General features: G+C 41.9%; 2 protein-coding genes and 1 long non-coding RNA gene across 5 annotated transcripts in view; all 3 read right to left on the reverse strand.

Moving 5' to 3' along the window:
- The window catches only part of LOC120557818 (Krueppel-like factor 15), a 57261-nt gene extending 44847 nt beyond the window's left edge, over window positions 1–12414 (reverse strand). The window contains exons 1-2 of one of the 3 annotated variants that reach the window (XM_039798449.1): window positions 12006–12414; window positions 9485–10884 (exon numbers count right to left, since the gene is read on the reverse strand). In XM_039798449.1, coding sequence (XP_039654383.1) covers window positions 9485–10671 — 1187 coding nt within the window. In that variant the 5' untranslated portion in view covers window positions 10672–10884; window positions 12006–12414. The remainder of the gene's footprint in view (window positions 1–9484; window positions 10885–12005) is intronic. The other 2 variants (XM_039798448.1, XM_039798450.1) reach the window with 2 other exon arrangements.
- An 8603-nt stretch (window positions 12415–21017) lies between these two features.
- On the reverse strand, window positions 21018–36902 carry si:dkey-156n14.3 (zinc finger protein ZXDC). Its single transcript, XM_039797132.1, has 10 exons — window positions 34919–36902; window positions 30704–30856; window positions 29709–29787; window positions 27484–27614; window positions 27154–27324; window positions 25093–25802; window positions 24367–24451; window positions 22736–22893; window positions 22510–22611; window positions 21018–21690 (listed from the first exon to the last, which is right to left on the reverse strand). The coding sequence occupies exons 1-10, from the start codon at window positions 36900–36902 to the stop codon at window positions 21604–21606; spliced, it is 3660 nt and encodes a 1219-aa protein (XP_039653066.1). The 3' UTR covers window positions 21018–21603.
- Window positions 36903–41553: 4651 nt separating this feature from the next.
- Window positions 41554–94112, reverse strand: LOC120557847. The gene is made up of 6 exons (XR_005639025.1): window positions 93879–94112; window positions 55899–56073; window positions 48263–48668; window positions 47868–47932; window positions 42369–42412; window positions 41554–41903 (listed from the first exon to the last, which is right to left on the reverse strand). It is a non-coding gene; the product is annotated as an uncharacterized LOC120557847 (long non-coding RNA).
- Between the last annotated feature and the right edge of the window lie 21289 nt (window positions 94113–115401).

Consider the following 115401-nt stretch of genomic DNA (forward strand, 5'->3'; position numbering starts at 1 on the left):
TAACAGGTAACATAATTACCATGAATGATTTATCTTTCACTTGGTTATTAGTAGTCAAAAGTCCACAAAGCTACGTTGGTGAGGATGATAGTAACGTTAGCACAGTGGTCGGTCTGATATGATGCTGAAATGGCTAACGGTAGCCTGCTAGTTAGCATCGTTTTACTGTTGGTGAGTAAAGTTAACGTTGTGTTGGAGGGGCTTAGGAGACGGTTTGGGCTGCAGCAGAAAGGGAGGAGGGACTGAGAAGTTGTCGATGTTCAAATTTGTTGGCAAAGTCCTGGCTCTTCACAATCTTACCTACTGCAGCTTTAAGTAAAAGTTACTTAGTTACATTGGGATCTCTCCCATGTAGTGAAAATAGGACAAGGGGTCATAAATCCCTAACTATTTTGTTTTTAATTAAGAAATAATCTATACAAATGTATAAACATCTATACAAATGTATACATATGTAAAAACAACATGTCACACATGACATTTAAGACGTGCAATTTTAGTTCAGACAATCCCATAAAACGTTTTCAAACAATGAATGGAAAGTGAAAGTACTATACATTGTTAGTTCTGAAGACCATCTTTCTTTCCTACACAAACATAAACAACAGTTATAATGCAAATCAAGGCCAAATCACTTCTTCTACTTCTTTTTAATTGCGACTTGCAACCAGAGAAGAAGAAGCTGCATACGTTTGCACAAAAAAAAGAATGCCCAGGTGTCAGTACCCGATCCGTTCCACCGGCACAATCCGTTCTGATGTTCACGCATGCGCTGTGGTACGAGGATTTACGACACTACCCAATCTGTTCCCACGCTAGCTAACGTTAGTTTAGCTAATAGCTAATTCGGCGGACCGCTAGGGGATTATAGCGGTCTGCCGTTAGCCTCCACCGGGAAGCTAACGTTAGTTTAGCTAACGGTTAATTTGGCTAACCGCTAGCTGATTGTAGCGGTCTGCCGTTAGCCTCCACAGTTAGGCTAACGTTAGTTTAGCTAACAGCTAATTCAGCTAACCGCTAGCTGAGACAGCATGTAAACTTTAAAAGACCCTCAAAATAAAACTTGAAAATAAACGTTAACATATATAACAGCTGTTACGTCAGTTCTACGTGCTCATTTAAAATACAATCACTCAATACTTGTCTTTATTGTTATAACTGTAAAGTCTTAATTTAGCTGTAGCCTGCTTTTCCCATTATGTTTGACTTAACGTTATTTTAGACTGAATCTAGCTGTCCGTTCTGCCCATTGACATATATAAAAGGTTCTGCCTGCACGATCCGTTCTGCGCATGCGTTATTTTAGACTGAAGGCTGTCGGCTAGCGGTTAGCCAAATTAGCTGTTAGCTATCCCGGTGGAGGCTAGTGTGGAACAGATTGGGCAGGTCGTAAAACGGTATTATCATCTGCGCATACGTCATAGCATACGTGTCATCTTGCACATGCGCAGAACGGATTGTGCCGGTGGAACAGATCGGGTACTGACACCAGGTCTGGTGTAGTGGTTCCGGGCGCAATTTTTTTTCTTCCTTTCCGTTTTCGTTAGTCAAAGTTTTTTTTTACTCAGTAACGGATGGGATTTGTAATGTGTACAATACTTCACTCAAAATGTAATCAAGTACACTAAAAACTACTTGAAAAAGTACACAACAAAACTACTCAATACAGTAATGTGAGTCATGTATTTCATTACTTTCCACCTCTGGTATTGAGTGTTTAGTGTATTGCTGATCTACAGCTCTAGGGACATGAGAAATGTTCTGGTGTCAATGTTTTCCCAACATTAAGAGCTAAGCTGACCAGCTAACAACCTGCTACAAATGTGAACACTTACATTGTCCTGTACATTTTTAATATACAGTAGCACGCTCAGTGCATCTTTCTATGGAGCCGTTCCCTTCCTATTCCTCCCTGTCTATGTGAGGAACCTTGACTGATCCCTCTCTTCCCTTTCATGCAGCGTGGCAGCCTGGACGTTCCTAGCTCACAGTCATGGTAACTATTCAACACTTTGTCTTTGTTCGATCCACTTCCTCACTGCTGCTCCCTTCAAGTGATTGTGTGCAAAACTGAAACAGCTTTTTCTCCCCTTCTATCAGCCTCTCTCAACCCCCCTATACAACCACCACCACCACCAGCGCCTTTTCTCCTGTCTTTCCTTTAAAAGAATCTCACTTGCTCCTTATCCATTTGCCTGCTTCTTTCACAATTTCCCGAACTTTTTTTGCTTTGGTCAGCCCCCTCATTTAGACCATCACATACAGTGGTACACACACACACACACACACACACACACACACACACACACACACACACACACACACTAGTTCTCACATACACTTCCATCCAAACTACATCCTGTCTTTTGTGTACAGACAAGAGCCCTTTGTTAGTTGGAACACACTGCCTGGATTACTACAGCACAACTTTCTGCAGCTCCCCTATTATGTATTAGGACGCACACAGCATTACAAGCACAGTACATGATTGGTGGCTGGATGCCAGGTTGGTACTATTGTCAAATGGACCAACACAAGGCTTTTAAGGGATAGTTTTGATCATGCAGTACCTGCATGCAAAAGGAGGGTTTATAAATGATTGGATGTTTATAAGACGAGGCTCCTCGAAGACTAATTTCTGCAAGCTGCGGCAGGTAGAAGCCAAATGACTTACCAGCTCACTGACTGGGATACGTTTAACAAACGTGTTCATGCAAGTAAATGTAAGCATACCATATGCATAGATCAATGTACACATGCAAGGCACATGAAACACACACATACCATGTCAGTACTTGCCATTGAGTGACAGGTCTTAGTACTGAGTGTGTGTGGAGCTTTTAGAGCAGTGGTCTTGTGCTAGGGTTCATATATCTGCTTGTTTATTAAGTAATGGTTTACATACAGGATAACTTAACTTTACCCATTCAATGGAACTTCATACAATGAGAATATTCAGGAAATATAACCATAGGCTGGCAAAGTGTGAGGAGCCACTGATTATAGAAGTATTCCCCCAACAGTCAATTCCCATTTCAAGGTTTTCTTTTCCTGTTCTGTGTATTAGTTTGGTATAGAAAATGGCTGAATGCAACACCCATGAGTCTCAGCTGCTGTTGCCATGGAGAGGAAAGTTGTAGCAAATTCACAACGCTTGTCATTGCAATTGGGAATACAACACAGTATTATATTCATATTCAGTCAATAAGGACTGGTGTAACAGCAGGAAAATTAAAATACTAGTAGTTTTGCGACGGTTTTTAAAATCGATTCTTTTGCATAGAATCATATTAAAAATTTTTACCAATGATTCACCTAAATATTTTTCTGTATATAGAGCGGAGATGGAGACTCGAGTCAGCTGACTTCAGACTTGACTCGGACTTGAGCTTCAAGACTTGTCAACAACCTGTTTTCATGCAATTATTGCTTTTTAAATCTAAATTTAATCATGTATTTCTATTTTCTTTTATTGGCGCATATACGTTGGAGAAACGTATGACGAGCTGCATGTCCCCTGCCCTTTGCCATAATGTGCAACGTAACACATGCGTTTTGCCTTATGTGCGCGCACTCACGTATAAAAAAAATGCATTGACGATGGTGACACCAAGTCCTCCCTGAGTTGTGCCTTTTGTCATTAGTTTTGCTTTCAATAACTTCGTAAACGGTTGCAGTAAGCGAACAGCTACATGCAAGGTGTGTGGCACCAAGATAAATGATGCCGGATCAACAATGTCGAACTTCATCAGGCATCTCAAAACGCACCCAGATAGGTCAGTCACTTGCAACGTGAAAGAGACGTTACATTTAGCATATATTGTTACAGCTAACAAGCTAATCATCGTAAAGTGTTGTGCTAATGCTGGGAACAGGCAAATTGTATCTTTATAGTTAGTAGTTGCTGAGGCTCATACATCCATGGCTCACAGGAGGCGGGACGCACGGATCCATCTCCCCAGGAACAAACGCTGTGTCGGGTGGGCTCCTGTGATACGTAATTGATCCAGTGGATGATTTGTAGGCTATTAAGTGAACAAGGTGTACCCGGTCCACCAAACACTGGGCTGACTTGACTGTCTTAATTCTGCACATATTTCTGTTACTGTAGTCCTATTTACTATTTCATTATTTCATCCATGCATGGATGCGCACTGTCACCTGCTGTGGCCTCACTAACCTCTCCTCGAGTCGGATCTCCCTCGCGCTGGACTCAGTTTCACTGAGCCTAGTAACACTTAGAAAATAAGTGGCATTACATCAATGAGTTCAAACTGCTTATTATGCGTAATTTGGACTGACAGTGAGATGCATGTTCTGTAACTGGTGCCACTATTCCCTTGATTTCCACTTCGACATTAGACATTTTTTTTGTGAAAGCGACGTTACATTTAGCATTTATCGTCACAGGTAACAAGCTAACCATCGCAAAGTGTTGTGCTAATGCTGGGAACAGGCAAATTGTATCTTTATAGTTGTATCCATATGATGTGAAAGTTTTAGGTTAATATTTCATCAGGTCCAAGGGCTAGAGTGGTGTTAAGTAGACCCCATGAAGTTATCCTACAACTGATTTTGATACTGTACTGTATGGATGGTAGCTACAGGACATACTTTAAATTCATAAGATTTAACAATACAGTGTTAGGGACTGATCAAATGGCCAGAGACTTGACACTTGACTTGGACTCGTTGCAAAAGACTTGAGACTTGACCTTGCCCCTCAAAGACTTGAGCCTTGACTTGGACATCGAGCACAAAGACTTGGACTTCCAAAAAATGACTTGTGAACATCTCTGATATACGGTACCGCCAACGCCGACTACATCATATCTGTTTCCAGCAAAACAGAGTGAAAACAGAAAATCCATGTTATGTTCTTCTCTACAAAGTAAATAAATGTCAGACTGACTGACTGACATGTGATGTCATTCTTCTTAGAAAACAGTTTGTAGAAATGTCTCATGATATATTGTCTCTACATGTGTATTATTCAACTTTTGCTTTTGTGAAAGGAGGAAAAGAAAATCCCAATATTCAATATTCAACACTATCATAAATGAAAATTGAAATACAAATATAAGCAGCACCCATGTATCAGGAAAGAATCAAATCAGGACAAAAGCATATCATCCCAGCCCTATAAAATACTGTCCCATTCCTGCTCACCTGATCTTGAGTCACCGTCAATCAAATGCAGAAGAAGAGCAACAATGCGGCCATCTTGCTGAGATCAAAGTATGTAAACAAAATGTGTGATCCCCCCCCCACACACACACACACACACATTCTATGATGAATTATGCACAAGTGGGATTACATTGAACACTATAGTCACCATAGTTGCTAAATTCATCCCAAATTGACCCAGAATTTGAAAATGAACAGATTTAAACAAAGGGTCGTCTTTATCTTCAGTTCACTAAGAGCAAGGCACACAGCTGAGTTTTAACTGTATGATTTCTAACAGGGTTGCCCATCTTTTGTACGGACATTTCTATGCAGACTTTTACTTTGGAATATCCCAGATATTGAAATAATGTCTCTCACTTCACAAATCTATTACAGCAAAGTATTACAATTAGGGCTTATAAATCAGCAGTAAATCTTGGATTAATGACTAGAAAATGGTAATAACAGATATTCTGCTAAACACATACAGAGCAGAAAACCCATTTTCAACCAAGGTGGAATTACGCTTAAGTCCGTGAAACGCTTCATTTGGCTAGATCCTCTCAGTCTCTGCTACGTGCAGACACTATGCAGAAGGGCCGCCACTTTTTAATTTGAAATTCAAACTAACAGTTAAATAAGAAAAAAATGAAATATTGCACCTGTAGCGATTTGTTTGAATTCAAAATTGTATAGTCACTATAGGAATACAGGCACCACAGGCTGTGCCTTATACTTCAATACAATGCTCTATCACTCTGACTACATGACCTGTTGCCCTATCAGTAAACAGGGCAATTGGTGGTCTCTTTGTTAACACAATGGAGGAAAGTAGCGAGCTGTGCTGAGTGGATAATCGTGAGAAACCACCTAAGAAGTATTTGGGATTTGTGGATAGTGTCTGAAGTCACTCAAGCAGAAGCAGCAGCAGAGGAGGCACCACAAATGAACGGAGCCACATCTATTTTACAGCACAGTTTAGGATTAGGCTACGTGGGTTGAGTTTAAAGTCATTTTAATTAATATGTTCTCCCTCGTTCATCCTTACTCTGCAGCAGCAGGGAACCACTAGGAACCACTAGTTAAAGAGGAAGTGAAACGTTGCACTCAATTAACCAGTTTGAGTCTCACTGTCTGACCCGATGTCCTCGGGAAAACTGCCAGCTCAAATCTGGCAACTCTGGGCTCAAGCACGCACACACACACACACGCACGCACGCACGCACACACGCACAGGGGCGTAGCACAAGATCCTGGGCCCTATGCATAGGCAGTCCTGATGGGCCCCCATGTTCCTCAAACCCCCCCACCAAAAAAAAAAGAAAATCAATCAGATCTCATCATCTTTCTCTATGAAGGATACATTTGATATTAACCTCTTATCCTAATTGTGTATATATATACAGTACAGGCCAAAAGTTTGGACACACCTTCTCATTCAATGCGTTTCCTTTTTATTTTCATGACTATTTACATTGTAGATTCTCACTGAAGGCATCAAAACTATGAATGAAGACATATGGAATTATGTACTTAACAAAAAAGTGTGAAATAACTGAAAACATGTCTTATATTTTAGATTCTTCAAAGTAGCCACCCTTTGCTTTTTTATTAATAAAGGGAAAAAATGCCACTAATTAACCCTGACAAAGCACACCTGTGAAGTGAAAACCATTTCAGGTGACTACCTCATGAAGCTCATTGAGAGAACACCAAGGGTTTGCAGAGTTATCAAAAAAAGCAAGTCCGACGCCCCTGCGCACGCAGCCCCAGCAACTGCACAGCTGTCGAGTCTCAACAGGAGGTGCCCTTCTGGCTGCAGCCCACGTGCTCTGTCCCAGATTTAGTTTACATCCCCAAAAGACAGCCCAGCTATTCTTGCACAGATGTCTCACTGTCTGACAAGTGTGATTGTGCAAGCAAACCTGTTGATAATGCCACTGCATCACATTCCAATTACTACTTGGGATGCTGCATGACAGCCATTAAGATCTCTTTGCTGCTTAGTAAAATACTAAACATTTGGATAGTTTTTGCTTGGCTTTTACTATTATAGATCCTTGAATAACTGTGAGTATCCTGTCTCGTTTCTGCAGCATTTTGCTAAAACCCAGTAAAGCAGGGCTCCAGACTAACTTTTTTCACTAGGAGCATAGTGGCCCCCAACTGAAAATTTTAGGGGCACAACCAGAAAATTTAGGGGCACACACCGTAAATCAACATGCTAACCAAATATTCACATTTCTACTAATTTCCACTGTATTACTAATAAATACTTTGATAATAGATGCAGAAATTACAATGTGCTATTTCAAATTCAGTGTTACTTTTGAAGATCCAACATATAAGGTAAACTGACAGCCCCATCGCTGTCATGACAGTAAAAAAAATATACTGTATTTTCCGGACTATAAGTCGCACTTTTTTTCCTACTTTGGCTGGTCCTGCGACTTATAGTCAGGTGCGACTTATATATCAAAATATATATAATTTAACATGTTTTTAAATGTTAATTCATACTGAAAACATTACCATCTACAGCCACGAGAGGGCGCTCTAGGCTTGTGACAACTAGAATGCTTCTCCTAAAGACAACTAAAAAAGAAAAGAGATTAAACTGCAGGTAGTAAAACATGCAGCCGAAAACGGTAATCGAGCAGCAGAAAGAAAGTTTGAAATGAGGGAGAAACTTGTGAGGGACTGGCGAAAAGGTGACTGTTACTGCAATGAAGAAAACAAAGAAAGCTAATTGGCTAATCGCGGGCTGAAAGCAAGATGGCCAAAGGTGGAGGAACTAGCTAGTCCACAGATGGATGCGTGCTGCCGGGAGGGGCTCGTCAACGGTGCAGTTACATCTCCACGCCCTGGTACTTGTTCTGTGTGCTATTATATAGTTCAATAACTGTTAATGTGTTACGTTAACATACCGGACACCTACCGCATTCAGCCTGTTGTTCTGTGTGCTATTGTGTAGTTGACAGATGGCTGATTTTGGTCTTGGATTTTGTGAAATAAATTTCTAAATAAATGATAAATTAACTAACTAAACTATAAATAAACTTATAGTCCGGAAAATACGGTATATATATTTTGCTTATTATTGTATTTGTATATTATTTTTTAGCCTGTTTTATTTTCATCATGACCGTTTTTAATTGCTCTTTAATGTTTCATGTAAAGCACTTTGAATTGCCTTGTTGCTGAAAGGTGCTGTAGAAATAAAGTTGCTTTACCTTAGAACCTCAGCCTGTCAGTCAGTCTCTAAGGCACAGAAACCACTGTTGTGCCTGACTGCTCTTCTCCGAGGAAGTGTAACGTCAACAGCACCACGACCGCTTTCGGCTCGCCATTAATATCGTATCGCAGCAAACACTGTCTGCGTGAAGTTATGAAAAACTGTAACCACACTTGAAACCACTTTATCGGTATTTCCGTGACTCACTGTGACTTCAACAAAACTGCAGAGCTGATGTAGTTTGTGTCGTCTGCAGCTCTGCGTGTGTGCGAGTGTGTGTGTTTGTGTCGGAGCACCACTCTCTGTCAATTTTCAGAGAGGACAGATAAGCTTGCGCTTACGCGCTCTCAGGTACCGAAATTTCAATGTTTAACGTGTAAAAAAAGGGGGCAAATTTACTGGTCGCACATGTGCGACTGGATGTTAAATTCAGTCGCACACTCTCAAATTTTGGTCGCAAAATGCGACCATTTGGTCGCAGTCTGGAGCCCTGTAAAGCCTTACTTCCATGGTAATGAACCCTATTAGGAATAATAGCATTCATGTTGTCGAGCGGCTTTTCTCATTTTTAGTTGCTTGGAGCTTTAGGAGGGTGTGGGGGGTCTAGCTCTCAAGACCCTTTAAGTCCCCTTGCCAGTGCTACTAGATGACCCCAAAAGAGACAGGTCAGTTCAAGTGTCAGGCAAAACTCTTCACCACACTTGGTTCCATTGAGCAAAATGACACCATGCACAGCACATAGACATATCCCACTGAAATATAATTACTGCTGCTTCCAAACAGGCTACACTAACAAATGGGGGTTAAGCCCTTTTAATTCATGCAGATGCATGTTCGAGTCTGCTGTTATTGCCCAGTCAGGCTTTATATAACCATCATAAATATGAGTCTAATCTGGTAAGGTAAGACCCTTCAAATGACCATAATTTATTAATGTACACATAAAAGCTGCAGTGTTAAATTATGGTCATTTTGAAGGGAAAGAGATCATTCTTTCTGTTAGGGCTGTATGTTTAAATGTACAAAGAAACACATTCATTCAGTCAGTCAGTTCACACTTCCCTCACCAGTACCCACCTCCATCCACAGCCCTGCCAGCTGCAGGCGAAAGGCTTTTCCCCCGTGTGCCTCCTCAGGTGGGCCTTCAGGTGGCTGCTCTTGGTGTACATCTTGGTGCAGCCAGGAAAAGTACATTTGTGCATTTTGAGAAGATCCGCCACTGGGTTCTTCTGGAACTTTTGACCTCCAAGAAGAACCCCTGAGCCCTGGCTGGCTGAGCAATCCCCGAGCCCAAGAGGCTTGGCTGCAATGGGGATGGGAGCAATGCGGACAAACTTGGAGGAGACGTTAAGGCTGGGAGAAGGCAGGATGTGGGGCACCAGGGCAAAGGTCTGACCTTGGATGTTGACCAATAGCTGTGCAATTTTGATGTCTGAGGCTGGGGCAGGCGGTGGAGGCTGGGCTACTGGGGTAAGAGGCGCTACTGTGGGCTCCTGCTTGATCTCAAGAGGCTGAATCTGTAGGATGACCGGCATCCCACTACTGTTTGTGCCACTGTCTGCTGATGAGGTGTTGTTGGCTAATGCCTTCTTGGCCCCTGTGCTGGATTCATGCGTAGTTTTGGTCGCAGTGGGGGCAGCAGTGGCCTCTGGCTCTAGCTTAGGCTCAGGGGAGGTGTCCGTGCACCACTCCAAGCCAACTTCTAGACCAAGAGCCTCTTCCAGTCCCACTCCCAACCCCGGACAACCCTCTCGGATTTCCTGCTTCATTGTTACCACCTCCATATTCTCCTCCAGGAATTCTTCAATCTCTTCCAGTGTGGGCTGGAAGGACCCTACAAGTTGTTCCTCTGTCTCCACATTGGACCAGGTTAGGAAGTCAAAATGTTCCTCCTTTACAGGCTCGTGTTTGGAGGGCTCATCTCTCCGTGAGTCCCACAAGAAGGTGGATAATGCTATAGGTGCCTCAGACCCTGCTAGCATACTGTTGGCACCTCCTAAAGACGCCTGGGACAGCAGGTGATCCAGAATGCTGTCCTGGCTCTCAGCACTAGAGTTGCTGCCGTAGCTGGAGCTGAGCACCTGGGAGTCCGGGCTGGAACAGGAACGGGGGCTGGACGACTCGCTCAGGTCGTCCTCCGAAAACGGTGACGGCATCACCTGGTAGGAGCTCAGGTCTGTCACCATGTCAGACAGCCGGTAGGGGTGTGAAGCGCCGCTGGAGGGAAGAAAAGTCCCCTTGCTAACTGGAGAGTTATCTACCATCCCTGGATAGTGCCAAACAGCTGTCTCTTGTTGGACTCAGTCTGTGTTTAGGATGATTTGTAAGATAATTATTCCTTGTGCTGCTGGGAAAGTTAGGCCAAACAAACCCAGGTCACCAAGGTCACACTTCCCACTCTGGTGAGATAGTGAAACACCTGGTGTTTTCTCTCAGGGTGGAAAAAGTGTCGCGAAACCAGCAGGGATATAGTGTGTCTAAATAGAAACAAAGAGAGACAGTGAGAAGTCTGTTAATCTTAACCACACATGTGCATGCTGCTCACATTCAAAATGACAGAGCCCGACTTTAAAGAGATGCTAGTTGCAGTCTGTGTATGCAAATCCTAAAATACTGCAGGAGTATTTTGGACTTGCAAGTTGCAGAACTATTGACTGTTATTTAAGAGTAACAACATCACTGACACAGCACAGTCAAACGGCAACTTTATGACATAACACAAATGGCTCAACAACACTGAGAGTATATGGTTCATCAGATTTGTTTTCATAATACAGGGTTTTTTTCCTGGAGCAGGGAGTGTTGTCCATACACAGTCCCCCCTGCCTCTACCCACTCTCCCTATTAGGGGCCCCTGCATGGTCTGAGTGACCTAGAGTAAACCCAGCCAGAGAAAAAAAACTGTCAACATCATTATCAGAAAACACCAACATGGGGCAGCCAGGAGCAGTGTGCATAAATCACCTGCTCTGCTTGTTTACGGGACAATTAAAGAGAAGTAAATCAGTCCCATCCTGCCTCTGAAGGTGGGAAGACAAAGATTTTACAAAGGCTATCAGTCATTAGGGCTGCTGTGACAATTCAAATTAATTTACATCTTTGTAGAGAGAAAAGCTTGGACATTGTCTCTTCTAATGACTGAGTTAAAGCCGACATTCTTACATGCATTTGTAATTATAACTCAACAAAATGCCATATGTTTGCATTATTACATACATAATAATAATTACAAGTAGGCTATAACCATTAACTGTTCAACACCGTTAACATTTGCAGGCAGCATGGGTTGGAGAAGTTAGTCCGTCACATGCAGCTGCAAGCAGGAAACCAAAATTCATTCCACATGAAGCAATTTACTGTAGACGTGCACTGTGTTATTACAATCCGAATCCCATAATAGTTCACAACATAGGACGGTGTGCTGTGTTTTCCTGGCCGTCCCCTCCCGCGGTGCAGGACGCGTGTAGGCGCGCGCGCGCCTTCGCTCTCAACGTAAACATGTTTTCGTCCAGCCTGCTGTAGCATATGGCACCGAGCAGATGCATGCGCACCCTGCACCGTTGAACCCATCATTACATAACAGAAACTGCAGTCTTACCTTGATCAATCAAAGCAGATATAATTGCAATGCAAAAGGCGCGGGGAGTAATGTCTGTATCCGTCTATGCCCGGAGGCTGGCCATGCAGCAGCGGCTGCACAGTGCACACTGACTGACTGGGAGAGTAAGTGAGCGCGGACTGAGTTCTACTATATGGCCGTCACATGACTGGGGTTACTGTAGTGAGGAATCCTGCTGAAGGCTCGTCCCGGCTCTGCCGCCTCATTGGTCGGTTGTGGTGGATGGAGGCGGGCTCTGCTGCGTGGAACAACGTGGGAGCTCTGAAGGAAGGCAGCTGGTTGAAACCTGTTTTCATGATAAATAACAACCACATGAAGTGGGTCAGATGGATTCATGTTTTCATCAGCAGAAATACAGTTAAACAGCTTTTTAAAAACCTGAAGGATCTCAGTTTGTATAAGCGAAAACCCAGATCCATAGCCTCTTATGTTTAGCCTAATGTTTTTAATGAATTTCTTTGATTGAGCTGACTGATTACAGCAGAGCAGTTTATAAGTCCAAGCCAGTTAGGTTTGACTTTTATTTATTTGCACAGGTTAAAATCAAGGACATGGCAATGACATTATGTAATTTGTAGTCTATATCCACGACCTTCCACTTCCGGGATCACTGCGTCGCCGGAAATTCGGCCTGATGTCCGTCACCTTCCTCTTTCTTTGTGTTGGCATTCTAAATTGCAGTGGATTTATGAGGACTATGGTTAACTGCTCCTCAGATTTCTGCAGGGTAAATCCAGACAGCTAGCTAGACTGATCTAGCCAATCTGAGTTTTCTGTTTCTGCACGGCTAAAACAACCTTTGAACATGTTTACATGTTCCACTAAAACAAGTTCCTTCCCGAGGCTATTTTGCAGAGGCACCGTGGCTCCGTCCGGTGCTTAAAGGCCATGTTGCAGGTTAACCACCACTGTTGATTAATAGGTACATATAGCACTTAATATATGTATATCATTGTTAAAAATGTCTCCAAATAGTGTTAAAGGCCAGTTTTTGTCAGGTTTTTGTCGTTTTTGGTATTAGTGGGTTTTTTTCCGCAATTCGGTGATGACGTCACGTTGGGGAGACGTGTATCAGCCTGGTACTAGAACTATGGTGACTGACTGGGATGAGGAAGAGGGTTTTTTACTGTCCGTGAATAGCACCAAGTGAAAGTCAACGTTTTAAAATTTAAAAAATGTTTAAATAAAATTATTTTTTAAATTAAGAACATTGTTTGGATTGCCTTTTGATTTTTATTTGTTATTCTGAAGTATACCTTATTAGTAGTACCATATTAGTAGCTGGAGATTATTATATAATATTATTTATAATAGTAATAATCAATAATATAGTAATAATTAACAGTAATATATCAATATTAATAAAACTGCATATTACAGTACAATACCATCAAATTACAAAATACCATAAAAATACATTAAAATACTGTTTTGTACTTTTACAGTATTGTTTATATATACTGTAAATTACATTACAGTACAGTTACAGTAGTTTGCTGTAAAATCGATTTACAGTAACTTGCTGGCAACCGTGCTGCCTGTAATTTACTGTAAATATACAAGGAAATCGTTTACAGTGTAGCTAAGCGGAGACACTGACCTACGCCGGACCCTACGCCGTAGCCTGACGTCACCTCTCGAAAAATTTAACAACACACAGGTTCTCCTTCTCCATAAACACATGAAATCAAGGAGAGGGTTAACTTTTCCTGCTACAGATTTCCCACCATGGTCAGATACAACAGGGGAGACACTTTGTTTCTCTCACTATGACTCTAGAGTCACTACTCACTCTGAAGATAATCACCATCACTCTCTCACTCACTCTACCTGCACACTGCACACACACACACACACACACACACACACACACACACACACACACACACACACACACACACACACACACTCCGCCCCCGCTATTTTCTTAAAGAGATCGACGCACACACCAACGCACACCTATAAACTTCAGGCCACTTATGAAGGCTACGGAGAAAGCTCTGCAGGACCAGAAATCAGAGCTGGTTTCTCCTCTAAAACAGGAAAAAAAAAACATTACACAATACCATACCGTCTGCATTGGATCATTGAGATATCTTGTATGCTGCTGTCCCACAGTGCTATTCCATTCATTATACCAGATAGCTTCCACACTCGCATACAGAAGGCCTCAGCACCTGTGGTCATTGATAAGGCCTTGGCTACACCCTTAAAGCTAATAACACCAGATCAATTAGCTCCTCCTCATGCTAACTTTAAACTGGGGTCACTACTGGAGTCAACTGCAGCTACAGCTGGAAGTGTGTGTGTGTGTGTATGTGTGTGTGTGTGTGTGTGTGTGTGTGTGTGTGTGTGTGTGTGTGTGTGTGTGTGTGTGTGTGTGTGTGTGTGTGTGTGTGTGTAACAGAAAATAATGTGCAAGAGAGATATGGCATGTTAATTAGTAAGCTTCAGAGGTTAGGGTTAGCCATTCACCCCTGTTTACAGTCTTTAACCTTAGAGGTTTTTTTTCCATTTGGGTCATCATCATCATCATCATCATCATCATCATCAATGAAATCACTCATAAAAAGTCAAAAATAAAAATAAAAACATTTAAACAATGAAATGGGAAGGATAATAAGCGTACATGTCCAAGTTATTCAGAAGTACTTATTGGACCTTCTTTTGAGTGTTTTAACGTGCACCACAGAACCTAAAGGAGCACCTGCCCATTTTGTATTTCCCTCTGTTAGCACGCTATTATGTACTGCCCTGTAGTTGTAGTTGTACTGCTCTGGCCTTAGCCAGCCACGCTCTTTGCCCACATGGGCTCTGACTAACTGGTTGTGAGAGATGAGTAGTTTATCTTTGGGGTCATTCCCACACATCCAAACCATGAACAGACCCAGCAGTCAAAGCAACTGTTACATTAGCTGCTTCTGTTCTTCACATTCTAATGATACCACACTATCTCCAGCCAAGCTGCACTTTTATTATGTTCCTATAGCTGAGACCAAGTCCTTTTAATGGACCCTCAAGCAGGTGGGCTTTGCCTGAGATGTCATGGATTGCAGATGTTCAAATTTCCATTTTTCTGCTCTATTTTAGTTATTTCAATAAATTACTTTCAATCGAATTCCAGAAGACCATGTGATATGAGCAGCTACTACTTCTCTAAAAGGCTCTGACAGCTTTGATGTCGTACAGACCGCTACTAAAAATCATTCCTGCCACAATCTATAAAACCATCTATCTATCTATCTATCTATCTATCTATCTATCTATCTATCTATCTATCTATCTATCTATCTATCTATCTATCTATCTATCTATCTATCTATCTATCTATCTATCTATCTATCTATCTATCTATCTATCTATCTATCTATCTATCTATCTATCTATCTATCTATCTATCTAACTATCTACTAAATGGAACTTGCTGTGAAATAGTTTCCAGGGTCAACAATGAACTTGGGTGCCTGGGTAGCTCACCTGGTAGAGCGCGTGCCCATACATAGAGGTTCACTCCTTGATGCAGTGGCTGTGGGTTTGACTCCGCCCTGCGGCCCTTTGCTGCATGTCATTCCACCCTCTCTCTCCCCTTTCATGTTTTCAGCTATCCTATAAAAATAAAGGCCTAAAATGCCCAAAGAATTATAATAATTAACTTAAATGTATATTCTCCATGTCTCTGCTGCAGCTCCTACTGTCCAAGCATGATTCCAACACAACACCAGATGCCTGTCACTGTGGCTCAACAGCCACCCTTCCTCACGCAGACAGGAGCTCACTCAGGAAAAATGTGGGCGAAGCAGTCGAGCTTGACAGGAAGTGTTTAAAAAGCATTTTCGAGTTGTTCTTTAACATGCAGTTTGCTTGGTTACTCCAATATTCGGAGAGACAAAAAGATCCCAGAGTCTGTAACTTGGTGTATCCACACAGCTGGCTACGAGGTGGCCGACTTTTCTACCTCACATTTACACTTATTAGCACCTGGAGGAAGTAGCTGAAAATAGACTGAGGCAGTGTTGTTTTAAATTCTTCTTTCTTTGTGATGATTGTTTCTTGTTTTCCTGTTGAGAAAGGGGGAGTGCTGACTGATGATAGGGTTAAATTAACCGTAACAACAGATAGGCTAGCAACATCGGGCGACACCACAGGCTGAGGTGCTGGTCTCCGTAGCAGGCGAAACTTGCGTAGTGTGTTGAGTATTCTGTCTGTAATAAAGTGTCCTGCATATTCTCCGATCTATACCAATGTGATCTACCACCAATCCCGGTGGTACACATGTACAGTAGTTTGAATGCACATAATTGTTGTAAAAGTTTTCTGCTGAAAAGTTTAGTTTAGTGAAGCTTCAAGATGGCTGACACTCATTTTGCTTTGGCAAGCTTTGAGTAAAGACAACAGTCCAACCCCCTATGGGCGGGTTGAAAATATGCGGAAGTAGCTCCTACTACTGGCTGTAGTCCATTGCCTCTGGGCAAAAAAATCTTCCAATGATGCAAAAATCATCGTTTTCCATCATCGGAAGATTTTTTCCAGACCCACAATACAGAGATCTCTCGTCTCAGGGGGACATGAGGGAGGGAAGCATGGTCATTCGAAAATACTACCATGTTTCTACTGATACAAAGCTTAATGCTAAATGCTTCCCTAAACTTTGTCTCATTCAGAGACCCAAACAGGGCTATGTGTCTGTCAGACTGTCTGGATACTGCCGTACAGCAAAGGAATAACACAGCAGACATAGCAGGTGGATTTTTTCATAACATTTTGTGACTGTATAAAGTTAGTTATAAATTACTTAAAATGAATCAGGCCAACGTATTACTGAGGTGAGTAAGTCCCACATGCACATTGAAAGATGTTAGTTCCGCAACAAGAGGAGGGAGAGATGTGTGTTGACTGAGAACATTAAGGTGTTTTTCCATTACATGGTACCTGCTCGACTCACCTCGACTCTACTCACCTTTTTTGTTTTTCCAATATGAAAAAAAGTCCCTGGTACCTGCTAACAGGTACTTTATTTAGTATCACCTCCGTCAAGGTTCCAAGCGAGCTGAGGCGATTCCAAAAGGTGACGTGAAAACCTGCAGACTACTGATTGGTCGGAGAGAATCGTCACTTATCGCAGCGTCATCATTGCTAGCGACAGACAGTGGTGTCCTGAACAAACCCGCCATTTTTAAACAGTTTAGCCAGCGGTGTTTTTTTTGCTGCCTCTAGCTTCTTTTGAAACTAAATGCAATTTTTTTTAAACGTTTCAATTAAGAACATGGTTGCAAATATATATTTACAGGACTGCGTAGAGCACAAAACAAACTGTCGTCATTTTTAAATCAATTATTTAAGCCAAAAATACTAGACTCTCTGGTTGATCTGGCCGCCATTGTTGCCAGTTGCACAGTGTATTCTGGGTAGCCCTGGGTTTCAAGTAAGCTCGTGACTTTGCTTGGTTTTAAGGGGTATCTACCCCTTCCCCTTAGCCCTAACCCTCGATCAAAACGAGAATTGGGATAGCCCTTACTCTCACGTGAATGCGCAAAACTAAGGGGAAGGGGTAAGACAGAGAAATGAGATTCAGCCTTAACCTAACCCTACAGTAGCCATCAAACAGGTGCACATGAGGAACTGAAGAGTGCACCTGAGGAACCTACCATTATACTAACAGTCAGGCCAGCTGACAGTCTTGCCTGGGCCCGGGACGAGATCTTAGATGCCCCCCCCCCTCGCCGCCAGATCTCTCCTTTTCCCTTGCTCTTCCTCTCCTCACATCTCTCACTGAAATTAAGTGTGTAATCAGTCTCTGATCCATCCTGCTCAGACTCTCCGACAGGGCAGCGGCCCCTTTCTCGCTCTATCACTCTATCTCTTCTCTCTCACGGGTAGCCTGACTCTGTCCCTCCGTTGCAGGGCAGCGGGCCCCTCCCGCATCACTCTCTCTGTCACCTGACTGCAGCTGGATCTCTCTCTGTCTCATCCTTACTGATGGAGCTACCAAACTCAACTGTTTCTGTCAAAGTTAACGTGTTGTGTCAGGCTTTTATACAAGCTAATGGACGTTAACATGAGAGCTGGCCTGTTACGTTACAAGGCTCGTAAACGTCGGCTGCGCTGGTTCTTACCTTGCTCTACGTTGACAGTTCCAGCTTCACCGTCACCACCTTTTTTAAAATATTTGTTTAGAAAATCTCTAAGGCCTCTATTTATTTCTTCTCTTCTCTCTTTCCTTTTTCCGAACTCCGGACTTGTGCTGACCGGACATTTTGAGCGTACTGAACTTCAAATCAAGTGACAATATCAAATTTTGATCAGTGGCCAAACCATTTTTATGTTGGGGGTGGGGGGGTTCTTGACCACCATTTCCAGGACAATTAGGAAGAAAACAAATAAAACGCTTTTATGTAATTCAAATATTATGCTACATATTTTTTTCCACAAATAGGCCTATTTAAAAAAAAGATTTTTAATTCTTCCACAATTTAATGAGGGCCCAGTTCTGGGCCCCCCCCCCTACTGTGGGCCCGGGACAACAGACCCGTTTGTCCCCCCCTATCGGCGGGCGTGCTAACAGTATATGTGTATGAGCCATTATAATAACTATATGTGCATGAGTCATTATAATAACTGTATATTATCTGTACAACAAGCAGATAAGTGTATATGTGTATGAGTCATAATAACTGTATACTATGTGTATGAGTCATTATAATAACTGTATATGTGTATGAGTCATTATAATAAGTGTATATCTGTGAGTCATAATAACTGTATAATATTTATGAGTCACTATAATAAGTGTATGAGTGCTGCCAGTACATGCTTCCATATTGCAGTGTGTGTTAGCTCCCTGCTGCTCTCCGTGGGAAGCCCTGGGGAACACTGTATATGACTTGGACACCATCTTCTGGTTCTCATCAGTACTGTTCTAAAGGCCAGGCTGCATGCATTCTTTTCCTTTAGGGCTTTGTGTGAACTGAACTCTAAAGCTGGAATGAGTGAAAGACCACATCAAATCTGACTTGCTACATGTTTGTCCCTTTTAGAAGTGTAGAGATAGGACAGTTGGAACAAGGAAGAATTCATAGGAGCGCTTTGAGTTCTACATTGACTTTTACAGTTTTTCTGGATTGCTAACAAACATCGGACTATACTGAAACCACTTTTTTATACTCATACAGTCAGCATTACCAACATGCAACAGTTCATTTCACCTCCAAAACTCACTCAAACCACCAAGACACTTCATATATGTCTCAAAATCAGCTCGGTGGACCAAAACGCTGGCAACACCTCTCACTCAGGAAGCAAACAGTGTCACTCACAACATGCTGAGCTAAAAAACACCAATTATTACATCAATGATCAACTTTTATCTTTAAAGTTTGAATTACTTTTTTCACATTAGAATGCATTTCATTTTAGAATAATAACTGAGTCAGTTTACTGCCTTCTCCAGTTTAGCAGTCCTTGTATTCGCCAAAAGAATTGAGTTCTGTTCCTCTTTAGGAAGATTAAGACAGTGAAGGAGAGTCAGTTGCTACATCACCTTTGTGGGTCTTCTTAGAGTATAGGTTTTTATTGTATTCTTCCAAACAGTTTTAGATGTGCTTTATTTTGTAAGCCAGGAGTTTGAGGTAATTTACTGCCAATTTCGTAATATCAGAAATGACACTTTGAATGTGTTTTTAACCGTTTTGAAAGCAGTGCGTTAACATTTCAACAAAGTGCTGCAGATATACATAAAGTGTTCTGCAGGTGGTGGAATCTGAATGAGAAAAGAGTTCATGGTGGTCATTTAATGCATTTTGTGTGAAAGTAATGAAAAACGATTGACAGTTTGGCCCACAGACTTCTGTTTCACTGACTGTGAAGAGTTCAGACAATGTGACTTCAGTTTGGACCAATGCACGATAGCAATCGAAAAAACTGTAATACCTCAGAGTCGACTGTGTACCTACCATGGTCTGCTGCTCTCCTTTACGGCAGCCTATTACTCAGTTTCCCATTATAACCACATTCTTTGTACGTTATGACAACCTTTTTCACGAGGTTACTATATAGACTTTTCTTGTAATAACACATTTTATCTTGTTACTCCTCATTAAAACAAAGCTGTCTTGCCATATGTTGTTAAAGGCCCACCATTGTCTGAAAAGCTCCTGCAGCCTGGAACAATCATGACGATGCAGCAATGTGGCACACTGTTTTTGTGTATTATGGCTGTGGCTTGCTTTCGTTTAGTGTGTATATCTGAATACTTGCTCAATGCACTGCAGATACAGTAATGAATGAATTGTACTTCGGTTGTCCCAAGCATTAAAGATAACCTAGATGTATACCAACCATTAGTTTGTCTGCAGACGTAGGCCAGTCTCAAGCTTTTTATTTTTAAGAGTGAATGTACGTTTGTTGTTATTACAACATAGCAAATGATTGTTGTGAGAAGTTAACGAAAGAGTTTAGTGAAATATCAAGAACGTTTTGTGATATGACGAGATAAAGTGATGTTATTACAATATAGGAATTTGGTATATCATGTAAAAATTGTCATTAAAATGACAAATAGCTTGTAAAAAGGAGAATCTAAGGACATGTTTTAGTCCAGGTGTTAGTGACATGCTGCTATAGTCTCTGGTCGGATACAGACACCTTCATCATCAACACTGCATCCAATCGCTGCTCTTTACAACTTCACAAAATAGTTTCCTTCTTTGTTAAGATTATATTTTTGGCATTTTTAGGCCTTTATTTTCAACAGGACAGATGAAGACATGAAGGGGGAGAGAGGGGGAATGACATGCAGCAAAGGGCCGCAGGGCGGCGATGAACCTGCAGCCTCTGCATCAAGGACTAAGTCGCTTTTTTTTGGGGCGCACTCTACCAGGTGAAAAATAGTTTCTCCGCGTACTCTTCAATATTATATTCACTTGTTTTCCTTCATGAATCCTCATACATTTAGTCTCTGGTCCAAATGAAAAAAAATGAAGGCCTCAACAACTGTTGTGATTGTGCTTTGATTCTTTAATTCATCTGTGTTTGGCTCTGCCATTCTGTAAACCCACAGCTAAATAATAAATAAACAGATACAATTATTACAAGAAGGTAACAACTCATTAATTATACATACTGTATATAAACACATGATCAGGCATGTTTTCAACATGGACTTACTGCTGCCATAGAAAAATAAATCTAACAACTACCAAAGAAAGCAGAGAAGTGGCCAGTGGAGGAATGCACAGCGTGAGGCGTCTGTAAGGCAACTGGAGCGGAGACAGCACTGCAACGTGGCACCATGGTACTGTCCAACGCCACAGGTCTCTCTGACATTAGAATGCGCTCACATTGGATTTTGGTACAAACTGGGCTCAAGAAATAAACACATGATCATCTTCTCAACAAACAAAATACTCATCTCCTCTTGTCAAGGTGCATTATCTGTGGACTCATGTCCACTCCCTCCACAAACTGTCGACCACGCGTCCCAAAGGCCTTCAGCGTCATGGGAGGAGACAAGGACAGCGCCGGGTGCAGTCAGACATCCCGGAGAATGTTTGCTGCTGTAAACTGTGGCCAGTGATGGCGCTCACTCCAGGTCCTGCAGGTTGATTGTGCTTCCTGTGAACTGGGAGTTATCAGAGCCGTTGTCGTCCTCAGTCATCACTGAAGCTTCCTGGGAGGAAACACACCAGGGCTGCTAAGGTCACAACATTTCAATATAAAAACCCTACTTTTACAAATAGTAAAGAAAGACAGACAGACTTTATTAATCACAAACTGGGGAATTACTGTGTTACAAGCAGCACGTTACTTGGACATTCACACTCACTCATAGACAAATATACTAGAAATAATAATAATAATAATAATCTTTCGAAATAAGATTTTCCAGTTTTGATTTGTTTAGATATTTAAAAAAAACAAAAAAACAAATATTGAACAGATGGTTGCCAACGGGGGCAACCAGAGGCCACAAAATGGTTGCCAATTGACTCATTGTGGTTGCAAAGGGCAACTGGGCAACAGTTACTGTCGAGCCCCGTTTAGGTGTTTATAATTTGTGAATGTGTTAAAGTTGAGTGTGCACAGAGAGGGACAGAGAGATAGAAAGAGAGAAGAGATATGACTGGAGCACAGCAGCAGTCTCTTTGGGAGAGGGCACATTTAAGTGCACCTTAATATGGATAATAGCAAACATGCAAATACATTTATTGAGCAAGGAATAGATTTTTGTTCACTCAAACAAAATCATTTTCTGCTTGTGGATCATTTCTCTTCAAAATGTATTTTATGCGTTTGCTAAATATATTGCTCTGTACTCAAAATATACTATTGCTCACTCAGGAATGAGGCACAAATATTACACGTTAGCAGGTGCTTCTTTAAACAGACAGGAGTCAAAATCCTTTCACTTTCGTTCATTTTGCTATTAAATAACACCTCACTGTATCACTAGGTGCTGGCCGTGTTAATATGAATAAACTTTGCTCACCTGTAGGATGTTGACCGGCAGGTCGGCAGTGAGCTGAGAGTGGGAGCTGGAGGGCTGCGAGCTCAGCTGGAAGGCCAGGTCTCCGTCGCTGGCTGGGTCGTCCTGCAGGTACACATACTTTGATAAGCTGCTCTGTCAACTACAGCGATGCTTCTCTCAGCACACAGCAGTTCATTCATGGTATACAGAAAGTGTAGTTTTATAATCACGTGTGTGCGGATCTCACCTGCAGCAGCTGAATGTGGACGTACTGAGCGCCGGTGACGGGGTCCCGCAGAGTCAGGCCCCCATTGGCTGCGGCAGTTCCTTCCCCATAACCAACACCAGAGGGAGCCATCAGCGCCTTTACTCCTTTACTTTTTCTCTGACTCAATCCAGAAGTCCCTGGATTGGGCAAAGAGTACACTAACCTTTTATGCCAAAAACACAATGGACATGGAAGCGGCATGAAGCAGAGCTATTTTCATTTCGTCTGCCATGTTATCCAATCTGCAGTGTTTCCCACACAGACAAATTTGCGGTGTGCCACACAATCAACACCAGCCGCCACATACTGAGTTTCATTATTTTTTTTATGCTTAATAAAGTTAACTAGTCGCAAGTTTGCAGTAAAACGCAGTTGGGTTGTCGAGGTCAAAACACTACATGTAGCAGCGGTGAATCAAATACACTTATTTTCAGGCTTCAACCAGTGCTGCTCAAGCAGAAAGACACGGAGAGAAAGAGATAGAAATAGATTTGTTAGGCATTGAAGAAACAGTAGGAGAGAATCGCTACAACGAGCCCTCAGGGCTCCAGAGTGCGACCAATTTGGTCGCAAATGCGACCAAAATTTGTAAGGGTGCGACTAAGACTTTTCCTAGGTTGCACCGGTGCACCTAACGTCCTCGCATCCGCTGCCTCTCCACGAACGAAGCGATGTCGTTTATATCGATATGGTTTAATGTTGCGTTACTTGACTCATTCCTTCTGTAAAGCCGTGCCTGTGTTTGGATCTCTCCTCCGCGCAGCCCCGCCCCCATTCACACGGCTCCCCTGCAACATGGAGAGAGACAGCGCCGCCGGTCCAAACTAATTACATTTGTCTACAGTTTTAATTGTTGATAACACAGCTGTATATTGTTAAGTAGGAGAGGGAAACCTGTATTGGTACCAGTGTTTCCGCTGGTAACTCTCTGCTATTGCGGCCGCCACGGCGAAAAACACATTAGAAGTTATTAAATGCAACTAACTTCAGTTCGTTGAGTAATAGCGTGTAAGACGGAGCCTGCTGGATCATAGTTCATAAAAATGCAGCGCAGTGATGATACAGACATTTCATAGCCTACACAAGATGGGTGTAACGCTGCTAATGAGTCAGCCGCCACTCTCTGAGTAGCATATGCTGCAGTCCATCGCACTCCCCTTGTCTTTCGGTCGTCGTTTTTTTTTTTTTTTTTTTTTTTTTTTAAGATTTCGGCCTTTATTTTGATAGGAAAGCTGAAGACATGAAAGGGGGGAGAGAGAGAGGGGTGGGGAGGTCGGAGTCAAAACCTCTATATTTACCAACTGAACTATCCAGACGTCCTCTTTCTTTTTTTAATCTAATTAACAGTGTTATTGTTGTTGAAAACAAGTGAAGGAGCTTTCTCGGACGGACGGACGGACACACACACAGACACACACACAGACACACACACACACAGACACACACACACACACACTCTGTAGGGAGGAGAGTAGATATGCCCGTCTGCCGTGAACAGCCAGGTGCCTGATTGGCACAAATCTACGCTTCACGGCGGTGTGTTCCTGCCCTTAGTCTCCAGTCTGGGTCTAGTCAGACTGAGGAGCATTACATAAGTGTGTGCGTCTTACCAGAGGATGCTGAAGGACCTCTTTGCTTCTTCTTTTTGGCCAGCTGGATGGCTCTGTAGTCAGTCCTGGCGGAGCCTCCACTCTCCTGACACAGAAATGGTACACATTAGTTACTACACACCATTATGTTGGCTTTTAAGAGCTAGTACTGACTACACTCCAATAGCAGACATTTGGGCCATTTCCTAAAAATAGGAACCTTTCATATCTAAGAAAAACTAGCAAAAAAACAAGCAAATGTGCATTTCCTTTAAAGAGAACTCCATTAATTTAGCAATGCACCCTTATAATGATGCATTCAGGCCCAGGCGTTTTCAGGGGTGCCATTACATAAGTCAATGCAAAGATGCAAATAAATGCAAATTTGCATCAGGCAGTGCAAATGGCACGAACACACAAAATTTGTGTCCATCACTTTTCTCACAAGTTGAGATATATTCGATAAACTCAAGAAAGAAATGTGCTTCCATAGCAATAGATTAGGGTGTTATGAAAGAAGCGGCTAATGTAGCCTGCAGCAGAGCTGAGCAGCGGGCCACACTTCCACATTTCTTTACTTTTCAGACTTGTAGTCTAGAAACAACGCCGACTCGAGTGACATCACCTGAGGACATTTATCAGACTTCACACAGCTCCCTCTGCAGACACTAAAAGCTTGAGGCAACTTTCTGACATATGCAATAGTACTCCCCATTTCTCTGCAGACTGAGCTGCATGGCGACTCACCAGGAAGCTGCCTGCTGACGCGGCGCTGTCATCCTGCTCCTTCTGGGGGCTGAAGCTGCTGCTGGGACCGGGGAACACAAACTGGCTCAGGACTTTTCCTCCCTCCTGAGGTCCCAGCCCCTCCACACAGCCCAGCAGAGGCCCAGCTGCCCTCTGGCCCCCCACCTCCACCACCTTGGAGGGTGAGGCCAGCAGCTCTGCGACGGGGGCTGCTGCCAGCGATGGGGGGGGCTCCACGCTCAGGGCGCTGAGTGGCTGCTGCATGCTGAGAGCGCTCAGGGCTCCCAGGGCCTCTGGGACAACTGTTTGCACATCATCAAGGTTGAGAGTGCCCTGGGGGGGCAGGACGTCCCCAACTGTTCCTTCCAAAGCGGGGTGGGGGCCCAGGTCAGCACTGGCTGCCAGAATGAGGGGGTCCACAGCTTTGGCAAGCGTGGTGCTAGCACCAGCAGCCAGTGTGGAGGCGACGGAGGAGGGGTCGATGGTGAGGATGCCTGAGCTGACCAGGGACAGGTCCATGGTGAAGGTGCCGTTAGAGCGAGCCAGGGGGGCAGCGCTGCCAGGCACAGCCGAGAACAGGGAGCTCAAGTCCAGGTTGGTCAGATGGTCGCCCCCGGCAATACAAGGCCCGGCAACTGTTGCTGGGGTGGAGCTGATGAGCTCGCTGCTGGGGGTCAGGGTGGGCGTGGTCTCCATCTGGCCCAGAACATCTGGGATGGAGGAGGGGAAACGTTCAGTAGTTATAGGATAGTAATCACTTTTCCAGAACCATGTAGTGGAATAAATTATTTACATTTAGTAACTAACAAAAACACACTTTTCACCCTTCTAGATATTACAATGAAATTCAAATCATCCTCAAGCTAGTAGTAACTCCACCTTGATTCAGTCATTACAGCATAACAGGCAGCGTAACCAATAACTGCCTAGTAAGTAAGTAGTAAATACTGTAAATATGTTAATGCAAAATTGTCTGCAGCACTGCAGTTCATTAATTATGAAACCCATTAACATTCTCACTTCAAAAATATGAAATATGATTTTTTATATGATAATTTCTCAGGTAAATTAGCGTTACCAACTGCTATAATCATTATGAATCATATGTCTCCATAGCTTTATATGTGTATCAGTGTCTCTGTGTCCCAACCGGCAGCGGGCAGATGGCCTCCCACCAAGAGTCTGGGTCTGTCTGAGGTTTCTGTCTGTTTAAAGGAAGTTTTTCCTCACCACTGTCGCACCAAATGCTTGCTCTTGGGGGGGGAATGTTGTGTCTCTATATTATTAATTATTATTATAATAATAGAGTGTGGTTTAGACCTACTCTATCTGTAAAGTGATTTGATACTATTAATAAAATGTAACTGAAATGCATCTGTGGAGACAGAGTTAGCAATGCGAGACTATTAATACCTTGACTAAAACATGTAATTTAGTCAAACCAACATCTTTGAGGATGTTTTACAGTACATTTTCTTAATTTTCTTTTGGCATGCTTGGCATGTCTTGTTTCATCTGCTAAGAAAATGTCTATTGAGCATATGACCAAGTCAAATGTAAGACCTTTTTAAGACCATTATGAATGAAATTTAAGACCTATATCACAACATAAAAAAATAAAAGTCAGTTGTCAGAGCCCGGAAACATTGTCTGAAACAATTCCCCGATTTCCTCATTGGCATTATAGGACTAGTGTCTAGATTGGCTGCAATATAAGTTGCATGTTGGTCTCATTTGTAGTCTTAATACAGCAAATTATATTATATAGCTACAAAAAGAATAACACCACAGAACTAAAAAAAAACACATTCTAAAGCGCTCCAGGAACATTTCAATGAGCATTAGAGGTAGCGCTACATAGATGGAGGAAAATGAAGACCTGTTGAAAATAATTAAAGACCTAGAAAACAATACTTTTTAAAAATTTAAGATTTTTTTAATTTTGATGTTGAAATTTTAGACTTTTTAAGACCCCGTGGAAACCCTGATAGGATTACATTAAAGAGAGACATAAGTGGGTGGCACCCCTTTGGTGACGGCTGAAGCAGTGGCGGTACTAACCAGGACTGAGGTGGTGGTGTTTGAGCACATGGCTCTTCAGGCTGCTGCGGGACGAGAAGTGTTTGGAGCAGTTGGCCACAGGACAGCGTGTCCTCAGGGTGCTGGCATCCTGCTTATGCTTCTTGGAGTGGATGTACAGGCTGCTGCGTGCTGAGAACTTGGCATTACAGCCTGAAGAACGGAAAGGAGACAAACGTCATAACTGATAAGCTTTGCAGAAAATGTGAAACTACCAGAAGTCAGAATCCAACAGTCTGATTTTATTAAAAAAACAAAAAAAACAAGCAAACCGTCCTACTCCTGGATGTGGTTTTGAGCACCTGTACGTACCTTCTGCATGGCACTGGAAGGGTTTGGTGCCCAGGTGGGTGATACTGTGACCCTTGAGGTGCTCTGCCCGGGTGAAGGATTTCCCACAACCCTCCTCTGTACAGACAAAGCGACGGTCATCATCATGTTTCCTGATAAACATAGGAAGAGTCTGTGGTGAGTGAGACACTCATCATGTAGGACCCTATAAAAACCCTCAGCTCTGTTTAACCATTGAAGCCTTAGACTGTAAAATAGTGGACGTAGCATCAGTGACGTGGACTGCCGCTTTGAAGCCTTGAGTTCGGCAATATGGCCGTCGACGTGATGGATGGAGCTGGGGAGGATGAAGCCAGTGTTGTTTATGGTTGCAATGGTGCTGCACTAAGCTAACACTTAAGTGGTAAAGTTTCAGATTTTTGACCCTTCTGAAGCGAGTCATCCTGCGAATAACCAGCGGGTAAACACAGACCTCCGGGTTCTGGTGCCATTCATCTGCATGTACGGCAGAACACAAAATCTTAAGTTACCAGCTTACACTAGCTAGCTAGCTTGGTTGGCAGAACAAGACATTTTTAGGTGACCAAAATGTTCCAGTTACATTTAATGAAGTGAAAACACACAGTGAGAGGGTCAGAGTTTAAGATTGATTGGCAGGTCCTAAAGCACCCCCTGCTTATTTTAAAGGTTTATAATTGTATTTTGTGTTTCTACTAAAACATGTTTACAAGCTTTAATGTTAAAAAAAAAAAAAAAACACTTTATTTTTCTCATCCTGCCCATGGCTGCTGCAACCCTGAGGACACCCTCTATATGAGAAGCTCTGTTGGAGCGCCTGTCTCTTTAAGCACGCCTCCCGAAAAAGCCCAGTCTGCTCTGATTGGTCAGCTTTCTGTATCAGTGTTCCCGTTGTTGCTGCCTGTAAAGACGGCAGCAGCACGACTTTTTACCGTGAAAAACACCAATTATAAACCAAATATGACACAACTGGACATGATTCAGCTGTAAAGTGACCAGAAATGGGGGAGAATTTAACAACATTGGCAGCCAAGATTGCAGGTTTCCCTGCCGTTAGCGTGCAACTACGGTACTTGTGGCAATAAACACTGCAGTAATGTTAAAAAAACTCTTCAGTAGCCTGCCTGGAGCAGATGACCAATCAAAGTAACCCAGCTCAGAGGTACGTGACATGGAGCTGAGTAGAAAACAACTGTTGAAACAGGAGCGTTCAGAACAGTGGGAAATCTGAGGTTTTTGCTCACGGGAATTTCTCTGAAATATGTTTACCTCATTATTTGAAGCTTTGGCCACGTTTAACATTATAGATATGACAGAAAATATGGGAAAGCATAATAGTTCACCTTTAAAATAAACAAGGAAGTCATTTACTAAATGAACATCATGCTATATTAAAGAAGACTTGAAACTAGAGACCATCAACTCCGTCCATTAGTTTTACAATCTATAACTGAAACGCATTTTGTCATCAGAAAGAGTGTCTAATCATGTGGTTGGCGCCACGCCAGACAGCCAATCATATCTAAGATATGAAATGACGCTGTGGTGGGGCTACGGGCCGTCACCCCCACTGGCCATCAAATTCGTGTGATCTACATTTAAACACACTAACACTGAGCATGCGTATTAATAATTTCCCACATACAATGCACATTGCATTGTGTGAGAGGGGCTAGCCCCACTCTGACACATTCCGGTTGCCGTAGTCTACCGTGAACATGGGAGAACGCAGTCTGAAGCAGTAAGGCAGAGGCAGAATGTGAAATAAAATCCTACCACAAATTCTATGCAATTTAGGAAGATGTTCTATTCATAGAAGACAATAAATTATAGATGATAATTATCTTGAATTCATTAAAAATAACATAACATTTGTTTGCATTTCTTTCTGTTGACAAGAGGGCACCTAATGACCAGTCGCCACTGATCATGACAACCTGTTGGTTTTCAACGACACATACATTTCACCAATGAAGCAAAACTGCAAGCTGAAGTTTACTAAAACCAAAATAGACGTTACACCAGAAACATTCAGTGTCAAAACCCAAAAGAACTCCATCAACACCACTGACACTAAACTAAAACTACGATGAATGACAAATCACAGATTTACAGAACTTTTTGTACTTAATGCAAAATATGCTGTGTGGACCACAAAACCAAGCTATGTCTAAAGTCAGCGTGGCCACACACACACACACACACACACTCGGTTAATAAGCACTTACCGTTTATGTCGGAGCAGCTTGGACATGCTGGTGAAGGACCAGCCACAGCCCTCCGAGTCACAGACAAATGGCCTCTCACCTGGAAACAGCAGATCAGGGGTTTATCAGGGACAGGGTCTCCCGCCTGCATCACCCAGATAGAGAAGTTCTGAGCAGCTAACTAGGTTTAACCCCAGCTTTCTGCTATCACAAAGCTGGTGCAAGCTATGCTGCAGTACTAACCCACTCCACTTTAGACAAGTCAGTACAGGCATAGATTCCAGTGACTTGTTTTTGCGATTATAACGTTTTGGAAATGTGCAGCAATAACAGCTGCTATCATCTAAAATGAGTGAATAGATGGCAACACATTTTTAGCATCAAGTGAATGAGGAATGACTTGTTCTTTAAAGTGCTCATATTATGCTCATTTTCAGGTTCATAATTGTATTTAGAGGTTGTACCAGAATAGGTTTACATGGTTTAATTTTCAAAAACACCAATTTTTTTGTACTGCATATTGCTGCAGCTCCTCTTTTCACCCTGTGTGTTGAGCTCTCTGTTCTAGCTACAGAGGCATCTCACTTCTGTTCCATCTTTGTTGGGAGTCGCACATTCTCAGTAACTAAGTAATGACTACTGTAGTATGAGTATGAGGGCGTGCCCTGACAGTACCTAGGTAAGGACTACTAGCTAGTCAGAAGCAGAGTATGAGGGCGTGCCATGCTAGCAGCAAGCAAGCATTATAACGTGTGTTTAAAGTGACACACTTTCATCATGGAAGTAAAGGCTGGACTACAATAGAGCTGTTTGGAGCCGTTTGTGAACAGTGTTTTTTGTTGAAGATGGTAAGTTCCTTTGGGGTGGACTTTGGGATTTTTCACTTTGTAAACCCATTACATGCACAAAAAAGATATAGCACAATAAAGGAAAGGGAAAAGCCAAAAAGCATAATATGAGCACTTTAAGAAAACAGCCGGGTAACAGCCTGTGAGAGCTGAATCCCTGGGTCTTACCAGTGTGACTCCTCAGATGGATTTTGAGGCGACAGGCCTTGTCATAGGTCTTGTCGCAGCCTGGGTAGGTGCAGGTGAAGTGGCCCGTTTCTCTGAAGTGAGTACGATTGTGGGAGAACAGGGCACTGAAGGTGATGAAGGTTTTCTCACAGCCTGCATATGACAGAGGGGAACGTGTAGAAAGACATGGGTACATGGTGTTTCTGACTGAGTCTGGACACATTGATTCTATGGTCAACAGTCCAATATCATCGATGCAAAGTGAAAATACCTTTATTTGAATTTCCCTCTATTTATTCTTTTTGAATTGAAAACAATATTTAGGGCCCGAGCGCCGACAGCAGCGAAGGCCCTATTGAAGGAATTATTATTATTACTACACTAAATTAATTGGCTTTTTGAGGGGCTTAACATATTCAAAAACTCACCAAATTTGGCGGTCGCATCAAGTCTGGTGAAAATTTACGTATTTTAAAGGGTTTTGGGAATAAGCGCACAAAAATGGCTCGCTAGCACCCTCTAGAAAGTTTAAAAAATTAAGCCCCTGCAGTGCGTTTAAGGTAGACTCACGAAACTTTGTACACATATTTAACATGTCAAGATGTACAAAAAACGTCTTGGAGCCATACCCTAAACCCAACAGGAAGTCCGCCATTTTGATTTTAAACTTCGAAATTAGTGCAATTTTGGCCATTTCCACATGTCGTACTTTAACGAACTCCTCCTAGAGATTTCTTCCAATCAACTTCAAATTTGGTCTGTGCCATCTTAAGACCTTAAAGATGAAAAGTTGTTAAAAGAAAAACTTTCGTCATAGGGCGTGGCCGTGGCGGGGCGGCCATTTTGTGCGTTTCGCCGCCAAAACAGGAAGTGGGTGTAACTCTAGTGTACGTTGTCCAACTGGCTCGAAACTTTTCAGGATTCATAAGAGTCCAACCCTGAGGACAAATAATGATCAATATTTACTTAAAGTCATAGCGCCCCCTAGTGGCAACAGGAAGTAGGCCTAAAAGTCAAGGTGCTATACTTTAACGAACTCCTCCTAGAGATTTCATCCGATGGACTTCAAACTTGGTCTGTACCATCCCAACACCTTAAAGTTTAAAGTTATTAAAAGAAAAACTTTTCGTCGGACGGTGTGGGCGTGGCGGCCATTATGAGTGTTTAGCGATGAACAAAGAAGTTGTTGTAACTTGAGTGTACGTTGCCGTATCTGCCCGAAATTTCTCACGATTGACAAGAGTCCAGGCCTCAGGACACCTACAGGCCAAAATTGACTTTTGGTCATAGCACCCCCCGCTGGCACCAGGAAATCTGCCTTATATCACAAACATCATCCGATTTACATGAAACTCATAATGTGTGGTCTACATGTGATACTGAGCCGCCCCCTATAATATGACCACGCCCACTTACTTAGGCCACGCCCCCTCACGACCCAATTGATGTAAACCCTTGTTTGAAGTATCATTGAACTCAGCAGAGACTTCCTTTTTAATTGGTGATGGTTTGACCCACCCCCTATGCTTTAGCCACGCCCCTTTTCACAGTTAATGAACCGTATGACGTAGAGTCTTGTGTGAGATATCACTGAACTCACCGGGGAGTTCCCTTTTCATTGTTGACGATTTGCGGTGTCTGAGTGCCGCGCCAATGCTCGGTCGCAGCTTTAATTTGTTTTGCATTTAAATGGCTGGAGGAGCTCAGTAATAAATAATATTTTAGTTCCTTTTTGTGAGTTGCTATAAATTAACTGATTGTTTTATAATGGACATTAGGGCTTTGACTCCGAACTTTGACTCCGAATGATATTTGAACTAATATTAGGCATCCCTTAATATTCAAAACTGTTATGGGCATTATTTTTTGTGCGTTTTCAATTCAGATTCCGAGGCTTTTTCACACATTTCAAAATGTAACTACACGTCGCTCGGCCATGTCTTGGTAGCGTTGCATTTCCCCACCGACTTATTTCCTGGTTCTCCTTCTCCATAAACATGAAATCAAGGAGAGGGTTAACTTTTCAATTTCTCACCGTGGTCAGAAAGAACAGTGGAGACGCTTTGTTCTTCTCACAATTACTCTAGAGTCGCTACTCACTCTGAAGCTACCGGTAATCACTGTCACTCCCTCACTCTAATGGTGTAGACACATAGCCGACGGGCAACCGTTGACAGAAAACCCCGTTGATATGATCAGTTGCGTCCCCGAGGTCCAAAAAACTGCCACAGAACAGACCAAAAAGACGAGAGGAGACGAGACGTAATACATCTCTATAACAGCAGGTGGCGCTAATCTGTAATGTTGCCCAAGAAATGAAAACCGGCAGCTGATTGGGACGAACGCGTCACATGGGTTTGTTATCTCCGGAAATTCAGAGCCAGACTGTCATGGCGGCCGTTCAGAATACGATCTCATATTGTACTAAAATAGTTCACTGAAACGTGTTTCTGAGAACATTTTAAGCGAGAAATGGGCCATGCAGTTGCTGAATCTGTCTTCATTTCAGCTCAACAAAAGGTCAGTTTAAAAGATTTTCATCAGATTTTGAGAGACTGTAGTCACCTCATTCCTGGTGAGTCCAGACTTCCCTGCCGCCGACTGAACATGTCAGGTCGGCCAAAATGAACGCCGACAGCCCCTCAGACGGACGACGGCACGGGACACACTGAACAGACTCGAGTCACTGACCTCGCCAGACTGTCCCACGGCCGATTATCGGTCTGATGTGTCTCGGCCTTAACACACACACACACCGGCTCGATGCACACACCAGCGCACAAGTATAAACATCAGACCACTTACGTAGGCTACGGTGAAAGCTCCAAACTTCCTGTCGAAAGCATACTTTTTGCACGTTGCCTGCCTATTGACATTGACTGATGCATTGCCCTCTGGTGAACAGAACATATACAACTTAAGTTTGATACCAATATAGGTCTTACTGAAGGCATTTAATGGTCAAAATATTATTAATAAATATTAATAAACAAACAAACTTTCAATATCATTTTTGAGCAAAAGTCAAAGCCCTAATTGACATATGGAATCGCAGGCCCCTCAATCGAATCAAAATCACATTGTGCTAAACTTTGTGATATCAGCATTGTATTGTTGTCCAAAGAATCCACTGTCTTGCGTTAAAACTTGTGATTTACACCCATAGTAAACATAACTCTGATGCGTACTGTACTAGGGCTGCACGATATGAGGAAAATAAGCAATATTGCTGTTGAATATCGCAATACCAATATTAACAACGATACATAAACAGATATTGAAATGTATTCAGTTCTGCTGCTTTCAGTATTCTTCTACAATACAACAAACTGCTTGTTGAATTTAGAACAAATAAAAAGGAAATCATTTCCAACATTCTTTTATGGACAAATTGATTACATTACATTGAATATAAAAAGGATCCACTAAAAAATGAATGACAATTACATTTTAAAGTGCAGTTTTCTACCAATATTTTCTTTCAACTAAACACATACAATCTGTTTTGTGTCTGTCGCAATATGTTGCAGTGTTTTGCAATGTGTATATTGTGCCAGTTGATATTGCGATGACAAAAAAAATATTGTGCAGCCCTAATGTGTACAGTTTACTAGCATCACCTTACACATTAGCAGCTTTGGACTTGCAGATAAGCAACAGTAACGCAATGCAATGCAATGTTTGGCGGTACATCGGTTAGGGCTGGGTGAAATGGAAGAAAATCAAATATCAGCATATTTTTGACCAAATACATCAGTGTCAACATTGCGGCGATATTGTAGGGTTGACTATTGGTGCTTTCACAAAATATTCACACAGTGAAAGATTTGATAAATAATCATCAATAATGAGGATATAATGACTAAGTGGGTAGAGGATAATAATAGAAGAGCTAAAACAGTCTGGTAAGCTCTAATGTCAGTGTTTACCATGGATGCGTTTAGTCAGGCAGACTGCTTTCCTTCACCTTCGCCATCTTCTTCTCCTCTACTACTTTTTCACAGACTATTTAGTTTGTACTCCTGGCATTTCTGAGAAGACTAACCATCTAACTAAACCACTGAAGGTTGAGCATAAGCGTCTCCGTGCATGCTCGTAGTTCTCGCGCCATCTACGGAGGGCCACGCCACGGCGTCGTGCACTAGTATAAACAAAGCTAAAGGGGGGGAATTGTAATAGGATAAATAAAAGCAAAATATATTCAGCTCGTGTTACCTGGGAATTCACACTTGTGGGGCCTCTGTGGCTCGAAGTGGACCCTCTGGTGATTGGTGAGTCGTGTAGCACTGCGAAACGTCTCACTGCAGATCTCGCAGATGAAGGAATTATCCTGCTCGTGGACTTTAACATGAGCCTTTAGGTTGTAGACGGTGGTGAAACGCCGCCCACAGCCTTCAAACTGACAGGTGTGTGGCCGCTGCTTCTCATGGGACTGAAGATGCCGCTTCAGCTTGTAAGAGGTGGCAAAAGCCCAGCCGCAGCCCTCTACAATGCACTGGTAGGGCCGCGGGTCCTCGGCATGGTTCAGAAGGTGAACCTTAAGTTTCTGACGTGTATCAAATGTACAGCAGCAGCCCGGTTCTGGGCACCCAAAAGAGGCCACAGTCTCTTTCTTGGACCGTAGTAGTGGTACAGACTGGAAGTCCCCACTGTCACAGTCTGCCACAGCGGCTTTGGGGGACGGGGTGACCAGATCAGCCTCTGTTACAGCACACAGCGCCCCTGCCTCCTGCTTGATGATGGGGCAGGAGTCCAGAGAAGTGGCCAGCTCTGATAATGAGCAGTCATCCACCAGAGCCAACTCAGAGTCACTCACAGACAGACCCGGTCGCTGCTCTTCCTGCTGGCTGGAGCTGGATACCGTCAGTGTGCTGATCTTCCCGATGGATTTAGTCCCACTGTCATAGTTGAGAAGGACAATGTCCTCATGGTCTTTCATGCCTAGGTGCTCCTTTAAGCTGACCATGTCATCTTCTTTGTGTACATATCCCTCTGGCGGGGCAGCGAGAGTCAGGATGCCGTTTTCTATGGTCACTATGATGCTTTGGTTGTTTATTGTGATAGTCCCGGAAAAGGTTTCACTGGCAGGCGGACTAGCGGAGGCCGTGTCCGGGTTTGCACTGTCCTGCAGCCCCGTTGAGTCTGCAATAAAGTCCGAGGTGTCCATGGCTTCCTCGACACCCGAGTTCCTTAAAATCAAGGCACTGCTCTCGTCAATGCGGGAGTGCGACGAAAGCTCCCTGACCAGTTTACTTTCATTGTTTTCGGTACAAATCTGGCCACAAATCTTATCGCCATATTTGTTTGTCAGAACAACGTCTTCGACGGTGTGGTGATAGACAGACCGTTTAGCATCGGTCACGTTACAGTTGTCGCTTAGTAAACTGAAAACATGGTGAGGTTTTTTCAGGGCCTGGGTATCAATACAGTTCAAGTTGTCATTAGCTTCACTGCTGTTAGCCACCTCCATTGAGCCACAGGGTATTGCTGTAACGTTAGAGCACTCTAAAGGGTGTTTACCTTTCATTTGATCGACGCATTCAGAGGACACATCCGGTCGGTGTTTGCTTGCTTCACCGTTGCCATCCTCTTGAACGACATTAAACACAACATATAGTTCCTGGGTGGTTTCATCGGCCCGGTTAGTAGCGCTGTAGCTGGCCGATGAGGGCTGCTTGAAGGCGCAGTCCTCACGCTGCTGCTGCCGTAAAACTGGACACGGCAACGTTAAGTTCCGCTGCGGCGGCATCGGGTCCTCTTCCCCTTCAAACAGAGGCAGCGCCATTTGCATCACAGTCTCCCCGCTTACTGCCCCGTGTTTCCATGCAGTCCTTATAAACTGCTGCGAACCAAGCAGTGCGTCGAGCTCATTTTCTTTCTCCGTGTTCACGTTATAAAGTCCGAGATTGGGTCCGTTACCCGGTAAATTGGTTTTGTCGGTTGGTACAGGCGAACAAGCCGCTCCTCCGCTGCCATCTTCCGCCGATAGGTGAAACGGTGATGTCCTCGGCCTGGTGTTGTTGTTGTTGTCGTCACTGTGTGGCTCCGGCAACTCCAACAGTCTATCCGCTTCATTTTCGGTGGAAATAAAACGAGGTATCGACCCTGTCGCTGATCGCAGTGGAGACAAAGTGGTTGCGTGTAGGGCGCCATGTTGAGATGAAATGTTTTGGGGCACTAAAAGTTCTGGAAATTTCATTTTGGTATTCCGGCAGCAGCGACAAAAAAGGCCCGCGCCATAAGTAACGGAGGATGAATGCTGCCTTCAGGGCCAGCATGGAAAGTCTGTTATCATGGGTGGATCGGCCAACCTCGAGAGGCGGGTATGGCTGCAGCCTGGAGCGTATGATTTCCATAGGAGCGTCCCGTCTCGTGCCGTGGTATTAAAGTATTAAAATCAGATATAAGTAATGTGTCTTTTTCCAACATTTCATTCTGATTAACAGGTAACCGGAAGAATCCTTTTACTGTCCATCCCAGCTATCATTTTTGGGCAACTTGGGTTGCTTGGATTGGGCAAGGCACACGAAGGTCCAACACTGTGCTAAACACAGAGTTTTTAAAAGCTCAAGGTCCAAGAAACTCAGCAGAGGCAGATGACATCAATATTACTGAAGACAGACTCTCAAATGAATTGATGAATTTGGAGGTATCCTCCACATAGTTTGTATCACCCTTTATTTGGTTCTTTTCACAAAGGACTCTCATGGAATCTTTGTCTGTTATAGGCCTACAAACTGCAGGACAGTTGTATGGAAGCAACGTATCTTTTTTATGCAGTTGAATAGATTGAAGTCACAACAATAGGCCTAAATGTTAGTGGGGATAATATAACACATTGTCAACCCACGTTTACTGTATTTATTCTTTCCCTTGACCTACACAAGTGGACGCAGTACGTACACTCTGTAAGGAATGTGGTGTCGACTCTTGTGGTTCTAAGATAGATCTAATTCTGCGCCTCAGAACCGAAATGCAAAATAGACAGGCCTACGACAAAGTGTTTCAGAAGATCTGGGGAGCATCAGGTGACAGCTTTACATTTTTCTGGCTTTGTCGTCTTTATGTATTCCTGTAAATACATATTAACTTTATATTTATATACTTCTTATTCCTAATGGTTTAATCCTTTACTATTCATCCAGGTGGTTTGGCTGCCATCATGTGTCCCTGCGGTGTTTTGTACAGCTTGAAGTTTAACATCAGAGCAGAAGGCCCTAAAGACTGCAGATATGCTTCTGTCGTGGAAACATATGCCCAATATATCAGTCTATGACTTTGCATGAGGTCTTGTAAACCACACCAATGTAAGAGTGCCAGAAAATCCACCATTCCAGCCAAATGAAGGCCGTCTTGCTCCTCCAACCCCTGAGAACATACAGGCTGCCAAGGACCGAACACTGAGATCCACCTTCCGTGGCTTTTGGAGCCAAACACTGAAAACTTTGAAGATGATAGTCATCCGGTTACCAAATCCTCTCAACATTATGTCTTGTGTGACAAGCTACATGAAGGTAACCGCAAGGATGAGAAGGACGTGCTCAGGAGAATTGAACTTGTACCGGAGCTTGCAGGTCAGCTCAACAGCCAAGTGGCTGAACAGTTCTTCACAAATATGCGGAAGAACAATTATTTCATTAACAATGTCGCCTTCAGCTCACATTTTTCTGGTGCGAAACATTGTTCATCACCACAATGGAAAAAAAAAAAGAGAGACAAACCATTGAGAAGATGAAAAGAAATGTGAGGAATGTCAGTATCACACTGGACACACTTGGGAAGGCAGTGGCTCAACTTAGTTGAATTTCAATGATATATGTGCCATCAGCAAAAGGATGTGTATGCAATGGATTGCTACGTGGTACCAACATGGCTACCACCACATTGTCTGGATACCTTGTCTTTCCCCGTAATTTATTATTATTATTATTATTATTATTATTATTATTATTATTATGATTATTATTATTATTATTATTGTTGTTATTATTTATATATATATAATTTTTTTTAAATAGTTATATTGTTTAAAAAAATAAAGGTTCAGATCTGTTCTGCTATTCTATTTCTCCGTGATATGTCTTTCAGAATGATTTGGCAAACAAGGATTTTGTCCTCATACCTATTTGGAAACCAGGACGCTACATGCTCTGTGTGCGTCTGCAGTTTTATTATTACCATTACTTTTGCACTGATTGACTATTATAATCTACTTTCTTCTTTGTAGAAACCTTTTTATCTTTAATTTGAGAAATTATATTACATTCGTTTATGTTAATATTCCTAAAAATATATGTGTACAGGTTTTGAAGCTGACAGAGAGACGCATTCTTTTCCCAGACTCCTTATTCCATAAACATCTGGAAGCCTCAGTTGGCTTTGGCGATCAACGTTACATTCAGATTTGCAGGTTTCAAGTCATTAAGTTCAGACGTTCAATCCATCTGTTTTGAATTTAACCCTTGTGTTGTCTTTTCATTTTCAGCGGTTGTTTCTATGGCCTATATTTTCTGATATAAAAAAAAAAAATTTAAAACGGGTCTATTTGACCCGAAGTCAACACAAGGGTTAAAGTTGTTAAAGTTATTCTAGGTGCTTTTGGTCTGTTCCTGACCACATTAAGTTGTTCAATAACATATTTAATTAGATCTGTTTTAGGAATTTTGGAAAATAAAATGCTGATTAATACTTTAATTGCAGCAATCTTGCGCAGAGGATTAAACCAGGAGAATGGACTGTGATCTACAGCAAGGACATCAAAGTAAATGGGTTTCTATGTATTTTATTGTTTATTTTCCATGAATGAGCTGTGCTGAATGTTGTACACTGTCTTACTGTATTTCTGATGTTCAGGGTCTCCCAAGACAGGAAGATGGCAATGCCTGTGGGATCTTCATGTTAATGGTATTGTGTGTTGTCCTCAAATGTCACTTAATGGTGTTAAATATAATGTACCTGACAACATATTAGCTGTGGATCTGTTATTTTATTTAAATACCAGGGGAATATAGCTTAGTATGTTTTTCCAAGACTAGTACAGACCAATATGTTTTCTTTTTTATTACAGTATGCTCTTTACATTGTGCTGGGGGCAGATTTTGACTTCACAACTGTAAGTGCCCATAAAATCTACAGACATAATACAGTACTGTTTTTGTAGAACATGACTTCATTGTTTAAAATGTTTTGTTTCTAGGGTGACATGGACACAATCAGGACATGGTGGTGCCTGTTGCTCCTGTCTGGTCATTCAGTTGTCAGGTGTGTCTGATTTCATTATCACATGTACATCTGTAACATAAAAATGTATAACAAAGCCAAAATTATACATATAGATGTAGTTACTATTCTTCTTAATCTCTAACATGTAATTTAAGAAAATCTGTCTGTTTTAAAGGTTCGCACAGAAAAGGAAATATGAAGATCAATTCGTAAGAATCCCATTTTGATAGTTGTTGATGATGTTGTGACCTGCATGCTAAGGATTACTTATTATATGATTTGATGTATTTTGGATCCAAACCTCCCACTTCATATGCATACTTTTTACTGACTGAATATTTTTAAATATGTATTTGCACCCTGTGACAATTAAATAATTGTCTGTGTACAGATAATAGCAGATAAGGATAAGGAGGAGGCAAAGAGACCCAGGACAATCCCTCCTCAACAGTCGGTTAGTGTGAATGAAGTAAACTTGATGCCATGTATACATACCTACTGTCAAAATACTACAAACTGTCTACATAATTAATTCTCAAAATAAGTGTTAAATGTGTTCATTCAGGAACCTGTTGACCTGACCAAGGAGGGGATTCTGGAGGTCATCAATGTTTCTGAACTTATAATAAAATAAACATGTTACACTCTTTCCAAGACTGCTTTTTATTTTTATATTCTATATATTATTATTATTATTATTAATATATTATTCATTAGCATGATAGTCTGCATCTTACTGTTTAGTTTAAAAAAAAGACCAAATATATAAATTATTTCATATAAAGTATTTTATTCATTAGCATGATAGTCGACGCAAAAACGTATTTTTAATACGTATTTTATTCGGGCTGGATGGCATGAGACGCAAGCTTTTATTTTGAAAAGTAGAAGGTCGGGGATGGCCCCAGGCGGGACGGCATGAGACGGGACGGCATGACATGGGACGCTCCAGGCTGCAGCCATAAAGTCTTGAATTTTTCCCGCTTCGGTCCCCCTACTGGTTGTCTCATTGGAACTACAGCTGCAGCTAAAAGTTACATAGTGTTGCTTTCGGTTGCTTTACACACAGTGGCAGGCCATTTTTTATCCGAAGACAACACAAGGGTTAATATAAGTAATTAATGGGGGAAGTGTCATGGTGATTTTTGTTGGTTAAAACAATAAGTTACAGTATTTTTTAATACTTTCCACCACTTGGATTTCTTAGTACTTTTGTATGTTATAGAGGAGACTTTTATGAGACTAGATCAGTTGAAAGAGTTTCTGTTGCAGTTTGTGTAGGGTCATGTTGCATAATGCTTGTAGGCCTACTATATTTACGTTTTTGTCTCATTGTTTATTATTGTCTTTATAAGCTAATGCATTGAGCTTACCTGTGAATGAAACTGGCTAAAGCCTACCAATGACATTAACTTTATGCTCTTTCTCTCATACACAGGCATACATTAATGATTTTAACTAACCTGGTAATTGCGATGCCTCCAAGGGTGGTAGTTATTATTCTCATTTACTGCAGTAGGCTACTGTAGTAGTGGAGTATCAACAACTTTCAGTTCTTAATAGCAGTAGATAGTTGATACGGTGTAACAGTATCACGATTGCCCTGCTTTAGCTTTTCTTAGGAAAAATATCAGTTCACAGATATGCAATTCAGCTGTGAAATTGTCAGGAGCCACAGAACAATGCAAACACAGGTCATAAAAAAGTCCATCAAATTTGTTTTGACTTTATTAAATCCATACAGGTTAGAGCAGCTGCAACATGCTCAAAAGAAAACCATAAAACAAGGTCAAAATGTTTCTCAAATTACATGTATTGCAGTAAATATCTGCCCGTTTTAAACATTTTATATAATGATAATGTTATTGTGCATAAAACGGTAACAACAAACTAATCAATAATAGCCCAACGTTTTTTTTAAGTGTGCAATGTATGCTGGATGTTTGCTGGCTGCCAGGATGGAGACCATGTCTTTCCACTGAGAAAAACAATTCATAAAGGGGGAGAGAGACAAAGTATTAGTAATTATTAGTGTTAGTATTAGTAAGTAAAACACATTGAATTAATATTCATTACTGTAGAATTGACTAAATACTGTCTGAAGACTAGTGCAGTTTGGCTGTTGTTGGTGCTCCAGGTTAGGAATGTAGCCATTAACCAATGTCAGTGTTAGCCGCGATTTAAAACATCACGGTTTTGTAACTGCAACAGCTCAGTTACACCAAGTGTTTCTGTTCTTATTCTTATCACTATTCTTATTAATGTTAATTACTTACTTTAGCTATTACAGTGCATGAACAGTCAGTGCATGAAAATTGTCTGTATCCAGACAATTTTAAACAGCACTGAACATTTTGATATTAACATTTTTCTTAAAATTCTTTGGCCGATACCAATTGTAAAATAGGCATAATGCACATGACCAAAAAGCTAAATAACGTACCATAGAGTGCAGGGCTGCCAGTTATAAAGGTGTTCCATCCTCCCCTGTGGCAGACAAAGAAATTGTACAAATGCTATAAAACCATTGCTTTTATACACAGGTATAGTTGTTGTTGCTTTTTAAATGAAATTCAACTTTGTTTTCTTTTTTAACTGACAATTCTAATATAGCATTCACTGTAATTTTCTAGCTGTGGTGACCAACTATCACTTACAGTAACTAATGGAGAGGAAACGGGCGATATAGAAACCCATTTAAAGCTGCTGGCAAAAAAGAACCGTAAATACAGTAAGATCATACTTCACGTAGGTGGTAATGGTCGTAAATCGGAGATCACTAAAATGAATGTTGAGTCACTTTGTGCATACGCAAAGACAATGTCGGACTCAGTAGTTTTCTCTGGACCCCTGCCAAACCTGACCAATGATGAAATGTACAGCCGTACATCATCCTTCCACCGCTGGTTGTCGGGGTGGTGCCCAGCTAATGATGTGGGCTATGTGAATAACTGGGGGCGTTCTGGGAAAGCCTGGTTCTGATTGAGAGAGACGGCATTCATCCCACCTGGGACGGTGCCGCTCTCATATCAAAAATCTGAACGAGTTTATCAGACATAAACCATGACAACCCAAGTTTGATATTAGTAATCAGAGGTGCAGTGCTACGCGCCCCTCTGTGCTTCCGTTGGAGCAGTCGCCCACTCATAGTCTAATAAGCACGGTGTCTGTCCCCCGGCTCAGATCGGTTAAATCAAAGGTAAACAAAAGATGCGCTATACTTAACAACCTAATTGGAATTAAAACTACTGCAATAGAACAAAATAGGAAAATTAGATGTGGACTATTAAATATTAGATCTCTGTCTTCTAAAGCAGTACTGGTAAACGAGTTGATATCAGACAATAAAATTGATTTATTTTGTCTTACTGAAACCTGGCTGGGCCATGAAGACTATGTTAGTCTAAATGAAGCCACTCCTCCCAGCCATATTAATACTCAAATTCCTAGAGGCTCAGGCCGAGGAGGGGGAGTTGCAGCCATCTTTGATGCAAGCCTGTTAATTACTCCTAAACCTAAATTACATTATAACTCATTTGAAAGTCTTGTTCTTAATCTTCAACATCCAAAATGGAAAACATTACAGCCAATTATTAGTGGAGTATCAACAACTTTCAGTTCTTAATAGCAGTAGATAGTTGATACGGTGTAACAGTATCACGATTGCCCTGCTTTAGCTTTTCTTAGGAAAAATATCAGTTCACAGATATGCAATTCAGCTGTGAAATTGTCAGGAGCCACAGAACAATGCAAACACAGGTCATAAAAAAGTCCATCAAATTTGTTTTGACTTTATTAAATCCATACAGGTTAGAGCAGCTGCAACATGCTCAAAAGAAAACCATAAAACAAGGTCAAAATGTTTCTCAAATTACATGTATTGCAGTAAATATCTGCCCGTTTTAAACATTTTATATAATGATAATGTTATTGTGCATAAAACGGTAACAACAAACTAATCAATAATAGCCCAAAAATCTGAACGAGTTTATCAGACATAAACCATGACAACCCAAGTTTGATATTAGTAATCAGAGGTGCAGTGCTACGCGCCCCTCTGTGCTTCCGTTGGAGCAGTCGCCCACTCATAGTCTAATAAGCACGGTGTCTGTCCCCCGGCTCAGATCGGTTAAATCAAAGGTAAACAAAAGATGCGCTATACTTAACAACCTAATTGGAATTAAAACTACTGCAATAGAACAAAATAGGAAAATTAGATGTGGACTATTAAATATTAGATCTCTGTCTTCTAAAGCAGTACTGGTAAACGAGTTGATATCAGACAATAAAATTGATTTATTTTGTCTTACTGAAACCTGGCTGGGCCATGAAGACTATGTTAGTCTAAATGAAGCCACTCCTCCCAGCCATATTAATACTCAAATTCCTAGCAGGCTCGAGGGCGAGGAGGGAGTTGCAGCCATCTTTGATGCAAGCCTGTTAATTACTCCTAAACCTAAATTACATTATAACTCATTTGAAAGTCTTGTTCTTAATCTTCAACATCCAAAATGGAAAACATTACAGCCAATTATATCGTTGTTATTTACAGGGCTCCAGGTCCGTATTCTGAATTTTTATCTGAATTCTCAGAGTTTTTATCATGTTTAGTCCTTAAATCAGACCAATTACTTCACTTTGTAGGTGATTTTAATATCCATGTGGACGTTGACAATGACAGCCTTAGTACTGCTTTCAACTCATTACTGGATTCAATCGGTTTCAGTCAGTGTGCACAAGGCGACGCACTGTTTTAACCACACCCTCGACCTTGTGCTGGCATATGGTATTGAAATTGAGGATTTAATAATATTTTCGCAATCCGGTATTATCAGATCATTCTTTAATCACTTTCGAATTCTTACTACCTGATTATATTAAATTAGATAAAAGCTCCTACACCAGATGCTTATCTGACAGTGCTATAGCTAAATTTAAAGAAGATATTCCAAAGCATTCGACTCTGCCGTCATGCCTTAACATAACAGAGGACCTGTATGTTAACCTCAGTCCCTCTCAAATTGATGCATTTGTAGACGGTGGTACGATGTGCCTACGGACAACCTTAGACTCCGTGTTCCCCTGAAAAGAAGATGATGAAGCAAAGGAAACTAGCACCTTGGTATAACTCCCAAACTCGCAAAATTAAAACAAATCTCGCGAAACCTCGAAGTGGCGATGCACCACCAAGGTGGAAGAATCTCGTTTGGATTGGCAAGAAAGTCTCAAAAACTTATAGGAAGGCCCTAAGAAAGGCCAGATCAGACTATTACTCATCACTAATAGAAGAAAACAAGAACAACCCAAAGGTTTCTTTTCAGCACTGTCGCCAGGCTGACAGATAGCCACAGCTCTACTGAGCCATCTATTCCTCTAGCTCTGAGTAGTGATGACTTCATGAGCTTCTTCAATGATAAAATTACAACAATTAGAGATAAAATTCATCACCTTTTACACTCAACTTCTAACGGTTCACCTGTAAACGCAGAGTCGTTAGAAATAAAGACTAGTCTCGACATATACTTAGACTGCTTTTATCCTATAGATCTTCAACAATTAATGTTAAAGATATCCTCAGCTAAGCCATCTACCTGTCTCTTGGACCCCATCCCAACGAGACTACTCAAGAAGCATTACCTGTGGTTAACACCTATTTACTAGATATGATCAATATGTCTCTATTAACAGGTTATGTACCACAGTCATTTAAAGTAGCTGTGATAAAACCTCTTCTGAAAAAACCCACCCTGGATCCTGAGGTCTTCGCAAACTATAGACCTATATCTAACCTTCCTTTTCTATCCAAGATCCTTGAAAGGTGGTCGCTAATCAGTTATGTGATTTTCTACATAGCAACAGTTTATTTGATGACTTTCAATCAGGATTTAGAAAGAATCATAGCACATAGACGGCACTGGTGAAAATTACTAACGACCTTTTAACTGCTGCAGACAAAGGTCTTGTCTCCATTCTTGTTTTACTAGATCTTAGTGCTGCATTTGACACAATTGACCATTCAATCCTGTTACAGAGATTGGAACACTTGGTTGGCATTAAAGGAATTGCTCTGAGTTGGTTTAGGTCCTATTTCTCTGATCGATCTCAATTTGTGAATGTTAATGATAAATCCTCCAGCACGCTAAAGTTAGCCATGGGGTTCCTCAAGGCTCAGTGCTTGGACCAATTCTATTCCTCCTTATATATGCTTCCTCTAGGCAATATTATTAGAAAACACTCAATTAACTTTCACTGTTATGCGGATGACACCCAATTATACTTGTCAATCAAACCAGACGAAACCAGTCAGCTAGCAAAATTTCAAGAGTGCATTAAGGATATAAAAATCCTGGATGACCTATAATTTTCTGATGTTAAACCCTAACAAAACTGAAGTTATTGTGCTGGGCCCTAAACACCTCCGAACTTCATTATCTAGAGATATAGCTACTCTGGATGGTGTTGCCCTGGCCTCCAGCACCACTGTTAGAAATTTAGGAGTTATCTTTGATCAGGATATATCCTTTAATGCCAATCTAAAACAAACCTCAAGAACAGCCTTTTTTCATCTCGTAACATTGCCAAAATTAGGAATATCCTGTCTCAAAACGACGCCTGAAAAACTAGTCCATGCATTTGTTACTTCCAGGCTGGACTATTGTAATTCCCTACTGTCAGGTTGCTCAAATAAGTCTCTTAAGACTCTCCAGCTGATCCAGAATGCTGCAGCGCTGTTCTCACAAGAACTAAGAAAAGAGATCATATTTCTCCTGTATTAGCTTCTCTGCATTGGCTTCCTGTTGAATCCAGGATTGAGTTTAAAGTCCTTCTCTTGACCTACAAAGCTCTAAATGGTCTAGCACCATATCTAGAAGAGCTCCTAATACCCTATTGTCCCCCTCCCACTGCCCAGAATGCAGAGTTACTGGTGGTACCTAGAGTCTCTAAAAGTAGAATGGGAGCTAGAGCCTTCAGTTATCAGGCTCCTCTCCTATGGAACCAGCTCCCGATCTGGGTTCCGGGGGCAGAAACTGTCACCTCATTCAAGAATGAACTTAAAACTCTCCTATTTGATAAAGCTTATAGTTAGGGAGTGAGGAGTTGCAGTGTTCACCTAACTGGCGGCAACTGCTTCTCTTCATAATTGTTAGATTAATAATACATAACAAAGTAGAGGAGGCAGGCCAGCCAAGCCAGATCCGGCAGGGGAGAGTTCTAAGCCCGAAAAGCTACCTCTCCTTATGACCTGTCTCTCTTAGTTACCTGTTATAGTTACGCTGTTATAGTTCTAGACTGCGGGGGACTTCCTTCCTTTGACACACTGAGCTGCTCTCTCCTCTCCCTTTCTATTACTGTTACTATTACTATTACTATTACTATTTGTGTGCAGCCCGTCCCAGAAATGCTTGTTACTAATCCTAGCTTCTGGGGAGTTTACTCCCGGAGTCCTTATGCTTTTTCCCCCAGCGTATTTCCTTGAGAGATGTTGGCACCAAGACCCTGGTTGCAGCTGTCGCCGTGGTCCTGCTGCACTCCCTGCTGAGCTCAGCGATGCCCTGCAATGTCATGCTGCTTCCTGCTGAACCCTGCAGCTTCCCGCTACATCCAGTCACTGTTCTATTATTAATGTGACTATTATCGCCACTGTTCATCACACCCCCAACCGGCCCGTCAGACACCGCCTACCAAGAGCCTGGGTCTGTCCGAGGTTTCTTCCCAAGAGGGAGTTTTTCCTCGCCACTGTCGCACTGCTTGCTCTTGAGGGAATTACTGGAATTGTTGGAATTGTTGGGGCTTTGTAAATTATAGAGTGTGGTCTAGACCTACTCTATCTGTAAAGTGTCTCGAGATAACTTATGTTATGATTTGATACTATAAATAAAATTGAATTGAACTGAATTGAATTGAAACACTGTCATCCAGTTAGTCATTAGCACAGTCTTACCTTTCTGATCCTTGTCTTTATTATTTCACTGACTGGGAACATGTCAAGCTGGTTGTGAGGGCAATCTGCAATTTAAGGAATATTTTATTTTCACAAATTTGCAGAACATGTGTAGTGATTTTTGTATAGGGGTTAATTCAGAAAGCAGAATTGTCCACTGTGTTACATTAGCACATTAAGCCTTTCCTAGTGAGACTTGAGAATCAAAGAAGTATGAAAGTATGCACATGTCCTGCAACAGTCTTTGTTGTAACTCTAATCTGAATCAGGTCCATAAAAACATCAGTGATGCTTAAAATGTCTACAAAAGAAATAACTATTACAGTAATCACAAATAGACTTTAAGTGGGGTAAAAATATCAGTGGAAAGCATGCCATGCATAGACCAAACACACCTTTAACTTTTTGGCTCTTTTCTGTCGCTGTCGACCCTGCTGTGGTGGTTCCTGAATGGAAGGAGCCTGTTGTGGTTGTGGTGTGTGGATGGAAGGAGCCTGGTGTGGTTGTGGTGTGTGGATGGAAGGAGCCTGGTGGGGTTGTGGTGTGTGGATGGAAGGAGCCTGGTGGGGTTGTGGTGTGTGGATGGAAGGAGCCTGGGGTGGTGGTGGTGTGTGGATGGAAGGAGCCTGGTGTGGTGGTGGTGAATCTGGTGTTTCCTGCTGTTGTGGCTGGGTATGGGGGATGGGAGATGGGTCACAAAATGCAAGATAAAAGACTCTTCTTGAGGTAGTTGGTTTGATGTGTCTTCGAGTGGTGGCACAGTGTGGGGGTCCTCTAGTTCATCTGAGAGTCTTGTCCAACCTTTGCATGGAACAAATGCAATATATAGTTATGCCATTGTGCAACCCCCCCCCCCCATCAATCTATACTAATATTTTTATAACAACAACAAAAACAACAACAATAATAACAATAGAAATAAAATAGCATGGTTTTCTCACATGAACTGTAAAAAAGGAAAAAAACTCCCTTATTAAGAAATTCTGGATCTGTGAAGGAGCATTCTGCAACAAGCTGGCTGAAACATTGGAGAGATTCCGTCATACAAAATCCTGAAGTTACCTATGCAGGCAGCGTAGTGCTGGCCGTGTTTTAGGAGTGTTTTAATCCAAATCCCGATCCTTTCCCTAAACTTAACTAGTTGTTTTGATACCTAAACTTGACTGGCCTAGCCGCATGATAGAGATGCTCACAAGTCTGTGAGCCAGAGTCCAAATCAAGTCTCTCGTGGTTATAATGAGTGTTGTATCACCTGATGTGTTCCATCCAGGCTGCTTAAAACATTGCATAGCTATATATGAAGAATTCAAAGCATTGGAGCCAGTAAATCATACTGTAAATCTAATACCACAAACGCTCATCATCTTTCCATAACATCTAGCTACCAACAATCGAAGTTAACGTCCCGTAGGTCGTAGCTAAAGCAAGGAGAAAGCTTAAACATTAGCTGGCCAATCCTGAGCTAACATGTTTGCTAACCTATCAGGGTGCGTTTTCAGGTGCCTGATAAAATGAGATGTGGTTGAGCCAGAATCATTTTGTAATATCATTTTTATGGCATTTTAGGCCTTTATTTCTGACAGGACAGTTTTAGACACAAAATGGGAGAGAAAGAAGGGGAACGAAAGGGCTGTAAAGGGCTGCAGGTCGGAAGAGAAAGTCAAGGACTGAGCCTCTTTATATGGCCGTGCGATGCCAGGGGAGCTAACCAGGCACCCAGAATACTTTATCTTGATGCCAAATATTTTACATTCATACACAGGGAGGGGAATAATAGTCATCAGACCGGTCCTTAAAATAAAGATTGTTCACAAGTCCAGCATCTTGACTCCGAGTCGAGTCTGAAGTAATTTGAGGACGGGTCTCAAGTTAAGTCTGAAGACACCGAGTATGTGACTTAAGTTTGACTCCAGTGTGAGTCTAAAACAATCCCCATTTCTGCCGCATGACGCTCACTTTTTGACAGCTAAACTCAACTGCCAGGGCCCTTTAACTGTGACCAGCCGGCAGCTGCCGAATTTCATATGGTATATAATAACCGAAAAAAGAGGTACAAATTAATACTTTTTACAGCACAGGAGGGCCCATCATCACCCTAATAGAGAGCCAAAGTCACACCCTTCTACTTCCGGTCCATGGGACCTATCTGTCACGTTGTGAGTGTTCTGCATATGTTCTGTTTCCTGTTTTGTTTTGAAGTCTGTCTTTTCTCCCTGTTCATGTCTGGTTTTTACTTACTGTGCATTGTGTTTTTCTCCCTCGTTTGATTGTTCTGCTCCGCCCTGATGTATTTCACCTGTTGTATTACCTGTCCCTTGTTAGGCCTTGTTACCTCTTTTATTTAGTCTCTGTTCTGTCTTTGTCACTTGTTGGATTATTGCATTCTGTTGCTGTGTGTTCTGTTAGTGTGTTTGTGTATGGAGTCTAACTTTTGTTTCTGTGTTCCAGTTTTTGAGATCCTCTTCTGGAATTAGTTTTTGCCTGTTGCATTCTGGACTCTGTTGGTATGTACTTCATATTTGTTTGTGAAATAAATCTTCAAGCAACACACTTCTGCAGGGTTTGAAATGACTTAGGACTCTTGGGGGGGTCCCCTAAAATGTAATTATAAAAAATACTGAAGACTACCTTGCTACACTATATACTGCAGGCAAAATTATATTGACATATTTTGAAGGTGGGATAATGGTCTTGGGATGTTTTTCATGGTTTGGGCTAGTCCCAGTATTGTAGTGGTGTCTGGAGAAGTGGATTGGCTATAATCTAACAGGTAACCCTCTAATTCTGGAGCAACAAAGTTACAGCACCTTATATAAATCCCTGACATGACAAAGTGGATAACAGGTCATTCTTTCCTTGAGCAAGGAAGTTAACTAAGTTACCTAAATCCACCAGGTGTACTCATTATGGCAGCACCATGCACCTTCAAAGGGTTTGATCAAATACAGTGCCTTGCGAAAGTATTCGGCCCCCTTGAACTTTTCGACCTTTTGCCACATTTCAGGCCTCAAACATAAAGATATAAAACTGTAATGTTTTGTGAAGAATCAACAAGTGGGACACAATCATGATGTGGAACGAAATTTATTGGATATTTCAAACCTTTTAAACAAATAAAAAACTGAAATATTGGGCGTGCAAAATTATTCAGCCCCCTTAAGTTAATACTTTGTAGCGCCACCTTTTGCTGCGATTACAGCTGTAAGTCGCTTGGGGTATGTCTCTATCAGTTTTGCACATCGAGACTGACATATTTGCCCATTCCTCCTTGCAAAAAGCTCGCGAGCTCAGTGAGGTTGGATGGAGAGCGTTTGTGAACAGCGGTTTTCAGTTCTTTCCACAGATTCTCGATTGGATTCAGGTCTGGAATTTGACTTGGCCATTCTAACACCTGGATATGTTTGTGAACCATTCCATTGTAGATTTTGCTTTATGTTTTGGATCATTGTCTTGTTGGAAGACAAATCTCCGTCCCAGTCTCAGGTCTTTTGCAGACTCCATCAGGTTTTCTTCCAGAATGGTCCTGTATTTGGCTCCATCCATCTTCCCATCAATTTTAACCATCTTCCCTGTCCCTGCTGAAGAAAAGCAGGCCCAAACCATGATGCTGCCACCACCATGTTTGACAGTGGGGATGGTGTGTTCAGGGTGATGAGCTGTGTTGCTTTTTACGCCAAAACACGTTTTGCATTGTTGCCAAAAAGTTTCGATTTTGGTTTCATCTGACCACAGCACCTTCTTCCACATGTTTGGTGTGTCTCCCAGGTGGCTTTTGGCAAACTTTAAACAACACAATATTATGGATATCTTTAAGAAATGGCTTTCTTCTTGCCACTCTTCCATAAAGGCCAGATTTGTGCAGTATACGACTGATTGTTGTCCTATGGACAGAGTCTCCCACCTCAGCTGTAGATCTCTGCAGTTCATCCAGAGTGATCGTGGGCCTCTTGGCTGCATCTCTGATCAGTCTTCTCATTGTATGAGCTGAAAGTTTAGAGGGACGGCCGGGTCTTCGTAGATTTGTAGTGGTCTGATACTCCTTCCATTTCAATATTATCGCTTGCACAGTGCTCCTTGGGATGTTTAAAGCTTGGGAAATCTTTTTGTATCCAAATCCGGCTTTAAACTTCTCCACAACAGTATCTCGGACCTGCCTGGTGTGTTCCTTGTTCTTCATGATGCTCTCTGCACTACGGACCTCTGAGACTATCACAGAGCAGGTGCATTTATAACGAGACGTGATTACACACAGCTGGATTCTATTTATCATCATTAGTCATTTAGGTCAACATTGGATCATTCAGAGATCCTCACTGAACTTCTGGAGAGAGTTTGCTGCACTGAAAGTAAAGGGGGCTGAATAATTTTGCGCCCGCACTTTTTCAGTTTTTTATTTGTTAAAAAAGTTTGAAATAGCCAATGAATTTCGTTCCACTTCATAATTGGGACCCACTTGTTGTTGATTCTTCACAAAAAATTACAGTTTTATATCTTTATGTTTGAGGCCTGAAATGTGGCAAAAGGTCGAAACGTTCAAGGGGGCCGAATACTTTCGCAAGGCACTGTACAAATGGCATTTCTCATCCCTTATGTTAATGGAATTTGTAAAACAACTAGCCGCTGGATTGAATAATGATGTCTATAAAGACTGTACCTACATTAGATGGTTTACTTTGTTTTAAAGTAGTCCATCTATAACCTGAACTAAAATCTTTAGGGACACGTTAAAAAAAAAAAAAAAAAGAAGTAAGATATTCTAACATGACTGAAAGCCATTAAAATGACAATAATCCAATAGTAACCACATTATTCAAAATCACTGACTGGACAATAGGGTTGGGTATCGTTTTTTTTTTTCGATTCCGGTGCTGAATCGATACTTTTAAAACGGTGCCGGTGCCTGAACCGGTACTTTTCAATAAAGTTTAAAAAAAAAAAGAGGAGAAAAAAAATAAGGGTAGTAAACAACAGTCAGTGACTTGTTTATTGCTAAGGCCATGGTCAAAATTAAAGACTTAATAATAATAATGTAATAACTATAACAATAACTTGTTTCACCAGTAAATTGCTGTTGAACCCCAGAAGGGAAAAGGGTATTTTACAAATACCGTGAATGCACCACGAGGCTACCTGTTTTAAGTGAATGCACCGTCTGTGTTGTTTAATTCCGACAACGGCAGCTGCGAGTGAACGCAACGTCTGTGTTGTTTAATTTCGACCATATAAACATACTGTATATCTATGAATTGCGACAACGGCTGCTGCTGCGCTGCAGTGCAGACTGTTACATCCCGCTGTTGAAGTCCTCCACGGTGAAATACAGTCACACTTTACACTATTTAACGTTAGCTGTCAGCATTTTACCGGTGTTTAATCCAGCTGCTAGGTAAAGGTAGGCTAACGTTACATGCTGTCAGGTGTAGTGTAAAGTCAAGCACCGAAATGAGGCACCGAAACTTTCGTTCTTATTCGGTCTCATTACTACCGTTTACGTTGGCACCGAGTTTCGGTACCCAACCCTACTGGACAATTAGGTTGTTATGCTAGCTTTGAATAACTAGTCTAACTGCTATGTCTGCTGTTAGCTGGCAGATTATTTGGCTTCATACCTATGCTTCATACACATACAGCTAGCAAGAAACGTTGACAAACGCACTCTTCTAATCATTACGTTACACTGGGTATCTAAGTTAGTTAATGCAACTTTTGATATAGGAACACCAACTCCAAATATTTTACTATAATAAGCAATTATTATGGAGATATAAACATAATCGAAGCACTTACAGGATTTTCATTAGGGGTTTTACTCTTTGTGAGGTTTCGTTTTTGCCGCGTTCAACAATAACATACGTGTCTGCGCCATAGACTGTACTGTATGCGCCGGAGGACCACAACAACAATCTGTGATGCTATTAGCTTCCCTGATTGCTGCCCAATCGCGCTAGGAAATAAATAAATTATTGTTATAAATATAAAACGTCACTAAAGACCTATAATTTTCACAATCATTTTTAATGTTAAAAATATTTGTCGGGGACCCCCCAAAATCTAAAAATAAATTCTTATAGGGGGTCCCTAATGACTTTTGGGGGTCCGGGACCCCCCCAGACCGCCCTCATTTCGAACCCTGCACTTCTGCCTGCCCTCTGCATTTGGGTCCTCCATTCCCTGCAACTTATGACTAGTGGTGGGCAGATCGAGGCTTCGTGAAACAATGAAACAGTTGAAGCAAATGTGCCATATTGTGTCGAGGCTTCGAAACAATCCGACACCCGTCTCAACGTTGACACCTAGTGGTCACTTGCAGGTGTTGATCTGAAACAACCTTGACAACGAGCCATTAAAAAAATATGTGAAGCTTGTAAGGCTTGTAGGCTCCTCACTGTGCATAGTTATTTTGGTCATGAAAAATGAATTAAAAGAAATCAAGCCACAATGTCTCACTTTTTAATAGATTTTTATTCCAAAATATTAATTTTTCTGCTGTGGAAGGACTTAGCCTACTTCTTTTTTTAACAGAATTTCTCCAGCCTTCGAAAAAAATCCTCACACAAGGGACACTTGTTGCTGGCATGCAAAGATATTTTTTAGCAAGGACATACAAATGAGGAAAGATTACTGCTCTCTCTTTCCAGTAAGTTAGGGGATCATGAGTTCTGGGCAAAAATGCATAGTTGAGGTATTTTTTCTCTTCCACTGTGGCATCAGCTGTAGCATTGTGTATCATCTTGGTTTCACGGATACGATCATCAAAACGTTCCCATAAACTGTCCTGTGTTTCTACTGGTGTTGTTGATTATGATGGGCCTGATGTTGACATTTGTGGCTCTGAATGAAAATGAAAACGGAGCTTCTATCTAACTATCTATCTATCTATCTATCTATCTATCTATCTATCTATCTATCTATCTATCTATCTATCTATCTATCTATCTATACATACTCTGTCTGTCTCTAGCCTATCAGTCAATGTGTAAATTTAAATGTAAGCCTAAATATAACTAAACAAATCGCACTATAAATGTCACTATATCACCAAAAATCCGCTATCTCAAAATCAAACTCCTCTCACAAAAACCCAAGAGATTGTGTGGTCTGTTCCAGACCCTGTCAATCAAACTCTGATTCGGCGGACCATGCCACCTGTCGAAACACTCCAATGCTTCATTTAGCCGTAGTCACATGACACGGGTGTTTTGAATCACGCTTCGGATCAGTGTTTCAAAACATCTGCGCTTCGGGATCTCAACAAAGCTTCGGAACGTCAGTTTCGCGTCAGCCATCCCTACTTATGACGCTATCTTTCGAAAAAATATGAACTGGAGTGAACGGGGAGAGGCAAATTCATTTTTTTTATCCAGTTTGAATTGAGCCATGGATTACAAATATGAGGTTTGTCAATTTTAAACATTTTTCAACTGAAAGTCTCAGTTTATTAAACTGTTGAAGAATAAGACTGAAAATACGTAATTAGAAAGACTTCACACTTCAATGTTTCATGGATGACGTCTTGCTTAAACTACCATGTCTTGTACCGGGGATGTAACATTACTCAAATGAGCAGCGGATCTCGTTTGTTCTTTTGCTTATCTGCTGAAAACACTTCACTGGATAAAACACATCAGGTAAGATAACATTACCTGTGTTGTGGAACAGAGCTTAGCTAGCTAGCGAGCAAGTTGAGCATGGGTGACGTAAATTGTGTGAGATAAGACATGTAGTTCACAGAGCGGTTTCGCACAAAACTAAGTGGCCATATGACAAACCTATGGCTAACTGAGACTTTCTTCGGTAATAAGTATTATCTCTCCATTGACTCTCGTTCATATTTTTTAAGAATTAAGGTCCCATGAGGTCCACTGGAACGGGTGTGACTTTGGCTCTCTATCCCAAAAGTAACTGCTCATGTATTCCACAATACTGGCTCTTTAAAATCAATGTAGGTTGCAGAAAGGCCAGACATTTCAAAATTGTACAACAGTCAATATGTATGCATATTTCATGGATATTAAATTAACGCAATCCCACCTCCAACCATCAATTTGTAGATGGCATCCACATTTTCGAGGCAAGTCTTAGCGGATGTGCTAAGGTGGGCATGCACTGGCATCATAACCTTTGTCTTGTATGTAGTTCCTGGTGTCTTCAGAGGATGTGCAATCAGCAGCAGGGGCTTCAAGTCAAGGGCATACAACTTCTCGAGCTAGAAAAACAATTAAGAGGTAGACAGATCAATTAGATAAATCTCTAGTTGGCTGAATTTAGCCTTAAGTTAGAATTTGTAACTCTCTAAACAAAATATTTTATTCTTTACATTTTTATTTTTTTATATTAGATTCTCATGAATAATGACATAAATGGAATATGGTGGCAAAATATAAAACAAGTTTATTAGCCTATGTCAAAGTACTTCATACATTTAGTGAATTAGATAAGTCTTTTTTTTTTTCAAAGATATATTTATTGAAGCCTTTTATATAAGTATAATTTCACAAACATGGCGAACAAAGGAACATACATACAGAACCAGAATCCCTCACCACCCCCCACCCTCAACCATGGTTCACCTTTGGTTACAACTGAAGAATAAAATAAGATACAATCAAGTGCTGTATGAGGTCCCAAATTATCATAGAGGTATGGTAGACAAAGTATTAAATTAGTAAATATTATAGGGGAGCAAGTTACATACAGATGTACTAGTTAAGCTTATGTAATGATGGAAGTAAGGCCAAGAAAGAGGACCATATCTTTTCGTACTTCTCTGGGTTCCTTCTCACGCTGAATAAGATTTTTTTCAGGTGTGCTGTAAGACGTTAGTTCATTTAACCATTGTCTCTGCGATGGAGGGTATTCTGCTTTCCAATTCTGCAAAATAAATTTCTTACCAGCTGTACCTGCAAGTAATATGAAATATTTTTTAGTAAAGCTTACATCTAAAATCTGTATGTCTCCCAGAATCCATATCCTTGGGTCAGAGGGAATCTTGACACTTGTAGATTTTGAAGCTATATTAATGATGTATTTCCAATATGTTTCCAAGCTAGGACATTTCCAGAGCATGTGAAGCAAATCTCCCTCACAAGTTCTACATCTCTGACATTTTGGAGATGAGTTGTGGTGCATTTTATGCAGTCTATATGGAGTATAATAGGTTCTATTAAATATATTAAACTATTTGTCTGTTTTGTTGAGATTAGTACTGATTGGGAGATTTCAAGAATATCAGACCAGTCATCGTCATTATCTTACGTTAATATCTGATTCCCACTTCTTTGTATTGATCTTATTATATATTGCAAGGTTATTATTTAAAATACCATAAATGGCAGATATTAACCCCTTACTGGTGTTTAATGTTTCACACATTAAATGTTTTTCAAACGGAGATTCTGGGGGGATACGAGGAAAGTCTGAATAGTTATTGCGGATCCAGTGCCTAATTTGAAAATATTTAAACAAATTATGTTTGGGGAGTTTGAATTTCTCTGCGAATTGTTGAAAGTTTGAAAATGTATCTAGGATATATAGATCAACTGTTTTTACGCCTTTACTGGCCCAATCGCTCATTATTCCTTCTGTAATCTGATGTGACATGCTGGGATTATCACACGGAGGAGCTTTACGAAACAAGGCGATGTTTAGACCGATAGCAGCATGAGCTTCGCGCCATGCAGAGATAGAGTTCAAAATGATAGGGTTCTTAGTAATGTTTAAGAGTGTTTTCTTAGAGGTTAGAAAAGGAAGCGACTTCAGCGGAACATGTTTTAATTGGTGTTGTTCAATAAGATGCCATCTTGCAACACACTTGTCCCCGTGTAGCCAGTACCATATTGAGCGAAACTGAGCTGCAAGATAATAGCCTCTAAAGTCAGGAAGATTTAACCCTCCTTTGGAGTATGGAGCCTGAAGAGTTGATAGTTTTACTCTGGGGGGTTTACCTTTCCAAAGAAAGCTACATACAGATTTATTTAGGTCATCAAAGAAAGGTTTGGGTATTTTAAATGGGATGCATTGGAAAAGATATAAGAATTTGGGGAGGATACACATCTTAATTAAATTAACTCTGCCAATTAGTGATAGTGGGAGGTCCCTCCAGTTTTGTAAATCTATTTTAACTTGGTTTAAGAGATTGATATAATTTTCTTTAATGGTTTTATCTACAGAGGTTTGAATTTCTATGCCCAAGTATTTAAGTCCACTAGGGCGCCATTGCAGAGGTCTGGTTAAGTTCTTGATGTAGTCGTCCTGTATATTTAAGGGCAGGACTTCACTTTTTGTAAGGTTTAGCTTATAGCCAGAAGCTGCACTATACTGTTGAAAACATTGTAAGAGGGGGGGCAGGGAGTTTGCAGGGTCAGTCACAAAGGCTAATAGGTCATCTGCATACAAACCCAATTTATGTTCATTCGTTCCAAATCTGATACCAGTAATTGTGTTGTTAGAGCGGATAGCAATAGCCAGAGGCTCTATTGCTATCAGGAACAACAATGGACAGCAGGGGCAGCCCTGACGGACCCCCCAGGATAGTGAGAAGATATCCGATAATACCCCATTTGTTAAAATTTGTGCTTTGGGGCCATTAAACAGTGTTTTGATGAAGCAAATAAATTTAGTTCCAAAGTTCATCGCTTCAAGAGTTTGAAAGAGGAAGGTGGGTTCGATCCTGTCGAACCCCTTTTCCGCGTCCATTGACAGTATTAGCATGGGATCCTTTTGTGAGCGGGCTGTTTCAATTATATGAAAAAGTCTACGCACATTGTCCGATCCGTATCGATTTTTAACAAAACCTGTCTGATCAGCATTAACAATTTTTGGGATTACACATTCCATTCTTGAAGCAATTAACTTTGATATAAGTTTGTAGTCCGAGTTCAGAAGACTGAGAGGGCGATAAGAACATTTTTGACTAGTGATGCACCGAAATGAAAATTCTTGGCCGAAACCGAAAACCGAAAAAAGAGGAAACCAAGACCGAAAACCGAAACCGAAACACCGAAAGAAATTAAGCCAATTATTAGTACCATTGCATTTATGGCTATGACTGTGTACTAACTTTACTAAAATCAAGGCATTGCAATTGTATAAATTAATATTAAAGTTGAATTAAAAAAATATCTAGCAGAAATATGGCTACAATCTGATAGTCACATACAGTATACAGTAGCCTAAGAACAGAATAGCTTACCTATTGTTATTATTATTATTATTATTATTATTATTATTATTATTAATTGAGGCACTTTCTTGCAGGATTTCACTGAACATATCAGACAAACGAGGGTGCATGCCCCTCATCTGGTGCAGCGAGACAAGTCTTTTTTCTGCGCTCTGATCTCCTGGCGCGACGCTGCTCCGTCTCAGTCTCCACGCGGGTTCTCCGCATCCATCGCTTCGGCCTGGATCATTTCTCGTGCGCCCTGCTTTATTTCCGCATCCAAGTAATGGTCTTTATAGCGCGGATCAAGTACAGTCGCGATGAAGTGCAGAGGATCCGAACAGATCTCACTGAAACGTGTGCTGACAGACTCTAAGAGCTTACTTTTCATTGTTTTCACTCCGTGGTCCGTCTCAACCTCTTTGCTTAGGAGACGCTTTGCAGGTGGAACGGATCGGGTACTCTAACACGTGCAGGTCGCGTTTTCTGTTTGCGTCATCACAACATTTTCGGCCGTATTGTTTCGGTGATAAAGGTATTTCGGCCGAAAATTTTCGGTGGCCGAATATTCGGTGCATTCCTATTTTTGACGATCCTTTCCAGATTTTGGTAGCAGTATTATCGTAGCCAATTCCAAAGAGCTAGGGAGAGTCTTATTAGTAAGTGCATCGTTGAGCATGTTTGGTAAAGGGGTTATAAGCTTATCAGAAAAGGTTTTAAAAAATTCAATTGGAAAGCCATCTGGCCCAGGGGCTTTATTATTCTGTAGGGATTTCATAGCATCCAGAACCTCTTTTTTTGGATATATTAGCATCCAGGTAGTTTTTATCACCAGGGTCTAATTTAGGTAAGGTTAATGAGCTTAAGAATGTTTTCGCTTTAGTGATCTCAATTCCATGTTCTGTTTTATATAGTGTCTCATAGAATAATTTAAATTCGCGATTGATATCATGTGGGGTAAAAAGGGATCTTCCATCGTCTGTGATAATAGAATGTATAGTTTTTTTCAGTTTCTTCCCTTTTAATTTGCCAAGCTAGTAGCTTGCTGGTTTTATCGCCGAATTCGTAGTAATGACAGTTGATCCTAGCTAGATCAGCCTCAGCTTTATTAGTACATAAGTTATCATATTGTATTCGTTTGAGAGATAAGGTATTAAGCACCATTTCGCTTTTAGTTTGGGTGTGTTCATGTTCCAGGTCTCTAATTTCGTTTTCTAAATTTGCAAGAGTTTTCCTTTTTTCTCTGATCTTGTAAGAGCTATATGATAGGATCTGGCCTCTCATATATGCTTTCAAAGCCTCCCATATAAAAGCATGAGATGAGGAATTAGTATTCATTGCCATAAATACATCAATATGACCTCTCATAAATCTGATAAATTCAGGGTCTTTCAGCTTGTAGGATTTAAACCTCCAAGTAAGGGGTTTCGATTGTGCTGCGTCAATCTCCCAGGTCATTTTCATAGGATTGTGATCGGACAATGTAGCTGGAAGATAAGCGCAATCAGTGATCCTGGCAGTCATATTGTGGGGTATTAAAAACATGTCAATTCTGGAATACGACTTGTGGACATTTGAAAAGAATGAAAAGTCTTTAGCTTTTGGATTAAGCTACCGCCAAATATCGCACAGTCCCAAATCCCTCATCCCCCTGAGCAGAACTGAGGCAGCCTTAGAGCGATTAAGAGATCTTGACGTGGATCGGTCTAAATTAGGGTCCAATACCAAATTGAAATCACCACCAACCAAACAGGGCCCCTCGGCAATTGCAAATTTTAATACAAGATCATTAAAAAAGGTAGGGTCGTCGTGGTTGGGGCCGTATATGCTAACAAGTGTAACCCTATTGGAATTCAATTCACCCTTAACTAAGATAAATCTTCCATTACCATCTTTTTCTATTGATATTAATTTGAAGTTCAGTTTTTTATTGATAAGGATAGCAACCCCCCTAGCTTTTGAGTTAAATGATGAGTGGTAGACATGTCCCACCCAGTCTCTCCTTAATTTGACATGTTCTGCATCGGTAAGGTGAGTTTCTTGGATAAATGAAACATCGGTGGACTGTCTCTTTAAGTACGTCAACATTTTTCTCCTCTTAATTGGAGAGTTTATTCCCCTGACATTCCAAGAAATTAAGTTTAGTTGGCTAGTCATACCTTAATAACAGATCTGGTTAGAGTCCTCTGGTGCGTATACTATTGTGACACCTCAGCTGCTCAGTCGATTGTTGCTATTACTAGTCAGTCAATCAAATAGTTTTCAAAAAGTCCGCAACTGCGGAAGGTGATGTAAACCATCTGATGTTGTCCTCGTGCGTAATGCGAAGTTTAGCTGGATGGTGTAGGGAATAGGGGATTCCCTTTTCCCGGAGGTTCTTTTTAACATCCTTAAAGGAGTCTTTAAGGCATTGTAGACTGGGGCTGCAGTCTGGGAAGATGTAAACCCTGCTGTTTTCGTAGTGGATCTCTCCCTTTTGTCTGGCAAGGCGCATTATTTTCTCCTTATTCTTAAAGTTGAGGAGCTTTGCGATCATGGGTCTCGGCCTCGGCGCGTCACCTCTGCCGGCGGGAGGCTTTCCCAAGCGGTGAGCCCTCTCGCAGGTAATGGGGGTAGGAAAGTTTGCGATCCGAGGATTTCCGGTATGACTCGCTCCAAAAATCCTGCAGCATCACGGCCTTCAGCCTCCTCGGGGATGCCGATTACGCGGATGTTGTTACGCCGGCTCCTGCTCTCCAAGTCGTCCACTTTGTCTTTTAGGGACTGTACCTCCTTCTCCAGTGACCCAATGTGCGTGGTGGCATCTTTAATGTTGTCCTCATTTGCTGATATGCGTCCCTCCATTTCTTCAATTTGGTCAGCTAGAGTCGATATCGCCGTTTCAATTTTAGAGAGTGAGGACTGAATGGAAGTTGTTTTAGCATCTAACTTTCTTGATATATCCTCCTTGCTTTCCTGAATAGCCACCATAACTGCATCAAGAGTGGGGCTTCCACCTTTAGAGGAGCCGGTCGCCATTTTGGATGTATGTACGGGCCTGGCTGCTCGTTTAGACAGCGGTATAATATCCTTAAGACCCCTTAGGTTATATTGTGACATGCGCCACTACAAATAGTAAATTCTTTTCTAGTGTTATAGTACCATGGTTATCACGGAAAATAAAGTAACTGTCGAGGTACGCCTGTGGGCCTCACGCTTGCATGTCCTCCCTCGCTGGCTGCAAACCGGAAGTCCCTGAATTAGATAATTCTGTAAGTAACCTACCAGAATGGCAGCGTCATCAAGAACATGTGACTTCAGATTGTTTTGTTTTCATGGACGACAACCACTGCTTTTGCTGTGTTTTAAAGCGATCCATTTTTTTTTTTTGGAGTCTGACATGTTGGGGTTGTGGATGGTTACACAAATTAAAAATTTTCAAGCCACAGTATATTTTGTCCCTGCAGTTTGGGCAGGTTTTTTTTGGGAACCTCCTGCCATGAAATGGCCACAAATACAAACAATACTCAAACTGAAAAGAGTAGGAAAGTGATTGAAAGAGTGAGAGAGTAAAAGAGACGAGAGCGCAGAAAGGGGCTCTGAAAAGTGCCGTTGGTTGGGGCTCTGAAAAGTGCCGTTGGTTGGGGCTCTAAAAAGTGCTGTTGGTTGGGGCTCTGAAAAGTGCCGTTGGTTAAATGTGCGGTGTGTGTGGATATGTGTGTTCTGTGGGTGTCAAAGTGTTGCAAAGCTGTAAAACAGGAAAAAGGGAACCATTAGAATAGTATTTAAAGTAAATTAGCATTTCTCAATTGCTATGATCTAAATATTGTAGATATTATTTAAAGCGTAATCTTACTTAATCACAACCACTACATACATCAATCTCAGGGCTACAATTATCACACCACATTTACTTGACACAAGGAAATACCTACATAAATATAATTTATATGTTGGCATACAGAAAGTGGAAACTCCAGCATAAAGTCTTGTTCTGTCTTACAGAATAGCCTACTGCTATCTGCTTTTAGCAATGATTAAATGTATTCCAGTGCAATATTGCAATAATTATATGTATTCTATTCATTTAGAGCAATTTATCCTAGTGGAAAGAATACACCACATCTAGGGCAAAATCCAATTTTAATTATTGTAGAACCTGTGATTTTTTTTTTTTAATGCACTAATCAGGAAACGCTCATTTAGTGGCATTCTGTACAAGAATGGCAGGAAAAGGCTTCTATTGTATTCTATGGTAGGGGTCCGTCTTTTAATCATTATGCATGCAACCTAATTGTTTTAGGTCTAGGCGGTATTTCTTTTTTTTTTTATATTTACACTTCTTACATTTGCATTGCACTTTAACCACTCCAACACCTCTTTGTTAATGACTTGATAAGAAACATGTGCAAATACGTGCATTTTAAACTGGTTTTGATAGCTGTCAGTGCCACAATCCAGCAGTGCCGGCCGGGTCATGTTACAGCTGGCGGAGTTGCTTGGCGGGTAACGTTAGTTGTATAAAATAAATAATGCAGCAGCACACTAACACTTCAGTGATAAAACGTTATAGAGATTGGGCCACATGGAAGACATGGCAGCAATATTGGCCTATTCAACTAATGAAAAGCCCTTGAGTTGAGGTACTTACTGTAGTCGGGTGGAAAGTGAAATGAATGGATTCGCAGTGAAGCAGCGTCAGTCAGCGGCGTAAAGTTGCCATGGTAACGACATAATCTTCTGAATCATTGTTATTATAAATAAAAGACATTCAATATATACTTTATGTTACTATATACAATAAAAAAAATATATATTTTTTTACATTTCACACAACGAAGTTTTCAACAAAATGAATGCGGTAAAGCGTCTGTGCTGTGACGTTGCCGTGGCAACGTCTTAATCTTCTGAATCATTGTCTTTTATTAACAATACTGTTTTACATATACTCTCAATATTACTATATGAAATAAAAAAAATGTTTTTACTTTTTCCACACCTTACACAGAGACGTTTTTAAACTAGAAAACTACCGCCCATTGCATGACGTATTTAACCAGCGAATCCGTGTGTACACCACGTAAAGAATCCTCATTGACTTTACATTGGCAATGTTTTCCGTGGTGGCCACACGTAATTTTCACACATTCTGTGCCTCCACCACGTAATGCGGTGTTAAGAGTTCGTGTTAATTTCACGTAATTCTGTGAGATCAGGTTGACTCCATTATTATATAATATAATTATAGGGTGCGGGAATGCAGAATTAACAGCATCAAATAAAAAGAGGAGGGTCTTGGAATATAATAACCTTGTCTTAGACCTATCTAATGTGGAGCAGCAACATAAAAATAACAGAGATCCAAAACTTTTAGTGCAAATACAACAATTAAAGAAACAGATTAATGATCTATTAGAACAAGATGTTGAGGAGAAAGCTCGTTTTTACAAGCAGACATATTACGAATCAGGCACTAAGGCAGCTAAATTACTTGCCCGACGTTTGCGTAAACAACAAGCGGATAGTACCATACATAAGTTACGGGACCCAGAAACTAATCAACTAAAATATCATCCAGTAGAATTAGAAGCCATTTTCCTAAACTACTACAAAAAACTATATACCGAAACCTCCAGTACTAAAGTAGAAGCGATGGAACAATTTCTTATCGATTTGGATCTACCTCGTATTGGCAAGAGACAAAATGAGTGTATCGTAGCAGAGTTTTCACTGGAGGAGATAAATAATGCAATAGCCAACTAAAAAGTTAAATAAAACTCCAGGTAGTGATGGTTTCCCAGCAGAGTGGTATAGAACCTTTAAGGAAGAGCTAGCTCCCCTCCTACTGAAAGCATTTAATTGGATTAAAAGAGAAGGTAAACTCCCCCCATCATGGAAAGAGGCACTTATTACAGTACTCCCAAAGGAGGGAAAAGACAGGAAATATTGTAGTAACTATAGACCTATTTCAATTCTCAACGTGGATTATAAATTGTACACAGCGATTATTGCAAAAAGACTTGAGAACCTTGTCCCGGAATTAATTGACGAAGACCAAACTGGGTCAAATTATATGAGGTAAACTATAATTTAATTAACCAAAATATTAAAAAAGATATTGAAAGATGGTCTACCCACCCATTGGATTTTAGTAGTAAGATTAGCGTAATTGGCGGGGCGCTGTTGGACACTGAGCATGTAGGACGTGTCTCCCTTTTGCTCCGCGAGTTTGTGTTTATTTTAACTTTAACAGTTTCTTTTTACTAGCTTGACCGGTGCACAATTGTCACCACAATTGTGAAGTTTTTGGTCAGTTTTGGGGGAATTTCAACCGACAATGGCAGCTGCACGTGGAAACTCGGCTCGCACAGGCCGTGCTAAGGCCTCTCCCTCGTCTGAGCCCGCATCTCCGCCGAAGGGGGTCACGGACCCCGAGTGTGCGCCCAATTTGGATCACCTCCGGGCTATGTTAGACCAGTTGAAAGGGGACATTTCCGGCAAAATAGACTCGCTGTCTAGCGAGCTTCGAGCGGACATTTCTTTGGTAAGAGGGGAGCTTAGGCACACCATTGAACCGATGCAACAAAAACTTAGCTCGCATGATCAAGCTATCACGGAGTTGCAGCGCGCGTGCACTGACCACAGTGACCTGCTAACTTCACTGGATTCAACAGTTTCCACGCTGAAAGCCGAGGTTAAACTGCTGACCGATAAATGTGAGGACCTGGAGGGTAGAGCGAGGAGGAACAACATACAGTTGGTAGGTGTGCCGGAGGGGGCCGAAGGTGTGCGCCCAACCGAATTTATTGCCCAGCTGCTGATGGACTCCCTCGGCCTGGATGAGTTGCCCCTGCTCGATCGTGCGCGTCGCACTCTCCGATCCAAGCCCGGTGATGGTAAACCACCCCGAACCTTTGTGATTCGTGTGCACTTTTTTCATGTGAGGAATGACATTTTATGCCGGGCCAGCGATGCTCCTCTTCTCCAGCAAGGCAGAAGACTGTTTCTCTTTCCTGACTATACTTCGTCGGTAGCGAAGAAACGTGCTGCATTCACGGACGTTAAACGTCTGTTACATTCATGTCCTGGAGTGAAGTTTGGATTGAGGTTTCCCGCGACTTTGAGGATCACTCTTCCCGGCGGAGCTACACACGCCTTTGAGGACCCAGCCACTGCAATGGACTTTGTCAAGGTGAACTTAAAGTCCGGTGCCTCTTCTGGAGCTACAGTTTGAAAGCGGCTGACAGTTTGTTTGGTAAATTGGGGCTAAATTTAACCCGTTCTCTGTTGATAAGCTGCCGGCTTTAAATTTGTGTCACTTGGACTTGAGTCACTTTTCATATTTAGCTACTGTGTTTTTTTTACATACTTATTTTATGCTTTATTACAAACTCGCATGTGCACTATTGGTTTGTGCTATTAACGGAGCGTGTTAGGATGTTTTTGGTAGTTTGTGGGATTTGCTTGCATCTTGTTTGGGAAGACTCCAGTTCATGGGGTGGTGGGTGGGTGTTTGAGGTGTTCTCCCTTTTTCTCTTGCTGTGGGTTTTGTTTTTTGTTTAGTCAGGTCGCCCATGTTTTATTTTATTTCTGTGGCTGTTATACATTCCACGCTGCAGTGTACACTAATACTTGACTAGCATGCAGCAGTCTAGGATGCCATGACAATCAGGGACAGGACTCAAATTTGTTAGCTGGAACTGTAATGGTCTAAATCAGCTTATTAAACGTAGCAAAGTTCTTCACCATCTTCAACAATTAGGTGCTCATATTGTTTTCCTTCAAGAGACTCATTTAAAATCTTCCAGCCATATCAGATTAAAGGGGAGGTGGGTCAGTCAAGTATTTCATTCTAGTTTAAATGGTAAATCTAGGGGGTGTTGGAATTTTGATTCACAAATCGGTTCCTTTTGTGTGTTCTAAAGGTTTGTGTTTGTAACGGGACAGCTATATAGTAATTCTGTGATTCTGGCTAATGTGTATGGTCCACACATCTACTCATTATGGGGGGTGACTTCAACTGTTGGCTTAATCCTGTATTAGATCGTTCTTCTACTAGACCAGGAGTGCCCTCAAAGTCTTCTAAGACCATATTATCCTTTATGGATGAGTTCTCGGTCTCTGATCCATGGCGCTTTCTCAATCCATCTGGTAAAATGTATTCTTTTTTCTCTCACGTACATCACTCCTTTTCTCGTATTGATTATTTTCTCCTGGACAACCGTTTTCTCCATTCTGTTCAGTCTTGCTCTTATGATACTATTCTAATATCAGATCATGCTCCGACCACACTGGAGTTATTCATACAGGAGCGCAAATGTACGTGTCCCCCTTGGCGTCTCAATACGCGCTTGCTATCTAATGAGGATTTTGTTAAGTTTGTTTCTAATCAAATTGACTTTTTTCTTACTACCAACCGAACTCCAGGGATCTCAGCCTCCCTTCTTTGGGAGACTCTGAAAGCATACATTAGAGGTGAAATTATTTCATACAGCAGCTATGAAAACAAACAAAGGAAAAAAAAATTAAAGGAATTGAGGTTACGAATCTCCCAGCTTGATAATATCTATGCTTCCTCCCCATCCCCTAACATATATAAGGATCGTCTCTCTCTTCAGGCTGAGTTTGATGTTCTTTCTACGAAAGAGGTTGAGGAGCTCTTATTTAAGGCTAAATATTGTTATTATGAATCTGGGGATAAGGCAACCAAACTTTTGGCCCATCAGCTTCGACAAGCTTCCTCCTCTCAGCAGATTCCAAAACTTCATACTCCTTCTGGCGTCACAACCGATACTAAAAAAATGTATGATCATTTGAAATGGTTTTACTCCTCTTTATACACTTCTGAGGTTGGGTCTGATCTGTCAGCCCTGGATAGTTTTTTTTGACTCACTGGAGTTGGTTAGGGTAGATGCTGATACTGCTGGGCGGTTAGAGGGCCCAATCACCATAGATGACCTTAAACGGGCAACATTTTCTATGCAGTCTGGAAAATGTCCAGGCCCGGACGGTTTTCTGGTTTCAAGACCTTTTTTGACAAATTGGCACCAGTTTTGATCGAAATGTTCAATGAATCTCTTACTCTTTCTCAATTACCTCAGACTCTAAATCAGGCCTCCATATCATTACTCTTAAAAAAATAATAAGGATCCTCTGTCCTGCTCAAGTTATCGTCCAATTAGTCTTTTATCTGTAAAACGTCTGTCCAAATTATTAGCTCTGCGACTGGATTCAGTTTTGCCTTTGATAATCTCTCCTGATCAGACAGGTTTTGTCCAGAATAGACATGGGTTCTTTAATCTCAGACGACTTCTTAATGTTTATAATCCTTCTACGTCATTGGGGCCGGAAGCCGTAATCTCATTAGAGGCGGAGAAGGCTTTTGTCAGAGTGGAGTGGTACTACCTTTTTACGCTTTGGAGAAATTTGGTTTTGGCCAGGTGTTCATTTCTTGGATTAAGTTGCTGTGGCTTCAGTCAGAACTAATGACACCCATTCAGATTATTTCCCGTTGCACCGCTCCACTCGTCAGGGCTGTCCTCTTAGTCCTCTTTCATTTGCGGTTGCTATTGAACCTCTGGCTATTGCGCTTCGTTCAGAGCCACGCATCACTGGAATAACAAGATATGGTCTTGAACATTTATGCTGATGACTTATTACTATATGTGTCCAATCTTTCTGTCTCAGTTCCCGCTGCTCTTGACATCCTTAGGTCATTTGGTCAGATTTCAGGCTATAAACTAAATTTGGACAAGAGTGAGCTGTTTCCTTTAAATCAAGGTGCCCAAAATGCTGCTCAGGGTTTCCCATTCAACATTGTTCCATTTGGCTTTAAATACCTTGGTATCCAGATTAGAGACAGATTTGAAGATTTGTTTGATTATAATTTTGCCCCTTTGTTAGATCAGATACAGATGGACTTTCAACGGTGTTGCCTCTTTCCCTTGTGGCCAGGGTTAATTCGGTTAAGATGAACATCCTCCCCAAATTGTCTTATCTCTTCCAGTGCATACCTATCTTTCTCCCTCAGTCTTTTTTTTCACAAATTAGACAAATCAATCACTGAGTTTATATGGAACAGGAAGGTCCCTCGTTTACGAAAGGAGCTGTTGCAGAGACCTAAGTCCCTTGGGGGCTTGGCCCTTCCTAACTTGAGGTTTTATTACTGGGCTTCCATTCTCATAGTAATTCAGCTTTGGATTTCTCTGGAGGGGGCACCAGTTCCTCCTACATGGTTGAGTATGGAGATGTTTTCTGCCAAACCTGCTTCGTTGACTGCTCTCATTCACGCTCCTCTTAGCTTTTCTCTCTCCCTTTTTTGCAATAATATCTTAGTTAAATCGACTTTTAAAATCTGGAAGCAATTTCGACGCTACTTTGGTCTACAGACCTTCTCTTTCCTAGCACCTTTATCAGCTAACCCTGTTTTTCATCCTTCCTTAATTGATGGGGCTTTTTCTTTGTGGTCTGACTACGGCATCAAGACATTTAGGGACTTGTATATTGCTGGTACATTTGCATCCTTCCAGCAACTCTCCGAGAAATTCCATTTGCCTAGACAGCATTTTTTTTAGATATCTTCAAGTTCGCAGTTTCGTCCGCAATCTTAGCCCCAATTTCCCAAGTCTCCCAGAAGCCGCTCTAATTGACTCCTTTTTAATCCCATTGCCTACCACTAAGGGTGCTATATCACATTTATACAGTCTTATCTATTCTTTGCAGCTTACCCCGCAGCATAAAATTAAAACCCAATGGGAAGAGGATCTAGGGGAGGGGATCTCGGAGGAGCTGTGGGATGCCATTTTGCGTCGGGTTCACTCCTCATCTATTTGTGCTACACATGGTCTGACCCAGTGCAAAATTCTACATTGTACCCATCTCACTCGAGTCAGGCTTTCCAAAATCTATAATGATGTCGATCCCATGTGCATTAGGTGTCATCAGGCCCCAGCTACCCATGTCCATGTTTTGGTCTTGCCCTTCACTACTTAATTTTTGGACACCGATATTTAATTCTATTTCTGTTTGTACGGGGGTTCAATTTGATCCGACAGCATGTACCGCTTTGTTTGGGGTTTTACCTCCTACTTTGCAGCTTCCTAAATATAAGGCTGATTTTGTAGCCTTTGTCTCCTTATTGGCTAGACGTTTGGATTTTATTGAGGTGGAAATCTCCTGCGCCACCTTCTCACTCATCTTGGATCAGGGACATCCTTCAGTTTGTGAAGTTGGAGAAAGTTAGGTGCTCGATACATGGTTCTCTTGCAAAGTTTAATAAAACTTGGGGTCCATTTTTTGCACATGTTGAGGGATTGATTTTTACAGCTATTCCAGAGTAGCCAACCTGATTGTCTATTAATTGTGAGTTTTTTCTTGTGTGAATTTGCAACATGCTGGGATGTTTTTTATTTATCTGTGTATGTGAACATATTGGGCTTTTAATTAGCAGTGGGTGACCATTTTGTGTTTTTGTTTTGTTCTATGTATTTGTTCTTGGGGTTTTATTTTTATTTTTCTACTTGTTGTACTTGACACTGCTTTGACTCCTGAAATGTTACCTTTTGATTTTGTTATGTCACTGAAAAATCAATAAACAAATGTTTAAAAAAAAAGAAAAAAAAAGAAAAAAGATTAGCATTATTAAGATGAACATTTTGCCTAGATTGCTATATCTATTCCAGGCCTTGCCAGTAGATGTCCCTCAACATCAGTTCTTAGCCTTGGACATGCTTTTTTCTAGATTTATCTGGGATGGAAAGAAGCCTAGAAGGGGGGGTGGCGCTCCCGAATCTTAAAGATTATTTATTTATTGACAACTATTTTGCTAGATGGAAGGAAATCGAGACGTACGTTGAAGGCTATCAGATCCAGTCAGTGTTAGGAGAAAAAGAAATCCCCTCATTAGTCAAAGGTAAAATAGACTCTATAACTTCTAGTGCTCTAGAGTTCTGGTTTAGCTTTGTGAGGCAGCTAAAACGAAGGAGAGACCAGAGAGTGCTTAGATGGATAGCTTTTGACACCCAGTTTAAGCCAGGAGTTAATGATGTCACATTCAAGGAGTGGGCAGTTAAAGGTATTACGGCAGTGTGTACGATAATAGACAACAAGGATTTACAGACTTTCCAAACATAGAAGATTTTTCCCTTCACAATCAGGATTTTTTTAGGTATATACAATTTAGAGATTAATACAACAAAGAACTGAAAATGCAGAACTCACAAGAATATAATCCAGTTATAAGATATATGATTAATGCTTATAGACCGAATAGTAACTGTGTTAAAATAATTTCTATGTTTTATGAAAGAATTATGGAATGTAGGGGCAACTCAACATTATATTTGAAATCAAGGTGGGAAAAGGAACTGAAAGTGGAAATTTCATCAGATGTATAGTACGATATGTGTGAAACCCAACATACTTCCACAAGTTCACAACAATTGAGGGTGTTTAACTGGAAGAATTTGGTGCGTTTCTTTATTACACCTAAGATTAGCAGTAAAACATCTTCAACACACCAGCCCTGTTGGAGACAATGTGGCTGCTTAGAAGCTCATCGCACACGTTTTTTGGAGTTGTGAAAAATTGAAGTCTTTTTGGGATGATGTACATTTAGTTTTGAGTAATGTACTTGGCTATAAAATTCCTTTCGTATGCACTGTCTTGTACTTGGGTCATATTTCACTTGTAACAGTACAGAGGGACAGGTACCTGGTGAAGATACTCCTCACAGCAGCAAGGAAAGCCATAACCAGAAACTGGTATAAGCCAGATTGTCCTAAACAGCAACAATGGTTTGAGGTCATACATGAAATAAGGGCAATGGAAAGGTTGACTTTTGTGCTAGGTTTGAGAGAAGACATTTTACTTAAATAAAGCATAAGGACATTGGTTCGTAGCTTAGACTCATTAGTGGATAAAGCAGCGATTTTATTTTTTTTTGTAGCTATCATCACCTTTCCTCACAGGTTTTGATTTTATTTTTTACGTTTTGTTATAATGTACTGAAAATTCAATAAAAAATAAAGTAATAAAAAAAATAAAGACTGAAACATGATTTTCCTCAACTTCAGGCAGTACATTGCCTTGCACATCGTGTAGAATTAGCTGTGAATGACTCATTGAAGGTGGTTGCAGGGTGTAATCATTTAGAATTTTTCCTCTCCAAGCTCTATGCTATTTACCATCAGTCCAGAGCCAAACATGTAGATTCTTAAAATTGGGAAAGTCTTTACAATAAGATGGGTGGCTAGCAGTTTCAACACTGTTAAAGCTGTGCTCAAGCATTTTCTTGTGTTGGCACATCACTTTCGATCAGCTAGTGAAGATGGGTCACGTTCTGTTGTAGAGAGGGCCAAGTACACTGGTTTACTAAAGCATCTGTCATCCACCGGGTTTGTTGGGTATTTAGCGACGTGTTGCATGAGCTGCAAGGACTCTCCCTTAAATTACAGAGACGGGACACTTCTCTGGTTGATGCAAGCCATTTCATTCACCGAATGAAAGGCCAAGGGGGGGAAACTGAAATTAAAGTAAAAATGGCCATAACCAGGGGACAGCTCAAAGGGGTTGTTCTCACCGAAGCGCAGCCCAAAATAAAAAAGACCCAGTTTTACCAGGCAATTGTTGACAATCTCACCAAGCATCTCCCCGACAGTGACCTAGTGACTATGTTGAAGCCAATGGATCAAGACTGTCAGACCAGAAACAGACTGCGTGCCAGGAGCCTTTCTGCATTGTTGTTCGTGGACTTAAATGGGCCTCCCAATTTGATCCTGCTCCGTTCGTCCAATCGTGGATAAAGACAGGACATTGGACGTCAGCATTATGGGTCCCAGGACTACGACCACAGCCTGCTGAAATCAGACCACTTTGGTCCATTTTCTCTGCATAATGGTAATTAATGGCTTTTACAGTTTAATTGGCCATTGCGTTCTCCGGTTGTATAAGATTTAGGCTATTCTAATGGAAAATAGCACAAACAAAATGTTAAATGATTGCTCGAAGTGGAATTGCACAGTTCAGCAACGCAATTGATAAAGTTTTTTCGTCCTATCTACAACAAAGTAAAACAAAATTCATTGAATAAGACATGTATATATTTAAATATTAAAAATGAGTAGCCTAATTGTAAATAAGTAAGACATTTCATGTGTTGTCTGTCCCTGTCTGTTTTGGACCTGAATTGGGTGGGTTTGCGGGTGGGTAGGGGAATTGATGAGAATTGACATACTGTTTTGACAATGTTTGGTTCGCCATGGCCTCTGTTGTAGGTCATGGTGTGAAAATTTGAAATAGAGTTTGGAAAAAAAAAAAGTAAGACATTTCAGCTATCAAGTTAAATATCAATTTCATGTCATATTTAAACTCCAATTAATTTCATATTTGAATATTAATTTAATTTAAATATAGGCCTAAGGGAAAAAAAAGATTGAAAAGCTTTGTAAAGTTTCTTTGAGTGTTTGAAAAAGCGCTATATAAAAATGCATTATTAACAGTGAGGATATTTGGGGGCAATATTTGTATATTATAGATCAAATGACTGTAATGTGAATCAGAATCTCAGCCCATCTCAAAGAAACGTGTATTTGTCTATTTAGAATCGTGTGTGTGTGTGTGTGTGTGTGTGTGTGTGTGTGTGTGTGTGTGTGTGTGTGTGTGTGTGTGTGTGTGTGTGTGTGTGTGTGTGTGTGTGTGTGTGTGTGTGTGTGTGTGTGTGTGTGTGTGTGTGTGTGTGTGTGTGTGTGTGTGTGTTCTTGCTTCAGGACTTCTCATCACAACCTCCGTTGGTACTTATACAGTACAAGCCAAAAGTTTGGACACACCTTCTCATTCAATGCGTTTCCTTTATTTTCATGACTATTTACATTGTAGATTCTCACTGAAGGCATCGAAACTATAAATGAACACGTGGAATTATGTACGTAACAAAAAAGTATGAAATAACTGAAAACATGTCATTCTAGTTTTTTCAAAGTAGCCACCCTTTTCTCTGATTACTGCTTTGCACACTCTTGGCATTCTCTTCATGAGCTTCAAGAGGTAGTCACCTGAAATGGTTTTCCAACAGTCTTGAAGGAGTTCCCTGAGATGCTTAGCACTTGTTGGCCCTTTTGCCTTCACTTTGCGGCAGGCGCGGAGCTGTGGGCGCCCACATTGACAGCTGGCCCGCCCAATCAGAAATTCAAAGTTTAGTGTGTTTGTGTGTTTTCATTCCACATTGTCAGCTGTCCCGCCCGACCCTTCGTTAAGCCCCGCCCTCTCTAGTTACTGTTGCTACGCCTGACAAGCTGTCGTGCCGGTTACGTCTATTACAGTATGTATGCACCGGTTTTCATTGGTCAATGCAACATCAATGTAGCACTATTGCAATCGGGCGCGGACAACAGTATTGATTAGGATGAATCTGCCGATTTTGCCAAGAGCGAGGCGCACCGTGCACCTCTGACGCTCATTCATGAGTGGTGAAGATAGTTGTGGAAACTTTCCGGGCTGGTCAACAGTACAGAAGTTAGCTAGCCATGGCACAAAAGTGCATTTTGGATTTCTTTATAGATTAACCACAAGCCAAAAAATGTAAAAGACCGGAGGCAGAAAACTCAACTGTAACTGAATGAAGTAGCGACCCTGCTAGCAACAGACGATGAGGGAGCTAATCCTGTAAACCAAGTTAGCAGCACCAGGGTAGCCGCAGAGGGAGCGTCAACGTCAACTCAGTGCTGCCAGCCTCGGGCTCACACTTTTCCTGCTAGACGTTTTGGAGATGAGGATTATTTTTTTTTTATGACTGCAACACAAGGTAATAATGCTGGTTTATTATTATGCTGCCGCCATGCAGTAAATTGGCATGATTTATCAACTGTTCAGTAACAGTTCAACCGAAAGTTTATACGAATTATTGGAGATAATTTTTTTACACTCGTGTAAAGCCTACTTAGCGTACGTATTGGAAAACCAGAATGAGGTCACACCGATTTTTTTAATTTTCCTACCGTATTGTTATAAAATTATTAGGCCCAGGTTAACACGCAGGCCCAATATCTTTATGCCTGTAATTTGCTATTGCTGTGCTACAAAAACTTAAGGCTGCATTTCTCTATTCCAGTAGCCTGGTTAACACCAGACCCTTCTCAGCTGTAACTGAGAGCGGGTCTGGGAAAGGTTCATTGACAGTTCATTTCCAGAGGGGCGTCACCAACGGACGCCACTGAAATACCTCTGGGTGCCATTGGATAGTCCTTCAACCAATCAGACCAACGATCCGGGTGACGCTTTTCACATCCAACAAAAAAAATGTGATTCTGGTTTTTGGTGTCGTCCCTCCACGCCCTACTTTCTCCTTGCAGGTGTTGCATATTGCTAACTTGTTATCTTCTGCACACACGCTGAAGAATTTCCAAAAAGCTGATATGTTGCAGGTTAATTCACGATTTGATTTAATATGATTCAGTGATGTGTTACCCTTGTGTTTTGTGGCACAGTTTTTGATGTTGTAGTAGGCATATTCTGTACCATTGTCGTAGCCGTGTGTCTATGTCCTGCGTTACCCGTGCCTAGTTTGTTCTGTCTTGGATTTTGGACTTTATTCTTGTTTTTGTTTTTTCGCTTGTGGAGCGTCAGAGTGTGTACCTGTGTTACAGTTTTATTACCGAAGCCTTAGTACTGTTTTGACACCCCGAAGTGCCTTTGTTTTAATAAATAGAGATATTTTGTCTTCATCTTGACATTATGGGTATGAAATAAATGTAACTTGGTTGAATAGCGATAACTGTCTATTATTTCCTGGTGTTTCGGGATCAGTAGCCCACAGCAGACTAATTACGGTCTTGGATAGGCTATTTATATGAATTGAATGTCTATACAGTTCAATAAATTGTGATGGATGCAGTCTGGTGTGTGGTGGTTGACTTTGGCTCAAAACTTCACTCTGGAAAATTTGTCAGCACCCTCAGTTCAAAATATATTCCCGTGGCTCTGCAAACAACGAAGTCTATCTCTCGCAGCGGTACCTCCCTAGATTCAGGCCCACCTTGACTTAATCCAGGCCCACCCATCTGTCACGTTCTGCATCCGCCACTGCTCTGCGGTCCAGCTCACCCCAAACCATCTCGATTGGGTTCAGGTCCGGTGACTGTGGAGGCCAGGTCATCTGGCGCAGCACTCCTTCACTCTCCTTCTTGGTCAAATAGCCCTTACACAGCCTGGAGGTGTGTTTGGGGTCATTGTCCTGTTGAAAAATAAATGATGGTCCAACTAAACGCAAACCGGATGGGATGGCATGTTGCTGCAGGATGCTGTGGTAGTCATGATGGTTCAGTATGCCTTCAATTTTGAATAAATCCCCAACAGTGTCACCAGCAAAGCACCCCCACACCATCACACCTCCTCCTCCATGCTTCACGGTGGGAACCAGGCATGTAGAATCCATCCGTTCAACTTTTCTGCGTCGCACAAAGACACGGCGGTTGGAACCAAAGATCTCAAATTTGGACTCATCAGACCGAAGCACAGATTTCCACTGGTCTAATGTCCATTCCTTATGTTTCTTGTCCCAAACAAATCTCTTCTGCTTGTTGCCTCTCTTTAGCAGTGGTTTCCTAGCAGCTACTTGACCATGAAGGCCTGATTCGCGCAGTCTCCTCTTAACAGTTGTTCTAGAGATGTCTCTGCTGCTAGAACTCTGTGTGGCATTCATCTGGTCTCTAATCTGAGCTGCTGTTAACTTGCAATTTCTGAAGCTGGTGACTCGGATGAACTTATCCTCAGTAGCAGAGGTGACTCTTGGTCTTCCTTTCCTGGGGCGGTCCTCATGTGAGCCAGTTTCGTTGTAGCGCTTGATGGTTTTTGCGACTGCACTTGGGGACACATTCAAAGTTTTCTGACTGACCTTCATTTGTTAAAGTAATGATGGCCACTCGTTTCTCTTTACTTAGCTGATTGGTTCTTGCCATAATATGAATTCTAACAGTTGTCCAATAGGGCTGTCGGCTGTGTATCAACCGGACTTCTGCACAACACAACTGATGGTCCCAACCCCATTAATAAGGGAAAAAAATCCACTAATTAACCCTGACAAGGCACACCTGTGAAGTGAAAAACATTTCAGGTGACTATCTCATGAAGCTCATTGAGAGAACACCAAGGGTTTGCAGCGCTATCAAAAAAGCAAAGGGTGGCTACTTTGAGGAATCTAAAATATAAGACATGTTTTCAGTTATTTCACAAGTACATAATTCCATATGTGTTCATTCATAGTTTTGAAATATAATCATGAAAATAAAGAAAACGCATTGAATGAGAAGGTGTGTTCAAACTTTTGGCCTATACTGTATAAGACAGAAGAAAAACACTATCTCACAGCCTGTTTAACCCACATACACTGAAACATCATTTGACAGAGCTGCTTACTCATACACCCTGCTTAGAGGTGCTAATCCAGCTTTGGATGCAGCAACCAGCCTGTTAAGTGTAGAGAACACACATAATCACATCTTCTGATTCATCATAGAGCTGAGAAGAGATGTCTTTAATACTTTCTATACTAGCTAATACTATCCCGGAGGACTCCAGAGGCAGTTGCAGGGCACCGATGGGCCCGAAGGGCTGCAGCCCCTGCTGTGAGAGATGTGAAGCAGCGGGTGTGGGAGAAGACATGGAGAAGGACTTTCGTTTGGCACCAAGATGCTTCTGGAAAACTGTCCGCCACCTCAGGAGGGGGAAACGGAGAACCATCCAAGCTGTGTACAGTAAGAATGGGACACCATTGACCTCAAATGAGGAGGTAATTATGTGGTAGAAGAAGCACTTTGAGGAACTACTGAATCCAACTAACTAACTCTATGGTAAAGGCAGCGCTGGAGGCTATCGCTGCGTGTGGTGGGGCTGTCTTAGATGACACACCTCTTCAACATTGCTTGGAAGTCTGGGACAGTGCATAACCAGTGGTGGGGTGGTGGATCTCCAGTTCAAAAAGGGGGATCAGAGAGTGTGTGCCAATTACATGGGTATCACACTTCTCATCCTCCCTGGTAAAGTCTACTCCAAGGTGCTGGACAATTCGGCCGATAGTCGAACCTCAGATTGAAGAGACCTTTGCGGATTCCGTCCTGGTTGTTGAACAACTGACCAGCTTTTCCCTCTCGCAAGGCGTATAACCGGGGCCCCCAGGAGGTTCTGCTGGAGTATGGGGTGACTGTATCCCTTCTTCGACTATCTAATCCAGTACGTCCAAAGGGAGAGCTATGTCCAGGTGCTCAGTAGTAGTCAGAGTTGTTCCAGGTGAGGGTTGGCCTCCGCCAGTGCTGTGCTTGGTCACCAATCCATTTTTTGGTATTCATGGGCAGGATATTGGGGCAATTTCTTGGTGGGGAGGGATTGCAGTTTCGGTAGGCTGGGGATCTCATCGCTGCTTTTTGCAGATGATGTGGTCCAGATGGCATCATCAGTCCATGACCTTCAGCACTCACTGGGTATGAAGTATGAAGCGGCTGGGAGAAAAATTACCCCCCCAAAACAAGGGCCGGGGTGCCCCACAAATTTTTTTTTTTTTACCCTGGCCTGAGAATACCTCGAGATACCCCAGTCAGAGCTGGTTCACGTGGGTGGGGAAATGGAAGTTTGGGGTCCCCTACTTGCTATCTTCTTCCCCCGAGACCCGACACCAAATAAGTGGATGAAGATGGATGGATGGATCGTCACTCGTGCTAATTAATTTGGCTCAGTGGGCGGAATTGCCACTCCTCCAGAAACAAGTCTAAATAAACAGGAGGGCGCAGATTCTAGATATTATTTTATAACATCTTAGTTCTGATAGTAAGTTAGTTAAAATCACTTTAATATCAGTGTAAGAAAAATCAATCGCCGATCTCTTCAATCGTCGATATACGATCTGATCGCCACTTGGCACATGCCTAGTTGGGTAATCTGTTCTACAAACATCTGTTGGACAACCAACATGAGCATAACTATCAAAGCTTTTTAAATATAATGATTGAAGCAAACAATAAGAGATTGGATGAAATTATGATGACTGTTGTTGATGACTTGCGAGCCGAGGACAGAGAATCTGATGTTACAACTGTCTGTCAAAACATCTTCTCTTTACTGGGGAAGATGGACTACTTGGATGGACAATCATGAAGAAACGACATTGTGATTGATGGAATCCAAGACTCAGCAATGAGAGCTGGGCAGAAACTGAGACAAAAGTCTGCAAACTCTTCTCAGATAAACTGCAGATCTCAGGGATCGAGTTGGAACGGTTTCACAGACCTGGACAGCCTGACGCACAGAAGGACACTACCAGATCCAAACCGATTGTCGCCAAGTTTTTCAAATTTCAGGACAAAGTCGTTGTCATGGAGAGAGTAAAAAAACTAAAAGGGGACTATCCTGAGGCAGTTTGCCAAAAAGGCTTAGTCTTTACAAATATTAAAGGGGTGATAGAATGATTATATAGGGTATTTCACACTGTTCCTTATGGTCTCCTAATGGGGTATGTAACATTGGTTGGGCTGAAAATGGCCTGGTTGATATTTTACTGGCCCTTATGCATCCCTGTGTTTTGGCCCTATTTGTAACAAGAGCTTTTCTTCCAAATATGGTATGCTCATGAATATTTAGATGAGCTGCGCGCTGATTGGTTGCGACGCGTACCATAGAGCATTAGAGCGCCGCTGATTGGTTGAGCGAATCCCCAATACACATACATTAGAGAAGCGACAGAATCTCATATTCCAGACACTGCAATGTTTCATTACCAAATTCACTTCTGAGACTTTTTTTTGGCGCGAAATCAACTATATAAAGCTGAAATATGGGCCGTTTTACAAAAACGTATGGCTAATTGCAAATTTGGTAAGACGTGTCGGACTTTAGGAGCTCCACACAGTCTGACGAGAAGGCGCAGCCTGCTGGGCTCCAACCCGCAAAGTCACCCTTTGTGGATACTGCACTACGGGGCTCCGCGGCCAGCTGCCGGCATAACTCTAATATATTTACGGTTTGAATTTCGTCACGCCACTTATACAACATCATTCCCCAATGTCTTATAAAGCTAACCGTTGTGTCCGATTTGATTTTAAGGCATTTTTATGAACGCGAGGCATCTTTGTAGGACGAGCAGCTGCTTGCTATATGTCCCATTCATTACAATGGGGAAATATCGCAGCTTGCATACTTTCGCATAACTAAAGTATATTTACAGTTTGAATTTCATCACGGCATGAATATTACAGGTTCCTCAAGGTCTTACAAAGCTTAGCTAACACTTGTCCGATTTCGGATTTCAATTGAATGTATTTTTGTGAATGTCAGAGTTAGGAGTTAGCTAGCTCTCATTGATGGACTCCATCTCACCACGGCTCTATCAATGAGACTCGCGGACAAGAGGCGTTTATTTCCCCGATTGTTTGTTTAAATAACTCAACACACATACCCATTATAAGATTAACTGGAACCTGCGGGCTGCGGTAAAAGATTGCAGGCGTAACAAGCTCGCTGACATTGCGGTCAGGGCGGCGATGTAACAGCCGCAGCACAAACACCGGCACTAAACTCCGACACACAGTCGGAGAAAATTTGCAATTAGCCATCCATTTTCGTAAAGCGGCCCATATTTGAGCTTTATATGGTTGATTTCTCGCATAAAAAAGTTTCAGAAGTGAATTTTGTAATGGAATAGCAGAGATCTGCGTGACCTAGCTAGATTCAGAAAACTACCTGATCTCAGGTCAGTTGTGTAGCCTATGTAAATGTTGGGGCGTGATCGTTCTCTTAATACAACCAAGGGCTGACAAAGGTTCCGGTTTTTGGGAGGTTGACGTCAACTTCCAGCTTTGTTGGGATTCGCCAGTTTTCAGCGGCAGTTTCAAAATATGAGATTTTCATAGTAAAGGGGTGTCAATGGGATTTTGAGCTTCTATGTACGTTCTATTTACCCACCGAACTGTCCTCATTCAACTATGACAGGGTAAAATTGGTTTTGCATTCTATCACCCCTTTAACATCTGTAGCCTTAGGAATAAAACATATGAACCCTCCCTCTCTTTGCAGTCTAATACAGTGGACATTCTGGCTGTTTCGAAGAAACATTTGGACTGTTCATTTGATGATTCAAAGGTGGCTTTGAATTGCTTTTCTGTCTACAGAAAGGATAGAAATAGGTTTGATGGTGGTGTTGGAGTTTTTATACGTGAGCACTTTCCTGTGAAAAAAAAAAAATGCTACAATCTTAATGCGCATGACATTGAGGCTATCTGGCTTCACGTGCAACTGCCTCACTTGAAGCCTATTTTGGTTGGCTGTTGTTACAGGGCCCCAAGCCAACATTATAAACCACCTGATTTGATGGAGTTTCCTGACAGCTTCAGAAACCTCCCTCTCCTGATTCTCTCGCTACAGTTTCAGTCTCTAGAGAAATGGAGTTTGTCAATTGCCAATTTAAGTACACTATCAAAAACAGAATGATTTCTTAGCACACTCTTTAACTGCTTGCCTTTTATAGAATTAACATTCAACTGGCAATTCAAGTAGGTTGCAAAAATAGAAGTTTAATGCACTGCACTGAATATGGCCCTGAACATAACTGTAAATAGGCTAATTGAAACGTCTTTCGGACGTCTTGCCTTGTACGGCTTCATCATATTGCACTTTGTGGTGCTGCAACGAGGGCAAAGCATGCCTTGCAAATCACATCGGACTGACCCTCGTCGTCTTGCTTGAATCCAAAATACTTCCACACCACTGAATGCAAGCCTTTTTTGGAACGAGTTCGGTTGAGACTGAGTGGTTGGCTGATTTTCGTCACTAGTAAGAAGGTTTTCATTAATAGCCATTTGGTTCATTTCCGAACTTCCGCGCTTGTTCGACGAGTGAAACACGTGACTAAAAGGCGCTTTGTCATTGGCTGAGGGTGAAGACCTGAACTGTGTGAGCGCTGTCCTACCAAAATAAAGGCCGAAAATGCCCCCAATTTTATTTATTTTTTTAAATCAAAGTCATTTAAAAATTCATTTGTGAACAGGGTGAATCGAGATCGCGATTTTATAACGATTTATCGTGCAGGCCTAGTCTCCATGTTGTAACACCCTTCACTTTACCGACAGTATTAACAACAGATGAAGCCACTGTGTCTTAAGAAGCTTGGGGCCCTATTTTAACGATCTAAGCGCACGGCATGAAGCGCATGGTGCAGGTGCGTTTAGGGCATGTCCAAAATCCACTTTTGCTAGTTTGACGGTGGAAAAAAGGGTCTGTGCGCATGGTTCGAAAGGACTTGATGTACTTGATGTCTTCATTAATTCATAGGTGTGTTTTGGGCGTTACTTGCAATAAACCAATCAGAGTGTCATCTCCCATTCCCTTTAAAAGCCAGGCGCGTTTGTACCTTGCGCATTGCTATTATGATGGCGGATTTGCACCGTAATATTTTTATTTGTAATCTTTTGCATGTTTGTGTGCTGCTGCACTTCCCTGTGTGTGTGTAACAAGCATAGTGTGCGCATGCTGTGCACGAGCCTAGGCACATTTTACTAATTTGCTGTTAAAATAACAATGAAATGTTGCGCTTGACTGTAGACCAGGTTTTTGTTGGTCAATGGCACGATCACTTCCCGCTGCCTCAAGATAGCAATACGTCAAGAATTCACCTGAACACACCTCCCTGTAAGACCAGCACGCCCATGGCCGCAAAGATGGGCGCAGGTGCATTTGCTATTTAAACGACGTGGGAGCTGGATGGGAAATTGACAACTGCATCGGTCTTAAACTAGCAAAGACACGTCGGGTTTTGCGCTGTGCTGCACCGGGTGCAAGATAGGGCCTTTAGTGTTTTATTGTTCACCGTTAACTCACTTTACATTGTCTTTGCTATCTCTTTTTCCTCTCGCTTTTCCCTCACACAGCCGCAACGCTAACTCCGACACCACTCACCAGCGGTCGCTCTCTTCGCTTCACCACTCACACACTGACGTCACTCATCAGCACCTGCCGTTCTCGCTCTCGCTAATGCCTGATTTATGGTTGTGTGGTGAATCTTCGTTTAATCTGCCCTCTGAATTACACTACCCCATGGGTATATTAAGCGCTATACCGTCGTAACAACGTCCCCGTTAAGGCAGTAGCACGTGTATTGCGTATGGTCACGGCCGCAGCCGGCCAGAGTTATCAACGAGAAGAGTTGGCATAGAAACAGCAAAAATACAAATTTAAAAAGAAGTTGTATGAGCAGGAAAGGAGAAAGAGCTTTGTTAAATAGGAATCGACCGATTATCAGCCCATTTTTTGGCAGTTTGCAGATTATCTATATCAGCGTTTTATTTGCCTGATAACCAATAAAGTAAAGAATGCTACTTTGGCTCCACTACAGCTACATGCAGCAGCCTGGAGCAGAAGCGTCTCCTCCGTGCAGTTCGTCGCGCTAAGCTTTCAAAGTAAGGCTGCAGGAATTTCCGAAGTTAAAAACATCATGATCTTTCACACTAAAGTTGCAAACCCCCCCCAACCCTGTGATCTATTTCTATAATGACAAGCCTGCTCAGTAGGGGTGTGCAAAAAAATCGATTCATAGTTGAATCGTGATTCAAGCTCTTTTTTAAATGTTACGTCTACTGCAATCACATGGGAAAAGTAACTACATTTACATACTGTGAATCGTTTTTTGAATCGAATATCAATTTTGAATCAAATCGTGAGCCTAAAAATCGATATCGAATCATGACATTTTCTGAATCGTGCACCCCTACTCCTCAGTTATATCACTTAAAATGCCAGAATGAACTTTTTTGTGGTGATAGCTTGCAGTGTTAGTGTAACTACACTGTTCTACCATTATTAATATGGAGCAATAGTTAGTTTGATCTTTAAATAAGATTAGTTCCAGTGCAACAGGGACTTATTTAAAGGAATACGCCACCGTTATTTGAAATAGGGTTATTCACCATCTCCTCCTTTTGTTGCCGGTTAGCATGTTGTGAGTAAAAGTGAGCAAACAACAACAACCAAACACAACTTGTGGCCTGCGTATTCACAACGAGTACAAATAGCAATGCAGATTAAGACTAGACAATATCCTAGGCAGATATTTATTTGGGACTATATTGGGTGGAAGCACAGGCGAACCACTGCTACTTGGGCGCAGAGATATCATGCAGCACCTGAAAACCCCCAACTTCCGTCAACATACTGGCGTGAATATTAGCTGGCTATACCGATTATCAGCCCATTTTTTGGCAGTTTGCAGATTATCTATATCAGCGTTTTATTTGCCTGATAACCAATAAAGTGAATTCATTAAAAATAATGCTGAAGAAGGCAGATTTTGTGAGAGACGAAGAGGATGACTTCTCAGACAGTCAAGATACAGGACCATACCTCTACGAACCAGAGTTTTCAGAAGAGGAGCTGCGTGCTTTGGAAATAGAATGACAGGAGGAGGAGGTTGCGATCGCTCAACAGCCTGAGGACGTGAGGATGAGAGCCGAGACGAACTGGTGGTGTGAGTGTGGGGGAATATGCCAACCTATGCCGACTGAAATAAAGTGTCTGTGCTGTGGTGAGTGGGACAAGGTACTGCCATTGATGACCAGGCTCAACGTGTCAGATCAAGATGAGCGTGCCCACAGTTGTGTCACAGCTACCAATGATTTCCCGCCGTTGATCCATCCTGCAGTCAGGGGCGGTGTGTTCATTAGGGCGATATGGGCGACGCGCTGCCAAACGGGAAAAAAGGGATTTGTTTTCTAACCAATTCTATCACGGCAACAGTCAAGTGTTCTAATCTAGACGTCTGATCTGACACTAAATGTCCAATCAGGCTAAAGTCGTGCTTCAAATGGCCCCGCCCCTTTTGGGACGATTTCAGTCAGGTTGAAATATATAATATAAATATAAATATCAGAGCTTTCAAAACAATCTCTATGGGTTCCGGGAGGGCTTGCACTTATGCGCTTTCGTCATACTTAACATAACCATGAACATAACTAAGAAAAGAGCAGGTAGCAGCATCAATCAATTCATGTACTACTGTCAAGATAAAAAAAATCAAGATAAATTGGTGACAAAACAATTAGGACCTACCAGACCAAACACCCGAGTATTTTCCAAAAATTGGCATGAACGAAAAACCTGGCTAGCAGGCTGCGATGTAGATAATGCAGTCTTCTGCTACCCCTGCTTACTCTTTCACCCTGAAGGCGGCACGGCAGACAGCATGGTGGCACAGTGGTTAGCACTGTGGCCTCACAGCAAGAAGGTTCTGTGTTCGAATCCAGGTCGTTCCGGGGCCTTTCTGTGTGGAGTTTGCATGTTCTCCCCATGTTTGCGTGGGTTTCCTCCGGGTGCTCTGGTTTCCCCCACCATCAAAAACATGTACTAGGTTATCCAGTCAGTGCCCTTGATCAAGGCACTGGCTCAGATCTGGAGTTGGTCCCCGGGCGCTGTCATTGGCTGCCCACTGCTCCCTTGAGGGATGGGTTAAATGCAGAGAATGAATTTCGCTACATGTACGTGTATGTGACAAATAAAGTACCTTATTATTATTATTATTATTATTACTTGGACAGCGAATGGTGTAACGGACATGCACCATCTTTCAGAAAAGATAAAGAAACATGAGCTGTCAAAGACCCACATGGATAGCTGAGATTGTCTGCTTTTGGGGAGAGTGAACATTGCCACTCAACTGGATGAGGGATACAGGCTAGCTGTCCGTCGCCACAACGATGAGGTTAGCAAGAACCGCCACATCCTGTGTGTGAAGTTTTGCGGAGTGTTTCAGTTAGCTTTGCGAGGCAAAGATGAAACTGAGGGCTCCACCAACCCTGGCATTTTTCTTGGACTTTGTGGCACAGTTCGATGAGGTGTTTGATGAGCATCTTAAAAATGCTAAAGTTTTCAAGGGCACATCAAAGACAATTCAAAACAAGCTACTGGAGTGTATGCTAGCGGTCGTGAGGGAACATATTGTGGAGGAGGTGAAGTCAGTGAACTTCGTAGCTATCCAAGCTGAAGAGACCACGGACGTTTCTACACAGACACAGCTGGTGCTTGTGCTGAGGTACATCGATAGCAACCATAAAGTGCAGGAGCACTTTTTTGAGTTCCTTCAATCTTTTGGCAGACTATGAGAAAGTCAAACTCATTGCGCAAGCTTACGAATGGAGCGAATATACTAAATAAAAACAGCTGTCCACAGATTAAGTGATTATTGTAAACATGACGCATGGTTATTTTACGGGATAGATAAACCCATATTAGACCTGTACTCACACAGAGTTGCTGCGTCACAACCGAGTTGAATGTGTTCCATTTACAAGTCTGATTTTTCATTATCTAATCAGAAAATAGCCCATAGTGATGTGTATGTGTTTATGCCAAGTCACGAAGACAGTGGAGGAGATAAGGAAGACATGATACAGGAGTTCCTGTTTCACTCTTGCTGGAGTAAAGACCGACTTCTTCTTTCCTGGGGTTAATGGAGCAAACCCCCACCCATTCTGAAGACACAGAGGAGGACAACGCCCAAGGGAAATAAATAGGGACTGAACTGTTCAGCATTTGCGCATAACTGGGAGACACAAGGAGGTGTCAGTTGTGTAGCCCGCATGTATAGACCTGCATGTGTATTTGTATATATTTTTAAATGTTGTTACTAAAGAAGTGTTGACTTTATTCTATCGTCTCAGTAATTTATTTCAGTCCACTGGTTAAGTGATCATCAAAACGAATATGCTTAAGAGAGATAGTTTAGAGTTTAGAGTGTAAGGCAATTGGAATCAGAATCTGGGGCCTAAGTGCTTGGGGATTCCAGATCTTATTTTATCCCTCTTCAATTTAGTGACCCTGATGACATGATGATCTACTTGTACCGGTACCAGAGAACCAGGACGAGAGACAAAAATTTGACCAGGAGGAATTCGGTGATGGGACAAATCTTCTCATAACATCAACAACAAGGTAAGCAGAGACCTGTTGATGATGTTGTGAGACGGATACATCCTGTTTAATTCCTGCCTAAAGTAACAGTATTTTAAGCTAACATTTCTGTAAATTAAATAGAGTTGTAGGAATTGACTAACCAGTAAAGTCCTTTTGGTGAAGGCAGACTTAGGTCTATAAAGGGTTAGATTCCCTGAATTCGACATTTTTGTCAATTCTAAATGCTTTAACGGTTTGAAGGCCAAGAAATATATTAGACATTTCTGAAAAATCCACATATTGAAGTATGTGAGTGGGTTAGAGTCCCTGCAATTTACTTTAAAACATTAATTACTAAATGCTATAATGATTTGAAATGCCAAGGAATATTGTAGACATTTCTGAAAAATCCACATACTGTAGTATGTGAAAGGGTTAAAGTCCCAGGGGTTGACTTTAAAACGTTAATCCCTAAATGCTATGCCGGTTTGAAGGCCGGGGGAATATTGTAAATACAGTGCCTTGCGAAAGTATTCGGCCCCCTTGAACTTTGACCTTTTGCCACATTTCAGGCTTCAAACATAGAGATATAAAACTGTAATTTTTTTGTGAAGAATCAACAACAAGTGGGACACAATCATGAAGTGGAACGAAATTTATTGGATATTTCAAACTTTTTTAACAAATAAAAAACTGAAAAATTGGGCGTGCAAAATTATTCAGCCCCCTTAAGTTAATACTTTGTAGCGCACCTTTTGCTGCGATTACAGCTGTAAGTGCGGCAGGGTATGTCTCTATCAGTTTTGCACATCGAGACTGACATTTTTGCCCATTCCTCCTTGCAAAACAGCTCGAGCTCAGTGAGGTTGGATGGAGAGCGTTTGTGAACAGCAGTTTTCAGTTCTTTCCACAGATTCTCGATTGGATTCAGGTCTGGATTTTGACTTCGCCATTCTAACACCTGGATATGTTTATTTGTGAACCATTTAATTGTAGATTTTGCTTTATGTTCTGGATCATTGTCTTGTTGGAAGACAAATCTCCGTCCCAGTCTCAGGTCTTTTGCAGACTCCATCAGGTTTTCTTCCAGAATGGTCCTGTATTTGGCTCCATCCATCTTCCCATCAATTTTAACCATCTTCCCTGTCCCTGCTGAAGAAAAGCAGGCCCAAACCATGATGCTGCCACCACCATGTTTGACAGTGGGGATGGTGTGTTCAGGTGATGAGCTGTGTTGCTTTTCGCCAAACATAACGTTTTGCATTGTTGCCAAAAGTTCGATTTTGGTTTCATCTGACCAGAGCACCTTCTTCCACATGTTTGGTGTGTCTCCCAGGTGGCTTGTGGCAAACTTTAAACGACACTTTTATGGATATCTTTAAGAAATGGCTTTCTTCTTTCCACTCTTCCATAAAGGCCAGATTTGTGCAGTATACGACTGATTGTTGTCCTATGGACAGAGTCTCCCACCTCAGCTGTAGATCTCTGCAGTTCATCCAGAGTGATCATGGGCCTCTTGGCTGCATCTCTGATCAGTCTACTCCTTGTACGAGCTGAAAGTTTAGAGGGACGCGGGTCTTCGTAGATTTGCAGTGGTCTGATACTCCTTCCATTTCAATATTATCGCTTGCACAGTGCTCCTTGGGATGTTTAAAGCTTGGGAAATATTTTTGTATCAAAATCCGGCTTTAAACTTCTCCCCACAGTATCGCGGACCAGCCTGGTGCGTTCCTTGTTCTTCATGATGCTTTCTGCGCTTTAAAACGGACCTCTGAGACTATCACAGAGCAGGTGCATTTATACGGAGACTTGATTACACACAGGTGGATTCTATTTATCATCATTAGTCATTTAGGTCAACCTTGGATCATTCAGAGATCCTCACTGAACTTCTGGAGAGAGTTTGCTGCACTGAAAGTAAAGGGGCTGAATAATTTTGCACGTCCAATTTTTCAGTTTTTTATTTGTTAAAAAAGTTCGAAATATCCAATAAATTTCGTTCCACTTCATGATTGTGTCCCACTTGTTGTTGATTCTTCACAAAAAATTACAGTTTTATATCTTTATGTTTGAAGCCTGAAATGTGGCAAAAGGTCGAAAAGTTCAAGGGGGCCGAATACTTTCGCAAGGCACTGTATATAAATTCCTGAAAAGTCCACATATCGTAGTATGTGTTTATAGTTCATTACTGTTCATTATGGGTGAAAGTGGATCTAACATAAATCGGGAATTGTGATATTGCATATTCAATTTGAGCATGTGATTATTACAAATCACGGTTTGGATCATGTACAGTAGATAGTATTGTGTATCTGTGTGGTGTGGCCAGCCATGTGTGCATGTGTGTGCGTGTGTGAGTGTGTGTGTAACAGAGGGCAGTTAGGAGCTGTGTGTCTGTGTGAGAAATGTTTCTCTGCATGTACAGCAGGGACAAAAGCCAAAGGGAAGATATCTCCAGGACAAAGAGAATAATGTATGAAAACTTGGAAAAAATGTCATATAAAACCTAGAGAAATGGCATAAGAATTTAAATTTCACTTCAATTTAGAAGCCTTAACTATGCTTGCATCCGAAGCATAAGAAAACAAATGGGAGAAAGATTTGAGGATAAAAGTGGGTGAAATGAGGCTCAGGCCTGAAGAAAAAAAAGGTGAATGATTAACCGCTGGCATGCATGATTTGCGTCTGGAGCTCAGACATCAGTGACTGATCATCCTGCAGGTAAATCTCCAGCCTCTATACCTCACTGAAAGTTAGAGACGAGGGGACTGAATGTTGGGCTCCAGGGCATCACCTCTGCCATCCTAAAAAGTTGGACCACTTGTTTTGAGTGGTCTAAAATGATTTTAGTTTCAATACAATTATTCAATTTGATAATTGTATAGGGTTTTGAATTTTGCTAAGGTTCCCCACTGTCACATGTGGTCACATCATTGCGCCAAGGACATGAGTGACATTTGTGAAGGTGGGAAACAGAATGAATAAATCCGATTCCTGTTAATTCAATTCTGATGAAACATCAGACTGAGCTGGTTTATATACTTTGTATATTAAATGGGTAACAATTGTTGCAAAAGACAGTCAGGAGAGTTGACAGGAGATGGAAAGTGTATGTTGTAAATTTTATGAGACAATGGGAGAAAAAAGCATGACTTTAAGGGAAAGCGAAGTACAAGAATGTACTAAGTTGGTGAAAGACAGAAAGATTGTGGTGAAAGTGACAGGAAGAAAAAGAGAGAGATAAATGTACTTTTGAATTAGAATAATGGAGTTCATATTACTGTTGTTGGTTCAGAGACATATGTTTGAAATGAAATATGATGTTTTGTTATTATTAAACTGCCCAACAAATATAAAGGCCTACAAGTCTGGTTGAAATGATTAGCCGCTTAATTACTTAGTTGATTGATAGAAGTGCTGTGATAATTTCCAGTTTCAAAAATGTGAGGACTTTTCTGCATTGTTACTTTTTAGTACTTTAAGTCCATATTTGTATGATACTTTTCTTACTTAGGTAATATTTTTGTAGCAACATTTTTAATCAATGATGTCATAGGTTAGAGTGTAGAAAGAGAATCAAGAAAACTAAAATGAGTATGATTAAAGAGCAGATAATGCTTCTCGGAGGCTTCAGTGCCTTGATGAATGTCAGAGCGGGCCCATCTCACAAGTAGGGGTGCACGATCCGATATTAGGATCGGATATCGGCCCCGATATTGCAAAAATAGCATTTTTTTTTTTTTTCACACTACGTCGCAGCACCGGGGCCCCTGTTAACTGCGTACCCTTCTCACTCATGGTAGTAACTTTATAACACAACAATTAATAACCCACAACTAACTATCTTAAAAGGATAAAACACCAAAGCATATAACAATTTGAGACTTAAACAGTTTCTAACACTAATAATTTTACATTTACAAATGTAGCTACACCGCCGAATGGCATGCTGGGTAACATTACATCTGCTAGCCTAGCTAGCCAGGTAGCATAACAGTCTGTTAAGCTGGGAGAGGCTACGGTCGGTACTGCACAAGAACCTAGAAGAAAGTTAGCTAGAGGATGAAGAAAGACCGGAGATACACCAGAACAACATGTGCTCAAGAGAGGAGCCGTCTGTTGTTCCCAAGTTTTTTTTCTTTCTAACAAATCGGACATAATTTAGCCACGGTTGTTGCCCGTCGCTCTAACGTTACTCGGCCGTGCTAACGTTACTGCGCTAACGTTAAAGACCTGTCACTTCAAGCATGCAGCGGAGCAACGTTATGAACGCAATCCACCTCCGGTCCCGCTACAGACCATTGAGAAAGACTGGTTCGGAGCAATGATTAAAACTCTGGATTTAAGATGTCTCGCCTCGCTGAAATACATCCGCCAACCTGCGAACATTATTCAAACAGCGAAGGAGGCTGACAGCGGAGCTACGTTCAGTCCCCCACTACAACCACACTACAACAACCTAACTTACCTGTGGCCAAGGTAGTGGTTATACAGTACTAGCTTACAACTATTTAGTTTTGAGAGGGAAACGGTGTTAAAGTTGTTTGTATGTGTAGGCTATTCATTCGATTTGAGTTTATTTTACTACTTTGCAGTTTGCACAATACAAATAGTTTAGCTTCTGTAACTGTGGAGCCAAGCAAACCCCTAATCAAAGCTTTTAGTAAACATGATGACATTAACATGTTTTTGTGATATTCTATGTACTCCTGACAGTAGAATAAGCCATTATAAACCTATATAAAGGTGGCCCATTATGGATGGCCCATTATTATGTATTTAAATTTATTTTAAGAAGTTTGATTACATTATATTTTTGATTTGAATGCACAATTGTTTTTTAAATAACAAATAAATAAGAATTCAATACATTACATCTATGTTATTTTGTCTTAGTTAGGAAAGTAATGTTTAGTTAGGAAGGTCTGGTGCCTTTAGTCTCTTCCACATGGTGGAAGGAAGGTATGATGTGAAAGGTATACAGTTTATTATTAATTCATTAACGGTATCGGATCGGTATCGGGTATCGACAGATACACAAAGCCCTGGCATCGGTATCGGTATCGGGACTGAAAAAGTCGGATCGGTGCACCCCTACTCACAAGCTGCGAAACCGGTGTCAAGCTGTACCAGAACCAGGACTACGACCAGAAGATTAAGACCAGTAGACTCCACCAGTAGCAGTCCAATTCAACTAATGCTGGGCTCAGCATTCAAGTCTATCACCAACATGCTCTCTCCCTCACACACTCGCATCGCAAACAGCTGGTGCTGCAGAACAGGCTGAGAGGGAGGGGCCGCAGATTTTCAACTGCCCATGATTGAGTGGTTGAAGTGGGCACCCATGTGGTTTTCAGGGCATAATCAGAGACTGACATTAGGGAAGTAATGTCACACATGCCCACAAAGTACTTTGGTGAAACATTCAGAGATGAACTGAAGTTTGAGGAGTTCACTCTGCCTGAACTCAGAAGATGTATGATGCTGAAATTAGAAGCCACAGATGGGTCGAAGGGAAGCTGATAAAGATCTACACAGATCAGCGCTGAACACATACCCAAACTAGGCTGTGACCAGTGCATGAGGTCAGGGTGAGGGAGAAGGCTTCAGAGGGGTCAACCAGAGGACCCTGAGGTCTCCTTCACCAATCAAAAGACTCTGTCTGAAGGGAAAGCTGATGAACGGCCAGCAGACTGACCAGAGAAGGTGCAAATAACCTGACATTAACATCAGTAAACTATTCTTGGATGAAGCCTGTAAATGCACCCTTTATCTTTAACACAAAAGAAGGGCAATGTGTATCACAAGTGTCATTATGACCATATGAAGTTATAAGAAAACAGTGGTAGTGATAATGTAAAAACAAGACAACTCCCAATCACAGATATATTTTGGTCAAATGACAAGTTTTTTGCATTGGTTAATTTGTTGTTTATAGTGTATCATTAATCTGTACATGTCAATTATCTCTAAATACAGATTCGCGAACGGAAATCCGTTCATTACAGCCCAATGATGGATCTGCATCTTTTGTCATATACTGTACATAGAATTTTAGAAATCTGATTTGAATGGCACTATTCTGCATATGTTTTCTTTAAATAATTGTTCATTTCTTATACTGCACTGTAACTTGTATTCTTGTATTTAATATCTGTCTTAGTGTCTCAGTCAGAAAGGGGAAACACTAGTTTCAAGACTAAGTTTGAACTTTTTTTATTGAGGGTTTCTATAATAACTGTATGTTTCCTAATAGGGACATAACAGAGATTCCCTTAACTTTATTGTGCTTTTATTTCCTCTGCTGGTTCTCCATTACTACTGTTCTTTGACTCCTTGCCCTCCATATTTTAAAATACATTTTTTTATTTTTTTTAACACAAATTTTTATTATATTTATGTCTGTTTTATATTTTTTTTAAAGAGAGATTCCTTTATTGACATATTTTGTCTTTCATAAAACAGCACCATATTAAATACTATCGTTGGCTATACCTAAGGAGCCGTATGTTCCCAGTGCTGAGAGTAGGCTACAGTTTCCTGTATGTTCCATGTGCTGATATTAGAGTGTGCTGATCAAATACAGTATTCCCATCCGTTCTAATTAAAATAAGCATTGTTCAAAGCGCAATCAGTCTGTGTCTTGTCTGTACTTTATATCCACTCATGTCTCTCGGAGCTCTCCAAGCCACTCACAATAAATCCTGCTACTGTTGGTTACTGCACCCCCACGCACTTCTACACCCACCGTACATGCAAATCCCTCCTCAGGAACACAGAGTTGCTCCGTGCACGTTAAAGGCACACAATACTGATCTAAAGCGTGAGGGAAAGTGTAAGAATCATAGAAAATGGCAGGAAACATGAACAGGAATAGTATAGCCCCTTTTAAAAACACCATAACGACAAAACATGCTGTAATATCAAGCATCCAACGTGTAAATATGTGAATGTACCTGCAGGAAACGCTGATTTCAATCTTTGTCGCCGGTACTGTGGAGTTGAGGGGGTCGAAATCCACTATTGTCGCCATGGCTGAGGCTTTGTAATCACTTATTCTGAACCGTTGAAGTTCTCACTTATATTACAGCGCTAGTTAGTTTGTCCCATCAAACCGAGAATGAGAATGAGACGAAGAGGGAATCCGGCTGGAGGAAGTGTTGCTGCTGACGGTCGCTGGAACGCAGTTAGGAGGCATACCTGGAGGATGAGAGAGAGAGAGAGAGAGAAGAGAGAGACGCGGATTCAGAAGCTCTGCTCCTTATTTCTCTCCATCCACCGCCAGATGGAGGCAGTGGTCTTTGTGCTGTCTGCTCGCACCTTCTGCTATTCTTATTCTTAAAGGTGCCCTGCCATACAAAACCGTTTTTTACTTGCATTTTTTGAAATATGTTAGGTTCATATGTGTTTGTGTTATGTCGTGAATGTGAAAATGAACTGCTACTTCCTTTGTCAGCTCTAGCCACTGAAAAGAAATAAACAGAGAAATCAGGCCAATTACACAAGCTGGTCAGTCTGATATCATATTGGCTGAGCTCATTACTATTCATTAGCTTGCCCAGTTGGGCTGGGTAAAGGATTCTGACAGCCAGGCTCTCATTGGCTAGCTGTTAGCCAATCAGATTCAAACCGCTTAGCTTGTTGAATATTAATGAGAACTGGCAGAAATGAGCTGAGTCTTCCTATAGGCTTTGTATACCACGCTAGAATGGCTTGAAACAAGGTAACCAAGGCATTTTTTGTTACCGCAAAAAATGTTACAGAGTCCATGGTAGAACTTCAGACATTACTACAAAGTAATGAAATATGTGTGGCAGGGCACCTTTAAAGCTGTTTCAAAGCTGCTCTGCGGAGGCTCCACGCAGAGCTTTAGCCGTAGCCTACATAATGGCCTGATGTTTATACTTGAACTTCGAGATGGCATGTGTGTGTGTTTTTGGTGGGGGAGTGTGTGGTAGAGTGAGGGAGAAGTGCGAGTGTGGTGATTAGCTTCAGAGCAAGTACGGACTCTAGAGTAATGACTCTGAGAGAGAAACAAAGTGTCTCCCCTGTGTTTTCTGACCAAGATGGGAAATGTGTAGCAGCAAGTTAACCCTCTCCTTGATTTCATGTTGTTTATGGAGGAGAACCAGGAAATGAGTCAGGGGATATGCAACGCTACCAAGCCACAGCTGAGCAATGTCGCTGCAATGTGTAATTAAATTTTTTGAGAGGTGCACATCAGGCTACGGTGTAGGGTCCTGCGTAGGGTCCGGCGTAGACGCAGAGAGGTCTGCGGAGGTATGCCGTCAATTCGCCGGTTTCCGGGGACAGTCCCCGGTTTTGGTGATCTGTCCCCAGAAATGTCCCCGGTTTTCACTGTGACTGACAGACCCGAAATTGGAATGAAAGAAAGAAAACATTGACCAAAAGTATAGTTGTGCACCCTACCCGCGCAGGCTCAAGACAGCCAGAGCAAGCGCTGCTCAGAGCTCAGAGATGTTCTAGAATGCCCATTTTACAATGCTAAAATTACTGTTTATTTACATGGAGTCTGGTGGATTCAGCGAAATTTCACGGACTTTTTTATGTTTTAAAAAAGGATCTTATTCTTTAACAGAAAAGTCGACCTCCTTAGAAATCCTTTCCATAATGTTGTCAGACACTTAGAATATTAATCTGAGCCTGTCAGTGGCAAAACAAGCACTTTTATGAACGTAAATTCAAGCTGGACAATTGACGTCCTATTAACTTACATTGTAGCTTGTTTCGCCATTGCCGACTGCAGCGATCTCATTTAATACTAACTAATAGGTCTTGTCTTGGCTCTCGACGAAGGTGGTCGCATTTCTCTCCCTCTCCTCCCGTTGCCTACCCTGCTTTGCTCTCTCGTCTAGTCTTTGTCTCTGTGTACTTTTGAGAGTCTCTCTCTTTGCACTGCTCCAAAAAAAACAAACAACCAGGAATTATGGATTTGATCAACTGGTCTCTCAGCGCAATTGACACCATCTTCTCGACAAGGAGCCTGGATTCGGGGGAACCCGACTGCCCTGCCGGAACGTTCGCAGCTGGCTACACGATGGACGCGTGGGAGAGGTGGCGGATCGTGTGTCTGGCGGCTCTTTCCGTGGAGTACATTGAAGATATCTACCTATTCGGAACCATGATAGCAGGTATTTTGCTGATTGGCTCAGGCATTACCCTGGTTTATCGAGAAATTAGGAAGAAGACGGGAGCCGGGCAAAGTACGAGGCTGCCCGTCATGGTCGAAGCTGTGGGCAGAGCTGTCGGAACTCAGATTGTGACTATGAACACTATGAACCACAACTTGGATACCATCTTGGTGAAACTGACAGCTTTGGAAGGTCTGGACAACATCTTGGAGAAACTCACGGCTTTACAAAGGAAAATTGATTGATTCGGAGACCAGAATGGACGTTTTAGAGAAGACGTGTGTAACTAAATGCGCCTACTCGCCCTAAGACAAAACAAATTCCAATCTTATCTTTCGGCTCCCTGCACCAGCACTGGCCTTGGCCGAGGCTGGTGTTGTACAACACCTCCCCCTGGAAGCACTGCAGCGAGACAAACTCTTGCGTTCCTTACCCAACTCCCACAGACACCTGCTGATTGTTGACTCGGACAGGGTCCTGTTCAAGGTTGACTCCATGGCAACCGGCTGTGTATCGCTATGACAATCGTGCGGACTGAGACAATGCGATTATGGGGCCAGACGTAGTTTGACTACGCAGGCCTACACACACACGAACCCTTACATATATACAGATATGCAATCACCCACCACACCCAACCTCGCATTCTCGCCGCTTTGTACCCCCAGTCGGGCGGGCAGGTCTGTGACCAGCGCCATTGTTTTGGCTGCAGGACCAGATGGCTGCTTGCCTGTGCTGGACTACCTGCACCCCAACACCCCCTCCCCCATTGCGTGTCTTGTGTCCCCTTGTATTGGTTATGTGCTTATGTTGCTGAGGTGTTTTTTTCCTGTTCCCACACTGTACTCCTATTGGGGGCATAGTCTGGGAGTTGCCTTTTTCTCCTCGTCTCTCCTCATGTCATGCTGTATTTTCTTTACCCCATTGTATGTTTGTATGTACCTTGTAAAGCGCTTTGTTGATTTTTATCTGTGAAATGCGCTCTATAAATAAACTTTGATTGATTGATTGATTGATTGATTGAATACTGGACCAACGTCAAAAGAAAATATTTCCTCAATAGTTTTAATTGTATCCGATACTCAATGAGCTGTTGCAGAAACAAGCCCAGCGTACGGTGTTCATTTTAGGACATCCTCACATCTCAGACTCAGGTGTCAGACTCAAACGAAATGGCCTCGGCGTCAGAAAATCCTCTGTCATCCTCAGACAAAACTGCCTCGGAGTCAGAAAAACCTCTGTCTCAATATGATAGAAAGTTTTTTGGAACTGGCTTCCAATATTTAACAATACATGTTTTCCATATCTGAATGTACAAACAAAAACGTGGTTGGATCATATGACCTCTGTAAGCTTTACAAAATATAATAAATCAGGAAACACTGGAAACAAACACTAGGAAACGCTGGAGAGTGAGACACAAGGAGTAACAACAATCTGGCAGGGAACAAGTGAAAGGGTGGTATATATACACAGGGATGGGAAGACAACTACACACAGGTGAATCACATTAGGGTGGAGAAATGGTAATGTCACGGGTACAATGTTGGACTCAAATGCTATGCCAACTATGGGCCAAAATTAAAATGTATTCCCATGTAAACTATTTATGTCAGCACAGACATTTTTGTAAATTGCTTAGCCAGCGTATCCCACCATAATGGTTAATATATTGCCAGATTCCAGACAATCCCACTTACTTATATATATATCCCACTTACAAATATGAATATATATTTCTACTGGTATGTCCCAGTGACATTAATGCAAAAATATGAAGAAAAAACTATTCCACCTGTGTGTGCATGGTTATAATTCTGAAGTGCAAAATAGTTTAGGTTACAACACAAATATTTCCATCCATAGATAAGAATAATCAAGTTTATTGATTACTCTGAATTTATTTTCAAAGTGCATCAGATTGATGCAATTAAACATTAAAATAGACAAAAAATGTTTAAAGGGGAGCATGCCCATGGATCCCCCTAGGGGGGATTGTGCCCCAGTGCAGCTCTAGGTCTAGTGACGCACCTGGGGCAGTGTCCCCGTTTTAAGTTTTACAAAGATAAAAATATTACCTTTTTTGGAGGTATTTACGCTTCTGAGCTCAAAATGTCTCCAGATTTTGTCTCAGAAATCTGGTCACCTTAGTCCTTTGGCCAGATGATTTTAGAGCAGAGCAACAAGAAACAGCAAGACATTAGTACAGGTTAAACTATACAGACAGAATTTAACAAGACACCATACATAGAGCCAGAAATCTTTATCAGTAAGCCATGCAGAGCTACAGGAAGCAGCAAGACATTAGCACAGTTACACATCAACAGTATCCCCATTTAGTACAAGAAGCCATGATGCAAGCAGCAACAAGCAGTAATAAAAAGATGAAATAGGCTACATCACTCATGAGGGAGGCGTTAATACGGCACAGGTTAGCTGTATAGCGGGTGATTAGTGCCACAGGGGGAGCAGATGGAAGAGGCTTTTTATTTTTATTTTTTAACTTACTTTTTATTTTGAACATACATACACATAACACATACATTAGGAGACACTCGTACAGTTTCAGTTTTTAGTGTTTTAGAGAAGATACAACGTACTACAATGCAATATTACAATGTCAATTACAAGACATCTTTCTATTAACCCCATCCCACCCACAACAAACCCTTTTGCCGAGGAAAAGATAGAAAGAAACAAAGAAAAACAAATAAAAACACCTTTCTTCTATTACTCATGATAGCAAATAGTGTAATCATTGTGCTTTACAATTCTTAGCAGTTACTAAGAGGGAAGTGTAGTAAGTCCTTCAAAGTAAGTCATTAAAGGGCCCCAATTCTTGTAAAATCTTCTGGTTGATCCTTTAAGAAAGTATTTGATTTTTTCTATTTTTAGAAACATCATAACATCAGAAAGCCATGTGGCAGCTTTTGGTGGTGTAGACGATTTCCATTCCATTAGTATTCTCCGTCGTGCTATTAAGGCTGCAAAAGCAACAACACCTTCCTTACCTTTGACATTACCAAATCACCCCCTTGTACCCCAAACACGGCCATTGTAGGGCTAGGTTGTAGATCTAAATCAAAGACTTCATTTAAGACTTTAAATATTGATGCCCAGAACTCTCTCAACCTGGAACATGACCAAAACATGTGAAGTAAATCTTCTCTGTCCATTCTACATCTGTCACAGATGACATCCATATCAGAGTATATTTTGGCCAGCTTAACTTTACTGTAGTACATACGATGAAGGACCTTAAAGTGATGGTTCGGAGTAATTTCACCCTATTTGCACCATGACCTCGAGCCAAACACCCCCCCCAGAAGCTTTTTTCACCTGGGTCTAACATTGGGAGAGTTAGATTAGAGTAGCGTTATCAGCTGAATAGCTTAGCGCAGGGGCTAATGGACCCACGTTTGTATCTCATAAATGACCCCACTAATAATGCCCGAAATGATACCAAACATCTACACTAGTACATATAGGTTATGTACTCATAAAACGATGGATTGGAAAGTTTGTAAGTACACCAGAAGTTTATGAACACTTTCCTGCTCTCTTCTGCTCTCTGTTGCTGCTGCTGCTGCTGCTACCTGCAGGTAGACAAATTACTACACCGAAAAGAGATACAACAAAAATATTTATTTTTTTGTAAGTTTGTAAGTACACCAGAAGTTTATGTAAATAACACTTGCCTGCTGGCTTCTGCTCTCTGCTGTTGTTGTTGCTTCTGTAAGACGAGTGCTTAGGGCCGTCTACAAATTACAACACCGAAAAGAGATGGAACAAAAATATTTTTTAATTTAACTTTTTTTTTTTAAGTGCTGTATTATAACTAGCAGGATACAAGTAATAATTGAGGTAAGTTTGGAGACATTACCTTACTTAATCATTAAATTAATAAATATTTTTGTTGTATCTCTTTTCGGTGTAGTAATTTGTCTACCTGCAGGTAGCAGCAGCAGCAGCAGCAACAGAGAGCAGAAGAGAGCAGGAAAGTGTTCATAAACTTCTGGTGTACTTACAAACTTTCCAATCCATCATTTTATGAGTGCATAACCTATTTGTACTTTAGACGTTTGGTATCATTTCGGGCATTATTAGTGGGGTCATTTACGAGATACAAACGTGGGTCCATTAGCCCCTGCGCTAAGCTATTCAGCTGATAACGCTACTCTACACTAACTCTCCCAATGTTAGACCCAGGTGAAAAAGCTTCTGGGGGGGTGTTTGGTTCAAAGGACCCTAGGGTGAAATTACTCCGAACCATCACTTTAAACTGAATCAAATTCAAACGTGCACAAGAGGTCCCATTGACCCAGCTTATAGACCTGTCCCATACAGCATCTGATATATTTGTCCCTAACTCTTCTTCCCATTTTGATTTGATACGATCCATGGATATATTGTAGTGTGACATAATTGAATTGTATAGGTTAGAGATTTGGACTCTTGAGGTTAGAGGGGTCTGCAGTATATCCTCTAGGTCAGACCGTGCGTTCATGGACATCACCATTCACGTAACGTCCTGTGGGAATCAGAGGTGGGAAACTCGGCCTGGATTTTGATAACCGAGTTTCCCAGTTGGTGACACGTTGTTGACAACTGACGTTTGATGGAGGCGACTTTGGTTCACTGAACATATTTCAATGATAATAAACTGTTTATTGTGGACAAATGCCTCTGCCAAGAAACATACACAGACATAATATGTTTAAAATTATTCATAAATAGGCCTATGTAAAAAAAAACTACACATTATCCGTGTCTTTTCCCGTTCATTGTCCTGCAGATAACACAAAAAATAGCCTACACCTGGCGATGTGCTGTTTGGATGCTCGCATAAGAAAACAGAGAATCTTCTGTTATTGTGGCCTCCATGTTTTCACACACCTGATGCTCTAGACTACAGCCAACAGTTGGTGGCAGTCATGCAAAAAGTTGTTATGCCAAACGCCAATATAACAGAAGAAGAAGAACACGCATCCCGACCATGTGAACGCTGCCAGTCGGAAAAACAACGTAACCAGGGGGGCGGTGCCTGTTATTCCGAGGTGGCATGAGCGCAGCATTAGTGCTCAGGTAGGCTAATTGAGGAAATGATGAGACGTGTGTTCGAATGAAATGACGAACCTGAAGATATCTGAAAAAACTGGACTTAGTGATGTTGAATTTACTGACCAAGTCAGTGAAACTGAGAAAGACGTTATTTATGAAAAATTCTTTACATGTAGAAAGGCCCATACTGTCCCACTGTTTGAAAGTATCGTCCATTTTAGCAGCCGGAAAAAGATGATTATTACAGACAGGACTGAGTATGGAAATGCACCACAGGGGTGTGGAATAGACTACCTGATACTATAATATAACGCCCTTGAGGATCTGAAATTATTTCTGAGGGAGTAAATAATACCTTTTTATGAATTATTATTGATGTTCCCCTAGCTCTGCTGCTAAAGTTTGAATGATACACCTGTCCTACCCAAGCTTACCTAAGCAAAATATGGTCTTGAACACGGAGGTGTGTCTCCTGTAAAAATGCAATTTCGGTGTGCAGTCTTTTCAAATGCGAAAATATCCAGGCCCTTTTCACTGGTCCGTTCATGCCTCTAACATTCCAGCTAGTGAAACGTACTGCAGACCCCCCCTGACATATTTCTACTTTCTGTGCCGTACATTAATTAAAAGTCGTCTATCAAACCATACGGGTGGTAAACCATTGTAAGAAGCCATGAGACTGAAAAAGAGTGAAGAACGGAAAGAAAAAGAAAAAAAGGTAATAAAAACACATAACCCGGCAACCCATCCCTGTTATAAAACAAATGAAAAACTCTAGGTTCATCCTCTGAACTATGACGAACCGCAGCTTTAATGTGGTTAGACTTCCAATAGTCCTTCTTGCTATCTCTATGTTAGGTTATTCCCATTCCTACCGCAAGCACGTAAACGCACACATTTAGCGTGACGACTCGAATGGTGTAGTGAACTAAACAGCCGACATTAAACAACAACAACTAGGCTAAATGGATGTGACATAAGGCCGCATACAACAGACCATATAGAAGTGAACTTATAACTCTGCAACAAAGGTCTGAGTGCATCTGAAAGGAAAATGTAGGAAAAGAAAAAGCATACCAGCTATAGTCACATAGCTCACAACAGGTAACCCATAAATCCTTCAAAGATATTGTAATTTCACCTGCAGTGTCCTGGCTGCGTGAAGACGTTATGACCACAGTTCAGGATAGTCCTCTGAAGTAGTAGCCTGGGCTACTCACGCGTAGCAACACAACGGTCATAAAACTCCTGGGCCTCCTCCGGTGAAGAAAAGATGAACGTTTGGTTGTCAAATTGAACTCGAAGGCGTGTAGGATACAGCAAGCTGAACCGTACGTTCTTCTCATACAGCAGCTGTTTGACGTCTTTAAATGCAGCGCGTTTCTTCGCCAGACCCGCCGAGAAGTCCGGGTAGATCCTGAGTTTGTATCCCTTAAACTCCACATCGTGAGTCCGGGCCCACCTCAGTACCTTTTCCTTCTCCTGGAACCAGTGGAGGCAGATCACCAAGGGACGGGGAGGCCGACCTTCCTGAGGCTTTTGGCCGAGAGAGCGATGTGCCCGCTCCAGATCGGGGGGCTTTTCAAAGACGCCTTCACCCATCACTTCCATAAGCATTTCAGACACAAATTTTACAGTAGACTTAGGGTGACCAGTGCTTGTGCACGCACACGCTTTTTCACGTGAACATGTGCCAGCCCAGGTCAGACGTAGACACAGACAGTAACTTCATTATTTTGATCGTAGGCTCCTCATCTAATATTAGGCTCGTTCGAGATGAACTGCGCTTCGCCTGTAAAGTGAACGAGAGCAGGTGGCAGCAGCCGGGGGCGGTGACAAAAATCCGCTCTCAAGTCAGACAGTTTTCCAGCCGTTTCCAGCAGCCTTCAGGCTGAACAGGAAGTGACAGAAACACTATGGTTAGATTCCAATTTAATAAAATGTTATCAGACCCATAAATCTGCTTGTACACAGTCTCCAGTTGTTTTTATTATGACAGATCGTAGCTGTCAAAATGCTTTACATGCAATCTGTTGCTGATTTTAATTAACAACACACTGTAGATGATCCATAATCTGAACAGATTTAGTCTCTCTGACTTCTAAACATAACTATCAGTCACACAACATGTGTTCTGTACAGAATAAGCTTTTAAATCAGACAAATCGCAGTTAAAATGCCTCCAATTCAAAATCAATAAAATGTTTATATAAAACGTCATCATGTTAAGTCGATTCTGAACCAATCAGCTGTTAGATCAGCTGAGAGGCCGGCGTTTGCCAGCATGCCCTTGGTCCGCCTGGGTCTTGCGTCGGTGGAGAGTGTCGGTACACGATCCGTGCTGCCTGCACGATTTGTTCTGTGCATGCGCAAGACGTTAAGCGCATGCACAGTTGAAAATCCTGTTTTACGAGGATTTACGACATTAGACATAAACTAACGTTAGCTTCCCAATGGAGGCTAACGGCTGGCCGCTACAACTACGTCCGCAAGCGTGGAACAAATCGTGCAGTGTCCAGTATCCTCTTGAGTATCCTCGCTAAAACAGGATTAAACTGCATGATCTGTTCCATGCTAGCCTCCACCAGGAAGCTAAACGTTAGTTTAACTAAACTAACATCTAATTCGGCTAACTGCTAGCTAGCTGACAGCTTGATTCAGTCTAAAATAATGTTAACTCAAGCTAAACACTGGGAAAAGCAGGCAACAGCTAAATTAAGACTTTATAGTACATTAAAGACAAGTATTGATTTGATTGTATTTTAAATGAATGAGCACAAGTAATGTAGAACTGACGTTACATATTTTAACAGTTATTTTCAGGTTTTATTTTTAGGGTCTTTTATAATTATTACATGCTGTCTCAGCTAGCGGTTAGCTGAATTAGCTGTTAGCTAGCTAGCTAAACTAACGTTTAAACCAACAACGGGAAGCGTGGAACAGATCGTGCAGTGTAATCCTGTTTTATACATGGTTTTACCAAGGATAGTGAACACTGCACGATTTGTTCCACGCTTCCGGTCATAGTTGTAGCGATCTGCCGCTAGCCTCCACTGGGAAGCTAACATTAGTTTATATAGCTAACAGCTAATTCGGCTAACCACTAGTGCAATGTCATAAATCCTCGTAAAACAGGATATTTTTTTTTGTTTTTGTTTTTTTTATTCTATTTATTGGTATTTAACAGACAATACACAACAAAAACATGTCCCACCCCAACCCACACCCTAACATCCTCTTGTGGTTACAAAAAGGGATAAGATAGTTAAAAAAACATTGAACAAATAGACAAACAGTATACAGTACACCATATCCAAAAGAAAGAAAAGGGAAGAAAGAAAAATCAAACATAAAAATAAAATGAGTAAATAAAAAGAAAGAAAAAGAAGAGCCACACCTAAAGTCATCATCCTGTCACAGATACAGAAGACCATACTGAACCAGCAGTGTAATTTTGTAAAGTAAGAGTGAAGTGGTGGTTGGTTAAGATGGGTGCCATCAGGGATGGGCTCTGCAAGCCGAATTTATTCCGGAACTGGGACCATATTTTAACAGTTTGAAGAATTACTGGGTTGTCAGACTGCACGCTGGATACGAGAGCGAGAGGAGAGGTGGCCAGAGAATGTACAGGGGCCATCTGAGACTCCATCCCCACCCAGACCTGAGCTGTAGGGTCAGAGTGACTCTGAACCCACTCAACAACCCTCTGAATGTTACTGGCCCAATAGTAATGGAGTAGGTTGGGTAGAGCCAAACCGCTGCAACGTTTGGGCCTTTGCATGACTGTTCTACGAGTGCGCGGTGGCTTACCGCACCAAATGAAGTTAGAAAAATGCCTATCCAGTTGAGAGAACACCCTCAGGGGGATACAAATAGGGATGTTCTGAAAAAAGTACAGGAATCGAGGCACAATATTCATTTTTGTCAGATTAATACGAGCGACCACAGACAGAGGCAGGCTGCGCCAACGTTCAAGATCCGATCTACATTTCTCAATCAGGGGGACAAAATTGAGCCTAAATAATTGTTGGATAGAGCGTGAGACGGTAATGCCTAAATATCTAAAATGTGAGCCAACTGTCCTGAAAGGGAATACGGAAGATGGAATGCTAAGAGCTGGGGAATTGATTGGGAAAAGTTCACTTTTTTCCAGGTTGAGTTTGTAGCCAGACAGTTTTCCAAATTGTCCCAGGATAGCTAGAATGGGGGGTATAGAGGTATTGGGATTAGATAGAAATAGAAGAAGGTCGTCCGCGTATAGCGATACTTTATGGGTAATACCCCCTCTGCGTATTCCTTCAAAAGCTGAGCACTGACGAAGAGAGATAGCCAGGACCTCAATAACAACGTTGAAGAGTAGCGGGGACAGTGGGCACCCCTGTCTAGTTCCTCTGAAAAGAGAAAAATAGGCAGAAGAGTCGTCATTGGTACGGACAGAAGCTAGCGGCGACGAATACAATAACTTAACCCATGAAATAAAGTTAGCACCAAATCCAAACCTATGTAAAATACCAAACAAAAAATCCCATTCCACCCGGTCAAACGCCTTCTCAGCTTCTAAGGAAAGCACAAGTTCAGGCACATCCGTCTCAGACCTGGAATAAATAACGTCAAAGAGCCGACGAGTGTTGGAGAAAGAATGCCTGCCCTGCATGAATCCAGATTGATCGGGTGAAACAAGGAGTGGGAGGGCCCTCTCAAGACGTCTAGCCAGACATTTTGCGAGGATCTTACAATCGACACACAGCAATGAGATAGGTCGATATGAACCAGGTAGAGTAAGGTCTTTACCATCCTTTGGTATCAAACAAATGGAAGCCTGTCTCAAAGTCTGCGGAAGATGACCTAAAGATAGGGCTTCATTGTACATGGCCAGGAGTAAGGGTGACAGGCTAGTCAAATATTTTTTAAAGAATTCAACCGGTAGCCCATCATGCCCTGGAGATTTCCCGGATTGCATACTTTTAATAGCCTCTTGAATCTCCAACAGCGTAAGCGGATGGTCAAGCTCAGCTCTCACTTCACTGTTCAAAGAGGGAAGAATCAGGGATCGAAAAAACTGTTTGGCTTCTTCAGGGCTGGGATTGCACTCAGAGGTGTATAGGTTTTTATAAAAGTCAGCAAATGTACCATTAATTTGTTCGTGGTTGGGGTTATAGTGCCTAAGGATGTTCTTATCTGAGTTATTCGCCGGGTTGCAAACGATTGTCGGGCTTGATGGGCCAAAAACCTGCCTGCCTTGTCCCCATACTCCAATACGGAATAACGTGCCCTGAGGAACTGCTGTTCAGCCTGCGCTGTTGACACCAAATCAAATTCTGTTTTGAGACTGAGTCGCTGCTGGTAAATTTCTGGAGTGGGAGAGGCCGCATATTCACCATCCAGCTTGGCAATGGCCTCAGAAAGCTCCTTAATTTTAGTCAGATGTCTCTTTTTGTTCTGCGCTGAATAACTAATGATTTGCCCTCTTAAATAGGCCTTTAAAGTTTCCCAAAAGGTACTGTGTGAGACAGTGGGTGTAGCATTGGTTTCGACAAAAAACATGATCTGAGTCTCAATAAATTTTACAAAATCAGCCTCTGATAGGAGGAGGGGGTTAAGGCGCCAAGATCTGGGTGGGGTAGGACTGTCAGGAAAAGCCAAATAGAAAGTGAAAGGGGCATGGTCCGAAATTATTATACCATGATACACTGGTCTGCTGATGAGAGGAATAAATTTGGTATCAAGAAGAAAGAAGTCAATACGGGAATAGGTATGGTGTACGGGAGAGAAGAATGAGAAGGCTTTCATAGTTGGATAATTTAAGCGCCAGGGGTCGAAAAGGCTGTATTGCTCAATGAAACTATTAATAGAGGTTGCCATTTTGGATAGGGGAACAAGTCTGGGTGAGGAGCGGTCCAACTCAGGCTTAACAACACAATTGAAGTCTCCACCGATTATCAGGGCATGGTCGTCAACGTTCAGGAGCGAGGCAAAAAAGTTATTAATAAAGTTACTATCATCCCAATTGGGAGCATAAACACAGGCAAGAACAACCCGTCTACTCAGGAGCTGGCCCGAAACAATTATAAATATGCCATTTGTGTCAGCAATTACTCTGTTGGCTTCGAAAGGGATATTTTTATGAATAAGAATCGTAGCGCCTCTGGCTTTCGTGTTGAATTTAGAATGAAACCCAAGCCTCTTCGCATCCTAGCTATATCTGTTGTATGTAAGTGCATCTCCTGAACGAAGGCTATATCAGTTTGGAGAAAAGCAAGATGGGCTAGGACCCTAGACCTTTTGATGGGATTATTCAGGCCCTTCACATTCCATGTGGTAAACTGAATTCTCCTGTCCCAGGTACTACTCATAAAAGGAGACAATAAAAAGAGGTACAAACAAATAACATTGTGCAAAAAAAATAGAGATTGAAGTTGTTTTTTCTATTTATTTTTGGTTTATTATTGATTTTTCTCCCCAATAACTGAATGTTGTTCTCCCATAGGTGCTGAGTGCCGAAGGTGGTGGTGTCTGTGTCCCCGGTGGTGGTGTCTCCCTCCTGTGTGCTATGTTTTCCCCTATGTTTATTTTTAGTTTTGTGTGTGTGTGTGTGTGTGTGTGTGTGTGTGTGTGTGTGTGTGTGTGTGTGTTCCTTCCCTGAGACCCCACACTCCTTGACCCTGTCCCTCCACCGGTACGGCCTCTGCACTTATTTCCCATATTTAGTGTGTCTGGTATTTTAAGTAGTATTTTATATTTGATGTTTTAGTAATTGTATTAATAAAATCATTGTTTTTAATGGAACTACGTCTCTGGCTTCATGCATAAATCGAACCTGTGTGTTTTCTGTATTTTGGTGGTTTAACTATTTAACTAGTCAAATTCTATTCTCGGGGTGAAATTCCCCGGGTGGCATTGCCGGTGTCTTCCTTGGGTCTGGGTGTTGAGCGGGCCAAAAAGGCACTCCACACCAAAAAGTCCCACTCGCCACAATAGCAACAAATACAGCATGGTCGGATCCCACACGTAGCTGCCCGTTCTATTAGCATCAGAAAAATAAACTGGACAAAGTGGGGCTACACTCAAAACATTCGGGGCTGAAGCCCCCGGCAAAATCCTGGTGTAAACCGGGACATTTTAGCGTCCCGACAGGCTTTTGTCGGGACTCGGGACAAGCAATTCAAAATCGGGACTGTCCCGGTCAAACAGGGATGTCTGGTCACCCTAAGTAGACTGGCCTTTATCGCTGTCTTCTGGGACGTTCAATATTCTGAGGTTAGCCCTTCGAGAGCAATTTTCCATGTCTTCTACCCGGTCAATTAGTGGCGGTTTGCTCTTATAACTGTTTGATCTTTCTCTCAGCCATGTGTAGTGCAGCAAAATTGTCCCCAGCCAGAGACTCGGTTGCGTTTAATCGCGGAAACTAGTAACAGTTTCTGTAAGTGTATTCATGGAGGATTGTAATCGATTCCTGAATAAGAGCAGAAATGTCCTCTTTGAGTGAAGATCGTTGTTTATCCAGCTCGGCTACAAGTTGGCTCATGGAAACCCCTTCGGTGCTTGAAGTCGTTTCAGAGCTAGCCGCAGCCATGCTAGCGACTCGGCTAGCCACGCTAGTACGGGTTGTTGGTTGAGTTGTTAGTGCCTTGTTCTTGCTCATTTTGCAAGTGGTTTGTCTCTTCCCGACGTGTTAATGACTTTTGTAACACAAGTCTTATACTAGCAGTCATAATGCCTTAAGTAGCGTTTAAGGTCAATATTGAAAAGTTAAGCAGGGAGCTCTCCTAACCCACGTCCTATCTCCGCATGGCCCAAACCAGAAGTCACAGTTTCAGTTTTAACATATAATCATGCCCTCACCTCCTATCTTCAAATATTCCGTCTTTCTTAAAAGGGAAAAAGAACATGAGCAACATGTAGCAATGAGTACATACCTTTACTGTCAACTGTACTGCAATAGGTGAAGAAAAAATAAATGAAAAAAGAGGTGACTAAAGTGACATTATCTGTATTACTGGTAACCATCTTTGATCAAACCTGTCTGACTTGAGCTGCAACCTCGCTGTGATTTTCTCCATGATTACCACACCTTTTAACCTTTCTCTCCATTCTGTTATACTGGGAGGCTGTGGCTTCAACCAAGAAGCTGCAATTGTTTTACTTGCTATGAAAAGCAGAATTCTCAGTAAGGAAGTCAAGTTCCTATCTGCGACATTATCTGGGACTATACACAGTATGTACAATGCTGGATCAAAATTAAAGTCAATACCCAAAACATGTTTTATTTCCTTTTGGATATTCTTCCAAAACTCTAAAATCATTGGGCAATCCCAAAATACACTACTGGTCAAAAGTTTTAGAACACCCCAATTTTTCCAGATTTTTATTGAAATGCATGCAGTTCAATGTCTTATTGTACTCTGAAATGAAAGAATAGAAAAAATGAACAATTTAAGTTAAAAAATAAATCATGGAATCAATTTATAAACCAAAATGTATTCTAAATTTTTGACTCATCAAAGTAGCCCCCTTTGGCAGATATAACAGCTGAACACACTCGTGGCATTCTTTCTACAATGGAAATCAAATATTCTTCAGAAAGTTCTTCCCAACTCTGCTGCAGAAGTTCCCGTAAATGTGTGGCACTTGTAGGTTGCTTTGTTTTCACTTTTCTGTCCAGTTCATCCCAAACCAGCTCAGTGGGGTTTAAGTGTGGTGACTGTGCTGGCCACTCCATGTTTTTAAGCTTACCATCTTGTTCTTTTTTGCTAAGGTAGTTCTGGCATAGTTTGGACTTATGTTTTGGGTCATTATCTTGCTGTAGGATGAACCCCTGACCAACTAGGCGCATACCAGAGGGTACTGCATGGCGTTGCAAAATGCTGTGGTAGCCGTTTTGATTCAGGGTGTCTTTCACTCTGTACAAATCACAGACCCTGGATCCAACATAACAGCCCCAGACCATCATGCTTCCTCCTCCATGTTTGACAGTTGATGTCACACACTGAGAAACCATCCTTTCGCCTACTCGACGGTGTACAAAAATCCTGCGTGATGAACCGAAGATTTCAAATTTTGATTCATCAGTCCATAACACCTTCTTTCAGTCTTCAGTAGTCCATTGGCAGTGTTTCTTGGCCCAGGCAAGCCTCTTTTTCTTATTCTGACTTGAAATGGCTTTCTTGCTGCAACTCGACCCATCAAACCTGCAGCTCGAAGTCTTCTCTTTACAGTTGAAACTGAGACTTGCTTATTACGATTTTTCAGTTTTGGGTAACCTTACTTTTTTTTTAACCTCAGGCAGTTCACCACTTACCTTTGTACCATTTTAAGCTATTCATTGGACTTGAACTGCTAAAATGTCAATAAAAAACTAGAACAATTGGGGTTTTCTAAAATGTTTGACCAGTAGTGTATATGTGTAAAGTCCCCCACAAATCCACAACCCTCCAACATCTCTCCGAAGTGTTACTGTTCATGAGTTTAGTTGGCTTTCTGCTCCGAAAGTCGACAGCGCTTCTATTCAAACTGAAGAAATTATTATTAGGGCCCGAGCGCCGACAGCGGCGAAGGCCCTTGAAACTGAAGGAATTATTAGGGCCTGAGCGCCGACAGGGTGTGACGAAAAAACTTTTCGTCATAGGGCATGGCCGTGGCGGGGCGGCCATTTTGTGCATTTCGCCGCCGAAACAGGAAGTGGGTTAACTCGAGTGTACGTTGTCCAACCGTTTAAGGTATACCCTTGTGTGAGGTATCATTGAACTCAGCAGAGACTTCCTTCTTCATTGGTGATGGGTTGGCCCGCCCCCTATGTTTAAGCCACACCCCCTTTTATAACTACTGACCCGTTTTATGTAGACCCTTGTGTAAGGTGTCATTGAACTCAGCAGAGACTTCCTTATTCATTGGTGATGGTTTAGCCCGCCCCCTATGTTTAAGCCACGCCCTCTTTCATAAATGTTGACCCATCTAAGGTAGAGTCTTGTGTGAGGCATCATTGAACTCAGCAGAGAGTTTCTCTTTAATTGGTAATGGTTTGAACCGCCCCTATGCTTAAGCCACGCCCCTATTCACAGCTAATGAACTGTATGACGTAGAGTCTTGTGTGAGGTATCGTTGAACTCAGCGGGGAGTTCCCTTTTCATTGTTGACGATTTGTGGCGTCTGAATGCAAATGCACGGTCGCAAGGAGCGGCATCCGCCGGTAACCCTGACGCGCGCAAAGGCACGAGGGCTCCTACCACATGGCACCACCAGAAGTTCAGAAGAGGCTTTTAAAAAAGGACTTAAAAGGCTTTTGGATCCTTGACCTGTTTACTACAGTTAACATATGAAGAATGGAACATTTAGTTTTAGACATTCATTTATTCATACATTTTATGTTATCATTGTGTGTTATAGAATTGGGAACGTCTGGAGGAGGCCCCTGTCCGACAGACTTTCAACTCACACCTCCGCTGAACCTGAGTGGACAATGTTCAAAGTTTCCATTGCTGAAGCTGTGGCGGGGAGCTGTGGTCTTAGGGTCTTAGGTGCCACGAACACCGTGGTGGACACCGGTGGTCAGGGAAGCCGTCCGACTGAAGGAGTCTTTCCAGGATATGTTATCCCAGAGGACTCTGGAGGCAGTTGCAAGGTACCGAAGGGCCCAAAGGGCTGCAGCCTCTTCCATGAAAGAGGCAAAACAGCGGGTGTGGGAGAAGTTCGGAGACCAAGGTGCTTCTGGAAAACTGAACCGAAAGAGTTGAGTGAACTGAAGGAAATCCTCAGGAACCAGCAAGAGCAGCTGACCCACCTTAGTAAGAGCCATACAGCCCTTATGGAGGGCCCTAGAAATCAATCAGGGCATGGTAAGAGAACAGTGATTTGTAGGAAGTGTCAAAAACCAGGTCACTTTGTGAGTGTAGAGAAGGTTATGCTGCCATACAGCCACAGCCAGCTCTTGTAGCCACACGACCTCCCCAAAACCAGGGAAACTTTCACCCCCTAAACTATTGAGCCAAAGTTCAGGTGGGGGCTCATCTGGCTCAGATTTGGCTGCTACTCACAAAAGATTGGTTTCTGTATGTCCAAATATTTCGGTACTAATGGGAGGGGTGCAGGTCCCCTGCTTAGTGGACACTGGCTCAATGGTGTCAACAATGACCGAGTTTCTTTTTGCAGCATTTTGAACCTTGGGGCCCAGAAAAACTGCAGTCCTGTAATTGGCTACGGTTAAGTGCTGCTAATGGGTTAGCTATACCATATGTGGGCTATCTAGAGTTTGATGTGCAGCTTTGTGGCAAAACTATCACCAGGCAGGGGGTGTTGGTTGTCCAAGATACTCCACATAGGGAGCCCTCTATCCCAGGTGTACTGGGAATGAACATCATCAAAGAATGTTACTGGGAGTTGTTTGTGCAACATGGGCCTGCTCTATTTAACCTACCTTATGTGTTACAGGCTCCCATGCCCATTCAGCAGGCCCTTCAGCAGTGTCATCGGGTTCAAACTAAAGCACTCCCTGCACGTTCAGGTTGTGTAAAGGTAAAGGGAGAGTTTGCCGAGCCCCAGGGGGTACTATGAAAATGGTGGCAGCCACAGGTCCCCAGCATCTGGTAAACCAGATTTTGTTTGAGCCCCTTAGCAGTGGCTTGCCTGCTGGACTATTGGCATCTCCAGCTTTGGTTCACATGAGTAAAGGCACTGTGTATATCCCCATTGTCAAGGTTGGGGCCCAGGAAGTTGTACTGTACCCTAGGTACTGTAAGTGAGGCCTACCTTGTCCACTCACCTGATAACCTTGTGGAAGAGGGCGTAGCAGCTACTGTCTTTTCACAGACTACCACAAGTTTAGTGCAAGATAAGATCAATGCAGTTGACTTAGCCGCACTTACTCAGGAAGAGCAGTGTCAAGTTGGGGTGCTACTGCAGAAATACAGTGGGATATTTTCAGCCTATGAGGGAGATTTAGGTTGCACTAACCTCATTTCTCATGATATCCCATTACTAGATGACGTGCCGGTGCACCAGTGATATCGGCGTATTCCCCCTTCGGAGTACAAGGCAGCGAAGGCCCACATTCTGGATGCACAGGTCATCAGAGAAAGTAGTAGCCCCTTTGCTATGCATTGTGCTTTTGAAAAAGAAAGATGGTAGCCTTCGGTTGTGTGTGGACTAGACTTTTGAACAGTAAGACTCGCAAGGATGCTTTTCCCTTGCCCCGTATTAAAGAATCCCTTGATGCTTTATCAGGGGCTCACTGGTTCTCCACTTTGGACCTGACTGCTGGATACAACCAAGTACCTGTCGCCGAGAAAGACAAGGCAAAGATGGCCTTCTGTACCCCTTTCAGGTTGTTCGAGTGTTTTTCTGCTTCTGTGACAGAGCATATTCACCGCCTGGATGCTGTGCTGGGTCGCCTGCAACAGGAAGGACTGAAGGTGAAGTTGGAGAAGTGCTCATTCTTCAGGCCAGAAGTAAACTACCTGGGTCACGTCATTTCCAGCGAAGGTGTAGCCTCTGATCCTGACAAAATCAAAGCCATGGCAGGGTGGCCAAAGCCTAACTATGTGTCAGAGTGGCGCTCTTTTCTAGGATTCGCCAGCTATTACAGACGCTTTGTAGAGGGGTTTGCCAAGCTGGCAGCCCCTTTGCATCGCCTGGTTGCTCAACTCACTGGCACCAAAGCACGGAAACTATCGAAAGCAAGCCTGCATGCTGTATGGACGGAGGAGTGTGAGCAGGGCTTTGAGGGCCTAAAAAGAAGGTTGGTGTCTGCTCCAGTCCTGGCCTACGCCAACTTCTCATTACCCTTCATCTTGGAGGTGGATGCCAGCTTCAGTGGACTGGGCGCTGTACTCTCCCAAGAACAAGAGGGTAAGGTCATTGCATATGCTAGTCGTGGCCTTAAGCCAACAGAATGCAACATGACGAATTACAGCTCCATGACAAATTACAGCTCCATGAAACTGGAATTTCTCGCCCTTAAATGGGCTATGACTGAAAAATTCAGGGACTACCTATTGGGACACAAGTGTGTGGTGTAACAATCCTCTCAGTCACCTACCCACAGAAAAGTTGGGTGCTACAGAGCATCATTGGGATGCACAGTTGTCTTCTTTTGGTTTTCCATCAAGTACAAGCCTGGTCGAAGCAACAAGAAAGCAGATGCACTTTCCAGGTGCCAGGTGCACTTCCCAGGGGAGGACGAAGTGCTCCAGCTGGTACTACCTGCATCACTCAAGACACAGGTACTACAGCAGCTGCATAATGAACCAAGGTGCTGGGCGGACAACAGAGCTGGTCCGTCAGCGGTGCTATTGGCCTGGGATGCATCGTGACATCAAGCAGTGGTGTCAGGAATGTGAACGCTGCCAGGTAGCCAAATACACTCAACCTACAGCCTGTGCATGGGTCACTTGCTTGCTTCTCGTCCAAATCAGGTCCTTGCTATTGATTTCACCGTTCTGGAGCCCTCTCTCTCTCTCTCTCTCTCTCTCTCTCTCTCTCTCGTAAATTTGGGAAAACAGAACAATGAACATGAAAATTCTCAAGAGTAATTTTTGTACTTACTCAGGAAGAGCAGTGTCAAGTTGGGGACACAAATAATAAAGACAACATTTTACTTGTAGAGGATGTTTGGCGAGGTTAAAGCCAATACATGTTTAAATGCTAAAATACAGTTAAAAGCTGACAATGCCATCTCGGCTAAAAGAAGCCTAGGACTCCATAAAAAGGCTACACAGGTTCTAATTATCATGGGTGAGCAGAGTAAAAAAAATAAAAAAATCTGAATTAAACGGACACCAAAGGTCAACCAGGGTAAAAACGATACAGAAGAAAGTATAGAGAGGGTATTTAGCTGATCCATGTGGTTTCCCCTACTCTGGCCAGCGGCACTGCTTCCTTCACCGCTGCTGTCCACTGTTCCAGCTCGTCGCTGAGCCTCCCCCGGGCGCCACTCGCCTAGGGAGTATAAACAGAAGCCTTCAGCCACACAATGCCCTTTACTTCTCTTACCAGACTTAAAACATGCACACGCATCAGTCCAAAACAGTCACCCCGTCACAGATACGTGTAGTTGTGGAACTCCATAAAGCAGGCTGGCAAAGTGGTTTTATTGACTTTAAACATCAGATTAAGTGATTCTTTTCTCTATTACAGATGAAGCTGAGTCATTAATAAATTAGTCATGAGGAAAAAAATGATGAGTCTAGCCCAGGGCCCTCTGCTGCAGGTCTTCCCCTCACTCTCTGTCACTGTCTAAATTAAACAGAACGTGCAAATTAAGAAAAGGCATCTG

The sequence above is a fragment of the Perca fluviatilis genome, chromosome 4, assembly GCF_010015445.1.
Source record: "Perca fluviatilis chromosome 4, GENO_Pfluv_1.0, whole genome shotgun sequence".
Lineage (NCBI taxonomy): Eukaryota > Metazoa > Chordata > Actinopteri > Perciformes > Percidae > Perca > Perca fluviatilis.

What these genes read in the sequence shown, in the direction of transcription:
- si:dkey-156n14.3 (XM_039797132.1), bottom strand. Translation starts at nt 36,902, where the DNA reads ATGAAATTTCCAGAACTTTTAGTGCCCCAAAACATTTCATCTCAACAT. An exon ending in AAGCTGCTCCGACATAAACG is followed by an intron (nt 27,615 to 29,708) that starts GTAAGTGCTTAT and finishes TATGTTTATCAG; the next exon opens with GAAACATGATGATGACCGTC. An exon ending in ACACCACCACCTCAGTCCTG is followed by an intron (nt 25,803 to 27,153) that starts GTTAGTACCGCC and finishes CCTCCATCCCAG; the next exon opens with ATGTTCTGGGCCAGATGGAG.